This window comes from Microchirus variegatus, assembly GCF_963457635.1.
Source record: "Microchirus variegatus genome assembly, chromosome: 2".
Classification (NCBI taxonomy): Eukaryota; Metazoa; Chordata; class Actinopteri; order Pleuronectiformes; family Soleidae; genus Microchirus; species Microchirus variegatus.
The window spans coordinates 21453818-21585055 of NC_139803.1; the positions used below are offsets into that span (position 1 = coordinate 21453818).

The 131238-nt window shown below is 40.7% G+C and overlaps 4 protein-coding genes across 5 annotated transcripts; 2 read left to right on the top strand and 2 right to left on the bottom strand.

The window, feature by feature from the left end:
- Nucleotides 1-1316: 1316 nt before the first annotated feature.
- haus3 (HAUS augmin-like complex, subunit 3) lies at nt 1317-6779 on the bottom strand (the record flags this gene model as incomplete). Its single annotated transcript, XM_083902827.1, has 5 exons — nt 1317-1544; nt 2391-2676; nt 4428-4660; nt 4992-5201; nt 5763-6779. The coding sequence occupies 5 exons, from the start codon at nt 6777-6779 to the stop codon at nt 1317-1319; spliced, it is 1974 nt and encodes a 657-aa protein (XP_083758953.1).
- A 993-nt stretch (nt 6780-7772) lies between these two features.
- On the top strand, nt 7773-11008 carry LOC310944167 (prostaglandin reductase 1-like). 2 transcript variants are annotated; one of them, XM_083909870.1, is made up of 9 exons: nt 7773-7824; nt 8423-8551; nt 8677-8722; nt 8831-8890; nt 9344-9511; nt 9724-9997; nt 10093-10201; nt 10509-10627; nt 10734-11008. In XM_083909870.1, exons 2-9 carry the CDS (start codon nt 8446-8448, stop codon nt 10842-10844), a joined length of 993 nt encoding a protein of 330 aa, XP_083765996.1. In that variant the 5' UTR covers nt 7773-7824; nt 8423-8445; the 3' UTR covers nt 10845-11008. The 2 variants fall into 2 exon arrangements, with proteins under 2 accessions (XP_083765996.1, XP_083765995.1); XM_083909869.1 differs by having other exon boundaries at nt 7816-7824; nt 8419-8551.
- Nucleotides 11009-12184: 1176 nt separating this feature from the next.
- On the top strand, nt 12185-15573 carry txnb (thioredoxin b). Its single transcript, XM_083910824.1, has 5 exons — nt 12185-12321; nt 14173-14277; nt 14710-14769; nt 15040-15105; nt 15280-15573. Exons 1-5 carry the CDS (start codon nt 12298-12300, stop codon nt 15343-15345), a joined length of 321 nt encoding a protein of 106 aa, XP_083766950.1. The 5' UTR covers nt 12185-12297; the 3' UTR covers nt 15346-15573.
- Nucleotides 15574-16981: 1408 nt separating this feature from the next.
- On the bottom strand, nt 16982-114093 carry svep1 (sushi, von Willebrand factor type A, EGF and pentraxin domain containing 1; the record flags this gene model as incomplete). Its single annotated transcript, XM_083905618.1, has 49 exons — nt 16982-17261; nt 17944-18037; nt 19024-19119; nt 20422-20517; nt 21640-21810; nt 23956-24138; nt 24927-25103; nt 25238-25411; nt 26515-26578; nt 27104-27259; nt 27583-27817; nt 27909-30625; nt 31273-31939; nt 32414-32581; nt 32723-32914; nt 33050-33134; nt 34640-34816; nt 34918-35037; nt 35164-35337; nt 35549-35719; nt 35949-36078; nt 36266-36390; nt 36559-36734; nt 36828-37026; nt 39533-39690; nt 39810-40011; nt 40539-40652; nt 41158-41271; nt 41669-41765; nt 42282-42370; nt 42745-42906; nt 43076-43237; nt 43396-43557; nt 43651-43884; nt 44748-44951; nt 45057-45162; nt 45265-45386; nt 45469-45660; nt 45955-46086; nt 49888-49995; nt 50777-50906; nt 51200-51318; nt 54623-54817; nt 57032-57211; nt 60535-60714; nt 61578-61736; nt 87080-87256; nt 88489-88744; nt 113542-114093. 49 exons carry the CDS (start codon nt 114091-114093, stop codon nt 17231-17233), a joined length of 10884 nt encoding a protein of 3627 aa, XP_083761744.1. The 3' UTR covers nt 16982-17230.
- Nucleotides 114094-131238: the final 17145 nt, after the last annotated feature.

Here is a 131238-nt window from a genome sequence, read left to right on the forward strand (position 1 = left end):
ACTGAAAACTAAATAACAAGTGATTTAAAAGTCATATCAACATCAATAAATTGATATTTATGATTTTTAAGTGTTTCCACACAAACGTATTTTATATGTGCTAACAAAGTAAATTGGCCTTTATTAAAAGCAGCATACAACATTCTAAAGCAGGGATTCTGCAGACCGGTTGTAATGTACATTCTATTTTTAAACCTATTTTTATAGTCAGTGTTAATATCTTTATATATTGTACTTTATAGATTCTATTTCTTTTTGGTAATGCATGTTTACTATTTATTATCCTTATCGTCTTGCTGCTGTAACACTGTAAATTTCCCCACTGCGGGACGAATAAAGGACTTCTTATCTTATCTTATCTTATCTTATTCCTGCTGGTGTGGGCTCTAAGAGGTTAATAAATACATTTTAGAAATAATTTTAAATTGTCAGTTTCGTAATTACTCTTGACCCAACATGTAACTCTTTTCAAAAGTGGTTTCAAAGTTGCCATTCAAAAAAAACTTAACTCGAATAAATGAGAGAATACTAAAAAACAAACTAAAATGTATTGTAACGTAAATGTAATGATCGGGAACAGCAGACAAAAATATTTTTAAAAGCATTGACATTAAAGTACAAGAAACCAGACCATGTGAGGTCTTTTTCTTACTTTCTTATACTTTATTCAATTTTTCCTCTACCTGACTGACTTTGTCTGTGACTATTGCAGCTTTTGCTCTGGGCCTGCAGAACAGCCAGGACCTTCTGGGCTGCCTGGGATAGAGGTCCGGAGTACAACATGCTGTTAGACTGTTCCATTTCCACCCTATCAGAACAACTGTTCCTCTCTCTACCTGAAAATCTCTGACTCTTCAGCTGTGAAAGAACAGAGGGACAAAAGAGAAAACTAGGTCAGTAACATTGGCAGGCATCTTAAAATGTGCAACAACAAACTGACCAGGTCTTTCGCACAGCACACTACTTTAAATATGCTAATAACCTTCACAAACATGTTCAGTATACATGTGATGGAAAGAAGTCATACAACTACATTAACATGCTACTTTATTTACCAGATGACTTAAAACAAAAATAACAGTAAAGTTCTCACAGAACAAAACTTTTCCCACAAGTTGAGTCAGTAAGTACTTAAGGAATTGATCTCCGTCTCCCACATAAACCAAGTGAGCGTTCACAGAGGGCTTAGAGTCAGTAAACCTCCGGCACAGTACTCTTCTCAAATCTCGTCATACTTAAATTACACAGGTTTACTCCTTCAGCAAAAATGTTACACATTGACTTTGAGCAGACTGCCATTATCCTGGTATGTTTCACTACTGCTGCCCTCTCTTGGCTGCCATCTTGCCCTCCAGATCTTCCACGATTTTCTGCAGAAGTCGGGCATCCAAGTGAAAATAGATGTATAATTGTCTCTCCCGCCTCAGAAGGGTGTTGCGCTCAAGCTGAGAACGTTTGGTTTTAACTTCCCCCATGATTTCTTGCATTACTTTCTGCAAACTCTGCAGCTGAGACTCTGCTTCCACAAGTTTCAACGTCAGCTCCTGTAAAGACAAAGTGAGGATGTGGGAAAAACAAGCGATGAACAGTGAGGCCACACACATAGGCTATATGGGAATTCTGACTGCCTTATCCAAAAAAACATCAATCATAACTAGTTACACAAATAAGATAAATACAACGTGAATGAATGAATGAGCATATTTACAAATACATCCGTTAACATATCAGACACACTGCACCAAAATAAAATAAACACCACACATTAGGTTAAGTGTGGAACATTTAGGAGGGTTTATTGGTAGAAATAAAGTATATTATCTGTAAGTGTAATGGGTGAAAGTGGCTTTAAAAACACAATTTAAACTTTTGGTTTCTGGAGCCTTAGGCAAACCTTTAATGTGAAATTTAGGCAAGAACATTGGTTTATGTGGACCACTGTGTTAAGCTGAAATGTTTCGACAGCAGCACGTATGAAAGTGCTTTAAGCTCCTGCTTTTTAAAGGAGGAGCTTACGATGCAAACAAAAGTGAACTGCTTTGCCTAGGTAAAACCAACATGAGTGAAAAAGCATGAATATACTCATATACTACATATACTAATAGGTCAAAAGGACAGACATTACATCAGTGCATCTAATAAAACATTTACCATGCATATCAAAGCAGTTCCTCCTAAGAGCCATTTATCACACCGTGTTTTTACACCAAACATCCATGTCACTACAAGTTGCAGTATTTGTGAAAAGTGTGAAAATATAAACATTCTGTGCCACCAGCTAACCTCACCAATAGTGACAAGAGATGTAACAATCAACTGACTCACTCAAAAAGGATTTCTTCTGAAATGTACTCTGTATGATTATGTGAAGTAAAAGGAAAAACACCAACCTGTGCATTAGGACAGAGCAGCTCCTGATCAGTGGTGGCTGTTGGACATACCTGCGGCCCTAAGACCAGCTGCTGGAGCTCTGTGTACATGGCTCTGTGAAGCGCCTCACAGTCACCATAGAGACGAGCAGCGGTGTAGTGCTCATCACGGCCAGCACCAGCTAGGGCATCTCGTGTCACCCGGAGGTTTGTTGCCAGCTCACAAGCAGCCTGGTCCAGTGCTTCATATGTCCGAAAAGGCTCAGATCGGCCACGGTCTGAAACATTGTCCAGGATCTGAAGAAGTCTAGGAAAGTGTATTAAGCGCAAAAAAGGATTGCAAACTTTTAAATTACACTCCACTAGTGTCCTCCAACAGAATCATGCACTTTCTTTCTACCTTAACCTCTTCTTCCCTGACCCTCCTTTTGGAGTCCCTGCTCGAAAATGACATGCCCAAACTAAATAGAGTAAACCTAATCAGTTACAAGCTCTATGTGGATTATCTTGGTATCAAAATAAAGATAACACTTGTGAGATTCCACCAGAGGTGTAAGTTTCACTGTAGATGTCACTGTGTCAGAGTAAATATACCACAGTAAATATAACACAGCATAACTGAAGGATTTATGTCTGAAACAGCAAATTTAAAATATTGCAGCAAATTTAAAATATTGCATTTTAAAGCAAATATCACCTTTAAAATATGCAGTAGGAGCTTAAAAACACATGGAGGTCATGTAACAACATGCTGCTGAAATAAAGCAGAGTGAAATTACAGCGGTTTTTTTTTTATTAAGAACCCTTATTTAATTCTGCAGTGAGTTAGTGAACACACACAGCACACAGTGAGGTGGAGAACATGCTAACCCAGCGCAGTGAGCTGCCATGCCAGTGAGCGGCGCTCGGGGAGCAGTGAGGGGGTTAGGTGCCTTGCTCAACAGCACTTCAGCTGCGGACTGGTCGAGGATTGAACCTCGAGCTCGATGCCCTAACCACTAGGCCACAGCTGCCCTAAAGAGTAAAGAGGCGAGTAAAAGGGCGTTCTCACTTTTGGCTCAGCTTGGCACCATCTGTGCTATTTGAGATTTCTTAGGTACCAAATTATTAAAAACCAATTTAAATTTATTTATATGTCACTACAGGTCTAAAAAGAACTTGTTTTGAAAAAAAAAAAAAGTATAATAACTCGCCTAAAATCGATGCTCCCTGTGCGGTGCTTAATAATAACTCTGTGGCTCTGAAGTGTCTTCAGTTACGCAGAGCCATAGCTCTGGCTTACCTTGGTCAATTTGGGTGATTGACAGCTCAATTTAAACGTCTAAACCGGTAGAATCAGACCCCGGTCTCCAAATGCGTGTGAATCACTTCATTAGCGAGTCAAAAGGACATAAATGCATATGACGCATTTGGGCGGACATTCGCCCTTCTCTAATCAGAACGATCTAATGTCGCTCTGTAATGATCAATCAGACCGGGATTTGTCCCCAAAGCATGCTGGAAAGTGTACTTCTTCATTAGAAGGGGTTTTGTTTGGGTGGAAATAATTTGTTTTGGTAAACAGCAAAGGTAAGACAATATTTCTGGTTGTAGTTCTTGAAAGTCAGTTGTTGTTTTGCTCTTATTTTGGGGCTGGATCCGTGAATCTTGGTCGCAGAGTGATAAAAATTGTACCGCTGGAATCTGTAGATTCTCGGCTGTCCAGCCGACACGTGCTTTTTTTGTTTACATAATCAAGCTGGCGATCCGGTGCCGCTTTTCGATGTGTGCGCTGTGACGGGTTTTTTCCGCTCCTGCGGTTTGATCAATCGGTGTTTTAACTGTGTTTCGTGAACATAAGAATGATTTATGTGACCTTCTAGCTGAGTTTCTGACCTTTCTGTGGGTATGCAGCATGTCTGTGTTTGTTGAAGTTAGATATGGTTTGATGACGCTTTTGTCGCTGCGTCTGACGCTGCCCCCGATCCCGGGGGCAACCGTGAAGAAGAGGTTAAATATCTGAGTATTGAAATATCTGATAGATGCAAGACAGTTCTGCAGCAGTCTCTGTCCCCATACCTGCTGAAGGCTGCATCTTTGCAGCTGATGATAGGGTTTGGCCTGGGATTGATGGCCAGTTCAGGGTGTGCCAGAGACTCACTCCTGAGACTTGCTTCTTCACCTTCCTTTACCATTCTGCTGTTTACTTCTCCTAGATGTTTCAGACACGTCCTCCAACGCCGAAGCTCCATCTCCTGAGCCAGAAGGACCAGGTCAAATGATGCCTTCTGACGGAGTAGGTAGTCACGAACCTGAGAGGTGAGATTTATTTTCACTTTTATTGCCATACAGTATTGCAGTTACTGGCATCATTTTGTCATGTCACAATTTGACAATTTAAAAACTTAGTTGTCTAAAAAACAAAGTTCAATCAGTAGACATAATGAACTTTCACAAGATAGTTGACCCATTTGAGTAGAAAACCTAGGTACTTGTATATGACTCAAAAACAAGGTCTTTGTGTGGATATATTTTTTATTAATTATTTATCCTGTACTATGAAAATGACTGTAAATATAAAATTGTTACAAGCTTATAGGAGCCATCTAAAATCTCCCAGGATGAAAAACTTCGCCGACTAACCTGGTGCTGTCTTGAGGTATAGTAGTCTTGCCTGGCCAGTTGCAAAGCCAGGTCTCCCCTTACCACTGGCACATTAAGAAGCCTTGCTGACTCTCTGAGTGCAGCAGGCAGAGGTCCATGAAGCAGAGCCTCCAGCTCAGCCTCCACATCCTGCAGCTCCTTCCTGGACACAACTTCACGTACATGCAGTGAGGACGACATGGAAATGCTCTGACAGAGTGAAGAGACAATTACAATTTAGAGCAGAATATGAAAACACAATTAGAGCAGTGATACTGAACAATATTGTATGGGAAACTTGGAATCTAGGAACAATTCAATTACAATTCAGAGGGCTATGATCCAATTTTTAAAAAGATCACCAGTTGATCTCAATTGGGAATTTTAAGCTTCATGAATTTACAGAAAAATAATGGGAAAATCAAAGTTATTGGCTGAAATGGAGTGAGGAGAGAGGGAGTGGGGACATGCAGCAGCAATCAGCTGATTGTCTGCTAGTTCTACAGCTGATTTGGACCAAAAAAAAGACAAAAGATGACTATCAGTGATATAGTCACACTTTGTTTGATATGGGTTTTGCTACAGCCAATGCAGATTTTTAAAAATCGGGCCAGCTGATGGCCGATAACTGCTGCCACTTTTTTGGTCCATATATTTCACCAATTTTATTTTTTTATTCCATTAGATGTAAAGGAAAGACTATTTGCTACTATGACTTAAGTTTTCCATTCTAACCTCAAAACTATACATACTGAATTATATTTGCGTTACCTTGGTATGAGATGAGTGCTCTGAGAGCCAGTCCAGGCCAGCCTTGACACTCTTCTCCTCTGCCATTGCCTGCATCAGTTGGTGTTGTGTCACAATATGGGACCACTGAAGTCTGGCCATCTCTGTCCTCCTTCGCTCCACCATCCACTCCTCCGTCTCTTTTCCCTTGTGCTCTTCCTTCAGGTCCTCCTCCTTTCCATCTTCACATGAACTGAGGTCGAGTACCTGAAATCGCTCAGAGCAGGAAGTCTCGATGATGTCAACGATGCCCTGAAAGAAATGCTTCTGAGTAAAGGTAGCTATTGTTTTGGTGTTGAGCTCCTCCTGATGCAGATATGGATCCAAGGACAGCTGAGAGAGGACGGCACTGGGCCTTTTGGAAATGGAGGGTTTTGAGGGGGCCAGAGGTTCTCCTGTATCATTTTGGGTGGTTTCTGGCTGTGCAGGGACATATAGAGCAAGTTTCCGAACCTCCTCTGTTAGGTTTTGTAACAAAGTGTTGGTGTCAGCATTCTCAGCTCCAACAGAAGTACTGGCACCCTTTAGCTTACAAGCAGCATTCTCCAACTCTGCAGTGAGTCGTAGGTCAACATCTGCACGAGAAGTGGCCACAACTTGTAATCGCTTGAAGCGTCGCTGCTTCAGGTCTCTCTCTTTGCGCAGTGCGTGGAGCTCTGCCTCCAAATCGTCTATGTCCACATCGCCTTCTGCCGCAAACCCAGAGGACGAAGATGAAGGCCCACTGTCTCCATCTGAAGTGCCAATAGTTTTAAGGACCTCACCCAGTGCAGATTCATCCAAAACAGGTTTGCCAGATTTCCGTAGTTCTTGATAAGCCTTCGCCTCCTCCATGGTGAGAACATTGTTCCGGTTTAGGGACCGACAAACAAAGCGCAAGAAGTGAAGATTCTCTGGCGCACAGGCAAACAGCCAGTCGAACTCTGAGGCCTTCAACAATGATGCACCAGGATAACCGAGACAACCCAGCACCTCCACAAAGTGGCCACCGTCTAACATGATGAGTCAGCACCCTTCCCCCTTGTTACTGTGCTAGTCCGTCAGCTAGTAACAGCATGATATAGATAATAGAAAATTAGGTGAAAGCAAACATTAAACATTAAGAGAATGACAGAGAAATTAAAAGCTCCAAATAATCACATTCACATCTGCTGAGTTATATCAGCTGTTTAAAAAAACAAACAGGGAATGCTATAAAAAAATACCACAATATCCTTGCAACATTAATTCACCACAGAACATCAATATAAAACTGCTATACACTGGTGATTATCTTGAGGTATTAACATTTCACTCATCATGCTGCAGAATTGTATTCAACTGAAAGTTACACTTGAGCTGTTATCTTCACAACTTTTTGCCATTAAACACTTTGACTTTAAAATGTTCAAAACTGAAACGTGTCTCTATTTAACAAGTGCGTGTTTTACTCTGTGTTTTACCGTTTACTCTGAAAGTAGAAAAAGTAAGTGACATTAGTATAGTATTTGACATTATCCCTTGTCTACTGATGCGAACATTTCTATTGTGGAAACCTGTTTTGGCTAAATCGTCCAGCCCTAAAATGAGCAGTCTGACAGCAGGGTAAATGAAACAGGGCTACTGTTAGCTTCACTGCTATCTGGCTAATGTGAACTGTTCGTATTGTCAGCCGGTTAAAGGCTAATGCGCTTTGCTAGCCTGGTAGTAACTGACAATATATTGTGTCGCTGATAAGTAGAAAGTTTTACTCAAATGTTATCTTCGTATAAACCAAAGTATTAAACAAACTCAGTTAATCACTTATTATTACTTTACTCACGAGCTCCGTTCCGCTTGCTCCCTTGTCCGAGTCAGTTAGCTGATGCTGTACCCGCCAAACATCCAAAATGGCCGGACGTCAACACGCAAGACCGACGTAACGTTCTACGTCATACGTCAGAAAGCAACATTGGAATTTCAGCCAATCGGACTTAGTTTCCCTCCCGCTCTATCTCCTCCCACTAGGAGCAGACTGGACTGGACATAGCTCATACTCCCATTTCTTTGTAGGAAGCTTTATCTGGTAAGTCCTCCGGGGAAAGATAAGATTTGCATTGTGGATATTAAGTTTTGTGTCACCTAACATATGCTAGAAACCTTTATTCTGCAAAATGGCGTTCACTTTCATTTTTAAGCCTTTGACTTTGTTTAGTTTCATCACAGATTAACTGTATTATTGGCATGTACTGTGAAGTTCCACGTGGATGTGAACTTATTGGACTGGTTCATTTCTTGTTTTCATTGTCTTTCCTCTTCATGATTATGTGGTAATAACACATATTATGAGTATGATTGTGTTAATGTGTGCAGGCATGAGGTGAATGCATTTCTCTTCCATTACTGGTTTGCAGAGTATATAACGGATAATTCCGTTATTCATCGATTACTAAGTAAATGACCACCTTGTTTATACAATGGACATAATGGCACATTTAGAGGAAACAGTAGATCAGGAAACAGAGCTATCTTTTGATATTTTATGGACTTAACAACTCATTGATCATTAAATAAAATCAGCTTAATTGACAATGAAGTGAGGGAAGTGTTGGTTTCAGTTTGATTTAGTGTATCAATCCACATTGTCCTTTCTTCTCACTTTCAAATGGGCTTTGGTAAGGAAGCTATTACACTCCGTTACCCAGTCATGGTCCAAGCCAAGAAGTGGATCCTGGTCAAGCACTTTGATGGCTTCCCCAAGGACAGCGACTTTGAGCTCAAGACCGAGGAGCTTCCCGGGCCCAAAAATGGAGGTAAGGTGGTTTCTGTCTATTGATTCATTCCATCTCAGCTTAAGTAAGTGGTTGTGTTATTTGTCTTCATTTTGTCTCAAGCATGTACAGTACCGCTGTTGTATTTTTCTCTCTTTTTGGTTCAGAGGTGCTTTTAGAGGCAGTGTTCCTCAGTGTCGATCCATACATGAGGTGAGTCCTGCACCTGGAAAACGTTCTGAATTACTATTGTGCAAATACTTTAAGATTACACAATCATTTCTTCATGGGGAAAAAAAATGACACACATTTTCTCACCAGGCCGTTCAGTAAGTTTCGGATGAATGAAGGCGATGTCATGATTGGAACTCAAGTGGCCAAGTAAGAAACACATAAACCCACAGAGAAATGTTGTTTATTTGTCTTGATGATGAACTGTGTAAACCTGATAGCTTCTTTAAAAGAACTGGCAACACCTGTTCATGATTACAGCAAGAACGAAGATGTCCTTGGCAGAGGTTTCAAACGCTCCATTTTTTTCAGGGGGAATGTTTTTGTTGATGAACACGCAGAATGAATTACTTGGTGAAACAAACTTTCCGAAGAACTTCCAAACAGTCACTTTCAAGCCCACATTGTTGCATTTTCCCTCTTTGCTTTGTTCTTAACCACAGTGCTAAACTCATCGACCACACAGCTGGTAGCCATATGGTTCTCTGGGATACTGTGACACTCTGTTACACACAATAGTTAAAGGCTTTGCTTTGGATTAGCAAAAAGATGAGAAACAGTTGACGGGTAGATCATTATTTTCTTGTTGTTGTTTTTCTACAGAGTGATCCAAAGTAATAACCCAGCATTTCCCGTGGGAAGTCATGTTGTCAATGGTGGTGGCTGGAGTACCCACACACTCAGTGATGGGACAGACCTCACTCCCGTCATGGCTGACTGGCCTCAGGACATCTCGCTGTCACTGGCTCTGGGTACCGTCGGCATGCCAGGGTAAGAAAGGTTGCCGATTGAAACCTGTTTGGTCAGTTTAGATGCGTGTCCTACTACTCTTATACTGTTTACATTGCTATTAAAGTTATTCTCAGTGTGTGTTTATGTAGCACAGGTCACAGGGGCTCCTCAGGGTAAGTGGAGGGTCATCAACTCCATGCTTTACAGCCTCTAGAAGATGAATTGTCCTCTCATCATGCCCCTCTCTCCAGACTCACGGCGCTGTACGGGATCGAGGAGGTGCTGGGACTCCAGAAGGGAGAGACCCTGCTGGTAAATGCTGCAGCAGGAGCCGTGGGCTCCGTGGTGGGCCAGATTGCCAAGATGACGGGCTGTAAGGTGGTGGGGTCAGCAGGGTCCGATGCGAAGGTGGCCTTCCTGAAAGAGCTGGGCTTCGATGAGGCGTTCAACTACAAGACGGTTGGTTCCTTGGAGGAGGCGCTGAAGAAGGCTTCTCCGGAGGGATACGACTGCTTCTTTGAGAATGTAAGCATCGATTATGTGGTGTCCCGTTGCAGCAAAATGTCCACACGGCAATAATCTTAAATAACGACATATTTTCATCACTGATTTGATTTCAGGTGGGAGGCCCTTTTTCAACAGTTGCCTTGCAGCAGATGAAAGACTTTGGAAGAATTGCTGTATGTGGAAGTATTTCTGTGTACAACGACGCCGCCGCGCCGCAGACAGGTGCACACTTCCCTGCTCTTGTCTCCTATATCAACAGTCCTGATATTTTCTTTCATGGCTTTAAAGGGTCCAGTGTGTTAAAAAAAGTGTGAGATCTAATGGAGAGACTGCAGACTGCAGACTGCAACAATCCCCCATCACAGGGCCACACATAGAGACAAACACACACCTATGGTCAATTTAATGTGTCTAATTTACCTAATCCATTCAAAACATGTAACATGAAATTTTAAAAGACTAAAAATTAACAATGTTGTCCAGAAGAGGGCAACAGAGTATTACTGAAATATAAATATTCCTCTCAAAGGCCCCTACCCTCATCTGACCATGATCACGAAGCAGCTCAAGATGGAGGGCTTCATGCAGACCAGGTGGAAGCACAAGCACGCTGAATCACTCAAGAGGCTGATGACATGGCTGAAGGAGGTAAGCATTTTATTATCACACCCGTTGTAACACGGGGTTATCTTTGTTTCCTCCTTTCAACCGTGTTTCTGTTCTAATGATGATTTTATTTACGTCTCATCTGCAGGGCAAACTGCACAGACGAGAGCACGTCACCAAGGGCTTTGAGAACATGCCAGCTGCGTTTATGGGGTTACTGAAAGGAGACAACATCGGCAAAGCCATCATCGCAGTCTGATGCGGATCAGAATATCTATCAATATCTGAATAACTGTCAGAATTCATACATGAAGGACTGAGAAACAGACGGCTACAACTAAACATATATTTTGTGTGTGTGTATATATATATAGATAGATATTATAGCATGTTAATGTTACTCTTTTTATAGCCACAGTAAAATAAAACACTTCTTCCCACTTTATATGACTCTGGACCATGAATGGTGGACCATGTTACTTACATTCACTGCAGACTTAAAAGTGTCTGGTGCAACCATGTGCAGCTTTTTATTTCACCAGGAAGCAGATTATTTTTAGTCACTAATCTGAATTTCATGAGGTCATGGAGGGCTCGAGCTCCATGGTTACATGGGAGTTTGTTTATTTGCTATGGCCGATTTCAGAGTGTGGCTGTTATGTCATATATGGCCAGCAGAGGTCCCACAGGGGCTTCACAAGTGAGAAAAATATTGTTGAAAAAAATGTTTCAACTGAAAAGTAATGCGCACTCTTATGTGATGTATACAAAGCTGTAGCTTCATTTGATAACACGTTACAATTAGGGTACGTTGATTCTCATGAATGAATGCTGTTATATGCATTTACTGACAGTTTATCAATGTTTTAACTAACCATTTATTCATGTTATTCGATAAATATATCTCGACATGAGTTCAGTGAAATTGAGCTGCGATGTTAAAACTTCGTCGTTTACGGTAAACCCTCCTGGTACTGAATTTGTTGAGTCATTGTGACTGGACGTACTCTAAATCCATTATTTGTGAATTATTTGAGTGAATTATTACATATACTGACACATTAGTATACGTATTATTATTATGGATTAAAAAGCACAACTATAATCAGATATCGGCATTGTAAAATGTGTTTTTTGTGATGCAACAACTGACGTTGTAAAACCTCATACTGTTGTGTAAAGCTCTGAAAACGAGTAGAGCAGTAGTATTAATAACTTTCAAAATAAAAGCCTTCCCCGGCCAAAACCATATAATCCAGTAGAAGTAAAACCACGCTAAACATCAACAAGAAAACTTAATTAAAAATACACATAAAAAAAATATAACTAGGTATTCGAGTAAGTTCAGTTCGATTTGCTCTATTTTAATGTGTATTGAAATTATATTTAATCATTGAAGTTGCATTATGGCAGGTTTAGAAATATTGACACTTGATAAAATACATTAATGCAATATATAAAAACATAAGACCATACTCCACAGCTATGCAAATAAAATGTCTAATATTAGAAATAAACAAAATACAGTGAATCTACTAACAATGGCATATTTTTTATTTTGAAAGCGCAGTGACATCCGCTAATGCATCGCTGTTCCCTAGCTTAGTTCGCTGCCATAAAGCCGCGGTGTCTTGCCTGCTAGAGCGTACATATTAATATACTATCTTCATCGCCGGTTGTCCTTCAGGATACACGACCGTTCTACTCTCAATATGGTGAAACAGGTGGACGATAGTGTAAGTTGTGATTTGTTATATTTCGCTGTCTATGGAATTGTTCAAGAGCCGCCATTTTAACACACAGCAATTCTATGTTTTTTTCCCCCCTCTTAAAGGCTGTTTAGTCCCGCGCTTCTTCCCTCTCCGATTATTATCCATATGTCACCTTCTTTAAGGCGTTGCTGTTTAGTTTACATCAGGTGTCAACTGTGGAAGTAACTAACTTAAAAACACGTTAAATGCATTTCGTTGTTTTTGGAAGAAACCGGGTGATTCCGCTTGGATCACGATGGGATGATAGACGGTCATCGAGTTAGCTTCTCATTCACAGGTTGAGTCCACATTTGAAGAGCTTTATTTTTGTCAAGGTGAAAAAAATTGTCAATTAAAAGATGAATGTACCACAGCGGCTTGCTTATTTTCATTGTGTGTGTGTGTTAACTGGACACTGAAAACAGTCATTGTTGCTCAACCCGCCACCTGCAGAAGTGCAGGCGGCGGGTGGCGGGTACACATGCTAACGGGTTGGCTAATTATAATTTATTTTTTTGGACGGATAATGGGACGTGGTGTTGAATTAACGGGGAGTGTCTCCGGATGTATAGAGAAAGAGCGGAGTGTTACGACGACCGCGTGTGTTCGTGTGTCAAATTTGATTTCATACACACTTGGTTGTGGTAGCTAACCACACTTGGGACCACCATGTTAACTTATTGGATACTTCAACCATTAAAAGTATAACGGGCATTTTGAAACTTTCAGTAAAAGTACATTCACATTCATGCAAACATATGGGAGAGTTAGTAGTGTTGGTAGCGGTAGTAGTGTTAGTAGTAGTAGTAGTAGTAGTATTGCTGGACAACAATTCAATCCGTCTTCTACCGCTTTATCCCACACACGAGGGTCGCGGAGGCCGCTGGTTCCAGTCCCAGTGGACACGGGGCGAAACCATTCACTGTGATCCAATTTTCTGAAATAAATATTTATTCATACGGGGGGATGCACGACATTTTAGAGGATATCGGCAAACATGCTAAGATCTGCCGATATAACGAATGGCTACAACAGTAGGCTAAATAGGTTGCTACCTCTGGCCTTTTCTTTTAAATTAAAAAAAATGTATATATTTTGCTCGATGAAGAAAATGAAGATCAAAATCTGCTGCGACATTCACGTTTTATTACAGAAGATTGCAGTCCATTAACCCATAAATAATGAATGTATTATTAAAAAGCCAATAAAACCGTACCTTCGCCTATTTCTGGCACTTTGTGACACTTTGCATCCCTTTTTGGCAAATAATAGTACTGCTGTAATTGTAGGCAGCCTAAGTACTGTATGTACCAGAATATTTTGCACTATGAGCCAACTGTTACTTATATTTCTGCAAAAATAGCCTATTGTGGCCATTGCACCTTTATGTTGTTTATATTGTTATTGTATAATTTCTTAAGAGCCAATTGTGACTGTTAGACCCAAATGTTGGTGATACTGTAACTGTAACCTTTTTGCACTATACACAAATTGTATTGTACCTGAATGTTGGTGGTTTTGTTACTTACCTTTTTTGCACAAAACTAGCAGCCATTTCATGAAATAAGTGCTAAATAATTTGTAATTTTTTTAATCTATCCGTGTCCGTTTACTGTACATGCAACACAAAATATTAGTACAGGTTTTTTCACTTGACCGGCCCCCTGCTGACCAAGCCAGACACTCGGTGGCCAGTTTGTGTGTGTACGAGTATGTGAGGAGGAAGAGGATGATGGAATAAAGAGTCCAGAGACTCCATAGATGGAGTTGAAGAAGCCCAGTAAGTTCAATGTCATACAAAACAAACATCACGTCATTTGTTTTCTTCTTGTGTAGGAGGACTTCGCTAAAGAGCTGAAGAATGCCGGAAACAAAGTGGTGGTAGTGGACTTCACCGCTACATGGTGCCAACCCTGCAAACAGATTGGCCCAATTTTTGCAGTAAGTTGTTGCTGAAACCAGACTTTTAAAACGCAAGGACACACCCAGATAAGGCGAGTGACTTATCCCACCTCTGGACTTATGAGGAGACCAATTTGAAAGAATTGAACATTCATGATAATGTTCATGGATGGTAACAACTAGCTGCTAACAAAACTAGAAACCACCTAATACTACCAAGTGGAAAGGGGGCGTATTACATGTGTAACGGTGTACTTGTGCTACAGTTGAAGCATGGAAACGCACTGAGTGTTGTTAAAGGAGCTCTTTCCTGAGGGATGATTTCCTTGAAGAGCATCTGGTTAGAGAGGGAGGCTGTTGCTATGGCAACACTCCATCAAGCCGCTCCCACTTACAGAAGACATTTAATGTGGTGCTTGTTGGACATATTTATAGCAATTGTGTGACATCGGTTGATCCCCTGTTTTGCAGGAGTTGGCAGAAAAGTTTCCGAACATGGTTTTCCTGAAGGTGGACATGGACGAGCTTGAAGTAAGTGTGTGTTTTTCACTGTTAACAGAAGTTGAAAAAGAGCAAATGTGTACAAGTTGGATTCTGGTGTGAGCAGTGCATTGTGGGCCATTTTGTTATCATTGTCTATAGATTAGAGCAGCTACCCTTCTATTTGTGGAGTTAGAAGTTCTGGCATTTAGTTGAGTATATAGGTGTAAAAACAATATTTACAAAGGTCGAGATATGAATCCATTCAAAGCAGGCATGTTTACCGTCTGTAACCTGACCGCTCTCTCCCCTCCTTCTCAGGAGGTCGGTGAACAGTTCAACGTTGTTAGCATGCCCACATTCTGCTTCATCAAGAATGGCAAAGAGGTAAGTCTTCAAAATTCACATCAATGGAAACATTCAGTTTGTCTCTAGTGTTATCTGATGGTTTAGTGGCATCAAATGGGAGCCACTTAATTTATTTGAATGAATTGTGTGGTAAACACTGAGCATTCTCCTTCTTAACATTCCTTTATTGAATGCTTTCTCTGTGTTTTACAGATCGACCGGTTCTCTGGCGCAAACGCACTTACACTGAGAAAAAAATTGGAGGAGCATTCACAATAGTTCCAACCTTGGCACAAACGGCTGTTCATCATCTCTGCCCACATCTGATGTTTCCTGTACAACCACCTCCACCATGATTATAAACATTTCCTGTCTCCATTCCTGCAGTTACTGTCTCATCAACGTGATGTCATTATCACTTTGGTAAATTCTGTGTCAACCAAGAACGGACTTTTTATTTCCCCCCTGAATAACTACATGGTTGAATTAATAAATGAGATGAAGATGTTTCATTGTGAACTGCGTGATGTAATATTTCCATTGCACCGGACCTTTATTTTTCCTCATTCTGAGGTGAATTATCACAGGGACAAATCGTTACTTATTATTATGGATTAAAACACACAACTATAATCAGATATTGGAAAAATGTGTTTAATTGTGATGCAACATAACATAACTAACCTCATACTGTTGTGTAAAGCTCTGAAAACTTTAAAAATAAGTCTTCCGTGGTCAAAACGATATAACCCAGTACAAGTAAAGCTGCAAATAATTTCTTTTGGTACAGTGCTCTCAACAAATGCTGAAACACACAATACATCAACAAACTTAAAATAAAACGTGCTGGTAAAATATATACGACGTATAAAGAATACAGCATTTGGAAATGAACAAATAGGTATTTGTGATTATGTGCATAAAGAAATAGAACTAGGTATTCCAGTGAGTTCAGTTCAGTTTGCGTGAGGAGTATAATTTAGTGAGGAGTATTGAAATAATATTCAAGTATGAAAACATTCAGAAATACATGTTTATGCATTCATTATTCAAACCTATTTGAATTCCATTGAGGAAGAAAAACAAGACTTTTCAAAGAAAGTCATTTTAGCTATTAGCTGAGGGTGTTGAAGTTTTGGCAGGTATAAAAATATGAATACAATATAGAAATCTAATAGATACATTAAATACATTAATAAGAAGTGCATTGTGGGGCCATTTTGTTACTATTGTCTATGGATTAGAGCAGCTACACTTCTATCTGTGGAGTATGCCTCTAACACCCTTTCCTGTGCCCACATTTCAAAGTAAAAGCAGGAAAACATTTATATACAGTAGGTGTAAAAAGAATATTTTGGCTTTTTTATATATATATATATATATATATATATATATGTATTATTTTTTTTTTAAAGTTAAAACATGGTACTAGATCAACACCAATTGATGATTGAATTTTCATCATCTCGAATTATTATCTGGGGAAAAACATTTTCATCTTCTTGGCAGAGAACAGTGAGGAGGAAGTGCTGCTTTGGTCAACAAGACTGAAATTATGCTTTTTGCAGGTTTTAGTGTGACACTGTTTTCATGCCATGAAATCTCAAAACAGTGCAGACTTTGTGAAACTAGAGCTACGTCATGTGACCATAGTTACAAATTGAATAAGCACTAATCCTTGCATGGTGTAGACAACACACACACGGACTATCGTAGCCTTTGTCTGAACTCCAGCTGATATCGGATCTATGAAAGTGTGAACACAAACGTTTGACTCCACCTCTGATCCTTTCTTGGGTCACAACCATACCATACCATGTATATACATATACAGTATGTGTATGCATATGTGTATATGTGACCGCTTTAGAACAAAGAATATGATGAAAATATCATTCAATGGTTTTATGCTTTAATAAAAATGTGAGAATAGTTTACACATATACACTGAACAACTGAATCAATAGTTTTTACACATCGTACAAGTATATAGCAGCATATGTTTAATACGGTTGAGTCTCTATATGAAAAAATACAGCTTTATTTTACAAAATGGTTCTTGCTGTGCCTTTTGCAGAGAGATGAGAATGGTTTACAAGTGTCAGTTAAATGTACAAGAATTCCCTTCATAGGACAGTTCACATGGAGAGTGGAGTGGGAGATTTTAGAAGTGATAGTATCCTGATTTCCTTTTCCTGCATTGAGAGGGGGAAAAAATTATTATTAATCATTAATAATGCAAATGTTCTATTGGGAAAAAGAGTTATTTTTTTAAGAGAAACACCACCTTATGTCTCCACCGTTACCCATCAACAGTTAATATTCTTTAATATGTGGAAGACTGAACTTTGTTAGTGAAATAGCTTTAGGTTCCTGCTCCTCTGGTTTTAATCGTGTCACGTTGTGATTAAAGAAATGTGAACACATTCGCAATGACTCGGCTCAGTTCAAGTATGTAAGGAAAGCGACGGTGAGACCTGAGGTAAACTAAATGGAACTCAGCAATCAAACCTTTTATTTACATGGTCAATACATTCCTGCCATGAAATCAATCTATCTATCTATCTATCTATCTATCTATCTATCTATCTATCTATCTATCTATCTATCTATCTATCTATCTATCTATCTATCTATCTATCTATCTATCTATCTATCTATCTATCTATCACCAAAAGTGAGGCTTTTTTTGTTCTCAGTTAAATCTTAGATCTTGTTCATTGAGGAAAAACAATGCAACACGCGTCCATATAAGACTGCATCTTTGTGTTTGCTTTTTAAGTCTTTCCATTTGCATTATATTTACATCAACATGGAAAAAGATGAACCAAATGAGTCTTTCTCTGATTGAAGCATAGAGAGAGAAAGAGAGATCACCTGGAGCAGTCATGTCCGCTCCACCCTGAACTGCAGTGACACCTGTTTGGTCTGATGCATCTCCCTCCATTGAGACAAGGAGATGAACACACCGCTGTGGAGAAGAAACACACACACACACACAGGATCATCATAATCGTCGTCATTGTAACAAAGGACAAAGGCGTCTTCATGACCCCCCCCCCCTCCGTTTAAAGGGTAGTTGCACCAACTACCCTTTAAACGTGCAGCGCTGTGGTCAGAGCGTTTGCTTTAGGCTGTCAGAGAACAAAACGTGAACACACTGTGGTGACAGAGTGAAACAGATGGTGAAGTGCTCTCTCTCTCTCACTCCTCCTCCTCCTTGATGGTGGAAAAAAAACCTCCTCTCATCACTCATGTCGCTGATGAAAGCGCATCAGCAGCTGATGTGACACATCCACTGTTCGTATGGATTCATGGAACTCAGAAAGTACAGGAAGAAGGAAGAAAAAAAATCCAGATGTCACAATCAGATTGTGGTTCATGGGGAAAAAAAATGTGTAAACCAAACAGTGGGTTTTTTTGTATCCTGTAGATCTGTTCAGAGTCTGGACAATAAACAACTGATACAACAAAGCCATCACATTTGTTTCTCTAGTCATTTAACAGTTATTTTTAGAAGACGGCAGTTTTCTAATACAACTCATAATGTCAATTCATTAAAACTAGTGTTTTTTTGTTTTTTTTTAATTTACCATATATCCGTCACATTTTGATTGATATCTTTTGCATGTCTTATCAAAAAAAAGTGAAAGTCGACATTTCAGACACTGGTGTCATGAATGAGTCACGTGCCAGGTTTGAAGCCTGTCAGACAAACCTTTGGACAGTTACGCGATTTAGAGACAAAAATAATTTATTGTAAATAACATTACATTATTGTTATTTACAATTATTGATAAGATCAATAATCAAAAATATCAATATCAGAGACGGTGGCATTGTGGTGATGGTGCTAACATGAAGGGAATCCTGTTCCTGCTACACACAGCTAATAATGCACGGAGTAGCTGCAGGGGTGCCAGAATATCACTGACACACACACACACACGCACTCACCGCTGTGACAGCGGGTGCCCGTCCACCCGGTGGGACACTGGCACTGGTAGGGTGCCACGCAGCGGCCTCCATTCAGGCACGGCAGGATGCAGATGGCTGAAATGAAATTAGGAGTTAAACAGGAATCGTGAGGTCGTCTGAGGTCATGCGTCCCAGTGTTGAGACACAGTTTTAATAAGCGACTACTCGCAGAGAACACGGGGGTTAATTATTTCAAAGATTTCACTGTTCTTTCATGTTTAATGTCGCAATAAAGTCCATCGTCATACCGCAGGCTGTAACTGTGATAATTTACAGTCAAACAATTGTGTGTTTTATTGCGATATTAGTTTAGATATGACAGGAAACTCCTCCCGGGAGTTACAGTATTTATACAGGGAACTACTCACCGGTTCAAAATAGCTTACTCTCTGTTCTTTCACTATTCAATTTTCTGTTCACTGTGTCATCCTGTTTTACTGTTTTGTCTCTCACAAGGCGTTTGTAAATAAAACGCATGATGATTATTATTATTAATGACTAAAGTATTATTATTGACTATTGACTTATTTACTAAAGAGTAAAACAGCAGTCAGTTTACAGTTACTCTTTGTAATTTGCTGTTAGAATAAAACAACTCGTAACGAGTAATTTACTATGCATGTCCAGTCCACTATGTACTTTATCATCTATTTTCCTCTCAATGAGAACGTAATTTACAAAACTGACATCACACTTTCTATTGAAGAAGAGCTGAAACTTGTGATTGGGACCATTAACTCCTCAGGAAAAATAAATAAAAGTTGCAAGTCGAAGCTCATTTTTCCATAGATTTCCATCTGGGACTGGCATTTTAAAACATGGTTATTTTGCTTTTCCATCAGCGATAGAACCTTGTACTCTTTTTTTAGTACCTGCTGTGGCAAGGATCCAAGCGAGCTGAGCTGATACTATGCGTATCAGACTGCTGTAACAGGAAAAGGCACAAGAATCAAACCGAACAGTGCCGAAGTGTAGATCGGTTAAAAAGACTTAATAATCCTGAAAATGTGCGTTAATCTCCAACATTTAGCACGGAAATGTCTACAATCTCTGGTAGGAGGAGTCTGGTGTATTTAGCGACAGCACAGCTGAAAGCCTGTGATCGCTGTATTTCAGTTTGAGTCTGTGCTCCGGTCATGGAGGAAGTACTGACCAAATCTTTTTAACAAACTGATTCTAATGATTCAGTTCCACTGAAAACAACTGCTTCACAAGTCACTAGTCAGCCGTGTGTGTGTCATATAAAACGAAGTCACAGCAGTTTCATGCAGCCGTGCAGTGATGACTCCACCCATGTTGAGGAGCTACTATATTGTAATGGAAAACCAACCAAACCGTGTAGAGTCGAGGTGTGTTGTGTTGTTAGTAAATACGTACGCTCCTCACAAAGCCGGCCCATCCAGCCCTCGGGGCAGGAGCAAGTGTTGGGCCTCTGACACGATCCTCCATTCTGACACTGCAGCCAACACACAGCTGAGGGACACACGCACACACACACACACAGACACATATCAGGTTAAATCTAATCCCATAGGAACATTGCTATGTTATTACAAGAGTACAATAATGTGTCCAACCCCCAGTGCCCACTGAAATGAGGTAGAATTACTTCTGTTATTTCTTCTGCCACAGCCTCCTGATAATCTGGCGCAAGTCTTGGCCATGCAGTTTCATGCACTAGATCAAACGCAGCATTCGCACAATGTAGATTAAACTCTTTTGTACAAATTCATTACAGACACAACATCAACAGAGACCCCTTAAGTGTGTGTGTGTGTTTTTTTTTACCACTCTAGAAAATAATTGGATCCTCACATTTGTTATCTGTACCAAAGCTTGTAATGTATGTTTTTTTGTCTGTTTTTGCAGTGTGGTTGTACAAGTTACTGACGCACAGTCACAGAATTATAATAATTATGTTTGTCACTTTATCTCACTGTTGGAAATCACTTTCCAAGGGGAAGATTTTAAGTTTTTGTCCCTGACTCCATGTACCAAAGTCCATGGTACACCGGAGATTGGTAATCCACTGCTGCCTTTATCTTAAGTTCAAATGTGTCATATTTGTGACTTAAAGTTTTGAATCTACGCTGATCTACGCTCATATTTATTATACCACAGACCTAACAAACACAGAAGCACCCTGTGAGATAAAAACACAGATTTGGTGGACCACAAACCTCTGTTCCCACCTGAAAAAGGCCGTCCAACAGTGAGATATAGCAGCAGACTATTCTTAAGATATCATAGACATCTTATTTAAATCTACATGTCCTCTTTGACAGCCATATTTGCAGTGAGAGAGAGTCTAGATCTTGTACGGTGAAAGTGCTTCATACAACCACACTGTAATTGGACTGGATCCATGCTCATGTGTGTGAGAGTGCACAGATAACAGACAATACAGTACAGCAGAGAGGGAAAAGTGTCTGAGGAGAAGTTTCTCTGTATGTTAATATCCTCCACAGAGCAGAGGAGAAGGAGGAGTCCAGTAAAGAAATAAAAAGCATCATGGCGTCATGTGCGAAGAGGGAGAGTCAGCTGAAACAGAAATGTCCTGGGAAAAGGACAGAGTCCCATCTGTGTTCTCTCTACCTCTGCATGTGGGAGGTGGCGTCCAGGTGCCGTTCTCCAGACACCTGCTCCTTCCAACGCCCTCCATGGCATATCCGCCAAAACACGAGTACACTGCCACATCCCCGAACTGGAACACTGCCCCCCGCACCACCCCATTGGCCACATGGAGGGGGGGACCACAGGACACCCCTGCACAACAGCCCAGATGGAACGACCCACACACCAGTTACTATACTACTTAACTCTGTTGTAAAATGCTGATGCTGACCTGACCACAGCTTTGTTCTGACACTAGCAACATGAACCAAACAGTTTCACAGAAATGTCTTCTGTACAGGAAAGTTGAAAAGGAGCAAAGTCTACAGGGAGTGGACACAATAAACTGTACACCTTACAATACTGTTTCATGACAGTTATGTTCAAATGGCTCGTCTCTTTTCTGAAGTTGCTTCTTTAGTCATTTGTTTTTTTTTATAATCATTTAGTTCTGGAAGGTTTTTTAATGTGTGGCTGTATGAGTTACTGACACAGTCAGAGATGTGCAGACCCTGTGTGCGCTCACTGTGCACTACTGTGATCTGATGAGACGTGGACACTCGGCCTCACAGAAAATGTGGCTTCCAGCAGGGATAATAGGATTTTGGCCAATAACACATATGATATCTTAACAATAGGTTTGCCACTCTTCACATTTACTTTTTTCAAAAAGTAGACATTTTTAGACAGCAGTATGTTTCCCCTATGAGGTAAAAACTGATCTATCTCTATGAATTTTGGTGTGGAAGAGTGAGCAGTTCTCAATCTTCACTTTCCGGCCAGAAAAGATAATTGAGAGAAAGTGGTGAATATAGTCTCAAGATTGTGTATCCTACTAGGCAACCAGTACTTACAAAGGGGACCGTACCTATGTTCCCCGGGTCCTATGTTCCCCGGGTCCTATGTTCCCCGATTTGTATGTGACCGGGGAACATAGGACCCTTTCTCTAAACCTAACCCTAACCCTACCCATTTTCAAAAAAGGGTCCTATGTTCCCCTGTCACATACAAAGTGGGGAACATAGGACCTTTTTTGGAAAAACGGGGACCATAGGACCCGGGGAACATAGGTACAACCCCCTTACAAAGCAATTCACCCTTTCACAGTCTTTTTTTGGCTAGAAATGTAACCATGGATTTTAATGTGGGGAGGGAGCAGTTTACAAAGCATTATAAATGTCATTTTCTAGTTGGAGAAGACTGTCTAAAAGCACTTTTGTTAAGAGTCCCCGCCGGCAGAGATGTTTTCAGTGAGGGTGAGTGTCTGTGGTGTGCACACAAAGCTAACGTTTGTGCTACAAATGTGTCAGGACCTCAGAAACCAATCACACTTCAAAGAACCTGAACTGCAAAAATACCAGCAGCGACCAAATATAGAAGCTGAACTTCAAACCAGTGTTAAGTTTCATAAAACTGAACAAGTACATTGCATTGTAGGTGTTTTATATTTTTTTGTCTACCCCCTGTATATACTCACAAACACAACTATGCAGCAGAGATAGAGAGACAGAGAGAGAAATGTGTTGATCATGAAATCAAGTTTTTCCTCTATCCCTCATTATCCCAGAATCACCGCATGCAAAATATCCAGATGTGACACAGTCTACAGTGGTTCCTATGTGAGGCTCATCTGTCACAAACACAGGACTCAATGAAATCTGGTTAGGCAAACATGCATAAAGGAGAGTAAACCCCCATGCCAATACAATTAACAAGCCATGGCAACGTAAGCACCATTGTGTTGTATATTCAGGACAACTGTGCATAAGAAAGATCAGAGGATATTCAGACAAAGGTTGTCATAGAAGCTGCAGAGGTGCTCGTAATTAGTGAAGCACCAACGCTGCGTTTGATGCAGCCTGGTTCTGTTTGGATGAAAGCCCAGCGACAGACGGGAAACAACAGACAACAGGCGTGTTAAAAGTGTGCAGGTAAACCAGCACTTGGCACAAGACAAGCCGATCAAGCAGAGAGTTGCATTATGAGACTAATAATGTCTGATTTAAACATTTATACACATTTAGCATTGTTTTTTAAAGTGAACTTCAATCACACAGTTAATAGAAAGCAAATTCATATTTCTGTCCATCAGCAAACAAAATACAAATTGAGCTATATTTATGACAAAGTGCAGTTATACATTTACAGTTACTCATTGTGAATGTACCACATTGTCTGTCAGTAACTTTGACTATTTGCATGAAAGCAGGACATTTTATTAATTTTAGCTTCTCAACTTGAATTACATGTTAGTGACATAAGTAGCATCTTTAAACCTGTAAACCTGATGCCACCTACTTTCACACACAGAGCTGACGGAGCTCCAGGTCTGGTCCGGCCTGCAGTTGATCGTGCCGCTGCCTTTCACCTGCTGACCTTTGGGGCAGGTGACACGCACCGACTGACCGACATGAAACTCCGGCTGGGATCCGTCTCCACTACTGTCCTCCTTCCAGCCTGGAGGAGCTGGACAAGACTGAGCTGTGAGGCATAGAAATGACAGATTCATTTTTAGAAACATTTGTTTTGATGTTTATCTTGCATTAATTTGAAACTTATTTTGGCCTACAGGTTTCTTTTTCTTTCTGTGTGACATATATCTGTTCATGAGACTGTTTCAGTGACCTGCGCTGATTCAAACTGTAACTGGGAGAAGTAAAGGGAACTGACTCACAGACCTGTTGTCAAAGACACTCATGAAGTGTGAAGCACTGGAAAGAGTGGGTGTTAACCTGCATTGTGCACTCTATGGATTGCAAATGTTTTCTAAATGCACAGCTGTTGTAACTGTGATAACAATGACTGGTCAAACATAACAGGAAGCCACAGATATGAAGAAACAGTGTGTGTTTAGTCACTTGCAGCTTCCTTTGTGTCTTACCTACATGTTTCTTTAATTGGATGCTTCACATTCTTTTCTATGACACTGTGCACACCTGCTGCCTAATACACACTGGTGTTCACTGAAAACATGGCTCCCGGCAGGGAAACACTGATTTAAGCTACTTAACAAAGGGATCATCGAATAAAATCTATGCCCTTTGTTGAAGGGAGTGAGCGTTCTTCAAATGGTTTCCAGCCAGAAAATGACTTTTTTACTGTAAGATAAACTGACACACATATACTTTTGGATTTTGTACACGTGGCGTAGCTGGCTCTTTTCAGTGACAGCAAGCATGGAGGGCGGCGTGGCAATACCTCATACAGTCACACTTCAAAAAACCTGGAATCACTTAGACTGTGTGTCTGTGTGAGTGTGTGTTTCTCACGTCGGCAGGTTGGGAATGTGGAGCTCCAGGTGTTGCCCCCCATACACACCACCAGAGGATCTCCCACCAGTTTGTAACCTTTATCACACTGAAACTCCACAGCACGCCCGGTGTTCAGGTTGTGCTCCTGCACTTTGCCATGCAGCACCTGTTTTGGGCTGATGCAGCCTCTGGCTGCTGACATTAAGAACATACAGTATATTATCATTATTTGTTGTTGTTTGTAAAGTGCCTTTTTCTCTCAGAAGGTGATGTGTGATGAGTTTTAGAGCTGCAAACAAATCAACTTATAAAAATGTTTTCTTATATACCTTCACATGTAGGACCTGGCAGGCTCCATGTGCCATTGGCGAGACAGACAAGAGTCCTGGGGCCGACCAGCTGCATTCCACCATTACATACATAAGTGGCATTCTGTAGGTAAGTCTCTCCTGTCGTCTGCAGCTGTGCATTAATTACAGTGGGTGGAGGTCCACAAGTCTGTGCTGAAGACAGAGTGAGATATGAAAGACAAGTCAGCTCCGTCGAGCCTATGCTCATCAGGATATACCAGGCGGTTATGTGAGGATTATTTTCTTTGATGTTTCAAGTGCATTTTAACACAGTCCAGCCCTCATACTGAGAGATAAACTTGTGGATATGGAGGTGCCTCTCTCCATCACCTGGATAACAAACTATGTGGCCACCGTTAGTCAGGCTGGGGAGTTGCATCTCTGGAACAGTAGTGAGCAGCACTGGGGCTCTACAGGGGACTGTTTCCTGTTCACCCTGAAAACTGCTGATATTAGGCACAATACCGAGTCATGTTACATCCAGAAGTATTCTGATGACACAGCTATTGTGGCATGTATAAGGGATGGACAGGAGAATGAGTGCAGGAACTTAATGATGGCGTTTAATGAATTGGCCAGTTGCCAACTGCCTCTGGCTGAGTGCTTCAGAAGACGGTGGTAGACTTTCACTTAGACTTGACCCTAACCCTTGCTCCTCTAGAATGTCAGTATACCAGGTGAGGACATTAGTGGTGCAGTTCTGTAAATATCTATGCCTGCACCTGAAAAACAAGCTTGACTGGTCCACACATAAGGATGCAGACATCCTCTTTTTTCTCTGGAGGCTCAGGTTGTTTATGTGCATAGAAATGCTGCACATATTTTATCAGTCTGTGGTTGTGAGGGCCATTTCCTTTGATGCTATCTGCTGGGGAGGTAACTTAGAGGACATTGACAGAAGGAGACTGGACAGGCTCATTAGAAGGGCTGTCTCAGTATTGAGCACATACAGACTGGACACTATGGGAAAGGTGGCGGAGAGGTGCACACAGGCAACAGTTCAGGCCACCCTGAACAACCACAGACACCCTCATCTCAGTCCCCAAGGCAATGAATAGATTTGATCCAATCTAATCTAAGAATGTCAAATACGTGGTTCCACAGATGAATATTTAGAGGTTTAAACTGGGCATCAGAAAGGGGATTTAACTGACTTTGTGGCATAGTTATTGGTCCAAAAGAATAGTCCAAAAAAGGGAATTATATATTTCACAACTACTACAGACAAGTCAAGGTCTGTCTGAACACAAACCTACCAACACACACTGGCTGGGTGCCACTCCATGTCCTGTCTCCCTGGCAGGTCTGAATTGAGTCTCCCTGCGACAAAGATAATGGTGTTAAGCCATAAAATGAAGCAGGTTACCTGAATACAGCAAATCAGGGAAGGAAGCCTACTTTATATAGATTAGCAACAATATCAGGAATATCAGGAAACATAATGCAATCAAGACTTTGTATATCTTGTCTTTTATTACAAACTCAAATGGTGTCCTCTCTCAGTCTTCTGTTCTAAAAGTCAATTACTGCAATGAGCACTCAAACAGAGGAGTGTAGTGTATCATTGTTTCAGTGGAAGAGTGACTCAGCTCATTCTTTTCTCTCTATAGCAGCCCATTCCTATTGACCACTGAAGAGAAATCATGTGACTCTGTAATCTGATTGTTAGCCATTAGCTCAGTGCAAACACCCTGCAGTTTAAAAGCACAATGCAGGAGAGGAGATAAAGCCACAATTATTAGGCATTGTCTACAGTTTCATATGAGGTCTGTTTCCAGTACAGATGTTTTTACTTGTCGTGACATATTTACTGAGATCATTTTGTGGCTTATTGACAAGTAGTACCTTCATATAAAAGCCAGGGAGGCAGGAGTACATGACAAAGTCTCCATAGTTGTAGTTGTCTCCCTCAGTGACACCGTGAGGAAGGGGAGGGGGTTTCTCACACATCACCAGCTCGCAGGAAACTGTCATGATGCCTGGAGTCCAGCCTCCACCCAGCTTATCACACCCAACAAAAAAACAGGACAGGTAAATACTACATTATTCATGAGTTCTTAATGCCATTTTTTGAAGAAAAGACGAGCAAAGTGATGCATATTTTATTTTTAGAGTAGAGAATGTGTTTCAGTCATTCATGCGAGTCATTGCAATCCCATAATTAAACATTTTTATGAATATAATTATGATACTATTTTTAAATTAGTTTTAACAGTACAAACATATTTCAATATTTTATATCAACATCTCTAGGAAACATGATTTCACAATGGGAAAAAAGCTATTATTGATTTACTTCCTTATCTTATCAACATGTTCCCTACCTGACATTCAGCCAGTGGTGACCCCTGCAGGTAGAAGCCAGGAGGGCAGGAGAGTGAGATTGTGCCCCCAACAGGTGTGAGCTCCTTCCCAGTAATTACCAAATGGGGGATGGTGAAGTTGGTGGGCAGCATGCAGGGGGAGGAACAGCACCGAATGCTGTGTTTGGACCATGACCCGTTACTCTGGCAGGAGAGGGAAGCCGTCTGTGTTGTTAGAGCATACCCTTCCTCACATCTGGAGAAGAAAGGGGACACGCATGACGGCAAAATGAGGGTGCATACTGTAAATAAAGATAAAAATTCAACTTTTCAATACCAGTATTTACCTGTATGTGATTTGGTTAGGGAAGGTGAAGGTGTCTCCCACCACATGAGCATTGGCTATAGTTGGAGGTTTTCCACAACTCACAGGCTCACAGCTGATCCTGGGTTCCCCCCACCTGCCGTCTCTTCCACAGGACAGGCGTGGATATCCCCTTGACTGAAACCCGGGCCGACACCTGTATATCACTGTGTCTAAGAAGGTGGTGCTGCCTGCCAGGACAGCATTAGAAACTGTAGGCGGGGTGGCAGTACACCTTCCTCGGCCACACGCAGGCACTCCGGGGTTCCACACCCCTCCCTTCTCACACACCGCCTGTGAAGGACCCAGCAGTTTGTAGCCATCGTCACACTGAAAATGTACTTGGGCCCCACAAGCGCGGTTGTGCCCAAGAATCGCCCCAAATTTTAACACAGGGAGGGCACAGATGCAGGGCCGGCACAGAGGCACAGTGCCAATCCAGAAGCCTTGGGCAGAGCACTGCAGGCTGGGATCCCCAAGGACCTCATAGCCATCGAAACACACGTATTCCACCACGTCATCATAGTTGAAGCTGGAGCCATTCAGGAAGCCGTGGCTAATGTCCTCAGGTGGATCACAACTAATGATGTCACAGTGAGGTGCGGGTTTGTCCCAAAGTCCATCTGACTTACAAACCCGTGTGGAGTCTCCATTGATTGTGTATCCTTCATCACATTCATATTTTACCTTGCTGTTGAGCCCAAACTCTGATCCCAGCACTCGCCCATTCGGTATAAGTGGGGGTTTCCCACAGTGGTCAGGTACACATGTAGGAGAGTTGTGGCTCCAGGTGCCATCGGCCTGGCAGACACTCACAGATTTCCCCTGTAAGAGGAAACCAGGCCGGCAGCTCAGTTCTATCTTGTTATTATAGGTGTACTCCTCTCCTTTGAAAGTAATGTCAATGGGGACTTTAGGAGGACCACAAGAAAGTGGCTCACAGTGAGGCTTTTGTCCATTCCACTTTCCATCTGCTTGGCATGCGCTAGTGTCACTTCCTTTGAGGATAAAACCAGGATGACACTCATAATGCAGAACTTCAGGATACACAAAAAGTCCTCCATGAGCTGTGCCATTAGCTGTAGCTCCTGGGTCGCCACAGGAAATGGGCCAACAAATGGGGGCATTATTAGTCCACAATCGACCTGACACACACTGCCTCACTGGCTCGCCCTGTAGCTCATATCCCTCCTCACAAGTATACTTGACCATGCTGCCCAGGGATGTGTCAGTCACATTCACCCAGCCATGTTCTGGACTGGGTGGTGTTTCACACTCTGCTGGGACACAGTATGGTGCTGTTCCATTCCAGCCTCCATCCTCCTGACACACCAACCTGACGGGACTTGTGAGGTCGTAACCGTTGTGGCAACGGTATTCAATCAATATCCCATGAAGAAAACTCAAGTCTGGTGGGGCTAATGTTCCACTGTCTTTTGAGGGTACAACAGAGCCTGCCTCCTGCACCCTGACATACTCCCCAAAGTCGATGTGAGGAGGCAGGCCACAGTCTGATAGCACACAGACAGGAATAGAACTCGACCAGCCGAACTCCTCACAGGTCAGATGGTCTTGGCCGAGCAGCTGGAATCCAGGAAAACAGCTGTAGAAAATAGTGACACCAAAACTGTGATCCTGACCTTCCACAAAACCATTTTCAATAGGCTGCGGTGGCGTGCACGATATCTGGACACAAACAGGTGGCTCGGAATCCCATTCCCCACTTGCCAGACACTTGAGAGACTCTGGGCCTTGAAGTCGGTAACCACGACGACAGGAGTAAGAGGCACTGTGACCAAACTGGAGTTTTGTATAAACCACCTTTCCACTGACTATCTGTTTAGGTATGGGGCATTCAATTGGACGGCAAGATGGGACCCCTCCGATCCAAAGTCCCTTTTCTCCACAGAGGACAGTGGAGTTACCCAACAAATTATATCCAGTCCTACAACTGTACAGGGCTTTGCTGAGGTACATCAGACCCTGGACATCAACAATACCATTAGAGATTTCCACAGGCTGAGGACATTCAACAGGGATACACTCTGGGTAAGGATTACTCCACTGGCCATTCGCTAGGCAGGATAAAGAGCCCTCTTTTCTTAAAGCAAAGCCATCCATGCATGTGTAGGTCACCACTGAGCCAAAAGGGAATGGGGGAGAAGACAAGGGAGTCCCTCCAAAAGAAACTTCGGGAGGTGAGCCACAAAACACTTGCTTACACACTGGAAAGGTTTCATTCCACTCCTGCGATGGTGTGCAGCGAAGAATCCGTGCACCCTCCAGGACATAGCCATCCTCGCAGGATAACTCCACAGTTCCAGATTCTGAGTCCAGGCCCTTCAGGACCAGGTGGTTCTCTTCCAGCGGCGGCTCTGGACACTGCACAGGTGAGCAGCGTGGATGCCTCGCCTTATCCCACCGGCCGTACTTCAGACAGGTCCAGATAGAATCCCCGACCAGCTCGTAACCCTCATCACAAACATACTCCACTTTTCGGCCCACCTGGAAATCTGAGCCTCGGTAATATCCATGGGTGACATTAGGAGGAGGGTCACAGGTCAAAAGGACACAGGTGGGAGGGTCGCTGTTGGACCACTGCCGATTGGCTTGGCAAACTCGATCTGGACGACCAATCAGTCTGTATCCAGGATTACAGGCATACATCACCTTGCTGTTGAAGGTGAATCGACCTTTTATCTAGAATAGAATAAAAATACAGGATATATTTTATCATATAAGAAACATGAAACATCAATACATGACAAATAACAGAATAAAATAACAGTATTTAAAGGTCCAGTGTGTTTGTATTATTAACATCTACAGGTGAGACTGCAGACTGTAAACTGCCAAGCATGTCAGGAAACTATGGTGGCCTTTACAAACCAGAAATAATGTTGTTAATCTTGGTTTGCAGAGTAGGCCTCCATTTTAAGACATGAAACGCAAGCATTGGCCCGTTTTGGACTGCTGTAGAAACATGGCTGTGCAAAATGGCAGCCTCCATTAAACAAGGCCCTTGTCTAGAGTACATATAAAAGGCTAATTCTGAAGCTATGAAAACCCAAAGACATTTGTTTTAAAACAAACTTATGAGTAGTATACTGTGTATTAATGTATTGCTAATAAACTCTCCTAAATGTTACACATTAGACCTAAAGCTGTTCTAAAGAACTGCAAGTACTACTCTTGGTCAGTGTTTGTTTTCATATTTCTTTTATTCCAGATCATTCTGAAAACTAAACTGCAGCTTTAATCATTCATCTAATCTAAACTAGGTGTTTAGGAGGATAAAACATAAGTATTAATGTGTGCAATGTGTAATTCTGGTGTTTGTGGCTAACCTGTCCATTCTTGAGTGCAGGAGGGGTGGAGCAGGACACAGGTACACAGATAGGGAGCACTCCTCCCCATTCCCCATTGGCCTTACAGGTCCTCCTCTTCTCCCCTCTGATCAGGAAGCCTGCAAAGCAGCTGTACGCCACCACAGCTCCAAAACTGTAGTTTGTCCCGCTGATGTAGCCCCTGTCAATGCTGTCAGGCTTGGAACACCTTACAGGCACACAGCCAATGTCATACGGTGAAGGCTCCCACTCTCCTCCCATTAAACATCTCAGTGTGGCTGTAGTGTTGAGCATGAACCCTTCTTCACATTTATAGCTCACTTCAGAGTTGCTGGCATATTTGGGTTTGTTGACGGAGTCTAGGATCGCATGGTGCAGCTCAGGAGGACGTAAGCAGAAGTTTGCAATGCAGCGAGGGGCCTCAAAGCCATCAGGAGGTGCCCACACACCCTGAGCATTACACACCATCTTGGAATTGTTGCTGGCAGTGAATCCGTCAGTGCAGTAGTAGTTAGCAGTGTCCCCAAACAGCTGGTGGCTCTCATAGGGCTCTGCATGGTCAATGGCAGGTGGGGGGCCACAGGAGCGAGGGACACACTGGGCAGAGCTTTCACTCCATTCGCCACTTGGCAGACATTCCCTGGTCTCTGGGCCAATCAGAGTGTAGCTGCACATGAAGAAGATAAAAAATGTATTTGTTAAATTTCATATTTAGGTGTTATATGTCCCAAAGTTATTTTAAATTCTAATACAGCAAGTATGATTTCAAAGCAGTTGCCTTGTAAAATGATGGAGGCAAATGAGAAGACACTGGTCCAAATGTGTTCTCTGTGTGTTCTCTTTTTGCAGTAACAGACTACTTAAAGCCTGTAATATCATCTTAGTGCAATCGAGTTAACAGCAAAACCAGAGGTATTTAGATGTAACCTGAGTCTCCCTGTGACTGACTATTGCAAAATGGATTGCAATGGACAGTAGACTATTTCATAAGAAATGGCACCATGAAGAAAGTAAAGTCAACTGCAAGGTCAAATTGCTTCAGAGGCCTTCATCAAAAATGACAACAGAGTTTTAACATTTTCACACTATTCAACTGACACATTAACAGCATATTAACAGAGAAGACGTCAACCACATTTACCCTTCCTTGCAGACATAGTGCACCTTGTTTCCCAGTTCAAAGTTCTCTCCTACAGTCACAGCATCTCTCAAGGCTGGCGGTTCAGTGCACAGGATGTTCACACAGCGGGGGAAAGGCCTGCTCCAGTCCCCTGATGCTTCACAAACTACTTCCATGGAGCCCTGCGATCTTTGCATCAACATAACTTGGTCATTACACACACACACACACGAGCAATTTTAGCGTCACATAGATTTATAGATGACTAATTGTATATATATGTCTAGAACAGTCCAGTGAACAGTGCAGCAGGTGGTAACTGATCCGTACCTGTATCCCTTAGAGCAGGTGTATGTGACAGTGGACAGGTATGTGTTTGTGATGAGGGTGTAGTCAGCATTCTCAACAGTTGGAGGGCTGCCACAGGTCTGTGGGTGACAGACAGGTGGAGTCCCACTCCATCTCTGACTCGTGAGACACTGAAAGTCATACGGGATCTCAGGCAGGAAGCCCTTCTTACAGCTGAGACAGATGAAAACAGAGTTAGATGCAGATGTTAAAACAATAAACTGTCAACACTGGCTTTAACTATCAAATTGTGTCAAATGTTTAACTGTCATCATGACAATAATGTGTGGAAGGGGATGCAAATGATACCTGAAAGTCACCTTGCTGCCATAAGTGAAGTTGTCACCCTTCATCATGGAATTCTCTGGCACAGTTGGTGTGGGACAGGAGAGGGCTGGAAACATAGACGAAATGATTAAAGAACACAGATTTCACTGACTAAACAAAGACTGAAAGTGAAGCTACCCTCACCTTTAGCTCCATACACATTAAGCATTATTTAGATTTTGACTCATAGGATTAGACCGATATTGGAAAACTGGAGCGAGGCCAAAGAAATGTGACAGAGCGACATTGTTTAAATATTTACTCCTCTATGATTTTATTAATGTACTCAAAGACCAAAGGATGAGTCCTAAGACAGATCAAACAAAGAATGGACAAGATAGCAGTCGAAGCTGCACAGAAATGAGCAGCCATCATGACAACAAAGTAATTCTGGAGCCACACATCGACCACCTCACATTTTGAATACTCAGTTAATATCCGAGTTATATCAATACAATCAATAAAAACGTTTGAAGCCTCACAAAATGACAAACTACACAGAGTGTGTTCACACTTTGGGCAGAAATACCTGTCAAAGGAAAATAGGAAAAATCTGATTTTAACCTTGATTTTGGAAAGAATAAACAGTCTTTCACTTTTCATTTTCTTTTCAATGTTTGATGATCAACAACCAATGTGTGCTGAACATTAACAGATTGGCACAGTCTATGTTTGCTTAGTAAATCCGTTTCTCTTTCTCTGTGAGGAAGACCATGGCTTAGAGCCAAGATGGAGATGCTGCAGTGGTCAGTCCTTTCAGGCTGCTGCACAGTAGCAGACAAAAAAACAGCTGCAGATATAATCACCCCTTCACAGCGATGAGGGTGAAGCACAATGCATATTGTTCACTTCCGGAAAGTGTACTCACGTGTACAGTATGTTTGTGTTTTTACAGCATCTTTGAGAAGTGTATGTTATTTTTGTGTCTTTGTCATTTACATGACAACAAAACTGTGATTAAAGGGATAATTGAGGTTTTCTCTGAAGTATGGTTGTATAAGGCACTGACATATTCACTTCTGGCTGAGCTCTGCATGCCCCCTGCTGGCCCACTGCCTCTAGATCCAGTTTAAAAAAGCCAGGCATTTGCTCGAAGGAAAAACAGCCATGAGCCTTTCAACAAAAGGCTCACTTTTTAGCCTCACAATATCAGCCTTTTCTGACAAGTAAGGGAAGTTTGTGTAGCCGAATAAACCAGTGATTCCCAACACCAAAGTCCGCACAGCACACGGGTGTTTTTGATGCACTGCTGTACATTAGTACATTCAAATATGTTGTTTTGTGACTTCAGTGTTTGAAACACTTCTTTCAGATTTACTTACGAGATAAACATTTACCAAATGAGGCATCAGCAGAAAAGCAGCTCCAGTGTCCCCGCAAGCAAAAAAAAAAGTTTACCAATGAGTTTTCAGCAGGAAAAGGCTGACTAATGGAAAGATAAAGCTGAAAATATATTCTTAAAGTACTGTACACTTGAGCAGGTTTCGCAAACATCCAAACTATAACTTCCCACTGATAATACTTATAAGCTTAAGGCCATTAATTATACTAGCATGTCACTTCATGTCTCACCTCTGCAGTATGGCACACCATCGTCCCAGTTTCCAGTGTCCGTGCAGTAAAGTTGAGAAGAGCCAATCAGCTCATAGCCGTCATTGCAGCTGAAGACGACCTCACCTCCCACCAGAAAGTTGCTGCCACTTCTGTGACCAAATTCCGGAGACCCAGGATTCTCACACTTCACTGGCTCTGGTGGGAACATACACATACAACAAGATGATCCTTTTACTATACTTTTACTATCATTGCAGTTATTAACACTATAAACAGGACATTTAAAGTTTCCCAACCTGTGCAGTTTTTGCCATCTCCAGTGTACGGGTGATTACAAGTGCAGGTGTAAGAGCCATCTGTGTTCTGGCAGCTGGCATGGTCATCACAGTCTGATCCCAGAGCACACTCATCCACATCTAAACACAGACACACACTGTTCTGTATGCATCATAGTATATTCTGTCTTTTTAAAAAATATTTCTGACAGACTTATTTCCCATATATATAGCAATGAAATAAATACACATAAGAGAATTAGGTACCAAGACAAGCGGGTGAATTTCCTCCCCACTTGCCGCTGTTGGTGCAGTGCACCTTGGCATCACCCAGCAGGTAAAAGCCAGCGTTACACTGGTAAACTACAGAACTGCCAGAATGAAAATCTGTTCCCTGAATCAAGCCATTCTCCAGAGGATGAGGAGGTCCACAGGACACACCTGCAGGACAGTTAATAGAAAAAGTAACACTTAGGCCTTGTGTGTTTGAGCCTGAAAAAATCTTCCTGTAAACAGAGACTGAGAAAGATGGTTCTGAATCAACAACTAGATCATGTCATTTTGTGTTTTTCAACACAAATCAGTAAAACAGGATCTGGCTTCTGCTCATTTGCAATGCAAATCAAAGTGCAGCTCATGTCACAAGTCTCACGTTCACAGCTGGGCAGAGGATGGCTCCACTCTCCTTTGTTCTGACACTGCAGCACCGGCTCCCCCACCAGGTAAAACCCGGGGTCACAGGACAGCTGGACCTGAGCACCAGGGCTCACCTCCACAGTGGAGGCATGCATGTGGGGAAATGCATTCTCCAGCTTTGGGCAGTCTGAAGAAAGAGGGTGGAATCCAAGGCAATGTGACTTTACTTTGACATATAATGTCCAAGTCTGAGAGCTGCATAGATACAGTATTGAAATCAGTATTATAATCTCATATACACTGATCAACCAATTACCAGATTTAATCTTGTGGTTGATTGAAGTAAAGTCAATGGCCACATGGCAAACATATTCTCACACTTGATCACAAAACATGAACATGCATTACTTTCTTACCAGCACAGAAAATGCTGCTGAGGTTCACTTTGACTCGGCCCACAACCCCATTGAGAAAGTCTGGCCAGGCAAGGACATTCCCTCTGTGGGTCACATGGGACGCTGGACAGCTGCTGGCCAGGACCTTGATCTGTCAAATAAAACAAATTAAGTCAAACTCACATTTGATATTCCTGCTGATATGATTGTGTCATGTAAGGTGGAACTTTATTAGGTGTCCTGTGGCCTGTGAGCGTATATCCTTATAAGACAGAAAGATTCTAAATCTGAATCATTCATTTAAGGTTTAAATTCAGTGGTGGTTATCTTATGTTTACCTGCTGTGGCGTCAGGACACGATCCCAGATATTGAGTTGACTGATGGACCCAACAAAGGATTCAACAGGGTTGAAGCCCTCACCCCTCTGGTCTTGGTCCTGACCCAATACCAGCACCCCACCACCTACAAGACAGGGACAATATCAAAGATTAACCACTGCTCATCAAGTACATGTATCCTTCCGTCTACTAGTTTACTGTTTGTCTGACATCAGAATCTGATATATTTCATCAAATATTAAGACTAAGAATAATTTGTGGACTGTTAACCAGGTCGAGGATAGCACTACACCTGGGATAGTGGTGCCAACTGATAGGCCTTTGCCTCCGTCTGAGGGCTTCCCATTGATGTAGATTCTCCAGTCGCCATCCCAGCTTCTCCAGGAAACTCCGATGTGGTACCAGTCACCAGTGTTAACTGCAGGACAGTCTGTGATGCGCTCCTTCCCATTCACATACAGCACCCACCTGTCAGTAGGGGAACCAATGGGAAGAAGGAGAATATGAGGGTATAATAGTATACTATCTATACAATCTCTCATCTCCTGGTATATCACTGACCCATTATAATCTATGAGTAGGAAAGCATTGTCGCTGCGCTCCACGGCATAGGAAACAGGTGTGCCATAATTTGTGGTGTCTGATGACCTCATCCAAAAGGTGCAGGTGATCTCTGTCAGTGCCGGCATCACTCCGTCCATCATCACATACCCATGAATACCGGACACCTCAAAGTCCAGGTTGAAAGCAGAAGACATCTCTGGTAGGACAGTACAGGAAACAATAAATAGAATCAGTGGGCACACAAAACAATTTTATTTTTAAATAATCGTTTAATTAGCATAGAGGGAGCATTTCTGCGTATACAGCACGACAGAATGACCAGGTTTTCAAACTGTAGCATTCATTTCCACAACTTTTTGTGGACACATCTTTGTGTTGTCAGTCATACGACAACCTGTTTACAGCAATCTCATGGCTTTACTACCACAATGTTGCTGTTGCCTCCATCTGTCTTGATCTTAAACAAATCAAGATCTGAACACTGCTTTATTGAGATATTTAAAAGTCACTTATTGCACAAGATATTGGCCACGTTTCCCAGATTCGATCTTTCTTAAGGACTTAAGAAGGCTATTAAGAAGGAATGGCTAAGAAGGAGCGCTAAGATACGGGTGTTTCCCAGACACGTTCTTAACTGCCTTCTTAGGAGAACCGTAAGATCAAGACAAAGAAGCTTCTTAAGAAGCTCTTAACGAGAGCTGTTCACCACGGTGGTGCTGAAACTGAATCAATCGATGCCAGGCAAACCGATCACCCACCGCTTTATCAGCGCATAAGTCACACTAAACGCCCCGTGGTCCCCCCACACAGGTGCAATTAGGCTCAGGGGCACCTGCAGGAATTAATGCTATGGTACGCACGCCCAGCAACGTTACACAGCCCTATAAAGGCTGTTACCTTTAGATTTGTTCTAGCGTGCCGTTAATGTATGGCGTTTTGACAAGCACACCAGTTGTCTACCTTGTTATTGCCCATCTGGAATAACTAATCTAGCTTTACTGCGTCCATCCTCCATCCTTTCTATTGTTGTTGTTTATAAGAACTTGCGATATCCATGATGAGTACTGAGTTAGTGGATTAGCTTCACATCATGTGCTGATAACCATATATTTAGTAGCCTAGTTGCACGTCTACGCGTGTCTCTCCCGCTCAAACAAAGTGTTTGCACGTGGATATAGCATTAAGTTCATTTTGATAACGTGTGTGTGTGCCATCAGGTGTATCCAAGTAGTAATCAAGCCCATTAGCGCATATATACCCCCCGTGAATATTGGCACACACATGTGAGAATGGAAGAAATCGGCAGCAAAAAAACCAAGCGGGCACCGTCGTTTACCGCAGAGGAGATGGGTGTGTTGGTGGACGAGGTGTGGCAGCACCGTGAAGTTTTATTTGGTGGCACTAAAGGAAAGAAAAACATCACGGTGAAGAACCGTGTATGGCAGGCTATAGCGGAGAAGATGTCCCCCTCCAGCCCATGTGGCCTGCGTGACTGGGGTGCTCTGCGAAAGAAGTGGCAGGAATTCCAAAGCCAGACAGGGGGCATTGATGTTGAGGGGGACGAGGCCTCTCAGAAAGTGAGGAATTATATTATTTTATTATTATTATTATTATAATTTTATGTGTAGTACTATAAACTCATAAACGTGTAATTCAATAACAGTTTTTTCTTCTCTACTATTAGTCTATGTTTCTTGCGCCAGTGGTCCACAGCTATGAGCGCATTTCAACATTGAACATTGTTTTATTATTTCAAATAGTGGAGGATATAAATTTCCCTGATGCGGCTTGATCACTGTAACCTAGAAATGTAGACGCCCCTAGCGGCTGTGATCACTGAACATTTGATCGCTAAGAAGGCTGTTAAGAGTGGGTCAGCTCGATATTACGTTTCCTTCTTAGTGAAAGATCTTCTTAAGCTAAGAGCGACTCTGGGAAACACCTTCTTCTTTCACAGCGTTCTTAAGAGCGCTCCAAAGAAGATCTTAGCGTTAAAGGTGAAGTAAGTAGTTTATAGTGCCATCTAGAGGAGAGACTGAAATTTACAACAAAGACCTGCTGCTCTGCTCACCCCCTCCCTTCCCTGAGCGCTACGGTATCCGCATCCGGTCAAATGTCGTCCTCGTCGTCTTTCTAAGTGTCAGCAGATGAGGTTCGTGAGGCGAGGGAGAGGGCGAGCTACCGCGGCCGTAGCAGACGAAGCGGAGAGAGAGGAGGCGGGACTTCCGCTACAAGTAAAGAGACGCTTGATTTGTTCTCTCGCATTTGTCCTTACAGGCTCCGGTAGAAACATGGCGTCTCGCTGCTAACAGTGGCTATGCAACCACGGCCCGCGACCGTGTTATTTTAAATGACTTTTTGAAACACTACGAAAATGAAACAAAAACTATTATACATCGACTAGACAATGCAGGAGCACATAATATGTATAAAAAAGTGGATTTTGGGTTATATAAACCCATAAATACTACAAAGTGTCCCTTTAAGAGCTTCTTAACGAATCTGGGAAACGCGGCCATTGTAGGGAAATACTAAAACCCTTTGTATCCTTTGGGACGTATTCATCTTCCTTCTATGGTTGGCAATGAATAATGTAAATGCAAGCTGTGCTTAAAAAGACATTTCAGGATATGTGTGACTGATTGATCACTCTGTTCCTTCCCTATCCTTTCCATAGTGATGTGTCATCTGTCCTATAGTACCTGTCTCACACCTGGTTCCGTTGAACCCAGGGAGGCAGCGGCAGGTGTAGAACCCAAGACCGTCCAGACAGCTGGCTCCGTTCACACAGGGGTTAGGATCGCACTCATCCACATCCACCTCACACAGACGGCCCCGGTAACCCTTCACACACTGACACCTGGGAGAGAAGGAGGTGCTTCATTAGCACTTTTTAAGGTAAACAAACAATAACACATTCAATTCATCTCCAATAATCTCTATCAAGAGCTGCATCTTTCAGTTAAAAACTTTTATTACCTGAAACTATTCACAGCATCCAGACACACGCCTCCATTTAGACAAGGGGCGCTGTAACACTCATCAATGTTGACCTCGCAGCTGTCCCCCGAGAAGCCAGCAACACAATTGCAGGTGTAACCGCCTGTCATGTCGTCACACAAACCTCCGTTCAGACAAGGATTGGAAAGACACTCGTTTATTTCCAGCTCGCACCGGGATCCTGTGAAAATATGAAAAGTTATATTAAGTCCGAGAAAAAAAGACGGAAAGAAGCCAAATATGCGCCTTATATTCTATATAATATAAAGTTAGAGAATAGTTACAGAATATACAGTAACCATAACAACAGTATAGTTAATAGATGACCTATTGGGTTTTGAAACTGATATTCAGAATTGAAGGTCCAGTGTGTAAGAATTAGTGAGAACTAGTGCCATCTAATGGTGTGACTGAGAAGTGCAATAAAAAAAGAGGAGGCCTTGACAAACCAGGATGGATGTAACATGTCAACACTTTCACAGCATTTTCCTTGTTTTTGCAGATGGTGACCTCCATAAAGGAATGCCCTTGCCTACATATTAAAGGTTTATAGTAAGGTTATTTAAACCCCCAGAAGATTATCTTGAAGCTATGATAAACCTAATAACACAAACATACCTAGGGGTAGTACAATTTCTGCCAATCTTCAAATCCTCCTAAACGTTAAACACTGGACATTTAATGGGTAATATCATCTTGTTTTCCAACCTGTGAAGCCTCCGGCACAACTGCAGGTGAACTTGTTGACCTCGTCCACACAAACGCCTTCATTTAGGCAAGGGGAGGACATACACTCGTTCACCTCAGCCTCACATAGAAAGCCTGAGACAAACAGGGAAGAAAACAATGTAATGTGTTTAAGTACAAATGAATTAGACATATGACTTTAATAAAAATCTGTGGTGTACCATCAAGAAAAAACAGTTTGGCACAAAGACTGCAACCTCAACATATTTCTCCCACAATGGAATACTAAAAGGTTCCCAGATGATTTTATCAAGTTCATTCAAGTTTTTTATTTCCTTCATTTCTTGGTTTTAATGTTTTGAATAGTTTCATTGTTGATATTATTATCTGTTTGTGATCTTTTAATGTGGGATGAGACTGGAGACATTACAAACCATAAAAAATAAGGCCCAGTGCTTTACAGCTTCTTGTTACAAAATCCCAAAAGAGGTGAAGGAAAAATGTCTGCTTCAGAGAAATAACTCTGGGATTTTATCCCAGTTGGATTCATATGGTTTATAAGTAACAAATCATCCAAGTATTTTTACTATACCATTCACTCTTTAGAAAATACAAATACAATACCAATCTTATTCCATACCTACAAATCCTGGCTTGCACTGACACTGGAAGTCTCCCATCCCATCCTTGCACAGACCGCCATTCTGGCACGGAGCAGAGTCACACTCATCAATGTCGACCTCACACTTAGCACCTGTGAGAGAGAAATATCAACAGCTCCATGAAACACTTATCACAACAAAGTCACATACAACACAACTGTGACAGAGATTTTGAATACAAATGAGAGACATGTGATGACAGCGAACGTGATTTCAAGAAGAAAATGTGAATCACAAATATATTCAGGATGGAAGTGTCTAAAGTGGATTTGTGATAATTTTTAAGTATAACACAAGAATACATAGAAGTAAGATGTAAGTAAAAGATAGGAAAACAAATATAAATCCCACAGTTTCCAAATATACAATAACTTACAGTTTACAATAGCATATTTCATACAAAACTATAAAAAAAATCCGCAACCAATATTAACTAATTCAATTCTAATTAATTTATGACCTGACATGGTAAAAGTCTGACTGGTTTACCTGTGAACCCAGGTGTGCAGGTGCAAACATAGCCAGCCCCGACTTCCTCACATGTTCCCTTATTCTGACATGGATTCAGGAAGCACTCGTGGAAAACCTAAAGTTAATCAGATTATACATTTACATACAATATTATATGAAAAGAAAGAGTTGAAATTGTCAAACTTGTATTAACTGTACAAATGCTTAATGTATGGGAAACGAGGAACCAGATTATTCATATTCCTGTACATATGATTCTAACAAGCCGTATATTTTAATGACATGTTGTGAATAAACTTTATTTATCACATATTTACTTTTATATCATTTTAACATGACTTAATGCTAAAAGAAAAGAACTGGAAATTTAAATTGAGAAAAAATATATAAAAGATACACAGCCCTACTGGGTAATCAATACATCTAGTGGGAAGTGTCAAATTACTACAATAACAATAACAATAATAATAATAATAATAATAATAATAATAATAATAATAATAATAATAATGCTAATTTTACAATTAAGTAGAGTAGTAGGGAGTAATAGATAAATCAGGCATTATGAGGAATTGCTGTCCTCTGCATGATAAAGTAATCTTCTGTATATGACAGTATTAACAGTACTAACCTGACTGCTTGCTTGGTAGTCTTCACTGGGCTCCACCTCAGGAGCTGCTGTCACACTCTCCTCTTTTGGAAGAAAACTGGAGCCAAAACCTGACAATGAAACCCACAGAAAATGCAGACAATGTAAGCAAAGACAGGCTCTTTCCCTTTGCTTCCACAGTGACAGACTGTTGTGATCCAGTTGAACAGAAGTCTGTATTCTTATTGAAAACTGTGTTTTAACCGCTGATCATTCACACACTTGTAGACGTGCAGTGACATTCATTTTCATTCTGCTCATATTACTTTCTATCCCTCTCAATCCCAGTGCAGTAATCCATTTTTCACGTTGGTTTGGTGATGTGTCAAAATGCAGATCAGGTACCACACAACTGGAGAAGTGGCAGCACATTTGAGGGACAGACTCTGCGGAGTGTGCATTTTTGTTGGAAATAAAATTAGCTTTTCTAATTTGAGGCACTCACTGGAGCAGTGCTGAATGGTGGTTGCTCCAGTAACAGTTGTGGTTCCATAGAAGGGGCAGGAGAGGCAGTAGGAGCGGCCATGTTCAGGCTGGTAGTAATCTCGAGGACAAGGGTAACATGGGACCAGACCAGTGCGAGAGAAATGACCTGCTGAACAGGGGACTGCAAGAGAAGCATAAAAAGGAAAGAAATTAATTAAGGTGAAAGAGCTAGCCATGGTCCAGAATAACAAAAAAAAACATTTTGTAACAACATAATTTACAATAACAACGTAAGACTTTTTAAAAATGTTGTTTGACATTATGTGGTTTGTCTAGTCAGACTGCATCACCTCCACACTCTGCGTCATCCACTGCTCCTCTTGTGACAGTGGACGTGTCATCAGGACAGACCAGACACTCCCTGGCACCAAAACCTGACTGGAAGTGTCCCAGTGGGCAAGACTCGCAGATCTCCAGACCATTCAGAGAATGACTGCCAGGCTTACACTGCCCTGCAATCAGATACAAAAGACATCTATCGTCTATCATTAATGACTATCATTAATCTAGTCTACTTCTGATTCCACAGTACAAGTAAAGGCACCCAAGACTATAAAATTGACCTACCATAAAGCTGAGGTTAGACTCTCTATATACACATGCTTCCTACCTTTACATTCAGCCACACTGCGGGAGTGAAGATAAGCTGTGGAGGTTCCTTCAGTACAAGACTTGCACTCCAGTTGACCCTCCTGGTCCTGGTAGGAGCCCAGCCAGCAGCTCTCACACTCATTAAACTCCAGAGAGAAGTACGTTCCCACCGGACACAGGACTGTGAGAGCACTTACAATGAGTAACTTCATGGAAATTATGAGAATTTAAAATAATAAAAATAAAACACTAAAAATATTGTCCACACACTTACCACACATCCGGCCTTTAAGCACCGAGCCGGGCCTGCAATACAAAGACGCCCTCTTGCTCTCCAGAGATTTCGGATCGGCCACGATCATCTCAGAGGACACGTGGAAACTGGACAGCGGCTGCTTGGCCAGTGTTCGTTTCAGTCGGTTGGTCAGCTGCTCTAAGGTCCGCAGGAGCCTCTTCTGATTGGCCACCTCTATTGAGTCGTTCCTCAACAGGGGCAGAGGGATGCTTGCTGGGAGTATGGACAAAGTTTAGACGACTCATAACTAAAAACAGATGCTTTATACAAAATGGTTGTGTGCTGTGTAGGGCGCTTTTAACAATTTCTATCCATATCTCATTCCAACACCGCCAAAGTCGGCACTGCACTAAGTAAGTCACCTGCCAAGTTGGACAGGTATGTGATTAAGAGACAGAAAGATATTCCTTTCATTTATAGAATCCACTATTTTGAAACAATTGCAGTCAAGCTGCAAAAGTGCAAGAAAGACAGATTCTCAAACAACAAAAATCAGCCTCTAACAACTTTTATTCGTTTTTGTATATTGCTTATATTGCTTGTATATTGCTGTGAGTTAATGTCATCATAACTTAGTTTTAAATTAATATTTAGATCATAGTATAAAACATGTATTCCTGTTGGGCCCACGGTTGGTGTAGTGGTTAGCACTCTTGCCTTTGCAGCAAGAAGACCTGTGTTCCTGGGTTCGAGCCCCGTTTGGAACAACTTCGGAACAAGGGCCTTTCTGCAAGGAGTTTGCATGTTCTCCCCGTGTGTGCGTGGGTTTCCTCTGGGTTCTCTGGCTTCCTCCCACAGTCCAAAAACATGCGATATGGGGATTAGGTGAATTGGTCACTCTAAATTGACCGTAGGTGTGAGTGTGTGAGTGATTGGTTGTTTGTCTCTATATGTGGCCCTGTGATGGACTGGCGAACTGTCCAGGGTGTACCCCGCCTATCGCCCATGTCTGCTGAGATAGGCACAGCACCCCCCGTGACCCTCTGGTGGAGGATAAAGCGGTAGATAATGGATGGATGGATGTATTCCTGTTCTGCAAAGACCCAGAAAGACAACTAAAATCACATTTCTTTTACCTGTGATGTTGAAAAAGATCTGGATCTTCTGGTCTCTGGTGGGGCCTCGGATTTTCCGGTGCCTCTTGGTGCGGTGGTGTACTTTCTTGCTGCTACCTTGCTGTCGGTTGGCGAGCGGCTGCGTGGCTGTGGCGAAGCCTGACTCAAAGTAGGCATAGTCCTGAGAACCTTGAGGACTCCAGTTGTTTCCCCAACCACCTGGTGCTGAGTATGAGACAAGAAGATGGAGGAACAATGAGCTAAAAAGAAGGTTCCATAAAAATGAAGAATGGTGATTAGTGTGGGTGTATTTGTACGTGTAGATCTTACTAATAGAAAACCCGTTGTCATAGTCGTAGTTGTACTCGAGACAGTGGCCCTGTGATGTCACCTCCAGCTTGCAGGTGACGTCATCACTGCTACAAATGTTGGGCAGCTGTAGAGAAGACAAAAACAATATGATATGAACTTCAGGCGAGGGCCTTGGTTTAAGGAGAGGACCATCCTCCCCCACCCTTCCATATGTTAATATTCTCACCATTCCTTGGAGTTTGGTGTTGAACTCTCCAGCAAATGACTTGAGTAGATCCACGTCGTCACAGCGTGCTGCTTTAAATAGCATCTCAAAGGGCTTGAATCCATTGTTTGCGACACGATTCACTGAGAAAGACAAATAAGGTTTTATACAGCACGGTGTTGAATTTCAGTATTTACAGGAACAGAATACCTGCGCTGCACTTACCTGAACAGTCAGGTCTCTCTGGAGAGTATGGTGGCTGCCAAACACCATTATATGCACAGAAGTAGCTGTGCACTGCATCCTGAGTGAAGCTATAGCCTTCCTTACAGTGTAGAGTACAGTTAACTCCCTCCTCTTCTTCAGAGCAAATGAACTCTCCATTGACAGGGACGTATGGTTGGTCACAGGTTGTTCCTGGACAGACAAAATGATCACAGTCCCAGTGGTGTGTTCATTATGAAGCATAGAATTTGTTTTTACAACCTCTACGCAATGCAAGATGACTCCACAGTAAAGTTAAATTATGCAATAGCTTGGACCAGTTAACCATTTTTTTAAATAAATAATTAATCACAGCAACTGTAACTTTATTCGGTCAATCCATGGATGTTAGGTTAAAACTGTCTATCCCGTAAAACTTTGAACACTATGCAGAAGTAATATTTAATAATGTATTGAAAAGGTGTGAGACACGTGTCAGCTCTGTACCTTGTACAGTGATGGTGATGTTGCAGGTTCGGCTGTTACCAGCAGCATCAGTAGCAGTGTACTGGACCACAGTCTCGCCTACTGGGAACAGAGCGCCTGGACTGTGGCTACTGGTTACTGTGAGGCGGCCACCTGAGAGAGGGAGAGAGAGAGAGAGAGAGAGAGAGAGAGAGAGAGAGAGAGAGAGAGAGAGAGAGAGAGAGAGAGAGAGAGAGAGAGAGAGAGAGAGAGAGAGAGAGAGGGAGAGAGAGAGAGAGAGAGAGAGGGAGAATGAGTCATGTGTATTGATAATTTTTATTATTTACGGACTAAAGACTTAAGTATTTCTCATGAAGCCCAGAGACATCAAGTCTAAACTAGATGTACCATGGTCAAATCTTTAAGTAAACATGTTTTATAAGACAACATTGTGAAAAAGATACTAGTAGTGATTTATAATTCTTAATTTTTCGTGATTAAAAGCCCAGATCTATAAAATAGTGCTTCAGTCAGTATTCACTTATAGCAAAAATAATTCTGATACTAATACATATAATATAAGGTGTTCTGGTCTAGGTCGTTCTTAATCTCTAAAAGTCTCGGTTAGTGTGGGCTTGACCACAACACGAGATGCAGGTATTTCAAAACAAAACAAAAAATCTATTCTTTGTACCTTTAAATATGATACTTTTTTCCCTCACACAAAATGTACACTGAGGATGACTGTTTCAACAAATTAAAAAGGAGTCGGACGTGTTTCTCAGTGTGACCTGCAGTGGGCGATCTTGGCCTTACTCTCGTTTCCAGGACTAAATGAGTCATTACACCACAGAAGCTATGTTTAAGTCTGATACGATGACATGTGAAGAGTGAGTCTGGGCATCGCATGGCACGAGAACGATCCACCTCTGGGACTGGAGAGGAAAATTGCTACAGTCTGGTTGGCTTGAAACAACACTGAACGCGTGGAACGTGATGGATAGTGATATGGGACAGGCTGCAGTGTTGAGAGAAGTGAATGTGTGTGTGTTACCTCTCTAGGACCCTTTTCTGGCTTAAAAACTGACCAGTAGTCCTCTTAGAGACCAAAACCTGGTCCTAATGCAGCAGAACATCATCTCTGAGGAGCTGGCTCAGTTTCAAGCTAAGATTTGTATTGTGGCTCTGTTAAAGTTAGGGTAAGGCGTTAACTGGTTATGGTTAAAGTGAGGGATAACACTTTGTTTAAGCGGTGCAAATGAATGGAAATCAATGCAGTGTCCGTAAGAAGAGATTTGCAAACCTGTGGGTGATACTGTGTGGCCTTGACTGTAACCTCACACACAGGTTGTGCAGAAAATGCTGTGAAAACATCTGCGCTCAGTGTGAGAGACAGATGGGATGAAAAAAAGGAGAGCGGAGGGAGAAGTAAGTGATTGACCTTTCGTTTTACTGAAATCTACCTCTTCCATTAAGATCATTCCAACAGGGCTGACACACGTCTGGTCTACTGGAGTCTGGTGTCTCCCCTTATATATAGCCTGTGTGTGTGTTTGTATGTGTGTTTATGTGTGTCCACCAAGTCGTGACTATATATAGCTCTGGCATCAGGGTGTGGGCTTGGAAAAACAAAACACTGACGTCGAAGCATCGCTGCGTTGACGTCGTGCGGCCCAAAGCAGCTGCAGCAGCCTGTTATTACAGTGTGTGTGTGCATGTGTGTGTGAGGTAAATGTGTGTGAGTGTGTACTTGATAGGGGTGAACCTCTGCAGACAGGTGGAGAATGATCCTTTAAGGTCTCTTGTGAGTTTCAGGGCCTGTGTTTGTGTGCGGGCCCCTGTCCACCTCAGTGTGTAAGCACACAAAAACACACACTGTATGAGAGCACTGTTTAAGTGTTGTTTATGTGTGTATGTGGAGCCAGAGCCAGTGAATTACATGCTCCTGGCTGCGGCCGAGAACTCTGGAGAAGTCTGGTTTGTTGTCTGTCACCACCACTGCTGTTTGGGTACAGCTAGAGTGCCAGAAGAAAGACGGGCCAGCTCTACGATATTTAGTCTATTTGGCCTTCATGGCCTTGATGGACTCCTTTCTACCAGGATTTGGCTGAATTGCTTCACATCAACGAAAGTGCAGTCGGGGGTGGCCTGGTCTTAAACGAGTCACCGTATGAAGTCCTGACAACAGGTCGTCACAACTTTACAACAAGAAAGTTGTAGAAAGAACATTATATTTTCACCTTGTACAAAGTTCAGCAGATTAAACTGAAGTTTTGACATGATTGACATGATGATTGACATGAATTATTTTAGTGTTTCAGCTGTCAAATCCTGTATCAATGGCACAATTTTAAAGGCAATCCTATTCTACAAAATCTTCACTATATAATGTTTAATTTCCATGACCAAATCATACTACTAAGGAGTGTTTTTACTGCAAACATAAAATACTAATAATCACAAGGTCAGATATCAAAATCTTTTTTGTCTGTTACGATGACTTAGCCGTAGATTTTGGGATTTTGTTAGACTGTTGAATGAATGAATGAATGAATGAATCGTTTATTTCCGGCATGACAGGTAATCAACATCTGCACACATCAGCATTTAAATTCATACACACGAACGAAAGGGAAAGCAGGAGAAGCAAAGCTTATCTAGTCCCACCCCCATTACCACAGAAAATTGTATTTCTTTTTTCTCTTCTTTTTCTTATTTTCTTAACTTTCGACAATATTGACGTCACAGCAGCAATAGCATAAGGCTGTTTTGTTTGTTTACCCTCTATTCTCTCGTTGGTTAATGTAACTGACCTGAGAGAACAGGCCACACTTCAGTCAGGAGGTTGGGAAACTTCCAAGATGATGTTTGGGTGAGCGGGTTCAGAAACACTACTTCTGCTATGTGTCTATAATTGTGCTTAAAACATATACTATAGTCTGACCTTGACATAAGGAAAACTATTATTAAATGCTGCCGTCAGTAATGTTGTCTTTTAGCTAACTTCCTGTCAGTTGCTTCTGTTATCTTTCTCCTTTCTCCTTCCTCCATCACTGGCTCCTGAGAAGATGTCTCCTTGATTTACTGTCTGAGTCCTGAGACTGAGAGACACATGACAATGTGCAAACACTTTAGATCAGGGAGAGTTGTCAAAGTTATAACTCCATCTCCGCTTGTTGGCTGTTCTACCAAGTTCAGAGAGGTCCTCGGATAAGCAGAGGAGCAAACTTCTCCTGTGCTTATCTCTGGTCATGGAATAACCTTCAGATCCACACTAAATTAACTTTGTCTACCTACCTAAATATGTGATCTCAAGGGAAGTCCTGGTTAAATACAAGTTAAATAAATATAACACATTTTGATGACCCATTTAACACATTTAAACGTAGGTATTTAACTGACAGCAACTTTGTAGAAAGAAATGTTTTTCTTGTGTAATATCAACTTACTGATTACTAGCTGGATTTATTGTGGATGGCAGCCACTCTGATTGGAAAAAAGTCTAATTTGACAAGCATTTAAAAAAATATCTTCTCTCATGTGAGTACTGTTGGTGTGTTTGGATAGTCATATAAGTGAATATGTGAAAAATGGATGGAATGAGTACAAATTCCCACAAAAGAGGATTTTTCATGACAAAAACACCTGCTCGCGCTCCACTACCCATCATTAATGACATTAACAGGCTCATAATGACTTCATCTGTTCACAAGTCCTGTTCTCACTCTATCTCTTGAAGACACAGATGAAGACTATGTGGCATCCGTGCACAAAATTACAATCCATCCACAATGTCTCTCTTAACATTATTCAAACAGACGCAGACATACAAAAGCACATAGTCTCGTCCTGATCCCCATTTTTCCCATTCACCCGATGGAAAATCATCAGTGGAAGAGGGGGTGGAGTGGAACAGAGGAGCAAAAGAGTAAACCATCTACGGAGCTGCTGTCTGAGAACGGCGACTAGACATACCTGAGTTGTCGGAAAACTGTGGCACCTCCCAGATGACCACTGTCTCCACATCTGTGGCTTGGACTGTGGGCGGCGACCTGCACCTGTCAATCACTGGAGGCTCCGCATCTAGAAAGGGATAGAAGGTCATGAACAACACGTGGCCAGATGAGAAGCGCACAATTGTGAACATTAGTCATTGACCATCCAGCACCTACAAAACCAATCGGACCTGCAATCAATCATGTGTCATCAGGTGTCAAAGGTCATCATTATAAAGCACAAACACAATGTTGTTCTGAAGAATGGAACTACATTAAAACAACATGAAAGAAACACAGTTGGTAGCAGTGAGCTACGCCGTGATCTGGCTTTTTCAGTGCAGCAGCACAGTGTCAGAGGGCACTAGTTAAACACATGTCTCTTATAAAAAGCCACAACGTTCCACCGACATAATAACATATGGAAATGTTCACAGCTACCATGCTTGAGGTTTTTCCCCATGACTGCTGTGATTATTGAGCGGTTGACATGGGACACCCCTGTTTTCGCTCTCCACAGTAACACTGTTTGGCACCTGCTGGGGTAGACTGACTCCATCACTGCCGTTTGCATCAATTAAGTTTCCCCAAGCTAGTATGTTTACCAAAGTAAAATATTGACACTTTACACATTCAGTGTCTTTTACATGTGATACACATGTACTATATTCTACTAGGCCTAAAGCCTGTAATTGCGAGAGAGAGAGAGAGATCCTAAAAGAATATACAATTCCAAGTGGAACTGTGCATGACTGGCTGACGGTGTGAAACCAACCCTTCCTCTCGTTCTCCCTCATTAACAAGACCATGGCAACCAGATACGGCACGCTTTGTTTGCTTTGATGTCGTCTCCAAAGGGATCAACTCACCAATGACTGTGGCTGTAAAAGAGCAGTTGGCCTGGTTTCCGGAGCGATCGGTCGTAATGTAGGTGATGATCTCCTTTCCGATGGGTAAAAGCTGGGGAGGAGTGTAGACTGGCTTCACCTGCACCACCACCTGGAGGAGCAAGAGATGATACTTTATATACGTAGAGAGGAAGAGTCTCAAAAATGGATGTGAGAGAGATGCAGCGGATCTGTCACAACATGGAGAAAATTCATTACTTTAGTTTTACTTAACCCCTGATCAGAATAAAGAGGTAATTCACTAAAAAAATATATGAAACTACTATTTGTAGTCAATCTACTACTAACATATTTAATATTTAAACTTTATCTGCATTCTGTATTATTATCATTTAATAGATTAAAGATTTAATCCAACACTTTGACAACTGTTTAATGACGGACCTCCTCTTTAGAGTTATCTGTGGCGTTTGGTACGATCCAGTTGAGGATGGCGGTTCCGCGCCTCTCATCTGTCTCTGCAACAATGTCTGCGGGACACTGTATCCATGGTGGTTCAGCATCTGAGGAGATGGAAAACAGAATTTTATTACATTTAATTTAATTTAATTATACTTGACCATTGCAGATGTTTACCACCTCTATCATAAACCTCCTCAGCCTGATCACTGAGGGAGTAGGTGTGTGATGTCATCTGACCCATGACATCTTTAATCACAACTGACCTGTTCCAACAGGAAGAGACCACACACTGTTATCTTTATTCATCAGGAACCAAGAGTGGAGCATAGGTTAACACAGATAGAGGTGAAATGACGCAAGTACCATGCTTTCGGTTAATTGTCATACCAGATGGTCTCATGGAAAAGATTCCTCTTGGATAAAATGATGAACTTTAATCATTATTTAATGATTGGACTGAGAGGGGGAGAGTTCCCTTGATCAAAATCTTGAGCTTCACTTGACTCAGTCATTGCAAACAGTTATGTCAAGGGCACTTGAATATGAGCTGTGTGAGAGCATCATGTGAACAATCAACATATCTGTCCCTGTGTTTTATTATTTGGAAACGAGCCATAAATGGTCCTTAGATGTTGGTATGTAAATGTTAATCATCCTTTATGAGGTTACAAATATTCATATTTTTCGTGTTGACCAAATTTTAAGGAGTAGTTCAGGTTTAGTTCAGGTTCAAAGTCAAGCTCACCATTTCTGAGAAACAGTCTTTGACCCAGACATTCCTTGTAAATCGCAACATGGCTGCCAGCAGGGACCAAAGGAGAAACGGTTTTAGCCACTTAGTAAAAGGTTCAACTAATAAAATCCACTGCTCACTCCCCCGCACCAAAGAGAAAACATGTGTTTTGAGCTCATTGAGACGCAGGAGCTGCTGGTCTACAGCTGCTTTGTTTTGCAAGTTTGTGTCACTAAGGTGAATCCAAACAGAGGATCTCAAACACCAAAGTCACACATTTGAATTTACTGATGGAGAGGATCAACAACTGTAAAATTGCTGTAAAATATTGTGTACTTAATTTGGGGTCTATCTGTGTGTGTGTGAAGTCAAGGTTTATAGCGTAATACCTCACACAACCACAAACCCAATGGAAAACAAAGCACCACAATGGGATTGAAATCATTAAAATGTACACAAACCTCTCGCCAAATACTGATCTTATGTATTTACAGCAGGAACAAACAAAAAAAAACCTTTAGATAAGCAGTAGCATTTAAGTTTGGGTGACTCTGTTATGTCTGCACATTCTCAGATAATCAGTAAAACTTTGGCTGCAGAACAACATTAAACCCTTTATTATATTTGATTGTATTATTTGCTTTAAGAATGACTCTGTATACCAGTAGGAAAAATCTGATTATGGGACATATTACTCTCACATTAAAGCACAATGTAGTAACGGTGAGAAGAACCCGTTTGGCTGGTGGGGACTCACTAACCACCATGACCCTTGGATGGAACCTTTTCTTCCTTTGTCTCATTCTGCATGTCTGCAGCATGTTGTGATGAAGCGAAGCCAGCGCAGTACAGTTCAACTCAGTTCAAGCCTGCAGCAAACGAGTGAAGCCTCCAAGAGCTGCTAAATCTTCCATTGATCGAGAGTGGTCATGCCTGTTGTGTTGTGTAAGAGTTAGCTAGTTCCCATCTGGACCTGATGACCCATCTACTTAGGCATTCATCTCCACTAAACACTAACACTCGCAGCTTCAATCAGCAACAGCTATCTTCATAGCAAGGGAGGGATATTTTCATTTGAGTGTCATCAACATGAAGTGAAAGGTGAAGGAAGCCAGAAGTTGACAAAGACTGCTCTGTTAACTTTATAACAACTTCACGATTGTGATCTCATCATCTCACCACAGAGTTTGTACATCTCCCCCTTAAAAGGTCCAGCGTGTAAGAATTTACAACATCACGGTGAGACTCTAACAAAGAGAGGACTACCCCGCTCACTCCTCCCTTTCCCAAGTGTATCAGGGAACTACGGTGGCCTTTACATACCAGAAAAAGATATTTGCTTAGTAAACGTCTGCTTCAGAATGTTCTGGCGAGAGTTTGTTCATCTTGGCTGCTTTAGAAACATGGTGACACCAGATGGCCTCCTCTAAAAGGCATGTACGATACAAAACGCTTATTCTAAGGCAAAGAAAAACAAACAATTATTGTTTTAAAACCATTACACAATAAAACAAACATATGGGTAGTATATTAGATATCTGCTAATAAACATTGCTCCCTTCAATCTGCTGAATAGTAAAAGTTCAAACATAACAGTACAGAAGCAATATTGTAGTATATTATGATTATGTGATCTAATTTAATAGCAATCACATTGCAATCAGATTTTGATGTGAATGTATTTCACTCATTGAAGCCTATAGTAATCCTTAGTACCAATCAATCAGTTTTAAATAACATTATAGTTTATAGTATAGTACAGTTTAAATTTTTCTAGGCATCTAGATGCGTTGTTTACGCATTGTTTGGTTGCTTGCTTGCCGTTTGTGAGTGGACGTGCTTGCCCTTACATTGCTGCTGGAGGATGAATAGTATTGTTGAAATGAGTTTGAATTACGTTAAAAGGACACATGGACATTTGTCCATGTTCTTTTTCATCTTTATTGCTCCTCTTCCTCTGCTTAATGACAACAGTTCCTTCATTAGTAAACTCTCTCCAAGAGGAAATGAGGGAATTGTGAACACAGCCACAGCTGTTCTGCACCACCTGTTCCACCTGCGAAGCATCTGCATGGAGGTCTGCAGTCCATTACAATGACCTCCAGACAGAGCCCAGTCCTGGGTGAAGGGCAGCAACATGAGAAATTGGAAATGGGATGGTTTGAGTTAGTCACCAGTGGTCTGCTTCGAGACGGGGTTAGCACCATTCTCACAATTCACAAAGCAGAGAAGAATGCAAAGAGGGGGAATGAAGGGTGGAAAGGAAAATTGTTGTCCAAGTTTCCTGCTGCTTTATTTTTAAATCATCCTCTCTTTCTCCACTCATATCTTTCCTTTAAACATTTTTTTGTGTGTGTGGCAAAAACATTCAAGCAATGCAAATGTCATAGACGTGGTCAATGGAATATTAATTGAATCCTCAAAAAAGCCACAATTTAATGGAGGAAATCTAGCTGATAAGGCAATACGGAAAGAAGAACTAATCCTACAGTGAAAAAAACATTTAAAAAAAAACCTTACTAAATGTTGGAAAGTTACAAAAATATTTTGCTAGTAATTTTAAGTGTAAAATCTTTAATGAGACCATTATAAATCATGTGGTCCTGAAATGGCTGGAAAGATACAGATCCCACTTATGACACCAAAATAAATCAAAACACACACATACGTACCTAAACAGACAGCTTTATGGACATTAGCTGTCCAGTTTCCCGTGCCCATGCACACTGCCTTCCTGTTTCCTTGGAGACTGTAACCTTGACGACAGGTGAGCAGGCAAGCGGAACCCGCCAACGCCGGTCTCCTCCCACAGGCAGGGGGCGACAGCACGATGTTCTTAAGAGCCACGATCGGGGGACAACGCACCTCTGGGGAGAAAGAGGGGGAGACGAAGAGATTAATCTGATTATCGGATTCTGTTTGTTTTGTTTCTTGAAAAATATCTGCATCTTGAACGATCCCCACATTTAATAAGTTTTTTTTTTTTTTTTTTTTTTATCATCAAAAGCAGTTGAAAAATCAGAACCAGAATGGACTCGGTCAGAATGTATTGTAGATTAATGAGATCAGGAAAAAAGCTACTAGGTATTTGAAGATATGATTGGAAAAAGCAGAAAACAAGTCTTTTTATGATATAAAATGTTACTTTTAATGGTCTACAGCATAAATGCCAACAATAAATCTAATTTTAGTGTGTGTTTGTGTGTGTGTATCAAAAAACAGCACAAGAAAACAAACATTTGGTCGGAAATCAACTTCTAAAGTGCTGACCACAGGACTCATACACTTAAGGCCCTTTTGGGGTTTTACGTGTGGTTTTGACTTGATGATGGATAGATCATTCTCTGTCTCTCCCTCTCTAACTCCTGTTTCACTGGCTTTAGCTGCCAGAGCTATGACGGGAGAGCTAACCAAGAGGGAGATTTCAATCAGATGAAAAAATATCTCTACATGCTCTCGGGGCAGCTGAGGAGATCCTGTTTCACCACTGTGCAAACAAACACTAAAACAAACCGCTCAGCTGCAACAGCAGCCCACAGAGCCATGGCTCTTAGCTGTGTTAAAGAGGTAATGACAGTCAAACTCCAAGATGGTCAAACAAACAATCTGCAACTCAGCCAGAGTTACAGATGCCAGAGATGCCAGTTATTGATAACCAAGGGTTTTTCAGAAGCGAATGAGTTGGGCATTTTAAATAGAGCTGCCTGTATGGAAGTGAGTCAGTGCAGGCCAGAGGTTTGTGGTCAAACACTCTGACACTGACTCCCCCCTGTGCATGACATGGGTGCTCCTCTGTGGTGGGCATGAGTGTGTGCAACTATTTTAGCTTAACTATCAGTTCTTGAGAGTGTGGGTAATTCTGGGTGCATGTGTACGTATATGTGGTGACTGGAGTTTCGCTATGAGAAAGCAGATGTATCGCTCATCGCTGGATGATGCAGCGCAGCTATGCTCAAATCCGCACCATGTGTTTAAACCGCTTGCGCATGTGTTAGTCAGTGTTCTCATGTGTGTTTACATACGTGTGCAAAGCCACATGTTTTTACAAAGAAATCTCTTATCTGAGCCAGGCCAATTTCAGTAACCTAAACGGATAATAATATAAGCTTATGTCAAAATGTCTAAAAACAGTCAATGATCCCAAATCTTTCCAGTCATTTAAAACTAAAGAAATCCATTTTCAATGAAAGTAATGGTCCATTTCATTTGGTCACCTGTGAATGGCATTGTAGCCTGTTAGCCTTTGTTGAAGTCTGCCAGAGGCGGTCAAAATATACTTTCGTTCAAATATATCTTACAACAAAATCAAGGATTTTAGTAAACATGTCTGAACTTAAAATTATTAGAGAAACAAGCTGATGAAACTTTAGTAGCAGATTGGCTTGAAGCCCCTCTGACACATCCTGTGCTCGCCAAAGTGTCAGATAAATTCTAAAGTGAAACATCTTTATTTAGATGATCTTTTCCTGATTTTAAGCAAGATTCTGAGCAAATGGCACCAAACACAAAGGCTCCTAAAATCTGTCTTTTGTCTTTGTGTTTAATTTACCAAGGGGGTAATCAAATTACATACTTTGCATTTAACACAGGCCTGCGTGATTTATAACGAGAAGACTAATTGAATAATCAAATGAAGAAATCTAATTTAATCTTACAGATGATCCAAACTGAAAGACTCCGAATAAAGACATGATGGCTGAAAAACACAATGGAAAAAATGTGTGGTGGAGAAACATGAATTAATAGAGATTAAACTGAGGGAAACTGTGACCCAATGTCTGATCGCATATTTGTATTAGGATTCATGCCACAAAAATAGGAGATACTGTTTATTATCTTTACAATATAAACAAATAGGAAAATGTAATTATGAATAAAATGTTTTGATTTTTTCCATGAATCTCATCATTGTTTAAGGATTATATTCTGCTTTTTCAAGATGCCAGTGTGTTCAGATAAACAAAACACAAAATGTCAAAACATTACCCTGAGTTCATTCAAACCCCAAATTTAATTTCCTCCATCTATTTCTTTGTGTTTTCCAGTGTGAGATAATGACTTGGGGGGTGATGAAGGCTTACCCACACACCGAGGTTGGGGTCCACTCCACTGCGAGTTGGCCTGGCAGGTGAGTCTGGAGTCTCCCTCGATCCTGTAGCCTCGCTCACAGCCTGTCTGACACTCTGCCCTGAAAGAGGCACCGCCATCACTGCACCTCAGGAAACCATGCTGTGGCCGGGAGAGCGGCGGGCAAGAGCGTACTGTGAGCAGATATATATACATAAACAAGAGGTTAACATGAAGCAAAACTGAGGCACTGAAAACCCTGCCACAGCCATTTTAACGATATATACTGATTAGTTTACACAGGACACCTAATTAAGTGTTAGGATTGGCACTTCCTCCTGCTGCTGTGGCCTCAATATTTGATGTGCTATGAGTTCAGAGATCTTGCAGTCATCTGCAAATTCTTGTTTTAAGGAGAGGTTATTCGAGTAAAATGTTGTCATTCTTTATTTGGATATTGGATATTTTCTTTTTCACGCCATTCTCTGAAAACCCCTAAGAGTTGGTTGTATGCGACAATCTCAGTATATCAGCAGTTTTCTAAATACTCAACCGACCAACAACGACGCCACTTTCAAAGTCATTTAAATCTTTTGTTTGTCTTGACCATGTTTATATTTTTTTACATTCTGGTCATTCAGATGTGTCCATTCGAAATGATTTTTTTTTAGTATAAATAAAGGTTATATGTATGTAATATCACAAAAATGTTGATTACACATTTAATTCCACCTATCCATCCTATTCCATCTATTTTCAGTCAAAGTCTATGAAGCATTAAGACAATACATTTGCAAAGCCAAATTATAATAATAATAATAATAATGATAATACGAATGGTTTGCATTGAATAGGCAGCTGCAGTAAAAGTCAGTTCACCCTTCATTAGTGAGTTTCCAAACATCCACAATGGTAGGAAAAAATGTACAGTCAGACTTCACACAGGATTGTTTTCAGCTGCTCTTTGCTGGAGGGGTTCTTGTCTCTCTAACTGCTGCTTAAAATTTTCCTAACACGTTTTATTGGAATATATTTGTCCAGGTCATTTTTTCACTTTTTTCTTCTTTGTGTATAGGATCATTGTCTTAATGCGGAATTTCCTCTGCTGGCTTCTCCAGACTGTGAGTCATCTTTTCATTCAGCATTTGAGAACACAAACTTACATTTATAGTGATGTCTGTGAAAGCCCCCCCTCACACACACACACACGTTTTGCACACATGTGGCTCAATATCACCAGCTCCATGTTTCACTGTCAGCACTGTGGTGGTACTGATCAGATCCATGTCAAAGATACTGAACCCTGTCTGATCAAAACACACTGATTTTAATAACTGTGCTGTCAAAATTAATGAGGTTGTCTTTTATGTTTGGCAAAGTTGCTACAGGTCGTGCAGTTGTGGTTCAGTTAAAGTTGATTCATGCAAGTACAATGTCTGATCAGCCCCTCAAACACCAGTTTCCACAAATAATCTGACCCAACATCAATACCACGCTGCATACTTTGTTAATTGTGCTTCATTTTTTTTGGAGTCAGCTCTTCCTATACCTTTAGAACCACTTTGGCTCATCTCTTCCACAAGTTTCACAATCTGGTTTCTTACTTGTTCAGGGAATTCTTTACCAAGTGGAGGCATGATGCAATCCAGGGAAAAACTGACTAAGTTGCAGTGTTCACAGATAATTTTACTACAGTTTTATTGATACAGTCGACCTTAAGTTAACCTAGCTTACAAATTTGTATTTATCTATCTATATCTATTTATAGTGCATGTTAAGTTGAATACTGTCAAATTGATGTGTTTCTCTAAGATGACGAGAACAAACCGAAATTGATGTTATTTAAAGTTTACAAAATATTTTCATGCAGATTTCAGAAATAACCAATAACTAAACACCAACACTTCCAATAAATCACATAAAGCAGCTGCAGGAACGCAAGTTGCTATAGCATACTTTGCTATAACCTATCATTTAACCTAAAACATGAAAGTCCCAATGAAAAAGTAAAGCTCTTAATTATGCTGACGTCTGGGGGAAAGTGTGTGTAGGGTGTTATTTATTAGACAGACAGAGGGACAGACAGACAGACAGCCGACAGACAGGCGGTTCAGAGGAGACCCCCTGCCTCAGGGGTTAACTAGTTGGGAGGTCCTACAGTATGTGGTAAAGACTAGACTTAATGTTAACACATACAAGCAGATTTACGCACACACAAAAATATATATACCCACAGCCACATTCTATAAATCTCCAACACACACCCTTGGATATTCAGTGTCTTGGTATTTCTATGAGTCACTGACTCTGTTGCTGTTTTTTCTGTGTTAAAACCCCATTTAATCATTAATCTCTTCACTTGTCTGACTCCCCTTTTCCTTCCTTTCTTTCTTTCCTGTCTGTTCCAGATCTCCCTCACACTCATATTCCTCCTGTAAAGTCCTTTCTTCACAATCCCTACCATTCCTCCGCTCCACATTGTGGTCTGGTACAAAACAGTTGCACTCATTCAGTCAAAGCACATATGATATCAAAACTTAAGAACTCTTATCATTGCCTTAGACACACACACACACATGGCTCTGTTTTGCTCACACTTGTTGGACAGAAGTCAGAGCAACAGATGGATTCCTCTCCTTATCACTAGGAAGCTATTGTGTTGTACATGAAGACTTGCAGAGATCAGAGAAGTGAAAGGTTTTCATCAGATTTGTGATTTGGAGGAACCTGCTGACATTCATTGAAAACGCTTGTGTGTTTGTGGTGAATTACTGTACACCCAGGAGCAATGTTTATATACGGCAAGTAAAGCATTACACAGTCTGGAATGATGTCATGTGAAAACTGGATATAATAACCTATATTTGCTTTCCAAATCTCTACATTGTAGAGTCTTTATGACTTGTTTTTTTGTTATTAGAGTAAACAGAGTGCATTTTGTCATTTAGACATGGTCAAGACAAGCTGCCAAAGTTCTAATTGAGAATTGAAGAAGAAAGGTAATTTAAGTGACTTTCAAAATTAAACGGTTGTTGGTCCAAGTATGTCAGAGACCACTGATCTGGGGTTTTCACACACAGCCATCTCTAGAGTGACCAGTGAGCAACAATTCTCTGGACAGAAATGGTTGGGACAAAGGTCAGAAAAAGAGAAAATCTCTGGGAGGAAATGACTTGTTGATGCCAGCAGAGAGTGTAAAAATGTAAATACGCAGCAGCATTTTGACTGAGTCATGTTGTAGGTTCTTTATTTCTTCCTTTATGAGAGCAGAATATTTGTTACATAGCTGGAGTATCATGTTTTAAAAAGCTAGTTAACTGCTAGTGATAGATGCATCATCACAAATGTGTCATTAACCGCTTAGTGGTTTAACACAGATACTTATGATACGGTCATATCACATACCCCCCTCAACCAATTTCTGCTGCTGGACTGCACTGAAGAGAAAACTGCCAAATGGATTTTCACTGACAGGAAGTTTCAAGTTCTCAAGGAGAAATCCCTTCATCCTCCTCACCTCTACAGCTGGCAGGAGTCCCAGACCAGGAGCCGTCAGCCTGACACAGTCTGATGTTGGTGCCTTGGAGGTCGAACCCTGGCTGACATCGCACACCGCACGCAGCATCAAAGTGGTTGTTACAAACATTCTGGATGAAAAGGCCGTTCTCTGGAGGAGACAGCGGTGGACAGTGCACCACTGGGGAGGAGAGGAGATAAAAGAGAACTATCTTAATGGTGCAGGTAGTTGGCTGGGGAGCAGAATGCAAACCTTCCAACAAAACATGAAAGTAAAAAAAAAGGAGAAAGGTTGTCAAACATCACCTCCCAAGTGTATGAAAGTGATGATAAATGAACATAACTGTGCTCAGATGAACTGCTGTATGTAAATCACTGGCTCATTATCTGAGAAATTGGAGGGTAATGGAAATGTCTGGAATCAGATTCATGATACAGGATGCTCCAATCTCACACTTCAGTGCTGCCTTTGTGGTTTATCACTGCCCTTACTTGGTGACCATAGTGGACAGAAATTCCATATTTATTCTGTACAGCATGTTCAGTAGTTTCTTCATTGTAACAATCAAATAAATTCTCAAATTTACACTTTATCTGCTTTCTAAAAGGATGTAAGTACAGAGTGCGTTCTTTGTTTTTGGTGCATCTCTACGGCTAGAGTCGTTTTGGGGGTTTAGTGTGTTCGAAAACATTTTGTTAAAACGGTGCCATATTTGAGGTAAACTTTAAAAAAGAAAAAGAAAAAGTAAAGGCTCGTATGAAGGCATTTCTTTTTCCATGTGTTCCTATGTCGATCAGTTCACATTCTTGCTGCAGCCAAAAAAGGAAAAACAACCAATTCTCCTCCTGCAACTTACCATGTGATGCTGTTTAATGAATGCTGAGAAAAGCAAAAACATAAATGCACAAGCTAGATATGAGCTCAATGTCTATCACTTGACAAAGACAAAATATCTCTGCAAACGCAAAATGCAAGACAAGACAGGTCAAGCTAAATCAGGAATCTTGGATAGATTAATTAACAGAGGAGTTCCTCTTACTTACCCTGGCAGGTCATGCCTATTGGCTGATAGCCTGGCTTGCAGAAACAATCGCTGAGGGATGTGCTGCCAGGCTGTGAGGTGTGCTGCAGGTCAGGACATGGTAGGCAAGTGCTCAGACCTCCTGGAGTTCCCTCTGGTTTATAGGTGCCAGGTGGACATGCTGGTAGGAACAGAGAAGATAGAGTTGAAAAATTATAGCCATGTCTTTTCCAGCGAGTTTTTATGGATGGCTTTGTTAAATGAGATTACATAATGCTGATGAAGTCAGCTGCACATGACACTGTTTGGTGATATCCTGTGATATTCCTGCACTGCACACAGGAAATAATTTGCTTTATATCAATACAGACAAAGGTAACAACAACATTGAGATAGTGAAGTGACAACTGCAAAAAGGGCAGAGTATGACTGAAAACACAAAGAAGCATCTGCAAAAACCTTTTAGTATTTTGTGAAAGTGGATTCTACTGCTCAAAAAAGCTGGTTGTTCAGCAGTTTGGTGGGATGACTGCTGCTTTAAATGTTCTAAAATATTTCAAATTATTGTTAACTACACTCTGCCCTGTCTATGTAGCTATATTACTGTCATACAACATACTGTTCCCTCAAAAATGACCTTGTATGAATGTGATTATGTGGTGGGTGGACTGCAGAGTCTTCAGGGATTTATGATTTATTTTCTGCTTGTGCAGAATAAAGACAGTCACTATTCTTCATAACTGATTTCAAAAAACATCTTTAACGACTTATGAGGAGACTTTGATGATATTAATGTTTGGATGGGAAGTTGTGGAAAATCTGGCGAAGATGACAATGACGTCACTGGCTACGTAAAAAAAAGAAAAGAGATCAGTGTAGCATCTTAATTATTTCAAGAAGGGAAAAAAAGTGTTTTGTTTCACCGGAGCATTATCATGAGGAAGAAAGACATCCATTAAATAGAGGTTTTGAGCATCTAATACAAAGTTATGGTTCTCATGTTAGCACACGTTGTCTACAATAGAAAAAAACCTTTTGCTCACCTGCATGTGAACAAGATCGCAGACACACAGACATAATACAGTATGCTTCCTATTAGCATCACCTGAGTTGGATCAGGGGGACATGCGGTAAACACAAAGAAGCAGAGGTCATAGGAAGGTCGGCCAACATTCTTTTATTCACCATCTATCAACGTCTAGAAAAGCAGTGGATGCATCACTTGTGCTGCAGAGGAGTGAAAATGAATGACTGAATGGGTCTTATCAAGGTTTAATTTCACATGGGATCGTTTCTAAAACACAAATTAACTGATTAATTGCAGTCACTGATGTAATATTTTCAATGACGCATCCCTGAGATCTCATGAGTCCATGTTTTTAAAAGAAATAATATCTATTATCTCCAAAATGGAGTTTGAATGACGTTAATGCCAGAGGCAACAGGCCTTGTTGGCCATTTTATGGGTAGTTTCACACAAGCAATTTGTTGTGCAGACAAATCCCATAATTCACAGATGCGCTTAGAAGACAAAAAACTTTATCAGCTGCAACCAACACTCTAAGATCATTTCTTGTGTTTTTTTGTTTTATTATTGTGCATATTTACTGGTGTAAAAGGACATTTTTTTCCCCAAACAACGCAAACAGTTTCTATTGAAATTTAGTTACACCAATTGTTTCACCATCAGTGAACAAGATATTCAAAGGTCATTTTGAGGTTTGGGAAACATAGATTATTGTTATTATTGTTAGTATTACAACATTATATGACAATTTATCGATCACAGAACCATTGATTAAGAGAAAATAACCAACAGATTGAACAATAATGAAAATAATCACAACTTGCAGCCCTAATGTGTGCAAACTGTCTCAAGCTGATCTTTTTGGTTTACATTGTTTACAGATGGTGCAGTTTGATGTTGTTGCTCAGTACAAACTACTGCTAAATTAAAGATTTATTCTCTGTTATATCACCCAAGTACACAAATAAAACCTATCTGTTAACAAATTACAGTTGTCATTCCGTTAATTGGTGCTGCTGCACTATTACTCATGTCATAGTTTTTTTAGTTTTTTTTTAAGCAAATCCAAATGTTGCTCAATTTAATTGAAAAAACAAACCAAGTCTGACGCTGACTGCACACATTTCCGAATCAAAACATGTTCTTGAGGAAAGAGACTTTCAGTCAACTTTAATTTGAGAAAGAGAATGAGAAAGCCATAAACTCTACCCACACACACCATTTAATACAAAAAAAATATGCAGAACAACGCGAGTCCCTGTGGGGTTTATAAGATAAGTAATTAGCTATATTTCAAGATGTAAAGAAAAAAGTAACCCTTTTTGTCACTGTTTTAGTTTGTCAGTAGCAGTTCAGAGAGTTTGAGTTGTCCCACTGGCTTGTACAACAAGCAGGTTTAATTTTAAGCTGCACTGTAGGTGCAACTGAGAATCCACAGTGCTAAAAAGTCTTCATAATTTATTTACTCCCAGCTACTGCACATAAGAGGCCAGGTGTGAATTTCCATTGCTGAGCCAATGCCAGATGCCGGGCATCTGACCACACTCACCCTCCCTCAGCTGAAACCCAGCAGCGGTTCATACACTCGTGGTAATTCCAGCACTGGCTGCTGGCACCAAAATGCACCCACTTACCCACATCACACACACAAAACCAACACAGTAAACCTGCTCTGGGTCAGACGGTGCATTTGTGTCACTCAATCATGTCTGCAGTTTTCATTTCATAACAAAAGCAGCATGGATGGTGGAAAAAGGGGTGAACCGAGTATTAAAATATTCAACTCAAGTAAAAGTGTGAGAACGCTGATGCAAGGTTATACGAGAAATAAGTCAAGGTTAAAAAAGTAGATCATTTAAAAAGTACTTAGTTTCTTTTTAACAACAGAAGGGCAGTCTCCCCAGAGAAGTGCAAAAAGGGGATTAAAATGCCAAACTAGTTTTATTTAAAGCAACACCATTACAAATTAAAGCTACATTGCCTCTGTCTGTTTGGTCTTGGTGAACAGAAATTATGGAATCTTATTTGTGTGCTGCATCCATCTGAAAGGGGCTCTGTCAAGCAATTCAATCAGACCAGGCTGAGGGAGCATTTGTGTGTATACAGCAGCCATGCAGGGGCAGAACAGGGACACAAAATGTTCATTCCATCAAATTTTGCCGTAGAACTGCTTCACTTCTAAAACTTCTTTGGGTTTTCAGCCACACACAACCTGTTTGCAGTGGTCTCACTTTACTAGCACAATGTTGCTGTAGCGGAAAACAAAAGATTTCCGGTGAACAACACAGGAAGTCTCCAGGTTAAAAGGTCAAAACAAGGTCAAAACAAAGTGTTGTGACTTCCCCTAAATGACCCTAAGTAGACCAAACTCTAAATGTGATCTTCCACATTGTTCTCCTGTCAAGAAACTACTACATGAGTTTTTTCCTCCGGTTTTCTTTTCTCAGTAAAGAGTGTGAATATGGTACAATGCTTCAAACATGTTAAAGTAAAGTAAAAACTACTTAAAAAGTAGTACACAGTTACAGAATTGCGCTACTTTCCACATTTCGATGGAACTACAACTAAAAGTGTCCCCTCTGTTCAAGTCCTCAGTAATGTGTTTTACAGCTTCATTTAAGGTTTACAGGAAGCCTAGTTATTTTTAATGTGAATAATATTTCACCTGGATCACTGCAGTGGAAACACTGTATCAAAAAATATAATTTCAATACCTGGCATGTTGCACAGGCATGCTCATACACACACATAACGCACACACAGTGTAGAGACCAGACCTGGCGTTCGGCTATGGGAATTGGGAATTGGAACAAAAGAAGAAAGGATGAACAAGGATGGATGAATGATGAAAGTATAAGTGTCCTTGAATGTAAAATGTAACAGAAATGCTGGAAAGTGAACACAGAAACTGTGCAAATACACTTTAAAATATGTGCCTTCTCCATGATTTCAGCCAGAGGATGGAATCCATACTGAAACTAATTGTGTTTGGATGCCAACAGTCTCCTTTCAGATCCATCTACTGCCTGTCACCAGTCATTTAGAGAGGAAGTGGATCGTCAGCAGCCAGATGACCATAAAACAGAAAGAACATGCTGTGTGTGAACTGGCTGCAACTGCATGTATGAGAGACAGCAGTTGGTCAAAGAGAATACTGTACACTGTAATGATCTGAGGGAAGGAAAGCACGATCAGGAGCTATTTATTTAGTTACAGCAATATTTGAGCAATATAACTAATAACTAATAATGGAGGTAAACATGTCACTATGTCATAACATCTTTAATGCTTTCTTATTCTCAACATCAAATCACTACTCTGTTTGTTTTAGTAGGTAGATTTTGAAAGAAATCATTCAAAGTGATGTTGAAAATAAGAGGATTTCTTTCAAAATCTACCTACTAAAACAAACAGGTTAGTGAGAGGACCATATGTTGATGTTGGGAGATAAGACTGACAGAATTCCTTCTGTAACCACTGACTTGAGGTCTGGACTGCTGCCTTTTTTGGTTGTTGTATTCAACAAGTCCCATAAAAAGACGACAACTCAAGTCGTCAAAGCCTGACATAATGTGCATTTGTGTATCTGTGCCATAAAGCTCCAGTGATGTTCAAAACTACTAAAAAGCCACTGAGCCACACTGATTTACTACATGACACACTCCTTTGTTCCCAGGAAATAGCTCTACCAACTTTTAGTGTTTTCAAAATTAATAAAACCATTAATTTAACTATCTTCTATCTTCCATCTATCCATCTATAACTGTTCGCAGGAGTGAAGATGGGACATTTTTAGAACTATTGACGAGAAAAACAACAATAGTCCACTTCTGATGCTATTTGGATACATACTTTTTCAGGCAAACCAGTTGAGTCCAGTTGCTTGGTTCAGCATTAGAGGTCTCAGACTGAGTTCATGCCGACCCAAACAATCCAAAACGAGGCATAAACGCACCACAGTTCGGGTCAAATGGAATAAACCTGTTAATAAAGCTGTTAATCAACGATAAATCAATTGATCACTTACATAATTAACCACAAACAACTTTTTTGTAATTAAAACAAGCACTCTGATTATGCAGCTTCTTAAATGTCAATATTTTCTATGCTCCATTTAACAAATAAAACATCTTATTAATCACAGAACAAGATTTGAGAACAGAAATACATTTGGGATAATCATCATTTGGTTAAGGAAACATCCATCAACATTTTCTGACCTAATATAGACTAAAAAACTAAGTTAGTTTTCAACCCCAGCAGACACTTAAATGACATATACAGCAGTTTTTCAGAGATCATGCAGCTCCCTTTGGAAGCACAAAAGTAGTTTCTGTCTAAGCCTTAAGCCCAATTTATACTCCTGCGTAAAGTGCTCTGCGTAGGCTACGCAGAGTCCTCTGCGTCGACGCAGAACCTGTTGTAGAGCCTCTGCGTCGTCTCCGGCTGCACGGAATATTTTTTAAGTGTCCGTCACTCCGTCAAGGGACAACGGAGACGGCAAGAGCTGCGATTGGTCCTCAGGACAGGCCGAGCGAAGCTGCTCTGTGCCGGCTCACAGTGAACACCGAGCGTCCACAGAGGGCGGAGCTGATCCCCGCCCACTTCGTCGCTGCCGAACTATAAATACCTCATATCTTAACACACAGCACATGTTTAGACTCTAAATGGCAAATTTCTCGCCTCAAATTATCTTAAAACTGAGTTCCGGGACACAGAAAGTGAGAAACGGCCACTGTTTCAACAACAACAGTCTTTCTTCCTTTGGACGCCATTGCTCACTGTAGCCAAAAGCACAACAACCTTGCGCAGCGACTCCTACTGATCGGGCGGGAAATTGCAGCGCCTATCCGTCACCACGACGCAGAAGTATAAAGGCTCGAGTGGTCTCCGTGGTGACGCATACGGATAACGCATTACGCAGTCGGAGAAGTATAATGTGGCCTTTACTCAAACAGACTTTAGTCTGAATACAAGGATTTTTATAAGAGTTGAATGTCTGAGACGTCATTACAATTAATCCACACATAGGAAGTGAAAGGGGAAAGAAAAAGGGACAAAACCAAGCACAGACCAGTTCATCTGTTAATCTCCTTTTATCCAAACTGGCAGGCACTTCTGGTCCGGGAGCCAAAGTTACTATCACACAAGAATCTCTCATGTCTCTGGAGGGATGCTGGGTTCGATTAACCAGGCCTAAAAACAGACTGGGACTGAAACGATGAAAGGAGATCCAGGGGGAGAGCAAGAACATCTGCCTCCTCAGCCACAATGACAAACAGAGAGTGAGAGTCAGTGAGAGAGTGAATGGTTTTCATCTTAGATGGACGTTTTCTGCTTAGCCCAACAGAATCCACACATGGCTCGCACGTACATTTACACACAATATTATTGCTTCTCTAATGTTAGGAATATTATGAATGTTTAAAAAGGATAACACATTTAAAAAAATAATAATCTTATCTAGCTAGAAACTATTTTTGATTCTAAAATAATTGTGTTAGTGTGGGTTATTAGTCGAGCTAATCCTCAAGACAACTTACATTCATGTATCTGCTCCACAGTGAAATCTTACATTGTTGTCTGTGTTCATTTAATGTTTTGTTCCCCCACTAGTTTAATTTCAGTATTAATTCAGTGACTCTTGTATTGCATAACCTTCAGAAGAGAAAATGTTAAAACAATGCCCAGGCCTGTTCACATACTTGGCAACCCTGGAGTTATAATTTCTTTCCACCAACTGAATCAGGCAAATATGTAGAAAAGTAAAACTGGAGAGGTCATTTCCAGTATGAGGAATGATGAAGAATGATGAGCAACAGCAGGAACCAAAAAGGCAGACACCCCAGTGAAATGAACAGAGAGAGTGTCACGATCCACATTCATGGTCTGGTTATTGTTTGTTATTTGCTGCTGCTCTGTGGTTTCTCTCTCTCCTTTCCACCCTGCAGGGGGCATGGTTGACCCAGTTTTCCTTGATGACACCAGAGATGACTCCCAGCTGCTCCTGATCAGCGATCACGCGGGCTTATAAGGCGGAGCTACGCGTATCTCTGGTGTCAGTTCCATGTTTTCGCTTAGCTGGTAAACGTCTCACGTACTACGCTACTAGAATTCTTGACTCTACCCGTACTCACCTCACTTCCGTGTTCAGGTCATCACGTCTCCTGCCGAGAGAGAACCACAGAGGCTCCGCGGATTCCACCCACCTCCGGAATCGCTTCCTCCTGTTCTCCTCTGCTTCCATCGTCGTCTCCACTCCAACGACGCCGCACAGCTTCTCTTCGAACCTCGTGGACTTCATACTCAACTCTTCACATCTCGGGTGAGTTCTTCCTTGGAGGAACACTGTACGAACTTTGTTGCCACGGAGGAGCTGCGAAGAGAGCTGACGCTGCTGCTGTGGACATTCTCACTATCTCTGTCTATATCACATTCTCTCTTGCTATATATATATATATATATATATATATATATATATATATATATATATATATATATATATACATATATTCATTATTTAATAAACCTTATTATATATATACTTTCCTGTGTCCTGCTCTACATTCGGGTCCTCTCCTTCAAATCTAGGCTTTTCCTTTAAAGGGAAAACGTAACAGTTGGAACTGATCAAAGATGGACCCGGCAGACAGGGACATGATAAACCAGTCGCTAACCACTCACGGCGAGGCTATTCGTCGCCATGAGTATTTGCTAGCCGACGTAGCCTCTGCCATGAAGGAGCTAACTGTTAGCATCCGGCCTTTGTCTTCCGCCGTTAACCCTGTTAGTCCACCTGCTCCACCGTCCACCGAGCCATTTGTTCCAACCCCCGAACAAATGCGCTAGTTTTGTGTTTCAGTGCTCGTTGGTGTTTGACCTACAGCCCACCACTTATCCTACCAACCACGCTAAGATCACGTTTGTTGTTAACCTGCTCACTGGTAGAGCAGCTCAGTGGGCCACGGCCTTTCTCCAGTCCGGACATCGTCGCTCCATGCCCTACGATACCTTCGCGACAGAGCTAACTCGGGTTTTCGACCATACGTTCCAGAACAGTGACATCGCTAATCAGCTACTTTCTCTTAAACAGAGTAATTCCTCAGCTGCCGACTTTGCTGTTAGCTTCCGCATCTTAGCGTCCGAAAGTGGATGGAATGATGCAGCTTTAAGAGCTTTATTCCTACGGGGGTTAAATGACGTCCTACAGGATGAGTTAGCAACTCGGGATGTAGCAACCCGCCTCGAGTCACTGATTGAAATAGCTATTAGCCTGGATTGTAGGCTCAGAGAGAGATGACGCGATAGACGACAAAATTATTCCCATCATGTCCCCGAATTAGCTCGTCTATCCGTCTCTTCTTCTCCCTCTCCGTCTCCTTCTTCTCTCTCTGCTAACAGTGTTAGCTTTCTGGAGCCCATGCAGCTGGGCTGCACACGCCTATCCCTGTCTGAGAGACGTCGACGGATACAGTCAGGAGCCTGCAGTTACTGTGGACAACCGGGTCACGTCATCGCTGCCTGTACCCAGCGCCCAAAACCTGAGCTCACCAGCACACGCAGGAGTGCTGGTGAGCACCATCTCCTGTCCTGCACCCACCGGTGTTTCGCTGGCCTAGAGAACTTTTCCACCACTTGTTTGGTGGACTCCGGAGCTGATGAAAGCTTCATAGACACTAAGCTCGCTGAACAGGCTGGCATCCCGTCGACATCACTACCACAACCTAAGATCATCTTAGGACTTCTTAGGGTTCATTGTGGAACAAGGCAGCCTCGCACCTGATCCTTCCAAGATTTCAGCAGTTAAGGACTGGCCTACGCCTTCTACTCGGAAGCAGCTACAACGCTTCTTAGGCTTTGCTTATTTTTACAGAAGATTTATTAAGAACTATAGCCGCATTGTCGAGCCACTGACTAAACTTACCTCTCCCAAACAGGCGTTCCAGTGGTCCGACGATGCCGAGTCCTCCTTCCTACGCCTAAAAGAGATGTTCACGTCTGCCCCTATCCTTTCTCACCCAGACCCTGAACTCCAGTTTGTGGTCGAAGTCGATGCATCCGACACCAGGGTGGGGGCTGTCCTCTCCCAGCGCAGCCACGACGACCAGAAGCTCCATCCCTGCACCTTCTTCAGTTGCCGCCTATCTCCAGCTGAGAGGAATTATGACGTGGGCAACAAGGAGCTCCTGGCGGTCGTTTTGGCTCTCCAAGAATGGCAACACTGGCTGGAGGGGACCGCCCAACCCTTTATAGTCTGGACAGATCACAACCTAAATTCACGACAAGCTGGGCCCTATTCTTTGGTCGGTTCAGGTTTGCCCTGACATTCCACCCCAGTACCCGGAACGTCAAACCAGACGCTCTCTCACGACTGTACTCACCTGAACCCCCGGAGTTGGAACCGGGTCCTATCCTGCTGTCCTCCTGCACTCTCGGAGCAGCTACATGGCCAGTGGAACCTAGAGTCCGCGAGGCCCAGCTCGCCGAACCTGACCCCGGAGGAGGACCTCCTGACCGTCTGTTCGTGCCAGAAGTCACTCGTTCTGAGGTTCTCCAATGGGGTCACTCGTCCAAGCTGGTCTGCCACCCTGGGAATGCACGCACACTACAGTTCCTGAAACAACGCTTCTGGTGGCCCACCATGTCCCAGGACGTCGCCACCTTCGTCTCGGCTTGTCCCATCTGTTCCAGAGGCAAGACATCGAACTGCCCTCCTGCTGGACTTCTACACCTCCTCCCCATCCCCCACCGCCCTTGGTCACATATTGCAGTGTATTTCGTCACTGGACTCCCCCCCTCCAACAACAACACTACAGTCCTTACTGTCATCGACCGCTTTTCTAAATCAGTCCATTACATCCCCCTCCCCGCCCTTCCCTCTGCCATGGAAACAGCCGAGACATTAGTCCCTGGGCTACCTACCAACCTCCTCTCCTTGACTACCAGGAGAGAGAAGTTGCGGTTCCCTCCGTCCATGCCAACATGGAGCGCTGCCAGGCTGTTTGGCTGGAGGTGAGCGCTTCCCTCCTAAAGGCGTCTTAACGCTCCCAGAAGCAAGCTAATCGCCATCGCATCCCTGCTCCTGAATACCTACCCGGCCAAAAGGTCTGGTTATCAACAAAGGACCTACCCCTCCAGGTCGAATCCCGCAAGCTGGCTCCAAGGTTCATCGGTCCTTTTCCAGTAGACAAGATGATCAACGCCACGTCCGTCCGACTCAAATTACCTCAGTCCTTAAAGATTCATCCAACCTTCCATGTGTCCCTCCTCAAGACCGTGATCGAGTCGGATCTGGTCCCTCCCGCCGATCCCCCTCCTCCGCCCAGGATGATCGAGGGCGGAGAGGCTTTCACTGTTAACCGTATCTAAACATTCGCAGGCGCGGCCGTGGTCACCAGTACCTGGTCGACTGGGAGGGATATGGTCCAGAGGAGAGGTCTTGGGTTCCACGCCGATTCATCCTGGACCAGACTTTGATCCAGGATTTCCACCGCGACCACCCCGATGTTCCTGCATTGGTGCCAGGTGGCGCCCGTTGAGGGGGAGGTACTGTCACGATCCACATTCATGGTCTGGTTATTGTTTGTTATTTTCTGCTGCTCTGTGGTTTCTCTCTCTCCTTTCCACCCTGCAGGGGGCGTGGTTGACCCAGTTTTTTCTTGATGACACCAGAGATGACTTCCACCTGCGCAGCTCCTGCCCAGCTGCTCCTGATCAGCTATCACGCGGGCTTATAAGGCGGAGCTACGCGTATCTCTGGTGTCAGTTCCATGTTTTCGCTTAGCTGGTAAACGTCTCACGTACTACGCTACTAGAATTCTTTACTACCCGTACTCACTTCATTCGGGTCCTCTCCTTAAAATCTAGGCTTTTCCTTTAAAGGGAAAGCGTAACAGAGAGGCCTGTATCACTTTGTTTTATTCAAATTATAAAAACAATTATAATTGTTTATAGTATAGTATGACGGCAAAAATTCAATGTCTTACACTATTTTGAGCCACAACAGCACACCTGTCTGATTCCTTCTGCTCATAGAGGAGTTTAAAGCCAGAGTTAACTGCTTTAGGAGAAAATTTGTAAATATTTTATATTTTGTAAGTAAAAACTTTATATTTACTGTCTAATTAATTTATCAATCACAATCCTGTGTCACAGACCCCAGTGGACAATAGGAAATATTACCACATGGTGGCAGCAGCAGCAACAGCAAGCATTTAGTTAGCGGACTGCATGTGTGATTTACAGAGGTGAGATTTCTTGAATGTATCTGAGAGCTGCTCTTCTAAGCTGCCCACATTACTCACACTAGCTCTCATGCGCTGGGGTTTTGTTGTTTGTTTTCTTGAAGTGGAGAACTGCCCTCTGGCAAAAATGATGTCTGCTGTAGAAATGTAATTTTAAGTCTGCTATGGTAGGTCTGGCTGGAGCACTAACACTTTTTTACCGCTTCATAAAAATGTGGTGAAGTTAATTTGAAGAAAGCACACACTGCTAAATCTGTCAGAGTCAATGTGTGGGACAGCCAACCTGAAACGTACTTCACAGTCAAGTACCACGTTGTAGTTATACATACACTAATAAGAAACACTTCTCCCTACTAACAACAGAAAACAGTGCTATTGAAATGAGCAGTTACGTTGTGTTTAGTGGCATTTTGCGCAAAACAGTAAGAATATTAATGTGTTAATATCATAACCGTGATGTTGTGATCAAGTTGTGTGTCTGTCATCTTTAAATCCAAACAGTGGAGACTGTGGCATGTTGTATAAAAGGCTCTGAAATTTGGAAAGAGGCCTAGCCACTGTGGTTGAAGTCCCTCTCACACGACAAATGTTGTTACCTCGGATCTTCAATCCCAGGGTTATTCACTGAGAAAACAATGTTCACATGCAAGAAAAGTTTCCACTCTCAACTGAGATTTCCCATGCACATTTCAGGTGCATAAACAGACAATAGAAATGGACAATTAAAATGTATAGTCTGGCCTATAAAAACAGACAAGAGCCTGAAAGGGGCATGAAAAAAACACCTCACTGTTGCTCAGTCTGAATGTTTCATTTCACATAAACACAGACTGGATATACATTTACTTAGAGCCAACAGACTACATGCATCCGACAGTGAATTCATCTGGACCACCTGGGGAGGCTCAAATAATGGGATTTAGGGATGTGAGGAATGTAAATGATACATGTGTCCAGTAATGATGGACAGTATAATCCTTTAAGTGTTAGAAAGTCACAATTGTCCCTAATGAGACATAATAAATACTACATTAGACTTCTAAGAGCTCGGGCACCTGTCTCCCACTGTTTCATTCAAATTGCTGTTATGGCAGAGATTCCCTTGAGTTTCACAAACTTCAGGACTCAAGACCTCATGAAGTAGATCACCACAAAGCACCAGAAACTCTATGAACAAGAAGTAAACCAAATCATGATAGGAAAATCCCTCACTGCCTAAATGTCCAAAACCAAGAGCCTGGAAGGCTTCCAGCTCCAATAAAACTGAGATTTCAGGTAATTATATTGGGCCCGGAAGCTTTCAGCAGCAGGTTTCTTACTTAAAAGTCCTCTGAGAAAAACCCTACAGCTGCAGCCTACAGGCAGCTGTCACTTGGTTTAGTTATCCTTTCACATGAGTATACACTCTCCCCCAGTCATAGAGGCAAAAACAGACATTGAGATGTGCAATGAGACTGTGTTTACAACTATAGGGGTGACTGGGATTTTTCAACCTGAATACATGGGTCACCTGCAGCTAAAAAAGTTTGGGAATCCCATCTTCATGGACTGTCAGGAGACTCTAAATCACATTGGGGCTCGCTGAAGTCTGGTCTGTTCTCCAGCTGGATTACAGAGTTAAAAAAGGTGGAGGGGGATGAGATGTGGCTGCAGCGCAGCTGTCCACCTACACATCCTACGCTTGGGGCAGTGGGACCTCCGCGGTCCCCCTGATCCAAGGAATGTGAGAGTTGTGCGATGGGATGCAAGTTGGGTCTTTGGAGAGGAAACTGAGGAAGTTCAGTGGCTGCTCCATTGCAGGTTTGCCTGCTTAATATCCAATTGTTTTCCCCGAGGAGAATTATTTTACCACAATTTCTAGACACATTTTATGGACAGAGGGAAGCATCCTGCTTGTTTTATTTCAGATTCTGCAAACACCGGGAATAATCTAGAGAGAGCAAGGCAAACCACTGAACAACTGTACAAACACAGGTTGGTCTCCAGTCTAGTGCGCTTGATTACAGATGTCAGCGTGCTGAGAAAATGTTGTGATATAGTGCCACAGTGTGTTCTCAGTACACTTGGGATGAAGCAAGACAACAATGGGGAAGGTAACACAAATGCAGACTCTGTAGAACAATGTATTTCTAGGTGTTGTGTCAATAATTTTGGAAACAATAATATTGGTATTGGTCATCACAGTTTGTAATTTTTTCCTTTGTTCTTCCCATTACTTTTGTTTTGTTTGCTTTGTGATATATGAGTGGGTTTTGTTTTATCATGCATGTACATTTTTATGAAGTGCCACGCTAATTAAGTCTGACTGACTGGTTTGATTTAAATGTGCACCCACATAAAAACCTTGGTAAAAACCACTGCACTAAACCACCAAACACATGTATCTGTTCCCACAGCATATAATCTCAGAATTGGTTTCCCAGTGGGAGCTGAGGGATTGATCCCACTAAGTAGATTTACTGACAAGATACAGTGTCAGTGTCTGGATTTTTTAATGCATCTTTGTGTATGTGTTGTGGACCCACAAAAGCATGAACACATGGTCCAAACAGACCAGTGTTCAGTTTTCTAGATCTGAATATCATGTCACACTGTCACAGTTAAGGCCGTGATTTAGTAAGATGAACCTTTTCCAAAATAGCTGGTGACTTCCTCTGTCCTAAGCCTGTGACCTTTGACACAGCATGTATCCCTCATCATCAGCTCCCTCCAGCTGAAGAGCTTTCAGTCCGTCAGTTCAAACCTCACACAGTGAGCAGATCAGAAAGTCAAAAGAAGTGGCAGGCGAGGGTCACCACAAGAGATTTAGGGGGAATTCCAATTCCTTGCTTAACCCTCAATCTTAACCCTCAATCTCAAAAATGCGCGCTCCCTCTAGTGCAAGTGTTGTCCCGATTCTCAGAAAAATTGAGTTGAGGGGCAAGTTTAAGGGCTGTATCGCCCTCAATATTGAGATTTTCCAAGACCACTCTTGGGAGCAAGGGCTACCCAGAATGCATTGCATGTTTTCACATGAGAAAGAGGGCGTCGAAAGCAGCGAAGCGAGTGCGATACAAATGAAGTATTTTCTTTGTTAATAGAGATATAAAAATGATGAAAACCATTGTATTATCTTAGTTTAGGCCCATATTATGGATTACTGACGTCAGTGTTGCGTAACATTTATTTTTATTTTACGATCGTTTGTCAATAGCCGGCCGGTGTGGACACGCAATCGTTTGCTATCGTTAACCCTTCAATAAGCCGTGGTGTGTGGTAACTGTCAGCTAAATATGTCCGTGGTTGTGGTATTTGTATGAGTATCATCTTATAACTCACTGACAACCTAATAACTTGATTGAAATAAAATAATAAATAAATAATCGTGATGTAAATGTGTTCTTCTTCCTCTTCTTTTTTGGAGTTGACAGACTGGACGCAGCTTTCGCGTTATTCTGCCCCCCACAGTCTGAAGACGTATCTGCATTTAAGGGGTGTCCCATTTCTAAGTGACAAAATAACCCTCAACACTTGGTTTTGAGGGCCAGTTAAGATTAAGGGTTGAGCTTGAGGGTTAAGATTGAGGGTTAAGATAGGAATTGGAATTGGCCCAAACATGCAGAATCCCAAAAAGGTCAAAGACCTTGAAAAAAAAAAAAAAACTCTGAAGGGACTTACTCCACCTTCAAATCTCAAGGGTACATTTGTCTATTTAAATTATGTGCGACAAGGAAATGGCGGCACAAGACATTAAATTTCAAGAGCAATAAGCCAAGGCAGGAAAGATGCTCTATTAGGCCAGAGATTGTTGCACATGAGATCATGATATAAAACAGGGCTACAACAATACATTTATAATTGATTATCAGTTGGTCAACCTAAACCTAACTGAAAACTATTTTGATGAATTAAATCAATTATTTGGTTCAAGTTTTGTGTATTTAAAAATGTTCCCTGATTTTTCCGCTTCTTGAATCTTTTGAAGTCAGCTCACTGTCAAAGTGCATCAGGGCAAATGGATCATTTCCTGAATTTCGAAAAATCATTCAAATTATTTCTTAAGAGATTTGCAAATAATTTCAACGGATCCTTGTTCGGGGTGATGCTGACTATTATGATGGTAAATTTCAAGTCATTCCAAGATACTTTTTGTTTTTGAGACTTAAGTCAGCTCGTCAATGTGCATCAGGGCAAATGATCATTTCCTGAATTTCAAAAATTCATTAAAATTATTCCTTAAGAGGTTTGCAAAGTGAGCTCACTGTCACTCACACAAAATAATTAATAAGATGGAGATGGCTCAGGAATGGCAGGTAAATAGCTTCACACGTGCAGCTCAGGCAATGCTCTTCCCAGAATGCCTAAAATAATGCATGATACTGTTATCTAATACACTTTAACAGTAAAGTGCTGTAAAATAGGAATACATTAGAGTTCTGTTTAATAAAAAACAGTAAATGAGCTGTAATTTCACTGATGTTCTGTAATAATATTTAATTTATTTAAAATATTAAATTATTTAAAAAAACACCTTAATACTGTTGAAATTCTGCCGTAAATTCACAGAAATTATTTACAGTGTACATTGTTAAACAGGCAATGGATGGGAGTGTTAATGACACAGTGACGGTCGAAGTCGTACCACTGGCTGTTTCACGGCTCCTTGTTTTTCGTGTGCTTGTGTAGAGGAGGGTCTTATTAGAGCCAGTTTATAGCCTAGCTGCCTTGTCACTCCTTCCTCTCTGTCTTTTTTTTTTTTCTCACACGCACGCGTCTACAGAGCAGCCTACGTTTATAACACAAGTCACGGCTGCTTTACAGCATCTCTGACCTACTATAACAGCAGCAGTAGTCATCAATTAGGGCCTTTTACAGACCTATATATGTCATTTAATGAGAGAATAGGAGGTGGAACAGGGCAAAACATGTGGTGCTGTGGGAGGGACTAATATGGATTTCAGCACTGCAGTGTACTTTGAGACTCATGTGCGCAATCTGCTCTCAAGAAAAAAAAACATCAAACACCTTCAAAACACAGGAAAGGCTGACCAAAATCACCCGAGGGCAACAAAACCCCATGACCTTTTAAAAGCAGCAGAAAAAAACTCCTTCTCTCTTCTTCCCATTTTCATCTTGTATTTCACTTGTTAAACAAATTCCTAACAACTACAGCTTTTATTTTCATAAGCCCAATCCTCATTTCTGTCTGTTAAAATAGCACAATACTCACAAATTGATATAACTGTATTGCAGCCAGACACATACACCAGACACAGAAACCACTGGAGTCGAGGTTCATTTTTGGTAGCAATGCACACACAATGCAAATTTTTTGACCTAACAACTAAACATTCATAAAGAAAATAAATAAATCAAAAGATCAATATTTATGGACATATATTTCTTTACCCATTCAAAGAACTAAGCTATGAAGCTGTGTCCACATTGATGCTTTGAGCTAAATGCTATGATGGCATAAATACACTTCCACACGTTCATACAAAGTGAAAAACATGAACAGTACACGTCCATTCATTCCCCGTAATCCTATTTTGATGTTTTGTTTGTCTGGGCTTTATTAGCATAACATCACATAATATGTTCCGGGTAGTAAATCACTTTGCAGTTGTGTTCCACATAAATAATCTTTATTACTGAGCTTGTTAGCGGGACTATTTTCCTTTTCCACTTTCTGGCTCTGATCCAGCCTGATCTTTGCCTGGTCAGTGAAAGCTCTCCATCCATCTCCACCACAAAACACCCATGGCCCCGGGTTAGGAATTTCACATAAAAAGAAAAACAGAAAAACCCAAACTTCCATCCAATCAGCTCAGGCAATTAATGTGGTTTAGGGAAATTGGGAGTATGGTCATACTTTATCCCTTTAAAAACCCTCCTGCACATTTGCCTCCTGCTCACAACTCCAAAGCTGATCCAGACTTTGTGTTGAGCAAACAACAGCTTTGAATTTCACCGCAAAAACAAGCGACACAAGAACTTGGATGGACGGAGATGCAGCATGTCGAGGCAGGAGTTATTGATGCTGCAGGGATTTATGCAGTAGCAGGAAATAGAGAGTCTTTATAAGGGAGTTTATGTAACATGTTGGCTGAATTCACTGCTCTGGTTAAAGTATGTTTACTTTTGAAAACGTTTAAGTGCAAATTACAAGGATCGAGTAAACAGAAGTGGAGATTGTAGTACGGCTGCCATATTTCATCTTGCACCATCGTGATGTTGACATTTACCAGTGACAAACAACATTATTGTCAGGTATCATCTTGCAAAACCAGTAAATATGAATGGTCCCTAAGAGTTCAACATCCATGTTTTTGCCATCATTCTCCTTTGCTGCCATCAATGGACAGCCTTTTTTTAGCCACATTTGTGACAGCAATGGAATTTTGACTACTTTGGTCCAGAGACCACTATAAATATTTTGGATGTTTTTCTCCTCCTGATCTTCCTATCACCAGATCAGATAATATTATTGTCGTTTCACAGCTGGTCATTAAATTTTCTGTAAAAACCAATGTACAGCGAAGCATCCTTTCATTTTTTATGTTCCTCCTGCTCGTATTGTTCTTTGAGGACTTGGCACATTCAAGTTCCTTATATGCAAATCCTTCAGAATGAAATGATAAACGTTCAGTTAAACTTGTATTTTTGATGGGAGAAGGTTACTTTTTAATTTTTAATTTGCCTGACATCTTAGCCTTTCCTGAAGCACCATCAGGACAAAAATAGACAGTATTAATGTGGTAATAAACACATCTTTATGTCAGGTACAGAATCCAGCACTTGGCTACTTTAATATCTAATATATTTAAGTAGCCAAGTGCATTAGAAGGTCGGAAATTATTGAGTCTATCAGGTTCTGTAATATACTGCTTGAGTGCCCATTGAAGTCTGACGGCTTGAAATCAGCATTGCTGTCATTTATGTTTGAAAGAGATTATATGTAAGGTTTCTGCATTGACATATCTAAAAATGACACAATCATGATGATCACGTATATATAATATATATATGATATCATATGAATATAATATGTGAACACAGCATAAGTCTTGACAAGTGGAAGAAATAACATACTGTGCATTTAAGGCTGCCATATAGTTACATTTCCGACGTTAAATTGTGAGTAAACTACTGTCATGTTTTATGCCACAGTGGGTGTGCTCTCTCATGTGGCATGAACAGACTGCACTACTGCATCCTCACTCAGACAGTCATCTGATATGTGTCACATCCTGGAATGGTACAGTATATTTTAATGGGTCAGAGGTGTGGGCATGCCAAAAACACATGACCGTGTGTATGTGTTAATCCCTAAATATATATACATATATATATATATATATATATACTTGTGTGTAAGCAAGATTGGGGGACAGAGACGGTGACTAATGTGGCGTTGAGTACAGCTGCATTCCTCAGAGTTCACAAGAAACATTTATGCTCTTGACTGTTCTGCATTTACACTAGAGATCACTGCAAGAGGTTGAGGGAAAGAGAAAAAAGAAATAGAAATTGCAACATTCCTCCTTTTCATTGTCTTTAACGGTGAACAAAACTCCACCCCTCCACTTGTCATTTTAATTTCCCTGTAATATTTATGTCCACCTTGAGGCTTCCCCTCACAGAGTCTCCCGGCCGTTCACATCGCAACCACAAATATTTACAGTGCACATGCAGTTGAAGCAACACACCAGTCCAGTCCGTCGATAGAGAGATGGATGTTACATTCAGGGATGAGTCAAAGCTCACCACCGCCACGCGTCTCCTCTCGGGATCAAGAGGCTTTTATGACCTTAATATTGTAAACATTGTGCAATTCTTCCAGTATCATTTCTGAAGAATTGTTTTGTTACCCCTGGTGTGTTCCAGTCAGCAGTTCATACGGTTAACCGTCAGAATATTTTTCCTCGGAATTGCAACATATCTGCCAATGAATAAAGACAAAAAACAGTGATGAACAAAGTCCTTTTCATCAGTTGTCACAGAGATCTGCCTCGACAAAATTAGGTAATTTAATTTATGTAAACTGAAAAAAAAAGAGATGCAGATGAAAGAATACTCTTTTAAAATTATAATGGTGTAGCTGGAGTCTGATTACAACACTTTCAAAGTGTTTAAACTCAAGCTATTTTCTTCCAATTCCTCCACACCCAGCATAATATTTCTATCATTCTCTGAAACTATAAATCATACTGTCTATAGAGACAAATAACAGTCTGGGGATTAGCTAATATTTCATGCCTTCAGTTTTCAGTACACTCTACTGTTTGTTTACAGTCCAACTAACAACAAGAGGCATGATAATGGAGTTGTAGTTTAGATCCAACATCTGCAGCCATTTTTTTTCATACAATGAGCAATTTTTTGGTTTATCTCTATGACCATCTTAATTTAGTAGATTTTTTACAGATTAATAATCCATTTTATTCCTATATATCCTATTTATCTTACCTTTCCTGTTGCTTTACTTTTCTATTACTGATTCCTTTCGCATGAATACGTCTCAAGACCTGAATGTCAAACTCATTTCTTTTTAATGCTTTGCAGTCAATCACCTGTAAAGCACTTTTAGCCCACTGTTTTATTATATAGGTTGTCAGTTCATTATACATACACATACACATACACATACACATACACATACACATACACATACACATACACATACACTTTGACGTATCATTTATTGGTTTAAATTGGTTGCACCACTTGACAAATATTGGTTGCACCACCTGATCACATTAGTTATGACATGAAATATGCTGAAAAAAATGCATTTTCATTTCAAATAGTAACATGTGTTTTAGACTTCAGTTAAACCTAACCCTAACCCATCAAAAACACGTAACACATAACATTACATCTTTATGATGAGGATCGAGTACAGTCACGATGAAGTGCAGGGGATCTGGGTAGATGTTAATAAAACGTGGTGACAGACTCTTAAAGAGCAGAGCTCACTTTTCATTGCTTTCACTCCATGTTCTCAATCTTTGTGTAGAAGACACTTTAGTGCTGCAATTAATGGAATAACAGATGCATCAGATGAGCTGATGTCTTTAGTTAACTGCTCAGAGAGAGAGAATGTTCTCTAGTGAGAAGTCAATGTCGCAGGGAGTTCATAATGTGCTCCGTATGCAGCCAAGTTTCGCTTTAGCGCAAAGAGACTTTCCAGTGTTTAATATGTGCTGTTCCACAGTGAACTCGCTGTGTTTAGGCCATCAAATTATCAGTGCATCCCTAAATATAACATCTTTATTGACAAGAACAATGTAACCGTAATAATGACATATTTGATGGTGTGACTTGAGTTTCAATCAGCACATGGACAAGGGAGCGCTCGCCAATTACATGGGGGCGCAGCGGCCTTGATCCCTGGTTTAGAAAAATTTGTGTTGTATAAAAAAATTATTTAAAATTTAAAATAAACAACAACAACTCTTAGCCTGGTGGAACTAAACCCTGGCAGCCCACCAGGCTTATAATGCACTGGGGGAAACCCTGTAATAATAATAATAACTGTTGTAAAACTTTCCAGCAGGTGAAACTATATGTGCTAGATGTTATGACTAAGTAATCAAAGCACAGTTGTCAGCTGGATCATTGTTAATACATAACCTGTGTCATGCTAATTTTGATAGTGATAGTGGCATCTAAAATGTACAAATTATCATGCAAAATGATTTAAAGTGTGTAATATCTTTCCATTCAAAACTAATAAACATTCTAGAAGTGTCATTGATAACCTTAGAGCTTTGAATAGCATTATATAGTGACATTCCTTGCAGTTGTGCCACCTGATTAACAATTGTGCCACCTGACAATTGCAACTAAACTCAAATTAAACAGCTTCTGTTTGGATGCAAGCATTATTTTCTACCCTTGTCATGAAGTTCACACAGAATACTTTTTAACAAACAAAGAGTTTTATGATAAAAATATTTTTTTTCTAGTTTTACATTGGTTTACATTGGTTGTACCACACTGACATGGAAAGTGTACCAACCTACATATAGTTGAAAGTAGTTATTTTTATCAGTATTTGACAGAGATCTACAAACCTTTTTTGCTTAGTCCCAAGGTTCTCTGGGGTTCCTCTGGCTGATGCAACATTTAGTTTACAGCTAATGTCTCTTGACTTCAAAATAAAGTCCAATGTTTATGGTTGCACCACCCTGATATTAAGGAAATGTAAATCTTTGGCCAAAAGTTTTGCAGTTATTTTAGCAGCTTTAAAACTATTGATATAAGGGAAAAAACATTATTCAAAAGACTTCAAACATAAAATTATGCCCGAGTATTTTATTTTGAGTTTATCATTATTAAAATAACATTTTTAATAGTTTAAGTCAAAACATAAAAATAATCTAATTATTTGAACTTACTGAAAAATTTATGAAAATTAATAGGTTTTATAAAATAAAGTGATAGATGTCATGAAAAGATTACATTTTGGTTTTTTGGGATAATGGACTTGGACACAAAAATATGCACGTCATGTCATTGACCCACATATACATACATACAAACATAACTATGTGAAATTAGTGAATTGCTATTTGTAGAATGCTTAGCCCTCTACTCTGAATGATAAACTGTGTCCCATTTCTGTAAACACATCAAGAATTATTGATCCAATAAACCAGTATCCCAAGGCGATGTATCTTCCTATTCTTATCTTATTCCTTTGTTCCCTTCATAATTTCATTCTCTCTCTCTCTACTGATCACCAGTAAAGCAGTCCTGAGCAGCAGAACAGAGCCAGTGCTGCTGACACCACACTAACACAGTCCAGAGCTCCTGTCATTCTCTCAGGCTACAGAATAAGCTGATAAGCCAGAACGTGTGACAGAAGGAGAACATGTTTCACCCTCCTGCAGCTCCACTTCTCTTATCCACATCCCCATTCCTCTGCCGATCGTATTCAAAGATTGAGGTTGGCATTGGAGCGATTCAACAATGTTCCGTTTGGAGAAACCAAACTGCGCACAATTTGGGTTCATTGTCCGTTTCTATCTGAAGGGATTCCAGTCGTGTTTGTTGGAAGAGGCTGTTTCACTTGGCTGCCGACAGATTCATAAACAACACTGCTGTGCACAAAGTGTTTCCAACCGACTCCTTCAGCCAATGATAATAATAATCGTCTGACAAGCCTGAGGTTTGGTCACATTATTTTCAGATGTCTCAAAGAATGAATGTGAACACGAGAAAACAGAGTCTCCCTCAAACCTTCAGTCTAAACAATGAACTCACCTGAAAACACACACCACCCATCAAGCTTATATTAACCAGAGCAACTTTAACCCTGGCTGTGTCAATCAAGAGCGCTGCCATGACTGACGCACATGGCATACCCACAATTCCTACAACACCTACGGTTCAGCCAAGCCCACCGGGGTTCAAGAAAATGAATATTAAATCAAGATGTTGGGTCTTTTACTGAACACAGCAAAAACCTTGCTGAGTTTATTTGTATGTTCCTTGGTTATGTAAATGTGATTCCTTTTGTAGCCAACATTAGTTTAAAGAGCCTTTAAAGCAAGAGATCAGAAAAAAACTGAGTTTTCAAATTTGATCCTGAAGCTTGAAATACCAAAATTAAGAATTATTTTTAAAAGTTGCTTTGAACATTTTTACATGCATTTTATATTCATTTGACATTTTATAGATATTTTTTTGAACATTTACGGCTCTGTTTTATTGTTGCCGTTGATTGTATGTATAACCAGTGAATAAGAAAGTGAGCGACAGACAGACAGACAGACAAAGGAAGCAGATCCTCAGCTGCGGTTACAGAGCCTCGCTGCGTCCTTCCTTCCTTTTGTCTGCTGAGCCAACTCTGCAGTCTGCTCTCTGCTGTTAATTAAACCATTAAAACAGATTAATAAGCAAAGTGGTGGGGCTCCAGTCTCGACAACGTCTGATGTGAATTAAGGAGCCGTGCTTTTTTTGGCATGATGACCCCGATGCCCTTTGCTTTGGATTCTCACTTTGCAAATTCTCTTCCTTACGGCCTGCTTCTTATTTAAAACACTGATCTGAACTGATAGTAAACTAAAATGTCTCTTTCTGACTTTTATATGAAAATATGTGTGACAGAGAGTCAGAACAAGAGGGAAAGCACTGTCAATCACACAAAGTGCTTCACCTAAACTGTGCAGTAAGTGATTCTCTTAGGCTACATCCATACTACAGCTTAAATGTTTAAAAACACTGCTGGTTGTGTTTTAGTCTAAAATTCAGAGGCTGCTTTTTAGTCAGACCTTTCAGAAATGATAAAGCTTCATTAACATTTGTTCAACCTTATTGTCAGTCTTAAACAAGAAATACCTGCTCTTACTTTTCACCATTGCGGTTTCTTGTTAGTAAAACTTTCTAAAACTAAGCCAACAACTGAAATAGAGAGAATCAGCGTCCTGTTTACACTGGCATGCACATGCCCAGTGTAACTAAATGGTCAAGTGATGTATGTTTTTGGGAGTGTTATTATGGACACAGATTACTGATATAGAGAGCTAAAATGCTCCTCTGGACACAGATTGTTTTTATTGGAAATCGTTTTCAAATGAAAATGTAGTACATGCACCAAAGATGAACCACCAAGGTCACACAGAAACACACGTCGGCCACTGCATTCTAACATTACACATCGCTATTTTCCACTGCGAGTTTGCAATAATGTTATCAGCCTTTGATTTCATTCTCAAACGATGGAGACCACCTGCATCACGCTGTACAACATGGAGACATAACAGACCAAAGAACGGACACTTAGAAGACAAATTGATCTGTCATTACACGAGCTGCTGCCAAGCGTTTTAACTTGATTGTCTGCAGTTGAATTTATTTTAAGCAACACGCTCAAACTAAACATAATTTATGCAGTGCAAGTGAAGATCATCAATCACTACCATGGTGGGACCTTTCAAAATGAACAAAGGCTTAATTTGAGGGTTTCCTAGATAAAAGAGTCACTGCCACCACTTCTACTCAAAAAAAGACATTCCAGACAATTCTGGAGATAAATGACAATTCTTTTCTGCTCATCGTATTTGCAAAGCATGTTTCTATTTTTGTGGTTGTATGATGTGGGATGTGTGAGTAAGAAAGAGAATTGTTGGATATTTTGAAACTGTACAGCAAGGCTCCTGGTTAGATGTTATGACATAAAATCAGATTTCAGATTTTTGCTGACTCTCTTATCTGAACTCAGTTTTGTGGCCATAAAATGATAAGTCATGGATGGCCAATATTATAAACGACATTATAAGTAGTAAGGAACTCAAGTATAAAAAGAAAAGGAAGGAAAAGCACTCTGGCAGGAGATGAAACAGATGTTTTAGTTCTTTAGATGGACATGTGTGGGACACAAGTGGGAGGCAAAGCAACAAGAGCCATAGTTGGTTTTAAAAATTACAGCAGAATTTCTTTTTGAATGGAGAATGGAAAGACATGGAGACGCAATTAATTGTGATTTAAAGAAGGAAAGTGAAGGCGGAGAACAGGATGTGATGTGTCCAGCACAGAGTCAGAGGTGAGAGAAGGCCATCCAGGAGCACACACAAACATCTCACTGTCTCAGTCCTCCATCCCCTCTGACGTTATTGAGTTTGCTGATAGTGATCTACCCCATGGACAGCTTAAGTGGAAAGACTGCGTATTAACTTTCACCTTAAGTGAGTTCAACAGCAATTGGAGGCCAAGTTGCTGTGATTTGGAATAGACACTAACAGGTAAAGGAAACATAGCTAACTAAAAATGTTAATAAAGCATGTTCATTTTTTAATGCAAGAACTTCTGGGCAAAACAAAAAAACAGCTAAGCTAAACACGCCACAACCACAGCTTTTACTGAGTTTGTTGTTTACTTTATTCTTGGGATTTGTTTTTCAGACGGTGGCTGCCACTGCTCGAGCTGTGGGCTGTTTCAAAGAACACAGTTTGTCACGAACGGCGACAAGTGGTGAGACATTTGCTGTTGGTAAGGAGGACAGGACTAGCTGCACATTTGGCAGATCCATGGACAAAGCAGTGAATTTAAAGTAAATTTTAGTAAAATGTTGTTTATAATTTCAGCAAAAGATGTAAATATTCAGTACCAAATCATCTTCTGAGATACACAGAAGGCCTGAGGTTTACACTCCAAGTGCTTTCTACAGTTAATGACTAAACTGAATTACTTTCGAGACTGAAACAGCCAAATACTGAGCAAAGGTTGGTAGAATATAGTAAAATCAGGGTTTATGCATCCTACCTGTGCACTCGTGCTGCAGACCCTTCCCATAGTATCCCTTCTCACAGATGCAGTCGTACTGGCCGGTATGTGTGCCGCATTTACAGCTTGCCATCAGGTCACAGCAATCCCTGCCTGCTTCACACAGCGAGGAGCAGCGGGAGAGATCCTCCTGGATGTAGCTGCCTGTGGGGAGGTCTGTGGGTGGTAAACAAAATAGAGGTTGCAGTCGGATTAAATTAAACCACCTGGAAATTAAACAATTTACTAAAAGTGTTTGGTTAATTGAAGACTGTGATAGCCCAATTTCAGTGGGGTTTTCTGGCACAAGTTCATAATGGTGCAAGGTGCATGAAGAAGAAAAACCTGTGCCCGGAGTAAAACACTTCCTCAGAATGACTTTATTGTCACACAATTTTCTGACAGTAGAAAGGTTCTCAATACCAAAATAAAAAAAGGGTGGGGGGGGGGGTAAAGGGAAAGTTTCTGGTTTTGTAATTGAGACTGAGGCAACATGATGAACTAGCAGTCACTTGCAGAACAAACACTTTTACCTTAGAAGTAGATAAATAAAAAATCTGCAACTCTACACACCACATAGGTAAAGCTCACTAAAAAAAAACAGCCACAACAGAAAAGCAGTAACTTTAAAAAGCTAATAAATTTGAGCAGTTTTCCAAACAAAAGGTTTGGGAATGTAACTGGTAATCCCAACAGCTTGCTTTAATTTCCCTCTAATTGAGAGAACAAAACTACAACAACAAAAAGGAAGCAGACATTTGTTCGGAGTGGTTCATTATGAGGCTCTATGTTGGAGTAACATAAAAAAGCCTCTACTTTGAGGCTGCCATTGGCAGAGTTACTGGGCAGCATGTGTGTAAACATGCATGTACAGTCTGCAAGTGCTCCAGTATGATTTATAACCCTCGACTCGGTGCTGTATTCAACTGTGATATTTTGTGGCGACATTTTAAGTTTAAAAGCCACGACTCGTTTCGTCTTTTTGACCAAACTGTGGGAAGTTCCCCTCAAGGGTGGGAAAAGTGTCTTGCTCTGTTCAATCTGTACAGATGTGCGATCTAATGGCTGCTGGCAGCACATAACAGAAAAGAGACCATGTGAAATGCACGTTGTCAGATTCCATTTAAAATATGGTCTGCTTCTGCTGAATTGTAACAGGGTCAACACCTTCATTTAAGAAATATTGCTATAGGTCAAAGTGGTGATGATGGGTGAACTTTAAACACAAAAAGAGTAGCCATGGTAGTTTTAACTTAAATAAGGCTCAATTGTGTAAGTGGGAATGTGGTGGGATAGGATACGTCTTTGCAGCTGTGAAGTGAGATCACAGATGTTTCTTTGAATTGAGTTTACATGATCCCCAGAGGGTTGTGATTCTGTCGTTAAGAGAAGTAAATTCCTTTTCTCACCTTCATGCAGTGCATGGCGAGCCAGAGCCTCAAACTCTGCAAAGTTGTGTACCAGGTAACAATGCTGGTCCTTGGGTTGTGATGCCATGTCATGGAGCTCCCTGATGTTTCCCTGCCAGATGCCCAGAGTGAAGATCTCCACGCCACGTTCCCTCAGAGCTGCCGCCACTGGCCGAGGGTCTCCACCATTAGAGTAACCATCAGTGATAAGGAAAATGACCTTGGTGGCATTAGCACGAGAGTGCCGCAGGATTTGCTGTGAGACAAGGAAAATATGAAATTATGAACTCCTCTTTCACACAAAGCAGGTATTGTGAAGTGAACACTTTAGCACCATTCCCATTGCCAGTGGCTGGTCCGCCCTCATATACATGCAACATTACATACTTTTGACATGAGACGATAAGAGCATCAGAGTTACAGTTGATTGCTCAAGACAAACTCCAGATCTGCAAAAGGCCTTTGACGACAGCACATATGGCCATTAATCAAGTAGATGGAAAGAGATAATGGCTGCTTTTGCAACTTGCATCAGCAAAGACATTGCCCAAAATGTGTTTCAGATCTAAAATTACCTCCATTGGAAAATGAGATTTTAAACATTTGATGTGAAGAAATAAACATTGTACTGTCAAAAAACTTTGACATTAAGTTGACAGGTGAGAATTTTCGCCTTCGTTAATGTAGTCATGCTGTTCCATTTATTGTAAAAGAGTCAACCATTCAAATACACACATCCCACACATTGCTGCGCCTGCCAGCACGCTACCAACTTAGCTCCAGCCTTAGTGACATGACTAAATTGAATAACGAAGAACGTCACACACAACCACTAAAAACAGCCCTCAATTCTAGGGTTCCTCAAAACCCTACATCAGCAGGACAGGCAACGAGGGCAGGACAGGGAGGAGGGACAAAAAAGGGAGAAAGCTCTTCAATTGTAGTTATTTCTCTTACAGAGTATAGACTTCTCGCCAGTGGTCTAAAACCACTGGGCAACACACACCGGGCTGCTGTGTCCGCCCCAGACACCGGCTATAGTTCCCAAACTAACTTTAGCCACCGTTTACAATCCACCACATACAATTAGACAAGACATTAAAGTCAGAGAAACATATCTTATTTTCTCTGGAGTAAAGAGAGAAAAATAACAGGACCATTTGTTGGCTTTACTGAGGAGGCTATGCTCAAAGTGTCTGGTTTTGTTCAAAGTGTGTTTTAAATGAAGTATAGAGGCTACATGGATAAAAAAAAAACAATGGCCAAATGATGAAAAGAAAAAGAAGTTGGAGCAATTAGGTGGAAAGAAAATGAGCCAAGATGAAGTCAGTAGGACAGATATCCACTTACTTAGTGAAAGTCAGAAAGGTATATTGTTGGAAACATAAAGGAGCTAGAGGGATAACAAAGGATATTTGTTTGGAAAAAGTGCAGGATCTCTTGGCTAATGGGACAGGGGAGCTACACATGAGAGAATGTAAAATACAGGAGGTGAAGAGAGTGGAGACAGGCAGAGGGTGTGACCACTGAGGGAGGGAAAACAGGTCACAAGAGAAAGCTCTGGCCTTTATTGTCTAATTGGCTAAGCTTCAAGCAGCAACATAATTACAGAGCCCATGAGGCAAGGGAGTAAAAGAGGAAAAGGAGGATGGATGGAGAGAGAACAGAAAGGAGGAAGAGCCTGGTTTTTCTGATCCTCAAAGCTTCAGGCTGTCACCGCACCACATCAGGCCTCCAATGCCAGCCGACCTGGTCCTCATTGGCTTGTACCAGTTGTCAGCATAGTGTTAACTTTTAAGATCTTTTCCTATGACAGAGCACAATAACACCTCACTCCAAAACCTGTTTGACCAGAGGGTTAAACTGACTTTTCAACCAGAAGGAATGTGTTTAATGGGCATTCCATGCAATGCATGCAGGTTTTATCAGCTTTGGCTTTGATCTGCATTATTGGGAATACAAAACCAGAGTGAACGAGTGGATTTCCTTTTTTTTCGCCATCATCTCCAACACATTGCTATGGTGCATATTTATCTTCTGTCTGTTACATTTTACTACTTGGTACAGAGTTAAAAAAAAAATGATTTCATTTTCTTGGGGTCACACCAAGGCATAGTGGCGAGCACTGTTGCCTCAAAGCAAGAGGGTCACTGTTTCGAATCCCGGTTCAACCAAGGGCCTTTCTGTGTTGAGTTTGCTTGTTCACCCTGTGGTTGTCCAGTTTCCTCCCACAGTCCAAATATATGCAGAGGCTAATTGAACACCATAAATTAACCGTAGCAGTGAATGGTTGTTTGTCTTTATGTTTGAACTGCAACCTGCCCAGGGCGTACCCCACATTTCACCCTATGTCAGCTAAGTTTACTTATTTTCATAAACTCCTTAAAATTGTTTAAGTAAAAGAGTAAAAGACACAAAATAGTAATGGCTGCAACATTGGCACTGATCACCATTGTGGTGGGATTGTTTTCTTATTTTCTCTATAATTAAGTCACATTTTATACACAGGTGACACAGGAGTGAAAAACCACCACAGGACAAAATAACTACTGGCGACCTGCTTTTGAGCAAGTTAAAATATCCCACAAATTTTAGCGTGAAAGAAGTTTAACAGTGACTGGATCTGTTTGTGAACGCATGTTGTTGTCCTTTCATACTGTGTAAATTGTTTTGGGATGGTCTAAGCTCTTCTATTAGGAGTGCGGCTCAAAGTGCTGCTGGGTCACAGTGGTTTCAGTTTCAGCTATGAGTTAGAGGTTGTGTTAGCAAGTGTGGAGATGCCACCAAACTGAGCATATGCATGCGTAGCCACTAATAATACCTCTGTGAACAGTTTCCACATATTTAAGGTCAGAGTATTAACATACAGGCGACCACAGGAGCCAGTGTGTGGGAAAGCGATGTCCTTTAGAGTCATTCTGTACATACACCTTATCACTCTAGGCATGCAACACACAGAGAAGCACATACTGATACAGCTATAGCTATGTACAATATGCCTATAATTTAGGTAAATGATAACATACTAAATGAGTGGATTTTCTTCATGAAACAAAATTTATCTCATTACCACACAAGAACAGAGGTTGTTCAGTAAGAACAGAGGGGAAACGAAAAACAAAAGTAAACCATAGAGATTAAGAGTCATGTGAGGCTCAGCCAACACATTGTTAAAGTTATGGCAACAGCAGGTCATTTGTTCTTTTGCACCAATCCTAAAAACGTTAACCTTCCTTAAATCAACTTAAACGCAACATGAAACAATGGGATGAGAGCATTTTTGCTTCAACTGTGTGACGTCTAAACATCAAGTCATTTAAAACAGCTGCTTTAAAGCACTGATGTTTTGGTTCTGAAAACTTTTGAACCCAACTTATTGAAATAAACAAGGAACTCTGTACCTCACTGTGACAGAAAGGTCAAGTGTTTTCTATTTTTAACTGTCCTTGAAAAAAATATCTTAAATAATGATTTGTCTGTCAACAATTTGGATATTGCACTTAGCTGTATTGCAGTTTTGATTATTTTGCGATTAAATCAACAGCTGTTGTCTCCTACATAGTTTTCATTTTTCTCACACTACATCTTCAGCAGCTCGATGTTTGTTAACTGCCTTGCTCCCTTACAAATCCCATGCATTTTCCAATTAGACACTCGGCAGTCACTTCAATGGTCCAAAGAAAAGATAATAAACCAGCAGCAATGGAGCAGTTGAAGTGTGTCTGGTGTGGAGCCGATGATATCTGTCAAAGCAGCGGTGATAGCCCAGGGATCAGTGGGTCTGCAGGGATTAGTGGTTAGCGCTAGAGAATCTATCTCCTGTCCAACACGCCTCAGACTTTGGCAAGAGGCAAGAGATGACACTCCATGTGTGAAGCTGGTGTCTGTTTTTAAATGGTAGAATCACAATCACACAAAATTGTACACAGAGGAATTGATTCAATTATAGTTGAGGAGCTCAGAAAAGGACAACTATTTGTGCTTTTAGAGTGCAAAGTGATCAGAATCCAGTCTTGAATGCTTGCTCTGCTATTCTTGAATGATACCATCTCATTAAAGGTGGCGTGTTTGAACAGACACATTCATCCCGACAGACATTTCCGCTGCCAAAAATGATCTTAGCTTCATTTTGGAAACCCCCGCACAAATATTCTGTGGATTAACTAATTCATTCATATTATTAAATATTATTGTGCAAGTCTTACTCACTGGAAGCTTGTTCATGTTTAAAACTAACTTTCCATTAAAAATGCCAAACATCGACTTTGGCTATTTCATTCAGATGTTTTAATGTATTTGTTTAACTTTGGTGTAAATATTTCCTTAATAAAGAGACGGTGTATGTATTTTGGATCACTTAACAATTTCCATGATACCTGAATGAAGAATTATAAAATGTAGAAGTCACTAAAAGTTTGAAGAACATTTGTTACAATGAGAGCTATTTTCAAATTTTCATTTTTGGCTAATGCTTTCTGAAATGCCATACATGCATAATGGCACCATTGTCATTTTTCGTTCTACAAATGAACCCTGAATATGAATATGAATAAACTCTATACATTAAATAGTCAGTCCAGTGATGGAAATAATCATCATTATTCTCAAAGCCTCAAAATCTCCAAACAGATGCTTGTACGCTTTCAACTTCAAAGACAGGCACCTCGCTGCATTTGGCAACAGGGACTAGGAAACCTTTCAACACCTTGAGGGGGCAAATGATGATGCCAAGGTACACCAGCTGCTAATCAAAAGCTTATATATGCATGGCAACTATTCTGAATGTTAAACTCACCCCCACACCAATCAACAACATGCTGCCGGCCGCCAATTAGCTTCTCCTGTGACTCTGATCAGAACCTGAACCCACATGGATTCAGGCAGAGCTCCTTTATGAAAGTCAACATCACTACACAAGTCAAATGTTTTCCTTCATTCAATGACTATTACAGTACTGGCTGCCAAACTTGACACTGTCTCTTGAGTTTGATGTGTACTGTAGGATCTTGAGATCCAAAAATCAATAAACAGTTACAGTTTTAATGAAGATAAGGCAACAAGAACAGACGTGACTTCTTCACCCATACTGATCACTCAGCAGTTGGTTAGATCAGGGATTAGCTCAAAAGTACCAAAGGGGGTGCACCATCTGTATGTGTCAAAACTTGCTGGAGCTGTTTCAATCAATTAGTTTTTAATCCCAAATACATTATTGAATATCCTTTAGGCTTTAGCATTTCTAGATAATAGATACTGACACAGCCATGGAGATAAATCCATCAGTTACTTCCCTGAGATCAACCTTTGAAAAACAAAAACCTCATTAGCACACATTCCACTGACTGCAAGTGCAACCTCACTGTATTCATTTGGAAAGCTTTCCCCCTGACGGTCAGAAGCAAGAGTGCTTGTTTTTACAGGGTATCGGCTCATGGCTTGGGTGGTAAGAATAACAACAACAACTCTGCAGGACCCAACAGAACAACATGCACACAAGTGAATTACACACTTGACCCAACTTTGGTTTGGTTGTGCAACATTCTCAGGGACACATAGTTTGGATATTTGAGATAAACCAGGTCACTCTAAAGGATACTTCCTGCTTTTCCTGGTCAGATCAGTGAAAGTCCACAAGCTTCATGCCACAAACAAGTTGTTTTTGTTCCTCAAATGTCACATGCTTCACAGGAATGGGAATTTTTTCGAGTTCTGGTGATAATTAACTTTTAACCCCGTTTAGATCCAATCTGAAAGTCAGTGAATATATGGTCATTATTAGAGCACGTGTAAAGCACATTTCTGGTGGTATTAGTGAACATTTGTCTTCCAGCTCTGATGATGCTCCATGATTCTCACATAATATGTGAGAATCATGGAGCATCATCAGAGCTGGAAGACAAAATTATATGGTATACATAATTGGTTTCGCTTACTTTATTACTGAAAAACGGTCTGTGTTCAGTGGGCAGCCACACAGTGGGAGAAAGAAGCTTGGTTTTTCCACAAGGGGCCACCCAGGATACAAAGAACCATGTTTTAACACCTGTACTGCGAATCAGTTATTATTTACAATAAACATGTCTTAAAATCCTTGAGTTAAGTTTTTCAGATTTATTTCCTTCCTCTCAGCCTGTTAGTTTGTGTTCAACAGTGGGGTATGCTAATCAACTTGCAGAGACATGAAACATGTCTCAGATACAGCAGACAAGCCATCTCATAAATGTCAAGTCATCTTTTTTTGGCAGAGTTAGGTTATTATTGCCTGCTAAAGCAAGTTTGAAAAAGTCTCTCACGCTGCTTCTTTCAAGGAAGACTTCTTCAACACCTATGATTTAAAACTAAGAGAACATTGCCTTTGGAGACAAAGCTAAAAAAACAAACCCACAGTTCTTTGTTTCAAAAGGCAGATGTTAGCTAGACAATACTCATATGTTCTGATATGTACTCACATGGAAAGTGATATAGTGTAACTTGTCAAAAAAATAAATTTGAAGAATCGTTTCCTGTGATGGACCATCTAAAACCATATGGAACAATTTGGGAATTGGTCTGCAATCAAGCATGCACAGTTTTCCGTTAACAGATGAAACTGTGCAGTATTTTAACAGAGGGATCTTTTATATTTAGGTATAGATGGTGAATGAATGAATGAAGAAGCCTTGCTGCTGTGCAGCCGTTTCTTAACCATTATATGTGACAGACATAGTGACAAACACCACAGTCTACTTGCCAGGATGACTCAAACTGTCTTTGACTACTCATTAACACTGCATATCTGAGCTGTAATATTACTGGAACTGAGACCGCAAGCATGTCTTTGTCTTGACCAGTGTCCAAGCCAGCCAATAATGTTACGCTTTTAAACAGCATTTTCAGATAAACATCATGAGTAATCTGCTTCCACATTAACAACAAACCTAAAAATGTCACATGTCCAATCAGGAACACTGGGCATGCATGTGCTAGTGTAAATGGAAAATAGATTGTTCTCCTCTGCACTTGTTTACATCGTTTTCTGAAAGTACAGTTAACGAAATAATAAAAATTGTAAAAGTATGGGAATGTGTGAGAATTCTATAGTCACATACACAATTTGAATAACATACACGTCATAGTACACAGTACAGGTACAGTACAAGTTAATTGCACCAGTAAGCTCACTAAGGGACCTTCAGAGATAAATTATACGGAAAAGATAAATATTATTCAGATAAATAGTCATTCAAACATTAGTGGTAAGTCTTGTATCATCCCCTCCCCAAGAAACACGATGAGACTGTGTCTTTGTACTTGTACAAAGAGTAGACACAAAAAGGAGTATCATATTTTAAGAAAGATTGCTCATCAATCACTGTGCGTTAAGTAGAGGTTTCGAAAACCACAGTTACACAGAGACGACACACTGTAGATAATTGTTAACCTGTCTGGGTTATACTTGGCAAAATTTTAGGGATGGAAAACTGTTCCTTGTACAGAAGAGTCATTATAGGAAAAGGCTCCCAATTTGGCAGCCATTGGTATACTTACCCTGACATAATGATTTTAAAGTCTTCAGTAAAAACCTGTCTGTGTAATGAGGACAAGGACCAAATAATGACTAAGTTGTGCAATGCAATCCAGGGTGTTGGAGAAGAGAGTGCGGACAGTTGGTTAATTGTGAGACACAGCAGGGTGGACAGCTGTGAGTGTTAGCATGATGGTTTCTGTCACAACACCATTCATCAATCTCAGCAACTCAACCAGGAACAACAGAGAGAGATGGAGCGATACAGGCAAAAAGACAGAAACTAATTTCACAATGTGATGCCAAATGGAAAGGCGATCAAGGCTGGCAAATTAGAAACCAATTCAATTATCCCCCACTAGCCTCTCTGTTGTGCTGATGAAACCAAGCACCAAGCAGACAGAAACAATCCAGGCAATGACCATGCTCTAATCAGACACGCCATTCTGGGTTACTGGATGAGGAAAGCTGGTTTGATTGAGTGGGAGAAAGAATAACAAGAGCAGTAACAGTCTGAGAGCCAGTTGGATGGTGCTAGCCTCAGCCTGGCTTAGCTTAATTGTTCATATTTATTATAAACTGTTTTCCATAGTCATGGCAAGTTTGACAGTTTCAAAATTGCATGTTTTATTTCTTTTGGTGTGTGGTTTAGAATACACCAAAAGCTTGTTTTAAGACCAAATGATAATTTTGAGGGTACTAACCACGACATGTACAGCAAAATATGAAATGTAAGCTAAAATGGAACAAACTGAAGAAATGCCGTTCAGTTTTTGGTCAGATGTATAGGCTGGTAAAAAAAAAAAATAAATACGATGTCCCATGGGAGGACATGGTGGAACGGTGTTCAGCTTGGTGTTCATCCTCATTCTACAGTGAGAAGATGAGACAACTGGGAGCAGCCATCGATTGTTGGGAGTGAGTGACAGGGATTTTGCTGTGGCCAAAGCCATCAACTTGTGGCTCATTTGCAAGTGTTGCCCTCCATGTCGGGGCCCTTTTGCCCTCCTGCCAACAGCTGAGAAACTGTGCCAAGTCAACACATTTGCAGTGCTCCAGGGTGACAATGCTCAGCTGTAAATATGCTAGTTTACCTGTGGAGGAGACTGCAGAGAGATTGGAGAGAGACTTGAGACCTGCCAGAGATGGAGGAAGGACGCGCTGTTCTCAGTTATCAGCAGCTTCCCTCCCAGTGGATGCGGAAGAACACACTGAGGCTTTAAGCTGTAAATGTCATGCTTGCAGTGAAATGTACGGACGAAATTCACACCAGAGATGAGCCATTCCAGAGTCCACATGGAAGTGGTTTGAGACCACCAGAGTTTGGTTCTTTGATTCGAATCAAAGGTCTCAAACTGCTGCAGTCACATGAACCCAAACAAACTGCACCAGGGTCATAAACCCTCCAGGTTAAACATGACCATGCCATTACATCAAGGTATTTTTAAATACTTGGAGGAAGTTTTCGTTGACTTATGTACTAGTTTTTTTCAGTGCAGGTTTAAACTAAAACAATGGATTTCATCAACTTCAGCTTAGTGGCCATGTTTATTTTTTAAATAACCAAAATCCGATGTTATTTTATTCCTTTGCATCAACAACAACTTGTGTCCAGTGGTTATTCTGTGATTGACTTGAGTTTTTTTTTTTTTTTGGTATAATTCTGTCATTTAATCATGTTTAGATGTTTTGTGGGATGCCTTTGAGCAACTAGAAAAACCAGCATGAAAAATACTACTGCTTTCAAATTTAAAAAGATGTGAAAGAGTGAGAGTACAGTGAGTTTCTCCTCAGTAAATATTGGTCTGTTTATTATTGCAGAGAAACTTTTCGGACCTGATCCCAAAACCTGAGATGATTGTGGTACTTTTAAACGTTTTCAGTCACTAACCTTGCTTGCAGGCTGTGTTCAAAATGATGATGTGACATAAAAAAGCTGTTTTTTTTCTTTTTTACAAAATTATGTCACGAAGTGGAAGAGATCGCATGATTTATGCAAAATTTGAGATATACATGAGATCATTACCTCACTAAGTGAGCACAGGGAATCCGTGGCACCATCTCTGTGGCTGAGCATTGATTTGGAAATAAACAAATGTAATAGTGTGGTGAAGCACAGAGCTTTTCCTGACTCCAGACTGGCATGTTGAAAGTGCTTATATGTAGGGAATGATTTGGGGACTGTCGCCCTCATAAAGCATCCATGAAAATGTATCCCATCTTGTCCAGATTTAGCTCAGACCACACTGCACACACAGACGCAGCATTTTCCTTTGTTATGTTGACTGGTGTTGCTGTAGTTGCATTTCTTCCTCATGCTTCTCTCTTTCTCTCCGTCTTCCCCCCATTTCTGCTCTAGAGGCATTTGTTTGTCTTGGCACCAGCTGGTGGTGGAGATTTCCTCTAACGGAGGAGGTAACTGGAGCAATGTTGGTGTTTGTTGAGATTAATGGAGAGGTTTCAACTTATTGATTCTCCTGTTTGCTCTGGACTCAGGCCTCATCGGTAAGATAAATTATATTAGATGTCCTGACATCAAAAGGAAGCACAAGTTGGGAGGTTATATGAGGAGGCACAGTGAGGAGACAGTTTGGGTGGTATGGCTTGGAGATCGTTGGCCTGGGTTACTTTGGATTTCAACAAAGGCCTAAGCTATTAACCTCAACATAAATCAAGAGAAGTTTGGAGCGTGCGATGATGCTGCATATACTGTACATATTCTCCAAAATAAACTCACAAAAATCCGAAGACAAATACGCTGCTGGGAGACACCTGCGTTTGGTGTGAGGATACCCTCAAATGAAACCCATTTGTATGTTTTTGTGTTCTCCGTTCAAAATTAGTTGGGCGTTTAAGGCGCTCACATTCGACTCTTGGGGGATACGTTTCTTGCCAATGCTCAGTCTTTCAAACATGAACTGATTACTGTTGAAGCAAGAGTGTATTTCTTGCGAAGGCTGAAATCAGAAACTGAAATCTTACGCAATCAAACCTGGGACATGTTAAAAATGTTACGTAAAACTCAAACAAAGAAAGTAGGATGTAGGCTTATTTGTGGGTTCACACTCGTGTAACAATTACTTACTCGTAGCAATTTACACAAACATGCATTCATACAGTCAGTCAGATAAAGACGCACAAATACACACACACTCACCAAAGAAAACAAGCCAATGGAATCTGGCAGTGTCAAACTCTAACCTCAGCATAGCAAGTGGTTTACTAATAGACCTATGTGCCTTAGTTCATAAGAACATGTTATTTTGTTTGCCACTACTGACTCTTTTAAATACTTTTGGTTGCTTCAGGTGCCAAATGTATGATGCTTTTTGGTAAATTCTAATCTTAACGTGCCAAAATAAATCCAGATTATTGAAGGGCTTGTGTGATTTGTGTCTTTAATTACAAAGCTGTTGCCTGTACATAGTTTTGAGAGCATGCAGCGGGATTTAAGAAGTTTGAAGTTGAGTTGTTTTTTTATGGGGTTTTTTCCATTCAGTTACACTCACCAAACACAGTTTACTGTTTAAATGCATGCTGATACCTCACTCTAGCATGTTATTCGTGGATTCTAGATGTTTTAATATTAATTCTGTTTAATAATTTTATTACCTTGTCTGTCCACCAGAGACCACCAAGGTTATTTCAAGCTGTATGATATTGCCATGACACCAACGCGGAAAATATATGAAATCATCCTTGTTGATATATGCAATTCTTAAATGTTGATGTTTACTTGGATTTACTGGTTGAAAAAGAAACATTTGTGCTGCCAAACATTCCTCTATTCTGCCACCTGCCACATCCTGGCATCATCCTCACATTTCAACATCTGGCTCAACAATTGACCATGAGTGTCTGAAAGCACAGTCTGGCCCTCTGTTCCAGGAAATGTGATGGTGACACAGTGCTGATGAAATACTGAGGAGAAAAGGGTTTGAGTTAGCGTGCATCTTTTAGAAAGTGCTTATGGAATACTTATGGCTCATTAACAACACAAATGACATGCCTCTTACACAAACATCATTATACAAATGATGCCTGTTTCCATTATCAATGCAAAATGTTTACAAATTTTAAAATCCAATGCAACGGTTCCATACAACGAAAGCAGCATCTTCAAATATTTGAAGGAGCAATGGTTTCAGCAGTGAAGACCACAGGAGCTGCTGACAGTCAGTTCCTGTTCAGCCTGACGCTTCATTGACCTTTCACCTTGCCAACAAAGAATTATTCTTCAAAGCCTCCTCGCCAATCATTTCTGAACTCTCACTGACCCCGCCCCCTCTACTTTCATTACTTTCTCTCTCTCATACACACACACACACGCGCGGCTGCGTCAGCAGCACCTATCAATTGCTGAGCAGTATTTTAAGTGAGAGCCAATCTGTGTGAAGGTGCATGTGTGTCCATGTGGAAAGAACAGGAAACATGTTCAAGTGAGTGAGCATGATGCATGTAGGAAAGCGCGTGTTCACAGACAGGTGTAAAGCTACCAAAGAGTGTAGTAGACTCAATTACTGACCCTGAACCTTTAATGTTGTTATTTACACTTGCTGGTTTCCTGGTATGACAAGTCAATATTTCTAATGTGAAAAACAAAAGCTATTTGGGAAGAAACATAAGAGAAGGGTTCTCAGTTCCAGTCTGGTTCCAGATGTCTGAATCGCCACCCACATCTGCTTTTTCAGCATTTTAAATCTGGTGTTGTGATCAGTGACGGCTCTTTCCACAGTTAGAAAATCAGTCGAGACAATCTGAGCTTTGTAATCGTCCTGTACCACAGCCAAAATCCATTCTAAAATAAAAGAGTGACAAGCAGGGATAAAATTGATTCAGTTCTCTTCAAATTCTTATGGCGCCAGCCATGATACTCCTTCACAACTATTTGTCGGGACGGTCAAGTAGTTTCAGAAACCCCCTCCCGCACATTTTCCTAATGATGGATTGTGAGAGCTGGGTGTGAGTGTGTGGTTGTGTCTGGTTATTTCTGTATCTTCCTGAAGAATTCAATGTGACATTCACACCAGCTATGATGAGGTGAGAAAATTCTCCACTTTTCTACTTCTGTCATTTTTCACCACAACATTTAAATTCACTGCCATACATGTCTTTCTGCAGAAACGGTCTGACAATGTGTTCAGTTATTCCCAATTTTAAACAACATTGTGTCCCCACTTTACTTCAGACAGGCAACTTTTCAATCCTCAGAAGGGCTGTAAATACTCCATTTGTCATGACTAAGGAAATGCAAGCTCAAAGTGACATGAAATGTACTTTATCAAAATATGCTCAACAGCTTTGAAAATAGGGTGTATATCAAAAAGAGAAAAAGTCAACAAAGCATTATTTTTTACATTAAGTACTTTATGAGTGCATTAAATGTATGTTATCTCACTTTGTGTGCTTTGGGAGCAGGAGTGGGGAAAGATATGGGGAGATATAAGTTCACAGCTCCAGCAAATTCCCCACATCTGATTTTTATAACAAGCAGACACTCCTCCTCACTGCAGTCATTAAATTAAAAACCATTTCACTGGGGAACAATTATTTATATGCTTCAAATACACAAAAATGGCACAGTGATGGATGTGTAGAGCTGACGTAGAGAGGTCTGAAATTACACATGTTTCTGTTGAGGTGGTTTAATGCCATCTGTGTTTTACACAGCTAGGAAGTGTATAATGATTGCCCTCTCTCCTTTGCCGAGCTCATTCCAATGCCACATTTTTTTGGGAAAAGGGGTGAAAATAGGAGGGTATTTTTTTTTAACTTCAGTCTTGCAAGTAGCAAGTGAATAATTTCTTTTGAGTGTGTCTGTGTTCAAAGACAAACAGTGTTTGGTAATTTGCACTGTGGCAATGTTGACTGCTGATGCATATAACAGGAAGAAAAAAAAATAAAACACTTGTTTGATGCATTGCCTAAGTAAAATGACACTTATTATACTTGATGTCTCACTCACATTTCCCCTTCTTTTTTGTAATTCTGCATTTTTAAGCTATGGATTTTCACATCTGAAGTGACTAAAAGACTAGCTTATCAACAACCACATTCATTTTCAGTAAGATGTGTGGTCTGAGTTGTTATCTGGTTGTGTTTTCAATCTTCAAACACACAAATAAACTCTTGTTTAGCACAGAGAGTGACCATATCCAGTGAGGGCATTGAAAAATAAAAAGTATTTTTTCACAAGCATGTGAGAAAACTCTTGATACATCAAGTCTAAATTGGTGTCATGCCAAATATTCCATCACTTGTGGTTGCTGTGCTCTGTAGTGTTTTCTTCACCTGTGTATAAACTAGGGGTGTCACGGTATGAAAATTGAACCTCACGGTTATTGTGACCAAAATTATCGTGGTTTTCGGTATTATCGTGGTATTTTTTAAAAAGTGTGTGAATAAAAAGCTATGCATTTTTAATATGCTGGTGATGGGCGCTGCAGCTGTACTATCATGTTAACATTATTGACACAGTATGGTGGGTCTTAAAACCATAAACTTTGTGTTTGAATTAAGGTTGTTTTATCGCTTTGAATCCCTCCTAGTTTGGGTGTGGTGAGCTCACATTCCAGAGCTTTTGTTGCTTTTTCAGCCAATCAGCTGACGATCAGGAGAATACACATGGCTAATTAATATGCACGCAGAGAGAGCGAGAGAGAGGGGAGAGATAGTGCCTGGAACTTTCCTGTGCTTATGTGTGCAGTGTGTGTGTACGAAATTAAAGCGTGATTGTCATCAAAGCAGTCATCAACAAAAGCTTTGTTTGACAAAGGAAGACAAGGAGAACAGGACAATAATTGTCTGTGGCTGAACATCTTCACAATGACAGTGAAAGCACAGAGACTGCTGGTGTGTAGACTGTTAGCATTTTAAGCTAGCGATCTTTATGCTAACGTGTTAGCAGACTTAATCAGACTTAAAAACACACACGGTAGTTGTCTGAGATGATGACGTGGCGCCAGCACCGCGCTATACTGTTATGGGTGAGTTTTCATATACGTATATGTCCTGAGGGCTGTTGTCTCCTCCTTCGGCCATGATTCCAGCTTCGATAAAGTTTGAACATCAGGTTGTAGGCTACAGAGTGCGCCTGCGCAGCAACTTCAGCAGACGGAGACGCTGGAAAGGCTCACGGTGCCTACTAATTTTCTTTGAAATGAAAACGGTAATTATTATCGTCAAAAAATGTTTGCGCGGTTTACCGTTACACCGTTAACCGTGACATCCCTAGTATAAACTGTGTCACTAATGCAACAAACAAACTTAACACATTAGTGTAAGACAAAATAACCTGGATTAAACATTGGGAAGGGAGTATAAAAAAAGAGTATATCATATATATACACATACTTTCTTAGTTTCCTCTTTGAATATAGTATTCCAAATGTATTTCTATGCCTTTGTAGAGCACTTTGACTTTCCCTCTGTCTGTAAGACACTATATCATTTGCCTCATCTTAAAAAAACGAGGCCTTGAATCGGTGGTAGTCATGTCTGTGATTTCATACATTTATACATAATCATACATTTCCTTGAACACACGCAGTGTTTTCCACTGACTTCAGTCACCTCATTTTCCTTCAATAATTCTTTCTCTAACAAGAGTTGCCGGGTTTTGGCCACAGCAAAGCCCAGTTATTTGACTGCAGCAGCTTTCCACAGCTGTCCACAGCGTCCAAACTAGTTCATAGTACTGTGTGAACACCGACGTCAGCAACTAAAAAAAAAACATGAGAGAAAACCCCTCAAGGTTGGACAATAGGCAAAACGCACAGACAGACGACAGAGTGGAAGGAGACAGAAATCTGTCCGTCAGAAATCACCAGGTGGTCTGAGTCAAGTCATTTATCAGCAATCAACGCAAAGTCAAGAACAAAGAACACTTTCACTCTGCACTTTTAAACAGATCGACTTCAAAACTCTTTAGGCTGTCTAAAAGACTCTTGACATACTGTTCATACACATCATCCATATCCATTTCATATCCATTCAGCACCTGCCAAACCCCTTATCCAACATCTTTCTGTTTGTCCAAATGAGTGTTGAACACATCGTTACACAAGTAACCCCCCGAAAGACACCTTCACTTGATAAAAGAAAAATTAAATGATGTTGTGTGAAACTTAATCAGACCTGTCAACCTAACAATTCAACACCAGGACTGTTTTAACAATGAGTAGGTGAAACCTAAGCCTGGGGATTTTCTGAGTTTAGAGTTGGACGTCGTCTCAACATTGACTAGTCTGTTCCTGACAGGGGAAGACCACTGATCAGAAAAAAATATCAGATAATAGAAGATCTGCTGAGGTCTTATATTGCCAAGTCTGTGGCCGCTGTATGGAATGCAGATGGAACCAGCTGTTGGAGGAAACCAGTAGCCTTGGATTTGGGTTTTTAAAAAGAGCTATTGGATTGAAATATTTTATTCCAAATGAGATATCCAACATTTGGAAAATCTATTAGAAACTGGTTCAAACCAAAAGGATTGAAACAAATTGTGCTATTATCTTTTGTGAGACTGTAAATCACCACATGCTAGCCTTGAATATTTGGTTAAACAATGATTCACAGACAAAATAATTGAACCTTTAATTTCTTCAATTGGGCTAAAGATAAAAGACTGCACTATCTGGCAACTTCTGTGAAGATCTAAAGTCTGGTTTTCTAACAGGTCAACAATATTTGAGCCATGACTGCTGAACTCAGCCAAACTGTCAGTGTGCATATTTCTGCTTTAACTGGCTACCTGTCAACGCTTCCAGGGATATGTGATCGTGGGAGAATTTTTAAAGGTGGTCTGTTATCAATACATGATGACAGAGAAGGGAGCTGAAAACTTTGAAAATAAAGTATCTTTTAAAAATGCTGTACAAAGCATTTAAAATTCCACCCAGCATGTAACATTAAAATGACTTATTGGCAGAAACTGAATAATAAAGTATGTTTTTCTAAAAGTGTTTATCACGTTAACATTTTTGCAGTCCTTGGTTAAGCCTTTCATGTGTAATTTAGGTAAGGCTTTCCTTTGCAGATGCCACCATTTTTGCATCACCATGTTTCTACAGCAGTCTGAAGAGAAAAAACAACCGGGGCGTCTGTTTCTAGTTATAAAGAATAAGATAACTACTCAACGTGATTACTTAAAGCAGCAACAGACCACTTCACACTTAATCTTTGTTATTATGAAGTTAAAATTGCGTACACAGTGTAATTTGATACAAGAATGACAACATCCAAGTTTATATTGATCCCCTATAAGCCTTGCTTTCGCTTATCTATTGTGTTCTTAGTCCTTACATCGTTTTATTTCTAAAATAGAAGCCACATCTCATGTTACACCTTTTTTTATTATTATTATTTACTGTTTCTGAGGCTCTTCTCATCATGGTCTGTGAGACCAGTCTGAGTGTTGTGTGCGTCTCCCTCAGTGTGTCTGTGTATGAGATAATGGCCTCGGGTCTTCTCGACATTCAGAGGTCAGAAAAAAGGCCCCTCTTTCTGGAAAATATTCAGTATCCATTTCAGCGAGGAGGGCAGGGGTGAGTGGAGTGTGATGAGAGAAGGAAAAGCTGTGCTGTTAAGTAACAAAGCCAAATATTGTCCATACAATAAGACAAAAGAAGACAGGGTACAGGGCAGGTTGTAGGCATCTTGAATTTATGTATTTAGTCTTCCCTATAAAAATAAACCACCTTAGAAAACAAAATATCAAATCCACTATGTCAGCAAACAGCCTTATCTGATCCTGCTGCCTTTTCTGGAGGCATGGAGGCACCATGCAGCAGCAGCAGCTCAACAAGTGTTAGGGTAAACGTCTATGTTGACTGCTTGAGTTGAGGTGAAACAATCAATAAAATAACCTGAATTAATTAAATCATTAACCGATAAGGCAATCCTCAATTTACCATAAGTAAGTAACTCAATTAAGAACAAAACCTTATTTGGTTCCAGATAAGTCCTCTGTTTTATATCAGAGAAAACCAGTTGGACAGTAATCAAGTAATTTGTTGCTGCTGACATCAGTTTTCCTTGAAACCCAGGAAAATGTGCAGCTGGTTACGTAACCAGTATGCCAAAAAAATATGAAGGAAAAGTAATGTATAGAGAAATAAAAGAAGGAGGGGGAAGTAGAGTCCTGTGAAACTGAGTTATTGCTGAATGGTGAAATAGTGAGATCCTTGGATCATAGCTAATTTTATGAAAACAGTCAACAAGGAAATGTTACTATATCACTTCAAAGCCCAGAGTTTCTTCCCAGGAAACTTTATAGTTCACGTCAATAATGACAGGGAACAAACAATGTGGGAGAAAACAATGTGCTTCAAAGCTGTTTTGGGATCGATGGACAGAGTTCTAAAGGAAGAAGAATGGAGAATATTTCTACCATCATGATTCAATATAAGGAGGAGTGGAGGGGAAGAGTCTGCTGAGACAAATGCATTTGTTTCCTCCTGAACCCAAAACACACACTTCATGGACACACACAGTCATGTTGAGTCTATTGCGTCGATCACCGTGACATTGTCTGAACATTTTCCCAAACACGCCCTGAGCATCGAGGCCAGGTTAGCACTCAGTCTGCAGGGTCTGCAAATTTGTGTGAGACTCGGAGTAAAAGATGTAAAAAATCTGATTACATTTGCCATATATCATTAGTGGTTTTTATTTTCTATGTATGTAATGTATCAAAACAATCTTTCAGTTTCATGGGCTTTTTCCGATGACAACAAGGTGAATTAACTTCGAAACAGTTTTTCTTGCTGTATTTTGAACATTTGTAAAGGTTCCATCTTTAAAAGCTTAATGCTGCTTTCCTCTTCCACTGATCTCATTTCGAGACCAAAAATGTCTGTTGAAGCTCCCTAATTAACAATCTCACAGATTTATGAAGTGCTATATACAGTAATGGTGGTGACCCACATCCCACTGTAGGCTCAAAAATTTCAATATGCTGTCTAGTGTGTGGACGTTCCTGTCTGGCCTTAGTCTTATCGGGGGTTTTTGCTGGTTGGTGAAGCGGCATGTCTGCTCCATTCTTCTCTTTCACCCATCCCTGTCACAGACCCCTCTGATACTAAGGAGGAGGAGGAGGCGATGGAGTCGAATAGAAGGAAGAAGCAGATGCAGTGAGTGGGAGGAAATGATTAAGGGTGAGATGGCGGGAAGTGGCAGTTGCGCAGACAGGAAACAGAGTCTTTTCTTATCATCTTATCACGACTGAGTCCAGCCTTGGGGACCAGATCAAAGAGGTGCACCTTGCTTTCATTTGTTTACATCCACCCTTTGGTGGAATTACAGCTGCTTGCTTTATTCCTACTAAGCTATGCTCTTATATTAACAGTTTAGTTCAGATTTCAGAAATACGTATAAGATCGCCTCACGGTTGACAACATTTTCCAGCAGTCAGGTGATGGATGATGTTTATTTCTCACCTTTACTTAATCTGCTCTCTACTTCTCTTTAATCGTTATTCTGAAATTCTGGCAAATGCTCAGACTCTAAAACATGCCTGCAAGTGTGTATGTGTCTGTTCAGAGAGGCCAAGAATGTACAGGATCTCTACAGTTCATCTCAACAGATCATTTAATCTAATAGACAATGTTTTGAAAAACAATACTGCATATTATGGCTGTAATGCGTCAAAGCTGACGAAGATGACATCCCCCCGCCTGAGAGACTGCTGGGGGAGGTCTGCAGGAGTGCATAATGGAAAGGCATAGAAATGGAAGAAATTAGGAAAAAGTAGCACCGACCCACAGGAACGAGACAGGGGCCTCACAATCCCAGCCCTCCATATTTGTTTCGCTTATTGTGGCCTGGCAAAGCTCAATGAAGAGAGACATTGCCTCACATGGAGTTGTATGAAGTGTGACTGACAAGTGACCTCCATCTGTGAAACCATCAACTTGGACTACACTAGACAAACACTGGCTTTGAGTCAGATTAAATGGAAAAAGAAATAGCAGTTTTGCTCAACAAAATAAAGCTGTATAATTCCTGCACTTTTCAATAAAAAGTGTTTCTAAAAAATAGGTAAGGTAAGGAATGGAACATTGTGCTTAATTTTACATCCACAAGGACTACTTTAAAGACGTGAAACTTCCACAAACTTTCCTGACTGGTCCAGCTTTCATGTTATTGTCAGTGGATTTTTCACCACTTTAACTGGGTTCACTTTCACATTTATAGTCATTCTAGACACATACAGTAAGTCTATAAACACAAGTGCATGGCACATTCTCACACACTATTTTCAAGTCTATAATATGAACGGTCTGAGTTATACATCATGACAACCGTGTAAAAACATGCAGCTGCAACGTAAACTCTGTGTGCGTGAGTGAATCTGTGTGAATAATGAGCATGAATGTGTGCTTTTCCTGGTGAGCCATGCACACCAAGAGGCACTGGAACTCTTCACTGAGGAAGCAGAGGAAAAATAACACACCTGTTATTCCAAGTTTTACAGATATCGGTCCGAGAAATACAAAGGCTGAGCAGAAGCGACTCATTTTAATGCGAGTAAACTACTCCAATATCAATTATGACCCTGTTTCAGACAAACACAACTATTCAAAAGGTTAAAAAAAAACTAGACAATAGTCACTGGAAAGAGCCACATTCTTCCACAATCCAAGGCTTTCCCTGTTCTTTTTTCCTCTCCTTCATCCATCTTTTTCCCCCAACTCCTCCTCTTTCATCATCTTTCACACGCTGCCCATGTGTCTGTGTCTTATGCAACTGCAGACTGACATCGCAGGTTTCTTGCTCAGTGATTATTTGCCAGAACTGAGTCTGTCTTTAGAGGGTGTTGAGGATTTATCTGGCAACACATGGCAAGACCCAGAGGTAAATCTTCAGAATGGAGACAAGACAAGAAAACGAGTGACGGCGGGGATTTTTTTTTACTGCCTGTTACAGATACAATAATTTCTCTACCTGTATTATTTAAAGCAACAAGGGAAAACAAACTTATAATTCCTGCATTAAATTGAGTGCAAGAAAGCCAGCAGAATAAAATGAAAAGCTTTAAAGATGTATTGGCTTGAAGTTATTTGGCATTTTTGGTGTGGAACATAACATGAGAGCTGAAAAGAAATACTTTTTCAGAGCAATAACGGAAGAAGAAGAGGGCGTGACCCTTTTCTGTCTCAGGTACAGTACTGGTCTTATTCCTCAAGAGTCTGAAAACATTTAAACATTTACTTTAAGTCACCAGTCAGTTCCCCCTTTGTAAAGACACTGATGATAATTATGTCTGCTGCGAGGCTGAAGAGAGACAGATACAGTAATGAGATGCTGCAAATTGTCACAACAAAGAGTCGCGCTCTTAATAATCACATAATGTATTGACATTTACCCTCATTTACGTACATTATTTCATACACAGACAGAGTGGTGTGCTGGTTTCCATCAGTTTCGCAGAGACAGGCCTCAGACCTCAGTGTTTGACTGACAACATTTAAAGTTGGCAGGTAATGTTCAAATATGTAGGGCTGAATGGAAAACAGTGTCAAAATACTTCGAATGATATGCAGTACTACAGCTCTCAGTATGCTTCAAATAAAAAGCTTACCACATTGTCTGTCAGTTTGCAAAACTCTTTTCTCTGGTGGAACTGAATCATTGCGGTCTCCATGTGTGAAACAGACAAAGCTTCAGTCCTGTCACACAAAAACTGGCTGGGTTCACAGTCAAAGTCTGGATATTTGTGAGCTTATTTTAATTCTTTACATAATTACTTCTGTCACATTAAGTGCACGAAATGATACATATGAAATGACACATTGGGAGGCAGAGTAAAAAGCTGGACGTCTCAGTGGAAGAGCTTTGTTTTCAACACTGAGATAATAGCACACATCAGGAAGAGAACTTGAGAAACCTTTGCTCCTGTCTCACCTCTGTACAGCTGACCAATCACTGCTCGACAAACGTGTTATTGTCAGATCTTTGGTTTGGTTTGGTATATTTGTGTAACAATATTGTAAGCAGTGCAAACCAAGTTTCAAGGCTGCATTTGAATAAGGCCATTCAATAAACTTTTGCCTTTAGATGTGGTCAGATGACACATCAAAGACCTTCTTGCATCATGATACCACGGGAGAGAGGGAATGAGAAAAAGCCTTACTCATTTAAGACGGATAGATTTTAAGTGTATATATGAGTTTAACACTTAATATAATATTTGCTTAAGCCAAATTTTCCAATCATTTTGGAAGCTGCATACGTTGATGCTTTAAACCTACTGTGTGATGTATGAGGTGAAAAGAGAGAGAGAGATGAAGAGGAGAGCTCTTGTCTCTACATGCACGGCTGGTGGAAAAATGTCTCTCTTAATGGATTCCAGCTTTCTACAGTGCTCAAAACAGCCAAGACCAGCCAAGGGAATAAAATATGGCATCATTATTATTTTACAGCAATTCTCAATTATACTCTCCCTCATTTTTTTTTATTACTTCCACTGTCTTTTCTTTTTTAAAACAGACCCCCTCACATCACATGAATTTATATACACGCAGGCACACAAGACAGATACGCGGTGGTACAAACACTGTACATGTAAGGGCAAAAGCACAAAATCACTGTTTACGAGCACCACTCGTACACATCACAAAATTCCCATTTCAACACAAACAGGCGCTGAGAAAGACGCCCAACGCTCCAGTCAGCACATGATGACAGACAGATATGCGTTAGCAGACCAATCCTTCAAATGGCTAAACGAAAGAGACGACAAACACTAATTTTTCCCCATTTCTCAAGTCAGATTCAGACAGATGACCAAAAAAACCTTCAGATCAAGTGATATATCACAGACAAACATTTTTTATTACATCACTTCCTTAATCATGCAAAGATGCGGTAAATGTCAGACTGAATCCATCATAAATGGTTTCTGGAGTTATGGTTGATGTGCTGCTTCTCGCTCTGTATCTGCTAGGCTCGTTTATCTTTCAAAAACAATACTATTCGTCTGTGTAGACGGCACGTAGCTCTCTCATTACTCAAACATCGCTCACGTCGGGCCTATAGACTCTCACCATGCAGCTGCCACACTGGAGACAAATACTGTAGGTTGTTTGTTGGCCGTTATTGGTGAAATTTACTATTTTATTTTTAGACCTTTAATCATTAACTGCCAACTTGAGAGCATCAGCAGTAGTATGTCCTGTCATCTCTGAATGACTTAAACTACTACATCATTTGATAAATGATTTTGATTCGTCACCAAAGTTCCCCCAGAAAGCATTTACTTGGTATTGTTGTGGTCTTTGGTGGCTGGGACACGGCCAGTAGGCTCTTTATCAGCACTTAACTAAAGGAGAGTGAGATGAAAATCTGCCCTGAGGGCCAAGCTTTCATCGCTAAGCCAAAGGATTCAAACCAAGGCTATTAGCTTTAAACAGGAATGAAGTGGAGGCTATACCTGCCAAAAGCCATCTTACCTGGCTTTTTGTCTGAAAAATTAGGCTGATGTGATGCATTTGTGGAATGTTGAAGAATGTCAAATTAATTCAATTATCCAATAAGACAATCTTAATACATAAGTGTAAAGCTTTAGTTAATCCACAGAGATTTTCACACAAAGCAACGTCTACGGTTAGGGAAAAATGTGGTGGGAAAACAAAAACTGCCCTGAACTTCAGTTTTGTAGAAGGAGGTGAAAAGAGAATGGCCAGACTGTTTTAAGCTGGACAACCATAGTTACCACCACATGAGGTTCCTTTCCTGTCAGCCAAGAACAGAAATCTGGGGCTGCAGTGGGCTCAAGATCACCAGCAATGAAGACTGGATAGACATACTGACAAATCTCCATATCTAGAGCTAAAAGGCTCAACATTTTAACATCAGAAACATGAAGCTTTGGACCCAGCCGGCTATCTGCCAACAGTCCAGTAGAGCTGGCTATTTCCTACAACCACAATGCAGAGGCCATGACACAATACGAGATGCAATTATTTTGAACAAGGCAATCAGAGATGGCAGACTTCACCCCATTCACGCAACAAGCCTCTGTTGGGCATATTGGCAAGTGCAAGTGTGGAGTTGATCACTAAAAGAAAGCCTGGCTGTGTAGAACCTGATTTGTAGTTCACCCCTCTGAATTAGCAAAGTAATGGAATTAACGAGTAGTATTTAACAAATTACATTTTTAAAGTAGCTTACTCAACACTGAACCATCCTAAGGGAGAGGTACACACACCTAAAAGGCAAACATTTGTTATTTTCTAAAAATCTAATAGCTAAACCTAATGTAATAGCTAAACCTAATGTTTATCTACCTCCTGATGGTCAGTGACTGGACTGAGTCTCTGCTGCACTTCAACTAACGTTGAGTTAAACACACCACATCAGTGACATTGAGCAGATGATGCTGCTGCAGCCAGCAATGAGCTGAGCTATTTGAGCAGCTATTAGCTCTGTTTTCATGTGGGACGGCATTAAAGTCTAAGAAGTTTGAATCTGTTTTTTGGTGCACTGCAGTCATAACATAGACTTTGCATATTTGTCTCACTGCCATGAATTCAACCATGTCTCCTTTCATCAGACTTTAAAATAACAGAAATTATTTAATAACATCTGCAGCATTTATTAGAACCTGGCCACACCTGAAGTCTGTACTGTATGGTCATTAAAATTAAAATAACTTCAGTGTATCACAAGGTCCAAGTCAAGGGCAGATCTGAGGTGTGTGTGTTTATACATGACCAGCCCAATACCACCAACACAGCTTTTACAGCTTGGCTGTTTGGACTTGACGGATGGGCGTGTGTGTGTGCATGCTGTTGGATGTCAGGCTTCTCAAATCAACAAACCATAAACAAACCCGGAATTTTGACCCCATGTAACCCCATATAACCCCAAATACCTGCCTCTACTACAAGCTGTAGTGCTTATATTTAAGAACCAAAACTGTCTGGATTAAAAGAGACAGACTGTATAAGTTATCAGTAGCACTGGGTTATCCAGAAAGCTGCCGAAGCTTCATGTACACCAAAAGAAAAAAAAAATCCTTGACTTGATTTATGTGTCTTGCTGTGTGTTCCACTTTTCAAAACCTCTCTCTCTCCGTGGTTGTGTGTGTGTGTGTGTGTGCGTGCGTGCGTGCGTGCGTGTGTGTCTGTGTGTCTGTGCATGCATGCATGCTCCTTCCTATTTTCACTGGAAACTCCTAAACAATTAGCTGGCAAGTGGCTTCCCCTCTCAAGCTGCTGCTGTGTAATTTAGAGGAAGCAGGAGCAGCAGCAGCAAATCCATGCAAGGCCTCATTAACATCAACTAACTGAGCCACGGTCACTCCCTGAAAACACAGCAGACTGCAGACGGAGCAGCGCACACACAGTAAGACATTGCAGACACATACAACTGAGGTTTTTGATGAAGCAAGCAAGGGGTTAGATGTAATGGGGGGATAAGGATAAGTCAAATCTATTCAATGTAATGAACTTATTCATACACATGCAGACACTTTAGGAAACAAAGGCTAAGCCACATGCTCCACTGGAATTAACATTAGAGTAACTTTCACAGTACGTCTGACTCACCGCTGCTCTCTGGAAGGCTCCTTTGGTGTAGGTGCCTCCTCCTCTGTAGTTGATACCCGGGATCTCCTTGTTGAACAGGAAACACTTGTGGTGGTGTGACTTGGGCGCTGTGATGTGGTCCACCCTCGTCACTACATGGGTCTTGGATGAGAAGGTGACCAATGCCACCCGCGTGTTCTCAGGTGCGACGGGGAAGTCAGACAGCATTTTGCGTACAAATCTCAGCTCGCTCAGGAAGTTATTGGCCCCCACGCTGGACGACTCATCCACCAGGAAGACCAGGTCCAGACAGGCGCTTTTCTCACGCAGCTCACGGACATTGCGCTTGAACGCCTGTCCAAGGCGCGCCACTTTGGCCTCTGCACTTTCTGACAGGTTGCCGGCTGATGAGGAGGAGGATATGAGGGGTGGCATTTGCCTGGAACGGCGGGACTGCAGCTGGGGTTGGGATTGTTGGACAGCAGACCGAGCTGTGGTCCATACATCCAGGAAGCACAGGACTAGAAGACAAGAAGTCCATGACAGTGTTAAAGAGCATCGTTGAGAAAGCATAGTGACAGTCAGCACAACACCTGCACTGGAGGACTTGGAGTTGAGAAAAAAAAAAAGATCAGGACACCTCCAGAGTATTTCAACGAAAATATGTGTCTTATTGCTGCATCAGTGTCCACAGACACGGCAGACAGCAACAGTCCAGTGCAAAGTTCCTCAAAAGCATTGCTGAATTAAGATGATTCTTCTCCTTTCATTCAAAAAGTATCTCTATCTCTTTTCCCCTTCGGTGGAAGAAAACTACTGTCCTGTCTGGAAACCACTCACAGGTTATCTGCGTATCCGTCTTTCCTATATAAAAAAATAAAACTACAGTATAATGTATATTGTTTTTACTTATATTCTCTAAAGTCTGTGTGTGAATATATTATTTAAAGTCTGTCAAGTGTCAGTAAAAATCAAGTCCTCTCGTTGCCCTCCAATCTTGTCGTGCATCAGATCCAAGCCTCGGTCGCTCCTCTCCAGTGCCTGCGTGCTGAGCTGCCCCTCAGGCTCCTGTTTGCTTATGTGACGATCCTGCCTGCACCGTCAGCCCAGCTCCGAATGCTCGTTCCCCTCTTCTCCCCAAATCATTTCAAAAACACACACCGAGGAGGAGGAGGATGAGGGAGGAGGAGGGGAAAAAGTTGAGAGACAGAGAGGGAGAGAGAGAGAGGCTGAAGGGAAAAAGGGGGCAGTCCAGCAGTGGCCGTGAAGTGAGTTTTTCCCCCCTCTTCATCTCTCCTCCTCCTTTCCTCTCACCTCCCCCCTCACTATCTCTTTTTGTGTGTCCCCTGTGCCCCCCTTCCTCCCTCTTCTCTCATCTCCTCTCACTCTCTCCTTCTATCTCTCTACCCCTCTCATCCTGACAGTGGAGTGAGGTTCGATGTCAGTGAAGCACCTCGCCTGTTAACTTGTCAACATTCCCAAAGAAAACATCAGCAACAGGCACTGTGATCAACTCCATATGTCCACAAGTGCATACTGGATGTGCGCGCCAGATAACATCAGAGCGAGATCAAACGAAGTGAGAATGAATGGTGGGATGAAGGGGAGAGGGCAAAATGATTCATCAGATTTAAAAGTCAGACAGAGGTTTGGAGTTTAAAGGACAGACTGAATTCTGAGTATTTAAGAAGCATTTACAACCTCTGCTCTGATGCACGCTTTCTACAAATCATTACTTGCCTAAAATCTATATTCATGTACCATAGGATTCACACTGGCCAGTTTCTCTCCATCACTTCACCATCGTTTCTGCCTCTCCCCTGTTCTATGTCTCCTTTGCTCTCCCCTTGCTGCCATGTTTTCCTTCAATGATTTTATCTGTAACCAAAACAAAGGCGGCCGGTGTTACAGAGGCACACTGCCCCTATTAAAGCAAAAGATTTTCAGCAAAACAGCTGCTTGCTTCACAAGGAGCTGCAGAGGCTCGCGGAGACGAGAGAGAGTGAACAAGATAGAGAGAAACTGAAAGAGGCTGAGCAAAGCAGAAAAAGACTGGAAGAAAGAGAGACGGATACGTTAGATGGCCAAAAGTGTGTGTGGACATCCAAACATCTCATACCAGACCAAACCCATGGGTTTTAATCTGCTGTAGCCGCCCTGTGCCCTTCTATGCTTCCCATTACAAGACACTGGACGCAGGCAGCAGGAGTTTGAGCTCTATCAGCATTCAGAGATCTGAAGAGAGCGGAGGTCAATTCTCTGGGCAGTCCTTCAGCAGCAAGTGGGGAAATCATGTCTGCTATTGTGCAAGACAGAATTATAATGTTGAAAGAGTAAGTTCATTACATGCTGTAACATAACTTCACCTAATGGGAAGTTAACTTACAGTCCAAAATCCTTCCTTATAAGTTACAGTACATGGCTGAAATTAAATAGTTGGTGTTTTGACTCAACAACCAAATCAAACAATTAATCCACAATCACAAAAGTTAGCAGTTAATTAGCAGGTAGCAGGCTTATTGTTTCATCACCAAGCAGAACTAACAGCAGACGGTGGGCAGGGCTGTCGACATACATTTGGACATGTATTCAATTTAGATAGAGGAAGTAATAAGAAAGAGAAAGTGAGGAAATAAAGAAAAAGGACAAGAGACTGAAGGGTGAAATCCAGTGCACATTTGCACATACTTTTTTTTTTGTTATTCCCCATTAGCCAATATTTCACTATAGCACTGGAAACTTCTGCACCAACGAGGTGGGAATAAAGTGAAGTGTTACAGTGGTCAGATAAAGTGGATGAGAAAGCAGCTGAGACACAAACACATACAGACTTAGACACACACGCCCTGACCCAGAGCTACACACAGATGCAGATAGAGACAAGAAAAAACACACACACTTGCACACTAAATCATGGTGAAAGGGGGGGATGAGCACAGCTGTGACTTCCTGCTTTTTCAGCAGTGGAGACCCCATCATCAGACTTTCGTGGGGGTCCCTAAGGAGACAAGGGTTGGTGGATAAAGAGAAGAGTGTGTGTCTGTGTGTGTGTGTGTGTGTTGATGGTGGGTGGGTTGTGTGTATTTGGTCACAGTGTATATCTTGCCAAATCAGTGAGGGTGGGGTGGGCTGTTTATGCAAAGCCACCACGAATGTATCTGCATATTTTGAGTCAAACACGTAAAGGGAAAAAATCTGTTTTCCCTTATCCAAATGTGCCCTACTGTGAGTCAAATGACACGTTTTGCATCACAGTAGGGCACATTTGGATCAGGGAAAACAGATTTTTTACAAGTCAGGGAAAAACTGAGGGAAGGAAGCACATTTTCTAAAAAATACTACTGCTATTCTAGCAATACAAAGCCACATTCAAATCGGTGAAGTATCCCTTTAACATCTTTTACAAAGTTCTAACATTTCACAAAGATAACAACACAACTCCCACAACAAAGTGGGTCAAAGTAAAGACACTGAAGACTCTCTCATCTTCCCTACAAGTCTTAAATCAGCCCTTTTATTCTTCTTCTTCTTCTTGGGTTAAAATGTGCAGTTAGGCACAATAGGAAACAAATTAGGCTCTGCTCAAAAGGCGTCCACCTCTTTAGTTTGAGTTGAAACCATTAAAAATCCAAATAAAGCCGTGGGAATTGTCGTTGTTTTCAAAATATAAAATTAAACAATATACAAAAAGACAGGACAAATGAGCAGACATGGTCATTCAGCCTGCCACAGATTAAATTTAATGTCTGCCTTTCTTCGATCCCTGACAATTTGAGGCACTTTTTTTAGACCCACACTTTCAAAAACAAAAATTAAGACTTTTTCCCACAGCTGTGGCAAACATAAGATGATGGATGGGTGCAAAGTGTTGCATGCTAGGCTTAAATATACACATTTGCACTTATTTTAGTGATGGAATTTTTTTTTCTAAATTTACAAAATAATGAAGTGTGTCCATTGTCCAGTGTGTAACATTTAGGTGAAATTTTGTTTGTTTTGCAGGAAGTATGATAAAATACTTAATTAAGGTTTACAATCACCTGATTGCATAAACTTTTGTTTTTCTTGACCTCAGAATGTCAAACACGCAACTTCATCAATATGGTTTACAGACTGCACCTTGGATTATATGCTCAAAATGTGTGGTCTTCACATCGGCCCTGGACTGTTTAGTCTGTTCTCCTTCATAACCACACTGACTATAACAAAAGTGTTTCCAGTGTTGAAATAACAGGTTAATTAGTGCATTGACAGATAATCATTAAGAGGCTGAACCTCAGCTCTGTGAATACTCACATCTGCTTTCATCCACATCCTTCCTTCTTCTCCTTCTTCTTCTGCAAAAGCAAACAGACTTTAGTGAGATGAACTCTCTGACACATATGCACACACCTGTTTATTCACCTGACTGTAATCTCCTGACTGCAGGCTACATACAGTAGCTAAAGATGCCAGCCTATTCCTCATATTTCTTACCATTTTTTTTAACCTGAAGGATTTGGCAAAGTTTTGAGGAGGAGGATAAACTTTCCAAAAACATTCCTTCACTGATTCACAGTCTGATCTAAGACCAGGTTAAACATGTTTCTCTTCCAAGACAAAAGAGAAACTATTGTGCAAAATACATGTTAGGCTCTCCACACCCTGTGATTTAGTATACAGCCTTGAGATAATCTGTACTACCAGTGACTTCTATATGCACCAGACACTTTCTCCTGATGCTCAGTTTGAATATCAGCAGACTGTTAGCCATGTCTACACACCCAAAATCTCAAGTTATCGCCATGTGTATCTAATAGTTTTGAGTGCATTTATGTGTAATGGATATCACGGATCATTTATTTACTTATTTATTGATAATTTGTTTTGAAAAATGTGACTCTTGAAGATGCCAACTGAGTAACTGTAACCTGATTAATGTTTTATACAGCTTCATTGGACTTTACAGGGGAAATGTTAGCAACGAAAAATAAATAAATACACATAAGCTTTGTTTCACAGCAGTCATTTTGATATTACACTGATATTACGTCTTTGTCAGTTATAAATGTTTTAAAATAAAATATAAAAGCTCACTAACCGCTTTCCTGCGCAAGAGTCTTCATCATAGCTCAGTCAGTGACAGTGTGGTTTCAGGACGATATTACACCGCCCACTGCAGGCGGCTCCAAGTCACTGCACTGTGGCACCATGAGGACGCAGTGACATCTTGATGCCGCTAGATGGCGCCATAATGTAAGAGAGTGTCATGAACAAGACATTCATTCATTCATTCAAATGACATTATTATTGACTTTTGTGGAAATAAAAGTAGTAAAACTGCATTCATTTAATACCGAAATATAAGTCTTTAACATTTTATTTAGCATTAGTCAGAAAAAGGAAACACTATCTCTCATAAGTATATTCATAAATGAAAGACCAAATACTAATGACATTTTCATCATATTAAATCAAATGAAAACGCAGCATAATAACAAACAGAACTTAAATAATATACTGTATGAGCAGATAGGCAATTATATGTAACATTACATTATGTTATATTTAAATTATAAAAATTCCCAAGCAACATAGGGGCTCTATACAGGTTTGAGTGTAAAGTCGGCCCATTGACAATGTTTTTGATAGTATAAATAAACGACAGTCGGTTTGCAACATCTCATTTTGTGTTGACTGATGACTTTTTTTATATCTGTGTCTGATGTTTCACAACCATGGTGTTGTGGTGAGAAAACATAGTGGTGTCCAGCGTCATAATGTGGATGTGAAAGTAGTTCTAACACGGTTGCATGTACGCATTACCCTCTGGGTGAGTACACACAGTGAGTTTAGATTAGATTACATGACGTTATATTAGATTAAATTTAATAAAGATGTTTACAAATACAATGCACACCTTTCACTCTGGAAAGTCATTTGAAAAATTGCCATGACACAGAATTATTGGAGTAAAGATGTGAAACACATTAAAGTAAGAGGTCATGCAGAAGGGGAAGTAAGTCTGTACTACGCACATGACAGCATCCTGCCCTGCTGAGCAGCAGACGGCACGTTTTGCAGCGGTTGAAAGTTTTGTAAATCAGCTCATGCAGCTGTCAAAGCACTTTTCTTTTGGTAAGAGGTTCAGCTCTGCACGTCTGCAGCGGTGGGGCTCACTTCCTGTCTCCTCCCTGCAGAGACACTTATCTTGCCGAGCTATGGAAGTTCATTAAACACAAAAGAATTTGAGAGTAAGCAGCGGTGGTAGCCCACACCTTGCACGGTGTGTAAAATTTGTAAAATTGATCATCATAAAATTACTTTTGAGTAAGTAAGTACAGTAAATGTCATATACTTTAAGACTTTTACTTGCGTAATATTTTTTAAAAAGTGACTTCAACTTCTACCAAAGTAATTTTCTGGTAAGATACTTGTACTTTTACTTCCTTTCATGTGTTACTGGGGGTCGTACCTATGTTCCCTGGGTCCTATGTTCCCCGTTTTTCCCAAAAAAGGTCCACTTTGTATGTGACAGGGGAACATAGGACCCTTTTTTTGAAAAAGGGTAGGGTTAGGGGTAGGGTTAGAGAAAGGGTCCTATGTTTCCCTGTCACATACAAAGCGGGGAACATAGGACCCGGGGGAACATAGGACCTGGGGAACATAGATACGGTCCCGTTTTATACAAGACCTTGTAGCTTTTCAGTTTGCATCAAAAGATGTTTAGTTTGTCCACTGTGGGCTACTGTAAAAAACATGGCGATCCAAAATGGCAGCTTCCACAGAGTTGACCGACTGATGTAAGCTAGGCCTTTACCAAAGCTAGCTTTACCAAGGCTCAGTAAAGCTAGGCCTTTACTCTGAGGGCCTTGCATGGTGGCCATTTTGTGCCTCCATGTTCCTACAGCTGAAAGAGTGTCACGTCTCTCACCGCTGTCTCTGCTTTTCCTTCCTTCTTCTGTGTTGGTTTACACATCAGCTTTATGTGGGTCTTCAAAACGCTAAATCAAACAATAATGGCTGTTGTTAGGTTTTTTTTTTTTCTGTTCAGCCAGCTGTAGAAACATGGCGTCACAAGATGGCGGCCTTCGTAAAGCAAGGTCCTCACCAAAAACTATACATTTTTACACCCTGGACCTTTAATAATTAAATTAAGGTTAAACAAATGAGATGGAATTATGATGAGTCCAAATGGGTTGTCTCCGTTAAAGGTGCAATATGTAAGAATGTGGCCAAAAACGGTTACTACATTCAAATTCAAAATACCAAGGTCTTTTAGGTTTCGTTTTCGTTTTTCCCGTGGTTTCTCAGCAGCTGAGACTCTACTGACTGCAATGATTGGTAGACGGCGGTAGGTGGCGCCACATGCCAAAACATTTATTCAAAACATAAACATGATTTGCAGTCTGCAAAATATTTTGGCTGTACGGTTGTTGTTGGTGAGTTCAGTTTGTTATATGAACACTATTCCTGAGTCTCTGTGACATATTAGGAGGATTTTATGGCCAGTTGCTTTAGATTTATAACATAATGCACCTTTAAAATATTTGCAAATTAAAGCTTTATTTCAATTTTGGACACTAGGGGTCTCCTCACTTACTTTATGGAGGACAGAGAGTGTGTGTTGCTGGGAACATGGTAAAGATATGTCTAAAAATAACTCTTCTTTATGTTCTTTATTTGGTCTTTTGCAGTCTCCTGGACACACCTGGCTCTTTAGTTTAATTTGTTTTTTAGAGCCTTCAATCAGAGAAGCAATTAGGCTTTCTAACTAATAAAGTTATAAAACTAATAAAGGTTTTATCTCCGCTATTCTGTGCAACTATTCCCTTTTCTACTATGACCATAATCAGACAAAGAGCAGTTATTGATTTGATTGCATCTGTAAATGACCTTATTATCTCTCATTCTTAGCCCTAAACAGACAAATGCAGACAATCATACTTGGCACAGCATCAGAGCACAGCTGGTGCAGGATGTGTGTGAGTCTGTGAGCTCCATGCAGAATATCAATACCTTAACCTGATCGAAATGCAGCCTGCATTTATATTTTGTCAATGCCACTGTGTGCGAATTTATGAGCGTCTCAAACGTTGAGCTGTGCACGACGGCTGTAGTGGAATTAATGGTTTTATGTGTATAGCTCAGCCTATTTATAGCCGCTGCTGCTGCACTCACACACTGCATAAATATTTTATACGACCAACCAGCCTGCAAGAAAGTGGCATCCACGAGGAAGCAAACGTTTCACACACACAGATTTATTGACCTTTACCGAATAACGTCACCTGTCACGATCTATACCACCATCACCTGACCAGGTGATCCTTCTGAATATCAACCAGCACACGGTCTATACTCCTTTTAGTCAAGTCTACAAACATTTCACTGAGGCATCCATCATTTAGCCATTAAAACAAAATCCAATTAAAATATGCATTCACAACAACATTCAGGCGTGCAAACATGCGGGGTTAACCTTTATGTTTCATTGGTGTCTCTGGTGTGAATATAGGCTGTTTGCTTTGCCTTATAGAACTTGCCATATTGATTCTGGGAGGGATTTTTTCTATTCTTATGATTGTGTGAGACACACCAATGCACACACAGACACACACACTCACACACACATAGAGGACAGAGTATGTCAGAGATGGGAGGGAAGTGTCCTCGTGGGAAAGATCCACACAGAGGGAAGGTGTTAGATTCTGCACCTTCACTATAGAGTCCACCGACCATATGTAATGTGTGTGTGCGTGTGTGTATGTGCAACCGTATGTGTGCATGAGTGCATGTGCAAAAGCAACCTCTGCCTGTACAAATAAAATGCACACATGGTCAAAAAGATAAGATAAGATAAGATAAACATGCAAGAATGTTCAAGAATAAACATGTATGCTGACATTTAGTCCAGTATAAGTAATAATACTAATAATAATTACTGTTACTGTACAGCTATTTTCCAACAGGAGACACATTTTTAACACGTCATAGCACGAATAACACACATGCTTAGCTTCTAAATTCATTAGATATGACAGCATTGTGTTCCAAAGGCGTTAAAGTAAAGTAAATGTGATCCAACAACTTCAACACCTGGAGCGTGAAACAAACAGTTAAATGGAACTTAGCTAGGATTAATTGTTTTCCCCGTATGTGCGTTTGTTCTCTCCAAGAACTCCAGCTTCTTCGAGCAGTCCTAAAACCCTAAATTGCTGTGGGGTTTGAATGTGAACGCTTGTTTATCTCTGTGTATCTGGACCTGTGATGGACAGGTGATCTGTACCCCCCTACAGTATGTCTGCTGGGATTGACTCCAGCCCCCCCTAATGTGGTGGATAAAGCAGTAGTTTGATGAAGAACAATTAAAAAATAAATAAAAATATGCATATAACAAATATGTGAGGTGCATGTCAGCATTATGTCAAGTGTTATTTCAGTGTTATTCCTCTGTAATCAGATTAGGTAAAGCTGCATCCGACCATCATATGATAAATCATATTGTTGCACAGACAATATTCCCTCAGGATATGTGCTATGTGTCTGACTGCTAATATGCAGAGATGACACACGTGCACACTTGTTTGTACAGGTTGAACACCTGAACAATATCTTATCCCTAACCTTAACATAACCAGTGAATGCCTAACCGTAACCTTAACCTACAATTCAAATCTTGGGCACTTCTGCCTCAGCAGGACCAGGTTTTGGTCTCATGGTCTCATGTTGTTTAGCCTTAGTGAATAAATATGTATAAATAAATATATGTATAAACAGTGACAGTTCTTGTTTTCTTATGAACAAAAGTGAACACATCATTCTTTATCATTACTGTTCCACGGAGCTGTTTACATTGCACGCTGATGTCCTTTGTCCCTGTGTTACCCTTAAACATGACGGGGATTTATTGACTGTAAAATTCATCGATGATGTCACGGTAAACAAAGAGAAAATGTGTCAGCTGCAGTCTGGAGACAGAGACGAATGCGATGAGACTCTGGCAAGTTCAGACTGGCTGCGGGTTTTGACACACAAACGTGATCGTGAATGGCGACGGTGGTCATAAACCAATCATGTTTGAGCTATACCTGTCCACAGCAACAACAGAGTGAGAGTGTTTGTCTGACAAAGTGTCTCTGATAATCATTAACCCTGTTCATTAATAATTGTTCTAATCACTGCACTTTAATTGTCAACACAACAGAAATGACAATCCATTGACAGTCCATTGTTACTTTAAAGTCTTGATGCTTTTATTTTGGAGGATGAGTCGTGTTAATGGCACGTCCTGTGCAGAGGGACACAACAAAACAGAGTGTGTAACCATCTGTCTGTCAGTTATAGTGATAGTTACACTGTTTTATCTGAAAACACAGCATTAACACACTATTGGAATACATTCTGTCTTTTACAGTGAGTTTATTTGGATTTTGTTTGCTTAAAAACAGATTTTAACAGATTTAAACCAAAACCTATCTTGTATAGATCCCATATTTAAAGCTTTATTTCAAGAAAAGTAAAAGAGAGAAAGACACGGTTAAAAATGTCCCCCCTCCTCCTGTTATAGAACCTGGCTGACAGATTCATTTTCATTTTATCTGTTTACCAGTTACATTTTTAGCCCAGATCCTGTTCCTGATGTGAGTCGTTTGGGTCGGACACGTGATTTCAGAACACGTTATCCCAGGAACTCATACGTTTCTGGAAACATGGTAAACACATGGTTCAGATTACCATCGCCACTCACATATCCCTTTCACTACTCCTATCCTCCATCCCTCCCCAAGCCTTATTTTTCTTTCCCTGTTCTTTTTCCCATCTCCTTCTTCTTCTAACACACTTCTAGGCACTTCCCAAACCTTGAGCCCTTAATCATTTCCACGCTCCTTCTCTCCTTTCATTCCTCTTCACTTCCCTCCAGCTTATGTTTCTGTACACAAGTGGTTACGGGTCTCCAAATGTGAATAAACAACACGCCCCATAACAGACCCCACATTGGAGGGACATGTGCTTGGCCTTTCTCAGGATGGGAATGCACAAGGACTTCTAGGAAAAGAAAGAGGGTGGCGCCTGTCTGGACCAGCGTCATCGCTCTTCACCTTATTTGGTTTAATATGCAAAGCAAAGGGTAAAAGTGCTGATGTGTTTGAACGTGTGCTAAAAAAAAGACCATGTCGCCATACATGCACGATTGCACGTGCACTAATCGGTATGTTTGAGGGCTTTTAACTCTAGAGTTTTAAAAAAAAGTACTAAAATACACGCTATACATGATACAAGGAGCAGTAAATGTTTTCTTCTCAGGTTTTGTGTCATAAAAAAGAGCTGTTAATGATTTATTCTCACGTTTTGTGTCATAAACAGAGCTGTTGAGTGCATGTTTCCTATTAATGTGTTTTGTTCCCCGTGTTTTTGTTCTTGCAACGTCGGCTCCTCCTCCTCCTCCTCCTCCTCTTTGTCTCCCTTTATTTTGCTGTATAGTTACAGATGAAGTTGTTGTTTTGTACTGCGTGATCAGAAAATGCCAACAGGGCGACAAGTGTCAAAACACCTTTGTTCCCCTGCCTTCACTCACGCATGACCAAATTACAGACCTGAGTACAATTTATACCTGTTTTTCAAGAGGTTTATAAATAGGCCTTTAAAGGTGGGAAATTAAAATGTGCTCTATGTGGAAGTAAGGAAAGGGAAATGGGTTGTCAGGGAGAGATAGTATCAGTCAGATCATTAAAGAACATTCAAACAACCTGCTGTTTCCTCATTCCATTCATCAAAATTTTAATCATGGTAAAGCAAATCACCCTGATGAAGTAAGTAAGTCAACAGCTGATAGTGTTGACGTGTTAATGATCACCCCCGTCACCTAAGAACAGTTTAAAACAATAGTTGTCTTAGGGATCATTGATTTTGTGATGTAATCATTAGATTTGGACATATTTTATATACACGACAAAAACAACAACCACAATCCCATTCAAATAAAATGGTTACTGACGTAGTAAGTAAGTTAAAGGTGAACTAAAGGAAGTGTCTTGTTGAATCAGGGGCAGTGATGTGTGAGAGCACACAGTAAACAGAGAACAGGATGAGCTCAACTAGGTGTCCCTGTTAATAAGATTAAACCTGGCCCATCTTCAGGTTCTGTGCTGGGTTTAAAACGACATCAATGTAAACACTTTCCCTGTTTCTGTGTTCTGAAGGAATTTTTATTTTTTTCTTAAACCAACTTATCCTCCTTTATCTTCTCCTTTAATTAGCTTTTAGTAAGTTTTGAATTAGCTTTTAGTAAGTCTGGCTCACTGAGACAAGGCACAGGAGGTTATTTTTGACAAAATCTCAGATTTCATCACATGGTTGGCAGATCAGAAATGACTTGGGGCATCAAATGGCAGTTGTACAACAAATGGGGGAAAACAGCTTTAACATTCTGAACTTCATAAACCTCCAAGCAGATTTAAAACAACATGTTACATGGTACTGTTTGGGTTAGAGTTCAGTATCAGAGAGTTTCATGGTGAGAGATCCCTGCACTCTTCTTGTATAAAAGGCATTTCGTGTGGTATGGTATGGTATGGTATCTCATATTATAATATAGTATGGTATGGTATTGCATATTATAATATAGTATGGTATGGTATCTCATATTATAATATAGTATGGTATGGTATTGCATATTATAATATAGTATGGTATGGTATTGCATATTATAATATAGTATGGTATGGTATTGCATATTATAATATAGTATGGTATGGTATGGTATGGTATGGTATGGTATGGTATGGTATTGCATATTATAGTATAGTATGGTATGGTATTGCATAGTATAGTATAGTATAGTATAGTATAGTATAGTATAGTATAGTATAGTATAGTATAGTATAGTATAGTATGGTATGGTATGGTATGTACCATGCCTGTATGTCATGGGTTAGGGTTAGGGTTAGAGTTCAGTATCAGAGAGTTTCATGGTGAGAGATCCCTGCTTCTGGTATTAAAGGCATTGTGTACATCGTGTGGTATGGTATGGTATGATATGGTATGGTATTGCATCGCATAGAATAGTATAGTACAGTATAGCATAGTATAGTATAGTATAGTACAGTACGGTAACGGTATGGTATGGTATGGTATGGTATGGTATGGTATGGTATATTATGGTATGGTATTGCATAGCAGAATGGTGTAGTATAGCATAGTATAGTACGGTACGGTACGGTACAGTATGGTATGGTATGTATTGCATAGTATAGTATAATATACTATCGTGTGGTGCCTCCATTTATGCAACAGCTCATAGTTTACCTTAATTACCTGACTGATAACAGTGGCAACAGTCTTTTCCTAGCAAGCACTCATATGAGCTTATTTTGTGATGTTTTCAACCATTTTTATATCTTTTTTGTATTCCTATTTTTATATTTGTGTTTTATATGTGTCTGTTGCATACTTTCCAACACCCTGACAGGAAAACCAACCCACAGATCACCATCTGTTGTTGTACTTTATTTTTCACAGCATCTTTTTATAAGTTTGTGCAAGACACATTTCACTGCACGTATGCAGCTTAAATAGTCTCTCTTTGTAAGGGGCAATTCTTGCCTACTCAGTGACACTGCTTTTAAAAGGCTCAGCTCTGATACAGCAGCCATTACTGCTGGTGATTACGGCCAGCTCCTCCATCTCCATATGTGGTCTGCCTGTCTACTACCATGGCCATTACCTCCATGTTTGCTTGTTATTGTTCCAATTTTCCAGCCACTGAGCAGCAAATCACTTGGAACAGCTGGGTTGCTCATTAACCGGGGCCTTATCTAGAGAATCTCTGTGCCCTTCACAACTCGATATGTCACCTGTGCAAGTGTGTGCATGTACATGTTATAGATGATTATGTCAGGCTACATGGACCATGAGAGCTGAGGATCAATCCACCTGTAGCATCCTAAGTATGACAGCGTCTTCTATATGTCTTGCACATCACATAGTGTATGTACATGCGTTTGAATGTGGGAGTACAGGTATTGTTTGTGTCCCTGACACTCAGCTCTGACACAGTGTGTGTTATCAGAGAAAGAAGGCCCAGGGTCAGCTTTACCACGGTGATAAACTCCCTGTAACAGCTGACTCAGGACATACTGAGGTTCAAACAACACCATCACGCCTCCACATCTTCTCTGGAAATCAATTCTCTTCCTTTTCCTTAACCACTTGTTTTTTTGTATGACAGTGAATTTTTTCCCACACAGCATTATTGCAGAATTGGCTCATCATGACTCATGTCTGATGCTTCCTGTGTGCTTCCACAGAGGCTGAACCAGATATCATTAGAGATAAACACGCATTGCAACTATGTATATATGTAAATATATTTGTTTTTTTGTTTTTTGTTTTTAAACACACAGCAGTGGGTTATTTCTAACCAGTCAACAACATGACCACAGTACACCTGAATTAGCAGTCCAGTCCGGACCGCAGTGCAAAGATGCTGCAGTTCAAGTGTGGTGTTCCGCTGTCTGTCGGTTGTACATACTGTATGTACATGCAGTATTTCACTGAGCAAATATGTCGCATTTCTTGACTTAAAGTTCATGGTGACAGGTCTAATCCTGTGTAGTTGCCAGACTATGTAAACTATGAAAACACTTACAGTCTACAGTGCAGTCGTGTGAGCAGCTGTATGAAGCTGGACACAGTGGTGCTTTCAGCTAAATGTTGACAAAGATAGTTTTCCCCACCATCTGAGTTTATAGCAGAGGAAGACAGATTATTTGCTAGGGCCTCTTAATGGGGTCAAATTTTTTATAAATGATCTTAATCTGAATGTTATGAATTGGTTTAAAACTTTAAACACTTTGCTCTCGGGATCTGGATAAATGCTGCTAAGTCACGAAAAGAGTCACTTCATTAGACAATGTTTTGTTTACTTTGAGGACTTATTTCACATATTTAATATTTAGTTAATGCATTATCTTCATTATCTTTATATAAAGGTGCTCTGCAATGCAGACTTAAAATACACTTAAAAGATCATAGAAAAACTCGGCCTCTATAGAGTTGAGAGCAGTTATATCATTAGTAAAAGTACAAGAATGTTACCAGAAAATGGCTTTGGTAGAAGTTGAAGTTACTTTTTTATAATATTATTTAAATAATGACAATGACATAATGACATTTATATGAGTTGTCTTTCAACTGGAAGGTTGTTGGTTTAATTCCAGGCTCTGCTAGTCTATATGTGTCCTTGAGCAAGACGCTTATGTGTGAAAAGGTGAATGAAGAAACTGTAGTGTAAATCAGTTACTGGTTGTGATGAGTAACAAAGATAGTTGTTGTAATATATATTGTAGAAATATAAATAACAAAGTAGTACATATACGCATATTTCGTACTTAACACTGGTTGAGAGTAGTACTATCACTAGCAAATTACAACATAACTCAGAGTGCATGTGCAGCTAATGGAAATCAGGAAATCATTATTCATTTTTAATTATATTTGCCATAAGTCTAAGTACTGGATAAACTGAAATGTTGACTTGTTGATGCTGGACCATTTATCAGGAGAGCCCAAAAAGTATTACGGGTGATCAAACGAGAAACAAGTGTGTTTACCAAGCCAAACTGAGGAAATATCTTTAATGGAGTTAATGGATTCATCACAAGCTGAGCATCATTAATATCTGCACAAAGCATTATTGATATATTACAAACGGGACATGTAGTATGCCTTTTTCTGTTTGCAAAGTAAAATTCGTTGTGTGCTCTCAGGCTGCTGTGTTCAAAAGTCAAATGTAAACCAAACATACTGCAACTGGGTTTTTCCCACTGAGCACTTCACTGGATATTATGATCATTAAAGTACATTTCTTAGCTCCGTCGTTTCTGTCTGCCGTTCTTCTCTTTGTTTACCAACCTCCAGGGTTTTGACACATTATATTCAAAACTTTACATCTTTGTTCAAAAGGTGTGCACAAAAACACACCGAGCCTCTATCATGCAGGGTGCAAGATAGAGTTTCCTGTGCACCCTGCATATCCTGACTGCTTTCTTCTTCTTCAGGTAAGGTTTACATGGTGACTGATGGTAAATACAAAAAAATGTAACTGACTGATGATGTGAAATGTGGAGAAACAACAATAATGTGTCTTGATAAGATTTACTGAAAATATACAGACTAATAAATAAAAAAGGTCAAATAAACCTGCATTCATGAGCACGGCATTACTCAACGTCACTGTTTAACCATTAAAACAGTTTCAGCTATGGATAGATGATGTGATTAATGATTGAAAACTAATCTAATCAAACAAACAATGCTAAATGAAAGGATGTTTGTGCCCAATCAATCAATCAATCAATGATCACAAAGGCCTCTTTAGAGAAACTGACTGAAAATGAAACAGCATCCTTCCTTTTCCTGTTTATTTGTGATATCTGCATTAAAGCAGCTGACTTTGTTAAAGTGTGATAGGTGGATGCAACCTTGATCAGAGGTATAAGGAAATTCAAGACCATTAGCATATTCTTAATGGTAACAAATGACCTTGGATACATGATATATGTAAATAGACAGGCATATTAAAATGTTTTTGGCAAATTGTTATAATAAATATCCCAAAGAATACATCAAGGTACCCCTTTAAATTAATTCAAAATGATATGAGGAGTCTGATTATCAGTGTTTTATGGACTTATATGTAGTTGCAATCAACTTAGGCATCGTTTAAACAAAGGCCTATATCAAACTTTAACACTTGATATTAGGATTTCACACAACAAAGTTGCAAAATGATAGACATTTCCCCACATTTCATCTTTTAATCTAGATAATCAACTCACAACCCATTAGATCTATCACCTCTATGATACCATGTAATCTAACGTTTCTGGACAGAATAAGTTACGTAAGTCGCCGTGTCCTCAGCTGTTTACATGGTTGATGATGGCACAGGTCGAGCTTTGTGTCGACACACTTTGCACACAGATGCTCTAAACCACAGCCAAAAGTCAACAAAGTGGCCAACTGACCTGTTTCCTCATGGCCAATATATATATTATATATATAGACAGATATGCGCTACATTTAAATAAGTTTGCCCTGAAATGGGGGAAAAAAACCTTTTCTCAAGTGCAGCTGTAAAGGAAACAGAAACATTAAAGTTTAACCATACCATACCATACCTGACCTGACCTGACCTGACCTGACCCTACCTGACCTTATCTTTCCTTACCATACCATACCATGTTACGTTACATTACGTTACGTTATGTTACCTTATGTTATGTTACCATACCATACCATACCATACCATACCATTAGCCTATCTTAGCCTATGTTACGTTACTTTACATTACATTATGCTACCTTACGTTATGTTACCATACCATACCATACCTGAACTGACCTTAGCTTACATTACGCTACGTTACGTACGTTATGTTGCGTTGCATTACGTTAGCCAAGCTTAGCCTATGTTACGTTACTTTAGGTTGCCATACTTGACCTGACCTGACCTTAGCTTGCGTTACGTTACGTTAGCCAACCATAAATAATTGTATTATTATTGTATTTATTAGTCATTGTTTGTCGATGACGTAACTGCTTATACTGTTACTCTAACTTCATCTTGGGTCGCTCCTTGACAGCGCAGAAACCAAACGCTCACCTTATCTCCGTAGCATAGCGCCTCATCCAGAGTCAAAAATGTGGGTCAGAGCTGAGCAGCGCTTTAGTTTG

What these genes read in the sequence shown, in the direction of transcription:
- LOC310944167 (XM_083909870.1), top strand. Translation starts at nt 8,446, where the DNA reads ATGGTCCAAGCCAAGAAGTGGATCCTGGTCAAGCACTTTGATGGCTTC. An exon ending in GGTACCGTCGGCATGCCAGG is followed by an intron (nt 9,512 to 9,723) that starts GTAAGAAAGGTT and finishes CCCTCTCTCCAG; the next exon opens with ACTCACGGCGCTGTACGGGA. An exon ending in ACGACTGCTTCTTTGAGAAT is followed by an intron (nt 9,998 to 10,092) that starts GTAAGCATCGAT and finishes ATTTGATTTCAG; the next exon opens with GTGGGAGGCCCTTTTTCAAC.
- txnb (XM_083910824.1), top strand. Translation starts at nt 12,298, where the DNA reads ATGGTGAAACAGGTGGACGATAGT. An exon ending in TGGACATGGACGAGCTTGAA is followed by an intron (nt 14,770 to 15,039) that starts GTAAGTGTGTGT and finishes CCTCCTTCTCAG; the next exon opens with GAGGTCGGTGAACAGTTCAA. An exon ending in TCATCAAGAATGGCAAAGAG is followed by an intron (nt 15,106 to 15,279) that starts GTAAGTCTTCAA and finishes TGTGTTTTACAG; the next exon opens with ATCGACCGGTTCTCTGGCGC.